The 103,182-nt window shown below is 39.0% G+C and overlaps 4 protein-coding genes and 1 long non-coding RNA gene across 20 annotated transcripts; 1 reads left to right on the top strand and 4 right to left on the bottom strand.

The window, feature by feature from the left end:
• Window positions 1-24,028: 24,028 nt before the first annotated feature.
• On the bottom strand, window positions 24,029-26,120 carry LOC102902164. The gene is made up of 3 exons (XR_002741513.2): window positions 25,934-26,120; window positions 25,074-25,192; window positions 24,029-24,324 (listed from the first exon to the last, which is right to left on the bottom strand). It is a non-coding gene; the product is annotated as an uncharacterized LOC102902164 (long non-coding RNA).
• Window positions 26,121-26,633: 513 nt separating this feature from the next.
• LOC111556218 (60S ribosomal protein L39-like) lies at window positions 26,634-27,326 on the bottom strand. The gene has a single exon (XM_045056162.1). It carries the CDS (start codon window positions 26,963-26,965, stop codon window positions 26,768-26,770), a length of 198 nt encoding a protein of 65 aa, XP_044912097.1. The 5' UTR covers window positions 26,966-27,326; the 3' UTR covers window positions 26,634-26,767.
• Window positions 27,327-35,104: 7,778 nt separating this feature from the next.
• On the bottom strand, window positions 35,105-76,906 carry HELQ (helicase, POLQ like). Of its 10 annotated transcripts, none has more exons than XM_006930999.5 (18): window positions 76,721-76,906; window positions 74,525-75,239; window positions 70,360-70,538; window positions 68,873-69,073; window positions 68,334-68,406; window positions 65,762-65,859; window positions 64,198-64,296; window positions 62,545-62,690; window positions 59,970-60,209; window positions 55,721-55,862; window positions 55,170-55,274; window positions 49,051-49,273; window positions 47,173-47,330; window positions 45,885-45,983; window positions 42,699-42,872; window positions 39,540-39,653; window positions 38,504-38,638; window positions 35,105-35,315 (listed from the first exon to the last, which is right to left on the bottom strand). In XM_006930999.5, exons 1-18 carry the CDS (start codon window positions 76,904-76,906, stop codon window positions 35,211-35,213), a joined length of 3,192 nt encoding a protein of 1,063 aa, XP_006931061.2. In that variant the 3' UTR covers window positions 35,105-35,210. The 10 variants fall into 10 exon arrangements, 8 of the variants coding, with proteins under 8 accessions (XP_006931061.2, XP_019684856.2, XP_019684857.2 ...); XM_019829297.3 differs by lacking the exon at window positions 76,721-76,906 and adding an exon at window positions 76,466-76,690; XM_019829298.3 differs by lacking the exon at window positions 39,540-39,653.
• Window positions 76,900-81,951, top strand: MRPS18C (mitochondrial ribosomal protein S18C). Of its 2 annotated transcripts, none has more exons than XM_045056161.1 (6): window positions 76,900-77,041; window positions 77,151-77,439; window positions 78,650-78,702; window positions 81,091-81,148; window positions 81,673-81,732; window positions 81,818-81,951. In XM_045056161.1, exons 2-6 carry the CDS (start codon window positions 77,340-77,342, stop codon window positions 81,892-81,894), a joined length of 348 nt encoding a protein of 115 aa, XP_044912096.1. In that variant the 5' UTR covers window positions 76,900-77,041; window positions 77,151-77,339; the 3' UTR covers window positions 81,895-81,951. The 2 variants fall into 2 exon arrangements, with proteins under 2 accessions (XP_044912096.1, XP_011280050.1); XM_011281748.3 differs by lacking the exon at window positions 76,900-77,041 and adding an exon at window positions 80,008-80,091.
• On the bottom strand, window positions 80,934-101,274 carry ABRAXAS1 (abraxas 1, BRCA1 A complex subunit). 6 transcript variants are annotated; one of them, XM_006930998.5, is made up of 9 exons: window positions 101,089-101,274; window positions 98,813-98,903; window positions 94,829-94,865; window positions 93,691-93,757; window positions 91,969-92,162; window positions 90,481-90,600; window positions 89,454-89,538; window positions 86,723-86,837; window positions 80,934-86,335 (listed from the first exon to the last, which is right to left on the bottom strand). In XM_006930998.5, exons 1-9 carry the CDS (start codon window positions 101,173-101,175, stop codon window positions 85,902-85,904), a joined length of 1,230 nt encoding a protein of 409 aa, XP_006931060.2. In that variant the 5' UTR covers window positions 101,176-101,274; the 3' UTR covers window positions 80,934-85,901. The 6 variants fall into 6 exon arrangements, with proteins under 6 accessions (XP_006931060.2, XP_023108742.2, XP_044912093.1 ...); XM_023252974.2 differs by lacking the exon at window positions 101,089-101,274 and adding an exon at window positions 100,923-101,047; XM_045056158.1 differs by lacking the exon at window positions 101,089-101,274 and adding an exon at window positions 100,740-100,889.
• Window positions 101,275-103,182: the final 1,908 nt, after the last annotated feature.

Genomic DNA, 103,182 nt, shown 5'->3' with positions numbered 1-103,182 from the left:
AAACACTCATAAGACAATAGGCTGATTTCAGGGCATCTTCAGAAAAGAATAATCTCTTCACTTGTCTATCTAGAAAACTAAGATTTTTCTAAAGTAGAAATCCCTGAGTAGGGGCAATTTCTGAAGCATATTTTGTTCCCTCTAGGCTGTATAAATTGTTCACATAAGCTATATTGTTTTGAGTTATTGGGTTAGACTTACTAAATTTAAGTTTTTGTTTCAATTTTCTGGTTATTGAACTATACTCTGAAACAAGGAGAAACTCCAAGCAAATGTGTGGTAGGGGCTGGAAAGAAGGACATTAACACGTATTCGGTGCACGCTGTTTGTTCTTCAAGGTGCTTTCGTGTATTTGTCTATTCACCTAATCAAATATCTGTTGGGTGCCTACCATGTGCCAAGCACTCAGCTAAGTAGCAGTAAGCTTACATTCTCTTATTAAGTTAATGTCCATATGTATACCCTATAGATATATATTTCTCTGTAGGAAAGTGGCTACTTGGAGCCAGTAAGTAAGCCAGAGTGTGCCAGAGAAAGCAGGAATGTCCCTAGAATAAGGACTCCTAAGTTCCAGGGGTCACACACACACAATAGCCAGGTGGGTTATTATGGTGTAGGCTGAAAGATTATTCAAAAGTCCCCAGAGAAGAGCTGACTGCCCAATTCTGGTCGCCTGTCTCTGGGATGATGAAGGCCCTGGAGACCCTATTAATTAGACTCATGCCAAAAAGGCACAATAATGTGAATTAAGCGGGATGTTATTTGTTGTTACTCCCAGGCTTGGTAAATGGTGTAAACAATATAAACATGGGGCAGAGAAGGGAGAGTTCCAGGAAATGCATTGGAAATAGGGAAGTGGTTGGGGTGGGGACATAAGGAGGAGATGTCCTATCCTGGTATATGTAGGCAAGACTCTCTATTCTGTTCTTCACTTTTGACCAGGCAGCTAGGTAGTTTTGGGCTTCCTCAAGAAATAACTGCTATGCTACTGGGTATTTACCCAAAGACTACACAAACACTAGTGCAAAAGGATATATGCACCCTTATGTTTATTGCAACATCACTTAAAATAGCCAAATTATAAAAGTAGCCCAAGTGTCCATTGATAACTGAATGGATAAAGAAGATGTGGTACATATATACAATGGAATATTATTCAGCCATAAAAAAGAATGAAATCTTGTCATTTGCAACAACATGAATGGAGTTAGTATAATGCTAAGCAAAATAAGTCAGTCACAGAAAGACAAATACCATACGATTTCATTCATATGTGAAATTTAAGAAACAGATTCTTATGTGAAGTTTAAGAAACAAAACAAACAAACAACAGCAACAACAACGAAAAAGAGTGAGAGAGACACAAACCAAGAAACAGACTCTTAACTATTGAGAATAAACTGATGGTTACCGGAGGGGAAGGTGGGTGGGCAGATGGGTGAAATAGATGATGGGGATTAAGAGTACACTTATCATGATGAGCCCTGAGTAATGATGTACAGAATTGTTGAATCACTATATTGTACACCTGAAACTAATATAATACTGTATGTTAACTATACTAGAATTAAAATGTTAAAAACTTAAAAAACAAAAAGAAAGGAGTGCTATGAAGAGAGCTGAAAGTATTTCCTGCTTTGTTGGCTCCAGTTAATCAGGAAGATGAGGCCTATAGGAAATAGTCCTTGCAGTGGAAGCAATTTAGCGGGAGTGACTGAAGCCTTATAAGAGCTACTGTTTACATCCAGCAGAAGTGCATGTTGATTGGTCAATGAGTTGGGCAGACAATTGCTTCTACAACTTTTATTGAACAGTTGGTTCAGGCATGATTCTGCAATTACTTGAATATTGCATAAGGCTGTGTCCTTAGTTAATAAAATGAAAAGAAAATGGAAAATACTATGCATGAGAAACATGGTCTCATTCACTTCCTTCTTTGAAACAGGTGGGAAATCATTAGGTGTGCTGATGGAGACAAATCTCTATCCTTGATCTGATGTCCTTCAGATGTAAGCTGACCAAATGTGCATTTACTTCTGAAGGAAAAACTCATATTAAAATACTTACTCAAAAATGCTAGAGGGGCACCTGGGTGGCTCAGTTGGTTAAGCCTCTGACTTTGGCTCAGGTCATGATCTCATGGTTTGTGAGTTCAAGCCCCACATCGGGCTCTGTGCTGACAGCTCAGAGCCCGGAGCCTGCTTTGGATTCTGTGTGTCCCTTTCTCTCTGCTCTTTCCCTGCTCACACTGTCTCTCTCTTTCTTTCAAAAATGAATAAACATCTAAAAAAAATGTTTAATGCTAGAAATAACCTTATTATAATTTCAACTTAGACAAATAAACTTTATTTAAAAATTTATGAGGCAATTGGGGAAACATGGACTGGATAGTTAATGACATCAAACAAGTTATTGTTAATTTTCTTAAGGTGGGATAATGGCACTGTGGCTATTTTTCAAGATTCCTTATCTTTTAGAGATCTAGGCTGAAGTGTTTGTGGGTACACTGATATGGTGTTTGGGATTTGCTTCAACATTAGCTCAGCAGGAGAAGGGAAGTCGGTACGGGTTTGGGTGAAAGAAGACTGACTGTGGGCAAACAATTATTGCAGCAGGGCAATAGGTATGTAATGCTTGTGGCATCTCGGTTACCTGTGCGTTAGGAGGAAGTGTGTGTTGTCTTTTCCCAAAATGGCTTTGTTTTGTTTCTGTTTATGAAGTGAATCTGTGTTCTTTCTTAAAAATTAGTATACCTAGAAGCAACTCAAATGTCCACCGATGGGTGAATATGATATAAACAAATGTCGTATATACTTACAATGGAACATTACTGAGTCTTAAAAAGGAAGGAAATCCTGTCATGTGTTACAACATAGATGAGCCTTGCAAGATAAGTGAAATAAGTTGTATGATTCCACTTATATGAGGGTCCTACGTTAGTCGAATTCATAGAGACAGGAAGTAAAATGGCGGTTGCCAGGGGCTGGGGTAAGTGGAGAATTGGGAGTTGTTTAATGGGTACAGAGTTTCAGACTTGCAAGATGAAAAAGTTCTGGAAATCTGGTTCACGGCAACATGGATATCCATATCACTACTGGACTGTACACTTGAAGACGGTTGAAATGGTGAATTTTATGTGATTTTTTTTTACCACAATAAAAAAAATTTAGCTAGTACTTTTAGAAAAGGAATAAAGAAGAAAACAAGTATCTCCCTAATCTTGCAGCCTAGAAATAATTAGCATTAATGGGTATGTATCCTTCCATACGTTTTTCCTGTGGATACACACACACACATACATATACACACACAAACACTATTTTAATTAAATATGGGATCATACCCACTTAACAATAAAGAAGATACCTTTTCATTCTGTAAATAGGTTTTCATGCTCTATTTTAATGGTTGCAGAGTTTTCCACCAAATTAGATGTATGGCAGAATAAAACTTTGGCAGTTGTTTCCAAAATTTTTGTTCTCAGGACTCCTTTATGCTATTAAAAATTATTGAGATCCCGGGGCTCCTGGGTGGCTCAGTTCGTTAAGCGTCCGACTTCAGCTCAGGTCACTATCTCGCGGTCCGTAAGTTCGAGCCCCACGTCGGGCTCTGGGCTGATGGCTCAGAGCCTGAAGCCTGCTTCCGATTCTGTGTCTCCCTCTCTCTCTGCCCCTCCCCCGTTCATGCTCTCTCTCTCTCTCTGTCTGAAAAATAAATAAAAACATTAAAATTTTAAAAAAATTATTGAGATCCCAAAGAATTTTTTGTAGGTTATATCTGTGATATTTAATGTACTATATATTAAAACTGATCAAGTAAAAAGACTTATTAATTAATTTAAAAATAACTATAATAAATACATTTCATATTGATATAACTAACATTTTTAGGATAAATAGCTATCTTTTTTAAAACAAGAACATTAGTGTGAAGGGTGGCATTGTTTTACATTTCTACAAATCTCTTACCTAGCTTAGTAGAAGACAGCTAGATTCTCATATCAACATCTGTAGTCAGTTATGACATTACATATGCAGCTTCTAGAAAATTGCACTGTACTCTTATGAGAGAATGAAAATGAAAAGATCAAATAACATCTTGATATTATTATGGAAAGAGTTTTGACCTTGCAAGAATGTCTGGGACCTTTCATGGACTGTGGATCACATTTTAAGAACCATTGTTTTTTAGATACTACTCTATGTCCTTAATTTTTTTTTTTAATTTCAGCTTTATTAAAGTCTAGTGACAAATAAAACTGTAAGATATTTATGGTGTACTATGTGGTTTTTTGATATATGTACACATTGTGAAAAAAATCCCCCCATCTAGTTAATTAACACATCCATCACTGTACATATTTACCTTTGGGGGGGGCATTTAAGGTCTACATTCTAAGCAAATTTCAATTATACAATATAGCATTATTGACTATAGTCACCATGTTTCACATCAGATCCTCAGACCTTATTCATCTTATAGCTGAAAATTTGCATCCTTTTACCAACCTTTCCATGTCCTTTTTTTCTTTCTAGCTTTCTCTTTTGAACAAGTAGCCAGCCAGGCTCATTGTGGGGGCTGGGGGTTGGGGGTGAAAAGGCAGGAGAAAGGAAAGAAAGCTTTCATTTCCAAAAGCCTAAACCTACACCCATGAAGGAGATTGTATGAGGGGCATCAGAGGTGACATTTCACTACAGTGCAGGCTTCCGACCTTGTACGCATCTTGACATACATAGACAATTACAGCATTTGCAAGGCATTCTGGGGAAAGTGAATGCCCTGGAGGAAATCTATATATACACTTGGTGAAAAATGCATTCTATTTTGGATGTTATATAATTACGGTAAGAAAAATAAGTACAGAGCATATGTTTGCTAAATATCTGATTTATATACAACTTGCAAATACTGTCTCTTCCATTTTTTTAACAAAAGACTGGAGTTTGAGTTCATGGACAAAACTTTTGAATATGCACGCTTGTGTTTCAAATGGCTTCTCCCCATCTTGATCAAAAATTTTAAATGATAATCTCTTCAAATTATTAAAAAAAATTTTTTTAATGTTTATTTTTGAGAGAGAGAGAGAGAGAGAGAGAGAGAGAGAGAGTGAGCTGGGGAGGGGAAAAGAGAGAGACACAGAATCCGAAGCAGGTTCCAGGCTCTGAGCTGTGAGCACAGAGCCCAATGTGGGACTTGTACTCATGAAGCGTGAGATCACGACCTGAGCTGAAGTCAGTCGCATAACGGACTGAACCACCCAGGCGTCCCAATTCAAATTCTATTTTTATTGAAATATAGTTGGCACACAATGTTACATTAGTTTCAGGTGCACAATGCAGTGATCCGACAAGTCTATATGTTATGTTGTGCTCACCGCAACTGTGACTACCACCTGTCACCATACAACGCTATTAGAGCACCACTATGTTCCCCAGGCTGAACCTTTTATCCCCGTGACTTATTCATTCCATAATTGGAAGCCCGTACCTCCCACTCCCCGTCACCTGTTTTGCCCATCCCTCTACCTCCAAATTCTTGATAAAAATTTTTGCTCACACAAGTAGATAAGAAGCAATTTTCATTTTTTTTTTAATTTTTAATGTTTATTTTTGAGACAGAGAGAGACAGAATGAGCAGGGAAGGGGCAGAGAGAGAGGGAGACACAGAATCTGAAGCAGGCTCCAGGCTCTGAGCTGTCAGCACAGAGCCCGACGCGGGCCTCGAACTCACGAACTGAGAGATCATGACCTGAGCCGAAGTCGGACGCTTAACCGACTGAGCCACCCAGGCGCCCCGCAATTTTCATTTTAAAAACAGTTGTAATTATATTTAAAGAATCTCACAGCAATTCTTTCTCTTTCATGGCAAAGATAATGTTGGAATTTTCCGATAAAGAGAGTGGACTTTTAGATACAAAGAACTTTTTCACAGGAAGCATTTCAAAATAATGATGAAGCTGCAATTGGCAGAAAGAGCTTGCGGATGACCAGGCAGCGATGGCTCAATAGATGTTCCAGCTGACACCAGGGTGGGCAGATGCCTGGAGGACACGTCTTGCCCATCATCCCCTGTCTGCTCCCTACATGCACCGCACCTTGGCATTGCCTACAAGCACCCAGCACTCAGGTATTACCCTACAGAAGAGGGAAAAGTCTTAATTGACAAGGATTGCATTTACCCACCTCCTATGCAATGGGTTCAAAATAAAAGTTGTTACAGAAAATGTTCTGAAGTTTTATATTTAGTGCACACCTCAGTTTGTGCCCTGAGACTCATTTCTGCCACAGTGTTTATTTAGCTGGTTTCCGTATGATAAACAACACTTTGGGAAACTTCTTTCCACACACTTGTTTTTCAGCTAGATTATGATTATTTCCTTAGATTCAGTTGCTGAAACAGATTTGCTGGATCAAAGGTTTGTGGCCTCTGTCTATCATCTATCTATCTGTCACCTATCATCTCTTTACATTTTGCTTTTTTTTTTTAAAGGTCTTTGTTACATGTTGGTCGAATAATCTTAAAAGTTAACTACTGGGTCACTTGCGTGGCTCAGTCAGTTGGGCATTTGACTCTTGATTTTGGCTCAGATTATGATCCCAGGGTCGTGGATTAGAGCCCTGAATTGGGCTCCTTACTGAGCATGAAGCCTACTTAAGATTCTCTCTCTCTTTCCCCCTGCCCTTCTCCCCCATGTGTGCTCTCTCTCTCTTAAAAAAAAAAAAAAAGTTGTTAACTGCTTAAAAAAATAAAAATAAAAATTTAAGGAGTGCCTAGAGGGCTCAGTTGGTTGAGCACCCAACTCTTGATTTTGGCTCAGGTCATGATTCCAGGGTTGTGGGATTGAGCCCTGAAATGGGCTTCTTGCTGAGCATAAAGGCTGCTTAAGATTCTCCCTCTCTCCCTTTCTCTATCTCTATCTCCCTCTGCCCCTCTCCCCAACTTGTGCTCTCTCTCTCTCTAAAATAATAAGAAAAAAATGTTTTAAGTTGTTAACTACTCATATTTTTTTCTATCATTTTATTGAAAATTTGCAGATACATAGAAAACTTGAAAGACTTATATAGTAAACATACATGTAACCACCACCTCAGTTCTGCAATTAACATTTTGCTTTTTGTTCTATCATGTCTATCTGCCTAACCATCCTTCCAACAGTCCATCTTATTTTTCAATTGGGATACAATTCTCATATCATAAATTCACCCTTCTAAAATGCACAATTCAGAGGTTTTTCATATATTCACATAATTGTGTGGCCATCACCACTAATTGCAGAATATTCTCATTACCCCATTAAGCAGTTGCTCTAAATCTCCATCTGCTTTCTGTCTCTCTGGATTTACCTATTTTGGAGATTTCACACAAAAGAAATCATACAATATGTGACCCTTTGTGTCTGGCTTTTTTCAGTTAGCACAGTGTTTTCAAGGTTCATCAGTGTTGTAGCATGAATCAGTACTTTACTCCTTTTCACGACTGAATAATATTCCATTGTATGGATATACCACAGGTATTTGTCCTTTTATCAGTTGACAGACATTTGCATTGTTTCAACTTTTTGGCCATTATGTATGATGTTCCTATGAACACTTATGCAAATTTTTGGGTACTTATATGTTTTCAATTCCCCTGTGTATATACCTTGGGAGTAGAATAGATGAGTCGTACAATAACTCTATGTTTAACATTTTGAAGAATTGCCAAACGGTTTTCCACAGTGACTATAATATATTACATTCACATTAGCAGTAAATGAGGGTTCCAATGTTTCCACATCCTTTCAAACACTTGTTATTTTCTATCTTTTTGATTATAGTCTTATGGAAGTGAAGTGATATTTTCTCGTGGTTTTGATTTGTATTTCCCTAATGACAAATGATGCTGAACATCTTTTCATGTTCTTATTGGCCATTTGTATATTTTCTTCGGAGAAATATCTATTTAAGTTCTTTGGCCATAATCTTGTTCTTTTTTTTTTTTTGATATTACAATGTAAATTGCAGAATCCAACATGCATTATAATCATTACCTAGAGTTCAGTATTTGTTTACGGTTCTTTTTCTTTTTAGGTAGAATTTACAAACAGCATGTTAAAAACAAGACAATAGGCCTCAAATGGAGTCACTTATACTAAATCCCATATCACCAAATTCAGACTTAATTGCAGTTTCAGCTTTCCCAGAGATGGAATCTTAAACCAATTAATCAGGAATCACATGATTGGCACTAGTTAGGTAATCTGCCTGAGAGACCCCTAGTATCCCCTAAAGAAGAATGACCTTGGGGCGCCTGGGTGGCTCAGTCGGTTAAGCATCTATCTGACTTCGGCTCAGGTCATGATCTCACAGTCTGTGAGTTTGAGCCACACATCAGGCTCTGTGCTGACAGTTCAGAGCCTGGAGCCTATTTCAGATTCTGTGTCTCCCTCTGTCTTACCCTCCCCCATTCATGCTCTCTCTCTGTCTCAAAAATAAATAAACGTTAAAAAAAAAAAAAAAGAAGAGTGACCTTGCAATAACTAATGCACTTTTTTTTTTTTTTTTTTTTTTTTTTTTTTTACCTGGTGTAAGTTCCTTGTTCCCACTCTTTCTGCCTATAAAAGTCTTTCATTTTGGGGACACCTGGATGGTTCAGTTGGTTAAGCATCCAACTCTTGATTTTGGCTCAGGCCATGATCTTGCAGTTCTGGGTTTGAGCCCTGCCTGGGCTCCATGCTGAACAATGAAGTCTGCTTGGGATTCTCTCACTCCCTCTCTCTCTCTGCCCCTCCCCTGCTTGCACTTTCTCTCTTTCTCAAAATAAATAAATAAACTTAAAAAAAAACAAAAAAAGGTCTTTAGGGTTGCCTGGGTGGCTCAGTTGGTTAAGTGTCCAGCTTCGGCTCAGGTCAAGGTCTCACGGTTTGTGGGTTCGAGCCCCACATCCGGCTCTGTGCTGAGCTCAGAGCCTGGCACTTGCTTCAGCTTCTGTGTCTCCCTCTCTCTCTCTGCCCCTCCCCTGCTCGTTCTCTGTCTCTCTCTGTCTCTCAAAAATAAATAAACGTTTGGGGCGCCTGGGTGGCGCAGTCAGTTAAGCGTCCGACTTCAGCCAGGTCACGATCTTGCGGTCCGGGAGTTCGAGCCCCGCGTCGGGCTCTGGGCTGATGGCTCAGAGCCTGGAGCCTGTTTCCGATTCTGTGTCTCCCTCTCTCTCTGCCCCTCCCCCGTTCATGCTCTGTCTCTCACTGTCCCAAAAATAAATAAACGTTGAAAAAAAAATTAAAAAAAAAATAAATAAATGTTAAAAAAAAAAAAGTCTTTCATTTTGTACTGCACCTCGGGATCCTTTCTATCTGCTAGATTGGATGTTACCCAATTCATGAATCATTGAATACAGCCATTAAGATCTTTAAAATGGACTCAACTGAATTTTTTTTTCCATAAATGCACAAACCCTAAGTGTAACATTGGATGAGTTTTGACAAATCTGTGAACCCCAACCTCTATCACTTCAGAAATTTCTTCAAAGCCTTTTTGGACAAACCCCTGCTCCCATCCCCAGAGGTAATCACTCTTCTGCTTTTATTCATCTTATATTAGTTTGGCCTGCTCTATAAGCACATATTACATAGTCCTGTGTAATGATCGTCTCGCTGAGAATACTATGTTTGAAATTAGGCTGTCGCATGTATCAGAGTTCAGTCTCTCTCTCTCTCTCTCTCTCTCTCTCTTTTTTTTTTCTAAGCAACCTCCATTATATGAATATATCCCAGATTGTTTATCCATTTTCCAATGGATGGGCATCTGAGGTTGTTGCCCATTTGGGGCTATTATGAATAAAGCTGCTAAGAACATCCTCATCCCAGTCTTGTTGTGGACATATATTTTCATTTCTCTAGGGAAAATAGTTGGGAGTGAAATTGGGTCATAGAGTCTTGAGTGAAACCGCCAAAAGTTCTTCCCAGTGATTGTACCATTTCACACTCCCACAAACAATGTATCAGGATTCTGGTTCATTCTATGTCCCCACCAACACTGAGCATTGTCAGTTTTAAACACTGTAGCCTTTATATGCCTGGACAAGATAGAAGTATAGTCCTATCTCATTGTGGTTTTAATTTTCATTTCTGTGATGACTAATGTTTTTATGTGCTTGTTTGCTATTTGAATAGCTTCCTTTGTGAAATGACTGTCCAAACTTTAGTTAATTGCATAGCATTTTAACATATGTTGGGTTGTATGCCCTTCCAGATAGTAAAAATTAAAAAAAGAATACATGATGCTATGAATTCACATTTTTAAATGTCTGAAGAGCCAAAGAAACGCAAAATGTATTGGCAAGATGGGCCCGCCTAGGTGGCATGTCAGAGTTCTGTAAATTAATGTTAAGAATCAGGGCCTGATGGAACTCACACCCAAGGATGTGGACTGCGACTGGAGTTACATGAGGACTTTCAGAGAATCTGGGGCACTTTTGCCTTTGTGAGAAAAAACATTAGAAATTGTATTCTACTCTTGAATTGGTATAAAGATGACTACAATCCAAGCTTGATTTGGTATTACATATTCACTATTATTACATAAATATTTTTCTTCTTATTTTAAAAGAAATTCCAATTAAAGTACATTTGTGGGCACTCAAAAGTATTGTAGGCCTTAGACCCTGTGCCACTCTCAAAAATGAATGTCATTCTTGTTATTGACCACCTCTTTCTTAAATAATGGCAGAGAAAACTATGGTAATTATAAAAGGGAACTCACCCTAGGTCTGGGTTGTCAAAAAAAAAAAAAAATATATATATATGTATGTATATGTCTACATATATACACACACACACACATACTGGCCTGGAGGTCTGTAGTTCAGGTTCACTGTCCAGGCTGAATCTTCCGGTTGTTCTGCAACCTTTCAAGCATCTAAGAAGGTAATTGCCTAAAGGGTGGGACAATGGAATCTTTTCCTTGGTGGGGAAGCATCAGTATCAGAAAGCATCACGTACAGGAATGTTTAGGAAAATCACACCTATACATGAATATTTTGGAGTGAGAAAATATTTGTACATATTTGTTACTTAAGGGTTTAAGCGATTTTGGCCTGTTGGAGTAATACTTTCAGCTTTGTAATTCCCAGTTAAATGTATCATCCAGCAACTGATTTAACTCATGATTTTAATTTCAGATGTTATACGGTTAATCTATTAGATTTTAACTTGCCTAAGAACATAAGGTTTGTTGGTTTAAGTAGTACTTGACAGAAAAATCAACTACATCAAATGTATAAATATAGTTGGAGATACTTAAGGGGATCTACTCACTCTAAAAGTCCTTCTTTAAGGTGAGGGTTAAAATTGTCTAGATTTATCAAGAGAATTATACATTTTTTAAAACTGTGACCTCTTAAAAGCTTAAGAAATCGATTTTGAGTAATTTGGATACTTTTTTTTTTTTAATTTTTTTTTCAACGTGTATTTATTTTTGGGACAGAGAGAGACAGAGCATGAACGGGGGAGGGGCAGAGTGAGAGGGAGACACAGAATCGGAAACAGGCTCCAGGCTCTGAGCCATCAGCCCAGAGCCCGACGCGGGGCTCGAACTCCCGGACCGCGAGATGGTGACCTGGCTGACGTCGGACGCTTAACCGACTGCGCCACCCAGGCGCCCCTGGATACTAACTTTTAAAATGAGAATAACTCTCTCTGCACAAAAACCACCCATGAGGACATTTAAAAAATGGCGCTGACCATGTGCATTGTGACAAGGAAGGAAACTTGCTATAAATGGTGAGGACAGGCTGAGTAAAGCAGGGATACCAGGAACCAAATGAAAATAGGAGCCTGCTCCTCCTCTTACCCAGGCCTCATGTGTGCCATTTTTGAACCTTAGTCCCAAGCTCAAACACATGTATCTATGAAGTCATATGGCATATGCCCTAGATACTCACACCCCAATGTCAAAGCCCTGTGTCAATTTGCTATGGTCACCTTCCTACAAAATATATTTAAATCTTTCCATCAGTACCTGGTCTCTCAAATATGGCTTCCTTCTTGGCCCAGACTCTCTGCTTTTGTATTATTTATCTGGCTATTTATTCCACCCAAATTCTTCTTTTTACTCCCTGGGTGCAAATTAGAGCTTTTTGAAGCAACCTCAAATTTTTGAGTCACTAGGGCCCTATTTACCCTCATTTAACAGAATAATGATTCCTTAAATGATGCCCTAGTGGCTTGAATAAATAGATGCCCCCTTCGAATTGCCTAATTTGCATCCTGAGCATGAGTTAGCCACCCAGCAACATCTAGAATTCTATTTTTATTTATCACATTAGTTAACTTTCTAGTTACTTCGAGAACTATTCTCAGAGTAGCCATATCATGTTGCTTGGATAAGGGAAATACTAAAGCCCCTGAGCCAATGTGGGTTAGTTTAAGTTGCTATATGAGGTAAATGTATATGTGTATACATACATATTCATATGCAAAAAGTATCATTTTTTAAATGTGCTGGTCATGATATTCCAATATGCAGGCACGTTAAGATATATTAATTTCAGGGGCGCCTGGGTGGCTCGGTCGGTTAAGCGTCCGACTTCAGCCCGGATCACGATCTCGCGGTCCGTGAGTTCCAGCCCCGCGTCGGGCTCTGGGCTGATGGCTCAGAGCCTGGAGCCTGCTTCCGATTCTGTGTCTCCCTCTCTCTCTGCTGCTCCCTCGTTCATGCTCTGTCTCTCTCTCTGTCTCAAAAATAAATAAACATTAAAAAAAATTAAAAAAAAGATATATTAATTTCACATTAAAGTTACCAAGTTTTTGTTCCCTGGGATATTGTCATGTGCACATACTCTTCATGCTTCTGAGAACTCCTCCTCCCACCTGTCCACAGAGTTGATTCTGTGCAGAAAATTTGCACCACGTGCTGGCCACTGTTTCTTGCCACAGTTGATTAACCAAGGACGAGAATGCAATCTCAACTTGGTCATTCCTTCTTGGGAAGTTTAGAGACACAGGAGAATGTTCTCTGGTATGCACGTGGAAGACCCCATGAACCAAGCTTGGAAGCTGCAACTGGAGGACAGCCAGCCTGTACCCCATCCATAGAGCCCAAGGAGCCCATTTACAGAGAGTGGGGAGAGAGAGAGAGAGAGAGAGAGAGAGAGAGAGAGAGAAGCAGATGTGTGGAGCAAAGTAAAGGTAGATAAGGTCAAGGCAGCAAGGGAAAGAGAGCAGCTAATTGCTGATGGTTTCATGGTTCACAATCCCTCGTGAACCTGAGTGCACATCTTGTCCTTGGAATCTATGAAATGACCCTACATTTTATAATAATTTCTCCTGCTCATCCTAGGTTACTTTGTTTGGGTTTCTTTTACTTATAACCCAAATAATCTTGACACAGAAATAAAGGCCACTTACTACATAGTAGGTACAAAATCTGAATCATTTTTTAAAGTGTATTTATTTTGAGACAGAGAAAGAGAGAGTACATGCATGCATGCAAGTGGGGGAAGGGCAGAAAGAGAGGGAGAGAGAGAGAGAGAGAGAGAGAGAGAGAGTCCCAAGCAAGCTCTACGCTCATCGCCGAGCCCAACATAGGGCTCTATCCCACAACCCTAGGATCATGATCTGAGCTGAAATCAGGAGTCGGATGCTTTAACCCACGGAGCCACCCAGGTGCTCCTGAATCCGAATCTTTTTTAAAAAAAATTAACTTACATAGGAGAAGACTAATACAATCTCTTTCTGGTGTTCTGTAGGCTTTTTGTTTGCTTTGTTTTGTTTTTATTACATTTTTAATTTTAATTCCAGTACAGTTGACATGCAGTGTTACATTAGTTTCAGGTGTACAATACAGTGATTCAACACTTCCATACAACACCCAGTGCTCACCACAAGTGCCCTCCTTAATCCCCATCACCTATTTCACCTATCCCCCACACCCTCCCCTCTGGTAACCATCAGTTTGTTCTCTATAGTTAAGAGTCTATTTATGAGCAGTGCGATTTGAAATGAAAGAAAGATCATGATCTAAATGGTTTTATTAGGTTCAACTGTTGTTAGGATTTCCCTTCCTATCTTAAAGTAAATAAACTGCACAGTAAGTTCAACCTAAAATACTAGCGTGAACATTGCATAAATATAAGCACATTGTCATTTTCCCTTGGTTTCCTCAGAAGCTTTTCCTTTTCAGTGGAGATTTGTGAATTCTGTAATATACCCTGTTCAACAGCAAAGTTCAGATCTTTTAGCAGATGCTTAATAAGCAGATAAGAGATTGTGCTGATATTGGGGATACAGGATGAATAAGACTGGTTCTTGCCTCTAGAGGAGCACCCAACACATGAAGAAAGAACACCAATGCTTGTAAGTTCCCTTTCTCCCCTTTCTCTGCTGTTGGGGCTCTATGAAAGATGGGGTGTGGTCACCAATGTCAGCTAGCTGGTCTAAACATGCCACCTTCCTTGGAGTCTGATCTAGCAGAAAAGCACTGAATTAAAAACCTGCTTAAAAAGCTGGGCTTTGCCAATACTAACACAGCTCTGTGAATCCTTTTCCTAAGCCAGTTTCCCTGTTTATTTTCACAACTCTAACTGGGGCAAAGGGAAATTGAGAAAGGGGCTCACAGGGTTCGGCTGTAGGAAACAAATGACTCCATGTATATTTTGCAGAAAGGGATTTTTAAAACGGCAAGTAAGCACTTACAGAATTGCTGCTGGGGCCGTAAGAGAGGGCTCTTGGCTGGACCTCTGGGATGATTCTCAAGGACATCTTGCAGAAGTGGCTCACCGGGGAATCAGAGGCTGAAGCGGGACTTGTTGATGTCATGGACACACTTTTCTAGCCTTGGTCCAGGACTAAGTGCCTCTGGACACCCACGAAGCCAATGATGGACATAAAAATGCTGCTAAGGAAAACCCCAGGACAGTACTTGCCAAAGGAAGAAGCTAGAGAGCAGGAAGATGGCCTGTACCTCACTTCCACCTTCAGAATAACGATTATAATAAAGCTAACACTTACTGATAACTATGCACCAGGCTAAGCAATTTGTAGGATTTAACTCAGTCCTCTTAACAACGCTATGAGGTAAATGCTTTCATTATCCACATTTTACAGACAAGGAACCTGAGGTAAAGAGTGAGTAAACATATTCGGGTCACGCAGGTAGTAAGTAACAGTAGAGGTGTGCATGCATCCCATTGGTGCAATTGATTTCCTGTCTGGATCCTAGCTGCAAGGAAGTCTGGGAAGCAGAGAATGACTTTTGTTTTTCCCACCCCTGCAGCTTTCAAGGGAGTCGGGAAGGCAGCAACAGGGTTCTTCACCACATCTATCCCCACAAGGCAGCTGCAGACCCAGGGCAAAAATGCCACAGCAACAGTGATTCAGCACAAGTAGATTCGATGCGTTGAATCTGTCATCTGTTACCCAAAGATTAGCTCCCCACAAAACCCTATCAAAGTGATACCAGCAGCTTCTAGATTGTTATCTGACGCAACTCCTGTTTGAACAAGGCTTCATGTAGTTTGCTGTGTTTATTTCATTCATACAAAGTTACGAACTAAAATTTAGTGTTTCAAATTTACTCATTCTTGGCAAAATACGAAGCGTTTTTCTTTAAAAACAAGCAAGCCAACTCTGAAAAATGATCACGAACTCATTGGATGTCAACGACTCCCCTTCATTTCTCAGAACCAAACTCAAAAGTTGTCTCTTTTGTGACGATTTCCTTCTAGTGTTGAGTACTTCTGTGCATTAATTATATTATCTTCTATGAAAATATAATGTCGGCATGAGTTTTCTAGGGCTGCCATAAAGTATTACCACAGACAGAATGGCTTAAAAACAGAAATTTGTTTTCTCACTGTTCTAGAGGCTGGGAGTCTGAGATCAAGGTGTTGACTGTGTTGGTGTCTATTGAGGCCTCTCTTTGTGGCTCATAGACAGTTGTGGCTTATAGACAGTTGTGTCTTCAGGCAGCCTTCCCTCTGCGTTTCTGTCCTAATCTCCTCTTCTAGAACCAGCCATATTGGATTAGGGCTCACCCTAATGACCCATTTTAACTTAATTACCTCTTGAAATTCCCTCTCTCCAAATATAGTCATATTCTGAGGTACTGGGAGTTAGGGCTTTAGCATATGAATTTAGGGGGCACAACAGCCCATAACATGCATCCCATAACAACGTCCTTTGCCGGGGCACCTGGCTGGTTCAGTTGGAGAAGCATGCGATTCTTGATCTCAGGGTTGTGAGTTCGAGCCCCACGTTGGGTGTAGAGATTACTTAAAAATAAAATCTTTAAAAAACAAACAAATAAGAACAACAACAACAACAACAAAAACCAGTGTCCTTTGCCAATTAAACTATTGTACTTTCAGCATTTTTCATACCAAATGCATTTTTTCCAAATCTAATTGTATCTTTACATACAGGAGTTAAAATGTTTTATGTAGACAAACATGCCCGTCTTTCCTTCAATTCTTCAGTTATAGTTTCTTGATTTTTTATTCTATTTATTTATATAACTAAAGTCTCTCGAGCTTGTTTTGGGATTATTCAAGTGAGAGCCTAGATGGTTTTTATTTCTCTAAAATTTTAACTAATTATTCCAACATCACCTTTTGAACATGCCTTCCTTTTTTCATCTGTAGGTGATGATGTCTTCTTTATAATGTCATAAAGTTATTCGTATGTAACTCTATTGCTTGGCATCCAAGACCTACATATAGGTTTAGACTCACACCAGGAAAGGGAGAGTGTTCTTCCATGTTTTCAGTTGGGGCACCCCTCAGCCTGTGAGGGGACAGCTGAGGAGGGTCACTGCAAATCTACTTCCCTCTTTGCTCTGGTCTCCTCTATTGTCCCCCGGGGTCCAGACTCCATTTTGCTACACTCTCAGTGGTTGAGGCTTGTGAAATCATTTGCCGTTTGCATCAGAGGCAGGCAAAATAAATTTTTCTCTCCATCCTGAAGGGCGACGGGTCTTTACATCCTTCAGAGATCTGATGGGGGTGGAGGTTCGAAATAGCCATTCTGGCAAGTAAAAGAGGGGACTAGTTGGTCAGAGAAATATAATATGATTCCCGGGCAGGACTGAACCCCATTTAAATTTGGTGGCCATCGGGACGCCTGGGGGGCGCTCAGTCAGTGAAGCGTCTGACTCTAGATTTCGGCTGAGGTCATGATCCCACGGTTTATGAGTTTGACTCCCACATTGAGCCCCGCATCAGGCTCTGTGCTGGCAGTGTGGAGCCTGCTTGGGATTCTCTCTCTCTCTCTCTCTCTCTCTCTCTCTCTCCCTCTCTCTCTGCCTCTCCTCACCTCGCTCTCTCTCAAAGAAAACAAATAAACTTAAAACAGAAATAAAATAAATTTGGTGACCATCAATTATGGTGGAAGCCAGCAGCTCCATTATGTGCATGAGTCACTTTGGCAGGGACTAGGGAGATTTGAATTCCTTTGCCTGGGGATTGAAAACAAGAAGAGTGGAGAGGCTGAGATCAGAGAGATGGAGGAAATGGGACATTATCTAGTTCCAAAAGATAGGAATTAGGCATTTCAAAGAAGTCAACAGAGTGAGGACTGAGAACAGGCCACTGGATGCAGTTGCAGAGAAGCCGCTAGTGCTCAGAACTCTACGCTATTCTCTCCAATCTGCTCACCAGACTTACCTGTGTCATCAAATTGACAAATATTTTATTTTATTAAAAATTTTTTTTTAAATATTTATTTATTTTTGGGAGACAGAGGGACAGAGTGCAAACGGGGGAGGGGCAGAGAGAGAGGGAGACACAGAATCCGAAGCAGGCTCCAGGCTCTGAGCTGTCAGCACAGAGCCTGACGTAGGGCTCGAACCCACGGAGCATGGGATCATGACCTGGGCCAAGGTCAGACGCTTAACCGACTGAGCCACCCAGGCGCCCCAACAAATATTTTAAAGCATTTGTTTCATTCACAAAAGTAAATATAACTAAATAGAATAACATCAATGACATTTTCATTAGATATACTGTATTATGTTTTCCACTAATTATCACTAATCCTCTAAATGGCAATATTCCAGAAAATGTAAGAACATAATAATAATTTCTAAAGTCACCCCATAAAGATGAAGGCATTTAAAAATTTTTAGTACGTTTTTTGTTGATCACTAGAAAAAAATGAATAGCTTTTCTCACGTTTGTAAGTGCACAATTAAAAGCTAAAAAAAAAAAATCCAGCAACACAAGTAATATAAAGATATTACCCTAATATATAGAAATAGGAAGTGTGTGGGGTGCCTGGTTGGCTCAGTTGGTGGAGTGTGCGACTCTTGATCTTGGGTTTGTGGGCTTGAACCCCGCATTGGGTATAAAGATTACTTAAAAATAGAATCTTAAAAAATGTAGGAAGTGTGTAATACCAGTAAGCAGTTTGGATTGTGTGTGTGTGTGTGTGTGTGTGTGTGTGTGTGTGTGTGGTTGAGTATAGATGAGCTCTTTGCCTGACAGGTTCACTCAGCTCTAAAGTCTAAGTTAAGGCTGAGCGCATATGCAAAACTGACTTTGGAAGTCAATTATCACAGACAACAGAAGGGAAAAGCCCTTACCCATGCTTTACCCACTGTCTTCTGTATCTTCTGGGGATAATAATGACAAGGCATTGTCTTTATGACAATAGAAAAGATATTATTATTAGAATGTCATTGTATTTTCTTCTGCTAATTTCTTGGAAATTATTTTTAAATAAAATTTCAATTTATATTTTAATATAAATATAATTTTAAAATATTTTCATGAAAATGTATAACAACCCTGTTTGCATGGCAAAAATTCATAAGGACGAAAGAGAGACACTGGCTACTTTGATGACCTTAAGGAAGACTCCAGGAATGTGCCCAACAGCATGACCTTTGAGACCCAATCCAACAACCAGAAGTTCGTCATCTTAGTAAAGTTTGAGCAGCCATAACTGCTTGAACAATGTATGGCAGAACCTGGCTGTGTGGCTTCGATTCCCCCTTTCCCCAGCACCCCCAAAGCAGTTGGCCTTTGGGGCTGTGCCCAGATGGGTTTTCTCCTACTGTTTATCATGCCACACACACTGGTCCCATGGGTGGTTCAGAGCTTCCTGGCAGTGGGAAGACTGAACGTTGGCCCATCCGGTCCACATCGTAGGCTCCAGCAAAAGAGCCAGGCAGCACAGACTCTTCTTTTGCTAATTTTTTTGTTTGAGCATAATGAACACTCAATAAGGATGGAGAAAAAGAAGAAAAGCAAAGGAAGATTTGTTGTCCAATTGTGATCTTAGTGGCTGTGCCAGTTATCAATTTATTGTTACTCGCCTCAAAATCTACCCTTTATCGTCTGCTCTGTGATAGTGGGCTAGACTGTTTAAGCGCTTCTTGTTTGCAGCGAGCATTTGGTTAGATTTTATCAATAGAAGGTGCTGGAAGGACACTGCAGGAGGAAGGAGCTTCTCCTTCCTGTCTGTTTCTTCCATTTTATTTCCCCCAGATTAGACACATTTGCCCATCCAGGCAAAAGCAGCACTGGGCCACAGCAGGCTCCCTGAGGTAGGTGGTTGGTGTTGGGGGGCCCAGATCCCCCCTGCCAGCAGGCGTGCCCACCCCCCACTGTGTAGCATCCACAGTCGCTGCCTTGGCTAAAGTGACGGACTGATGAAGGGCACTTAACTCCATGCTGCAATTTGTGCCCCAGAGCGCCTCCAGGGGACGAGACTGAGCTAGGCTTCCGTGGAGACCACATGCTTGCCTCACCGGATTCCCCTATTCTGCTCTGCTTCCCCCATTCTGCTTCTCCTGAGACGCTGTTTCCCCCATAAAGCACTTGTACGCGAATTCGCATCTCAGCTCTGTTTCTGGGAGCTCAGCCGAAGACCCACCACATAGACCCTGCCACACAGAATTCACTCACCAGATGCTTGTTGAATAAAAGTAGAATGATTCTAGGCTCTCTGATACAAATTGGCTCAGATTATAAGGTCTGTTGCTTCGCTCTTCTGAGCCTCTAGTTTGCTATCTGTAAAATGGAATCAATCAAACCTAACCTGTGGAACCGTTGTGGATAAAGCACCCGGCCCAGCCCTATGGTTCAGAGAGTGTTAGCTTCCAACCCCTCCTTTTGTTGCGTTTCCCTTTTTGAAGATGTGGGGACTCACTTGGTGCGTCCAGGGTTGGCATGAAGATGATTTTAAGCTGAAGATAGTTGAGATTCAACTGATGTAGAAAAAAAGCCTTCTTGGAGCTTCCCTTACATGACTAAAAGCAGAAACTTCTAAGAAAGGAGCCTGCCATAAATTCTCTTTGGGGTGGCTTCTACTCCTAGGAGCAGGACCAGTAATAAACTTACCATAATTACCCTCTCCAGGGGTGTTTCAAGGCCACGAAGAAGACAGAAAGACCACTGCATCCGTATAAACACATATTATCACAGTTTTTCTTATCTCCCATTTGTTCTCCTAGAAATCCATTTGTCTTTGTTAAAGGAATCTATTTGTTCTTCCCATAGAAGCTGTTAAATATATAAACCTTTAACTTGAACCATTCAACTAGCCAGCTGCTTCTTTGACTGGCTCCTGCGTATACGCTGAAAAACCTTTTTCTCCCGTTAATGTGTCTTTTGCCCATTGAATTCACAAGCCATGGGCACTAAACCTAAGAGACTAGAGGAAAACGTCTTTCCTCTCCTACAAAGGCTTTGGAAAAGAGCTATTTTTTTCATTTGTTGCTGTGTGGCTCGACTACGTACAAATACAAACATCCTGGAATATTATCTTAACAAGGATGGATGATTCTGCCAAAACAAAACAAAAAAGCAAAACCAGTGTGATCATTATTGTACTCATCAGCTTTTAGCAACTGCTGAACCATGTCGGAACCACAGATGTCCACAGTGACCCCTCTCTCCCTTACACAGAAGGAATAGGCAGCACGTTTAATTACATTGTTAAAATTTGCAAGGGAAGTTAACGTTTGGGAGGGAAGAAGGAAAGAATACAAACCAAAGTGTCAGCATGACTTATTTCTGGATGAGGACATTTTAAAATTTCCTTTTTTTTTTGTTAATTTTTCTTTATTTTCTAAATTTTCAGCGGCGAATGTTAGTTTTATGATAAAAATCCTCTTTCCTTCTTAATAAATAGTATAAAACAAAAACAAAAACAGGGACACCTGGGTGGCTCAGTGGGTTAAGTGTCCGACTCTTCATTTCAGCTCAGGTCATGATCTTGCAGTTCATGGAATCGAACCCCATGTCGGGCTCTGCGTTGACAGCGTGGAGCCTGCTTGGGATCCTCTCTCTCCCTCTCTCTCTCTCTCTGCCCCTCTCCTGCTCCAAAAATAAAAAACAAAAGTAATTAGAAATACAAGGTAGGCAACATTTCCTAGATCACTCTTACTTGCTGGATTTTTGTCGTTGTTTGTTTTGTTTTGTTTTGACCTTCAATCCAGATTTGACATGGCTTTTTAAACATATGCTGCATATTTAGCATTCCTTGCTTGCTGGTTACATAGGCAGCAGGAGGTAAAGTCGTTTCCTCTGAGATTTTGTAGTGGATGCAAAGGTTAAAAAAAGAGACAACAGGCCCCAAATGGAGTTGTAGCAAATGGAGTTTGCTCCAAATGGAGTTGTCTCTCTCTCACAGAGAGTCGTGACACCAAGACTTTTCTTTCCAGGAAGAAACTTTATTCATGCTGGCTGGGCTCAGTTGGGTGTGTACCTGAAGAACTGAGTCCCAAACGCCACATGGCCTACTTTTTTTTTAAAAAAATATATTTTCTATTTCTTCATCTCCCATATATGGTAACACACAAACATGCGGTCTGATTAAATGGTCACATGTTCCAAGGTCGCGAGGGACGTTGTCACGTATGCATATGCCTTGAGGTTTTTTTTTTTTTCTTCACATTCCTTAGGGAGGGGACCCTACCACAGAGTCACTTGTGCTAAGCCCACATCACCAACCCAAGACCTAATACCTAACTTAATGTACCCATAATTGTAACCAGATTAGAGTGAGTCTGCTCCTTGGTGAGTTTCAGGTAGAGAAGACTCCAGGTAGAGGGGTCACATGAAGGAAGAAAGTTTATGTGCATGCAGCAAGTAACGAGATCACAGGGAATAAGTTCCAAAGCCGTAACTCCCAGAGGATCACAGGGAATAAGTTCCAAAGCCGTAACTCCCAGAGCAGGGGCGAGTGGGTTTCTTTTATTTAGAGTCAGGATAAATATTCGGAAAGGGGAGTTTTGTCATCTTATGTCGAGGTAGGCACGAGGTTGCGCATGCGTCTTAAGGAAACACGACTGTAAGTACGTTGTAGGTTGTGTTAGGGAGGCTTGTGCTCTCCTTGGGTGGAGATTTTAACATTACAATAAGGCGGAGGTAACTCTGACGACAGGATGTGGCTGCGGGCCTGCTCCAAGAGCAGGTATAAACTAGATGGGGTCTTGGGCTCCAGATCTCAGGTAAGGCAAGCAGGGCCTTGCTCACCTTTGAATCTGCACTTGGAGTTTAACCACTGGTTTATTGTCTCTGATCAGGTGTGGCTATTTCCAAGCCTGGTAGAGACTTAGTTTTTGCATTCATTCCCTTTGTTCCCTTGAAATCCTTTGCTGCTGAGGTTTCTGCATTTCTTTGTAATTCAGCACCTCCTGGCAAGTTCTGCCAGCCGTGTGCTTGGGCAAGCTGGGCACAGACCTGGGAGAATAGCTGCGGGCCTAAAATGACTTCTCCTGTTTCACAAAAGCTTTGTCTCTTTTCTTTTTCTGGTTCACAGCCCTCTCGGGAGCTCTCCTGGTGTGATCTGAAACCTGCCGCAGCAATCAGAGGGCAGGGAGAGACCGAAGAAAGAGGCAGGCCGCCCTGGGTTGGTAGGTGGCAATTTAAATAATAGCAAAGGGAACTTACCTAGGAGGCTTGTCTTGGGCCGCAGCAAGATGAATAGATCCCCACACCGTCGCCCTCCAAATCTTAAGAGTTTTATAAAGAGGCCCTAACTGGGCCAGTCAAGGATACCGTGCAGGTGTTTTCAACAGCACATCACCATCTCAACACTGTCCTTGGAGCAGCCTCTGGGAGCTGGAAAGGCAAGTGGCACCCGCATTCCAAGGACAGGGGAGGGGGGAGGAGTCTCCGGGAGCCCCAGTTCAGCTCACGGGTCTGTTGGTGGTCACATCTTTTTGATGATGTTACCCAACATCTGGGGACCCCTAACTCTTTCTGCTTACATAATGTCTTAACCTCTCCCTGGAATGGAATCTTAGACCAGTCAACATGGAATTACCTAATTAGCACTAGAGAGGTAATCTGCCTGACAGACCCTTGTTGTTCCCAAAAGGAGGGTGACCTTGCCACCAAAATTCTGCTCTTTGCTAGTAACTTCCTTGTCCTGCCCCCTTCTGCCTATAAAAGCCTTTCTTTCATTTTGCACAGCTCTTTGGAGCTCCTTTCTATCTGCTAGATGGGATTCTGATTCATGAATCAAATAAAGCCAACAAGGTCTTTAAAACATACTCAAGTTGAATTTTGTTTTTTTAACACAAGGGTTCGGCATTCGCCTCCCCAACCTGAAACCGGAGCTCATTTTGTTTTGTCTGCCAGAAATACTGCAGCTGGTCACTACTCCTCACTAGAGCTCAGCTCGGGGAGCTGTTTTTATCAAGCAGAGCTCCTATCAACAAAGGAAAGGAGAAATTTAAACAAGAAAGGAATAGAATGATTCCTTGGGAAGGACTATGAAATACTGACATGTCCTTTTGAAGCAAAGGTGATTTTAAGATCACATACGAGTTGTTTGAAAACAATACTAATGTTGATTACAATTCGATTAAGGGCAAGTTCTAAGACACTGATACAACAGAGAACTTAATCTTGAACTGAATGAAGGTGAAAAGAAAAGAAGAATAAATTGGGGTCAAATAGCCTTATTGGGAAATGAGGAATGCGTGTCCACATCTCTGACAGACTTTGCTTTTTAACTATTCTAATAAACTAGCATGTGTTGTGGAAATGTAATGAAAAGTGAAATGTCTTCTCAACTCAGAAAACCTCTCTACAAAGAAGAGAAAGAAAATAATTTTTTTATTGAATAAGCATTAAACCAGAATGTGATATGCATCTCTGGCCATCTGCTAAAGAGATGGCAGACAGCGGGGGAAATCTTGCGCCCTTACAGCTCAGCGGATGCCCCGGTGACATTCGGCAGGTTGTGCAACGTGAACTCAGATGATAGTTGAAGTTAAGTTTGTCTTCTCCTAGGAAACTGCGAGGCAGGGCACCATCTTCCTTGAGGAGTACATTTCATAGAGATGGCTCTTGGTCCTCGGGGACACATTTCTGAGCTGTGAGACTGGCAAGAGGCTGACGCAGCCATTAAAAAAAAGAAGAAAAAAAGATTTACAGACGTTTGAAAAACAGAGAAAGAAATTGTGAAAGAAAAGGGAAAGGAAGGTCTCTCTCCTTGTTTCCAAAAGGTAGAATTAAGCCCCTTATCTTTAAGCCCTTTACACATACGGTGGGGTAACTTCTCAATTCACCTAACTCGGTAGATAATGAGGCGGGGGGGGGGGGGGGAGTAATTCAGTGAATGTCAGGTACGCAGTTTTTCCTCTTTGACAAAACAGCAGAAACATACTCTTTTTCCGATTGCCTAGACCAGGGTTTCTTAACCACGGCACTATGAGCATTTTGGGGGGCAGATGATTCTGCGTGGTTTGGGACGGGCCTGTGCATTGCAGGATGTTTAGCAGCATCCTGACTTCTCCACCCACTAGATGCCCGTAGGACAACCCCCTCCCCCAACTTATGGCAACTAAAAACGTCTTCGGTCATAATGAAATATCCTAAGCGGAGTGGGGGTGGGAATCGCCCTCGGTTGAAAAGCACTGGTGTAGACAAGTGATCAAAACACATGAACCAAAGAGGTAGGTGAGCCTGGGCTGGGATGCCAACAAGCCTTCTGCCCTCACTACCTGAGTTACACCTGTCTGAGGCATGCTGGAGCTGTGGCCTGAGCACGGATATCCCGTGGAACTGAGGGTCAGTCCGCTTAGTGGAAGACATCTCTGTTTGTATCACCCAGCCACCAGTCTCCTTCACCCCCACAGCACCTCTGGTCATTCTTTCTCAGTCCTCGTGATGCTGGGAGGAGGGTTGACCTGAATCATTGTAGCTCCAGGGCTTGTCTTGTGTCCAAGGCCTTGTCAATCACCGCACTCTATCTTTCCGGCTATCGTGAAAAAGAGGAAAGAGGAATGCTTTTTTGGATGGTTTTGCCTGGCTGTGAGAGTATGATCCTGCAGGCAGCCGCCTGGCCACCGTCACGGGGGAGGCTGACTGAGAATGGAAGCAATTCAGTGGGAAGCAGAATTAAGATAAAAGGCGAAAATATCCTGGACACAAAATTGGAGCCCTGGATCTAGCCATGTCTGAAACCATTGCTTCTGAGTTGTCTGTTAATGTGAGTCATCAAAGCCGGGGCTGGGAATCTAGTGGCCAACCTGCACACAGCACTCACAGACCCTTCGAGCTTTCCGTTCTCCCCAAATGGATGGGGACGTGAGGTGGGTCTTAATCCTCTTTTTTTTTTTTTTTAGTTGCAAAGATTTTACCTCAAAATATTTACAGTTAATTTTTGTGGTGGTTTTAACACATTTCCACAAATACCTTGATACTTTGCCTTCAAGCAACGGGAGCTACAGCTGTCTCCCCTAAGTTATGAACTAAGTAGACAGGGCGACTCACTTGTAGTCAGTAGAGAATGGAAATGTCCCAGTAGTAACTACAATGTCAAGATCTGCAGACGTCACCTGAACTAAGTAGTCAAAGTAAACATCTCTAACAATAATGAAGGATGGTATCATGTCCCCTCCTCCCGATAGATGCAATGAGGAGGGTATTATAGCACATGATATTTCTTCCAAAAATGTACTACCCCAGTCTAATCATGGGAAAATATGAAACAACCTACCATGTGCAGGCCTTTCACAAAATGACTGAGGTCTTCAGGTCAAGGTCATAAAAACAAGAAAAGACCAATAAATTGTCAGAAACCAAAGTTAATTACGCAGGCCTGATGACTAAATGCAATGTGGAATTTCGTTTGGTTCCTGGAACAGAAAAAAATATTATTGGAAATACATTATTGGGGCCATTGGTGAAATTTTAAAAAGTTTTTAGTTTCATTAATAATTTTGTACCAGTATGAATGTATTAATTTTCATAAATGTACCTGATTATTAACATTCTCTTCTAAACAGAGCCCATATTAGATAATCCAGTTGAGGGAGTATGATGTAGGCAACTGCTTAAAAAAGTGTTGAAAGACTTGGAAAGTCAAAGAAAGGATAGGGGAGAAGGGAAGGAGGAGCAAGCCACATATTTGCAACAGCAGAGAGCCGCTACTACCCGTAGGACTAGAGAGATCAGGGGAGAAGGTGGTACCAGGAAGCCAGGAACCAGAGCCACCACCATCGGTGGGAACAGTAGGGGCCAAGGGCAGGCCACCCCAAGATGGGCCACTTTGGCATAAAGATTATTTTGAGTTAAAAGCAATCAAGACCCAGCAGATTCGGAAAAGTTCTTTACCTACCTCCCCCCCACAACTGCCTAAAAAGAATGTATTTATTTATATTTATTTATTTCTCTATTTATTTAATTATTTTCAGTCAAAAGGTCTCACGTGTTTATTACTGAACCAACCTACAGGTGCAGAAGCATAATAACAGAGAAGAGTCTTTTCCATGATACAACAGATCGGGTAGTAGGGAGGTTTGCAGAGTGACGGAGTAGGAACACGTGACCTTCAGGGGGCATAAACGTGTGCCACCTCAGGTACGATCCCGTACAGACCCGGCTTCGTTCTTCTCCAATGCCGCCTCTTGGAGTTGTAGCTGGTGTTATTACCAGTTTTCATCCGAATCCCCTGAGGAATGGGACGATTCTGCTTTTTTGGTTTCTTGGCCAGGAATCGCTTGATCCTGAAAGTCTTGTGAGAAGACATGGCAAGAAACAGTCAGCAGCACACGCCATGGGAGAGGAGGAGAGACCTAAAAGGAATTCGGATTGAGGACCTGCTCCAGGTGGAGAGCTGTGACCCTAGATAACTACATTATACTGTGAACTAGGCGTGGTAGACAGGGAGGAGCCAAGCAAGGCCTGTTTGATGGAAGCCCTCCATGGCCCATTGTTTCTCGGTGGCCCAGCAAACATTTGTTTACCACACATTTACCTTTCTTCATTCTTCCTAAAGACCCCATTCCTTCCCTTTGGAGACCCAGACCTTTGACGACCCCGTTCTGCTTGGTTCAGAATGACATATATACTTCATGCTGCCTGACTGTGTTTGGAATTTCCATGTCTATGTGGATGCTCCCCAGCTCTGTAAGTAAACATGATTTTTCTCCTGTTAATCTGTTTCATGTCAGTTTGATTCTTTGTCTGGCTAGCAGGACCATGAAGGGGACAGGAATTCTTGCTTCCTGACAGAACTGGCCACACTGCTAGAGGAGCTGAGACTGAAGAGGGGGTGCCTGACAGAAGCTGGAGCCTCGGGGGAGCCATGGCCAGAGAGGCCGCCCAATCGCCTCCCAGTGACTTTCATCGGAGAAATTGGAGAAGAAAATCTTTACCCTCTCAGGTTCAGTAACTGGGGGCTGAGAATTTAACTGATGAAAGGCAGATTAACAAGAAAAAAAGGCAGAGTTAGTTTGAGTGTGCAATCTGATTATATGCCAGAATGCTGTGAGGAGTAACTCAAAGAGGAGGTTAGAATTTGGGAGTTTATTTACCTAAATTAGTAGGGGAAAGGGAGGCTGGAAAAAAAGCTTCTATTGGAAGAACAGATAGGTTTCTTTTTTTTTTTTTTTAATGTTTATTTTTGGGAGAGAGAGAGGCAGAGTATGAGCAGGGGAGGCGCAGAGAGAGAGGGAGACACAGAATCTGAAGCAGGCTCCCGGCTACGAGCTGTCAGCGCAGAGCCTGATGTGGGGCTCAAACTCATGAACTCGAGATTGTGACCTGAGCCGAAGTCGGACACTTAACTGACTGAGCCACCCAGGTGCCCCAAATAGAGTTCTTTAAGAAAGACAAATGGAGGGGCGCCTGGGTGGCTCAGTCGGTTAAGCATCTAACTCTTGAGCTCAGCTCAGGTCTTGATCTCAGGGTCATGAGTTCAAGCCCCGTGTTGGGCTCCACACAGAGCATGACGCCTTCTTAAAAAAAAAAAAAAAAAAAAAAAAAAAGACACATGAACAAATAAGAGATAAGAACAAATAAGAGATAAGAAAATGTGTCGTGATGTTTGTTTATATAGGTGCAGGTGGTCTTTCCACCATGGAATTCCCCCAGAGAGGGGAAATATGGTAGGTTTACTCTTCGTCTCTCTCCTGGGAGCAGACCTGCCCCTAGCAGGAATTCATGGAAGTTAAATTTCTCAGAAGTTTCTCCTTTTAGTCAGGTAAGGGAAGTTCTGAGGGAGCTTCTTGCTGTATCTGTTGAATCAAATATCTTCAAGTTAAGTTAACTCTGGGGTTTATACCAACTCTGGGGTTCCAAGCAGGTCCTGAGGGGGTTCAGGACATGCTCCTGTCAAACATGACACCGTAGCATATTGAATATTTTAAGCTGAAAGGGTTTGAGAAAACAGAAGCAGTAAGGTCACTGTGGATTTCCTTCTGCCCTTCTCCCAAAACAGGTAATAAAATCCCCATGTGAGAGTTGCCCTCCCTGTACCCCAGGAGAAGACATCCTTATCACCAAAGACAAAGGGACACGGAGAAGCACCTGAACAAATAGGCCTTACTAAGTTTCCCCTGCTGTACTTACCCCATACTCTTTTACCTGCCGTGTTTCTACACGACTGCCTACTCTTTGTTAAAGCTAGCATAAAAATACTCAGGCTTAACTGTTTCTTTGGGCATCACATAAAACCTATATTAAATAAATGTGTGTGCTTTTCTCCTGTTCATCTGTCCCTGTTGGTTTAATTTTCAGCCCCAGCCAGGAACCCTGGGAGGGTCGAGGAAAACTTTTTCTTTCCCTATGGTCCCCACAGGCTTAACCTAACTGAGGGCCGGTGGGCAAGAGAGCCCGGGAAAAGGAAGTATCCAGACTCTGGGCCCTGAAATTCAGAGAAACAAGAAGCAGGGAATGGTTTTAAGAGCAAACGCACAAACGACTGGCCCATCTCTTTTTCTGTGGTCACCTGTGATCTTACCTTACCGTTTGCCCCATCTCGAGTCCTCCATTATGAAAGAAACAATGCCCACCCCTTAAACAGCAAGCCCAGTGGTTCATTTCTGGGTCTGCTTAAATTGCTAACTTGGTGGTACTGCCTAAATAGCGAGCAGAGCTTTGTATTTGAGACACCTCCACCATGTCCCCGACAGTCATATACATGAAAACTACCAACTTACGTTGGTTTATAAGCAACACCAAACTGAGCGGTCATCATGAAACACCCGAATAACACTTGGAAGCTTCTTAATTCACAGTGTAGATGTGACAAGTGTTTCCCAGAGATACGGAATGAAACCATCGTACCTATGGGACAATTGCCCTGCAATTCTAGCAGAGACCAGCCAGGGTACCTGTTGCAAGGTGGGATTCCACCTTCTCCTTCCCCAGAGATCACTGAAGTTCACAAGGGAGGAGCAGAAACCTGGAACGGGATTCTTCAGTCTTAGCCTGCTTAGTGGCTTGTATCTGACATAGGAATCCAACCAGCCACTGTGAATGAAACCACCAGCCATTATGAGTCAGAAATATCCCAGTTATGCATTGGGATAAATAATGGGAAAGGCTCTCTGCCGAACTGACAAGAAAGAAGTTTTGGCAGCATCTGCTAGAACCTGCTCATTCTGCAGGAAGAGATAGCAAAGCATGCCCTGCCCTCACTAACGCAAGAGCAGAGGCCGCCACTGCCCAGCTCGCTCTTCTCCTGCTTCCGTCCTTACCTTTCCTAGGAGTGTGTGGATGTGGGCTTGTGTCCTTCGCGCTTCTCTCAAGGACTTTCAGCTTCTCCTGCAGGAACACATGTTCCTCCAGCCCAACATCTTGGCAAAGATGAGTCTTTTTACAGCAGGGCCATTAATGATAGTAGGAGCTGGTGTAAATCTAGGAACCAGGGCACAGGGGAAGGCGGTGACCCAATTACTGACAGCTGTTAGAGCCTCGTTTCTCTGCGTTTTAGTTTCCCCAGCAGAGTGGCACAGACACCACCATCATTAACATTTAATTTTGATTTAGTATGTCTGCACTGGCTGGAACAACTAAAGTGCAGCCTGTTGCCTATAAAAGTTCAAGCCCCTTTGAGGTCAGTCTGATCCGCACCTGCTCAGGCCCAAGTGAGGGGGAGAGGACACCGTTCAAGGTCATTCCAATTTCTAAAGGCTTCTTCCTGCTGCAGGTGTCTTGAAAGATAACTAAAAAGCTATTTGAAGAGCTGGGATTACTTACGCAAAACCCTCTTCCTCCTCCCCTGTGGTCACGCTGAGAAAAAGAAGAACTAAGGTTGTGTAATATAGATAGAAGGAACCCAAATACCAACCTTAGTGATGGCAGTTTTTCTAGGTGGGCTAAGTGGTGCAATTTGAACATAACTAAAGAGTGATAAAGATCCTCTCCTTGACCATGCTTTAGATAGGCTCCTCTCAGCCCTCTTTTTGGCCAGGCCTGCACTTTGACCTCTAGAACCTGCAGGCTCCCAGCACAAATGATTCCATCCATTTCCCAGCCCCCCAGAAGCCCCTGCCAACAGACTTGAATATACACATAGTTTCTAATTGCTGGAAGCTGCATGCTTAGGATGACCCCAACCCCCTTTAAAGTACCTGCCTGAGGAATTCCTGTTTCAGCCCAAACCTGGTAACAAAGAGGCCCCAGGAACACCCCCACCCAAAACAGTTACTTTAGAAAGCTTGCAGTTGTAAATCCTTTCTTTGCAGCTTTGAGATGCGGACGTTCCACCACCCAGAACTGCAGGCTCAAGAACCCAGAGCTGTCGAAAAGCAAACCGGCAGGTAAACAAGTCAGGCTCTCCCTCCCAGGCGCCGGGCGGGTTGCTCTAACTTGCACCACTACCTCCTGTCACAAAGATACTAGGAGTTTGCTTCTCCTCCAGATAAGCACCCAAGAGTGAGTAATCCCAGTCTGCTGGGACCCCAGCTTGGTCCCCTGCCTACTCCTTCATTCTGGCTTTAATACGTCTGTCACCTCTGCATGGATAGAAGTTGAGCTCAGTTCACACGGGCCCTCTTCCCCACTGCAGTGGTTATTAATGAATAAAGTCTATCCTTGCCACTTCAACTAGCGGCCAGCTTATCTTTGACAAAGGTCAGGGTGGTAGGGTCCCCTCCCTGAGGGGAGAAAAAAAAACTTCAAGGCAACCTGGCTATATGCATATATGTATGACAACATCCCTCACGACCTTGTAACATGAGACCACCTAATCAGGCCGCATGTGTGCGTGTTACCATATATGAGAGACAAAGAAATAGAAAATGTATAAAATACTACGCCACGTGGCATTCAGGGCTCAGTTCTTCAGTGGACCCAACTGAGCCCTACCAGCACGAAAAGAGTTGCTTCCTGGAAAAAAAAAAAAAAAAAAAAAAGCCTTGGTGTCATGATTCTCTGTGTGAGAATCCTGCTACAGTCAAATCCACATGTTCTTGCCCTAGGGAGCAAGGGTTGTTAGATCGCAGTGCTAACAAGGCTAAGGTTATGAACTTGATCTCTGTATGGCTCTTTCCTTATCATGGCCGCATGAGCACACCACTATCAGGTGTTTCTTTTTTTTAATTTTTTTTTAATGTTTATTTATTTTTGAGACAGAGAGAGAGCATGAACGGGGGAGGGTCAGAGAGAGACGGAGACACAGAATCTGAAGCAGGTTCCAGGCTCCGAGCTGTCAGCCCAGAGCCCGACGCGGGGCTTGAACTCACGGACCGCGAGATCACGACCTGAGCCGAAGTCGGACGCTCAACCAACTGAGCCACCCAGGTGTCCCCCTATCAGATGTTTCAAGAGTGCCTCTCGTGGATCAGGAGAGACACCAGATTAGAAAGTAGAGATGGCCCAGCACAAACCATTTACTGCTGGCTTTTTTTTGTTTGTTTGTTTTTTGGTATCTCATTACTGCTTTAAGAGCTCAGATATCCAGACGGTGTGGCTTGCAGCCTTCACTCGGCTAGAAGACCACCTTCATGTCTGCCTTCCGCCAAACGCCCTTGTCCCTCTGTGTTAGACATTCCCAATTGCCTTGCCCTTTTAGCATCTAGCTCATGGTCTGCCTCTTTCACCAGGTCTTTCTCAAAAACTCCACCTCCACTTCTCTGCCTCTAGTGCCTATAAGCATTTATCCTTGGTACACTGTCTCATTCTGTTACCATCAGTGGCTCACGGTTCATGTAACTGTGTAAGAAACAAGGACCGAACATTCCACCTTTTGTTTTCCATCCATGTCAAGCATCAGGCTAAGTATATTGAAACCGATCAGTTAAATGCATTTAGATATTTTCATTGACCTTTTGAACAGCTTTGACAAATCTCAACAAAATGAGGTTGAATTCCTTCATAGCTTCTAGGATGGGCAGTGGGCTGTTATTATAATGCTCAAAGTGCTTACAAAGTTACACAGAATCAAATGCCTCTTACTGCACTCTATATGGAGTAGACAGTCTATTGCCTGTGGAGTTTTTCCAATTTTGTGTGTGATCAGGCAATGCTATAAAAAGACAATCATTTAGCATGTAGCATTGTGACAGCTAGGCTTTTTCATTCACATTGTTGTTAGCCTACATTTTCGTAGCTGTACACAGATCTCTTAATTATGATAACACACTTTATGCCCATTTAAGAGAGAAAAAAAGGGGCGCCTGGGTGGCTCAGTCGGCTGGGCATCCACCTTCGGCTCAGGTCATGATCTCATGGTTCATGAGTTCGAGCCCCATGTCAGGATCCGTGCTGACAGTTAGGAGCATGGAGCCTGCTTCAGATTCTGTGTCTTCCTCTTTAACTCTCCCCCACTCACACTCCATCTCTCTCTCAGAAATAAATAATAAACATTAAAAAAAAAGAAAAAAACGTTTGGGAAGATGCCATAGGCTAGATGGCTTGTAAAACTCCTCAGAGTTAGGGCTTCAAACTTCCAGTTTCCGTGGGAAAGTTGTTTTCTCTGTGTCCGTTTACTCATCTGTAAGATGGAAATAATAGTATGAGCCATACAGTGTTGTTGTTAGGATTAAATTAGTCACATGAAAGACTTACAACGTACTTGGCACATAGAAATTACTAGGTAAATGACTGTTAAGATAGTCGAAGATGTTAAGGCACGAAGAACTTAGAATGTGGGTCTTTTTGCAGTTTCCAATGGATGCCTCAGGTGAATGAAACTTTAAACTGGTCCGGTACTCCAAATCATTGCTAGGGGCACCTGGGTGGCTCAGTCGGTTAAGCCTCCAACCTCGACTCAGGTCATGATCTCACAGTTCGTGGGTTCGAGCCCCGCATCGGGCTCTGTGCTGACAGCTTGGAGCCTGGAGCCTGCTCCAGATTCTGTGTTTCCCTCTCTCTCTGCCCCTCCCCTGCTCATGCTCTGTCTTTCTCTCTCTCAAAAATAAACAGTAAAAAAAAAAAAAAAAAAAAGCTAAAAGGAAAAAGAATCATTGCTACTTATTACCTTTTTTCCTACAGATAACCAGCTACGTACATTCGAGCTATAAATCTAACAAGGGATGGGAGACAGGTGATATTTAAGTTGTGTTTATTTATTTATTTATTTTTTTCAATATATGAAGTTTATTGTCAAATTGGTTTCCATACAACACCCAGTGCTCATCCCAAAAGGTGCCCTCCTCAATACCCATCACCCACCCTCCCCTCCCTCCCACTCCCCATCGACCCTCAGTTTGTTCTCAGTTTTTAAGAGTCTCTTATGCTTTGGCTCTCTCCCACTCTAACCTCTTTTTTTTTTTTCTCCTTCCCCTCCCCCATGGGTTTCTGTTAAGTTTCTCAGGATCCACATAAGAGTGAAAACATATGGTATCTGTCTTTCTCTGTATGGCTTATTTCACTTAGCATCACACTCTCCAGTTCCATCCACGTTGCTACAAAAGGCCATATTTCATTCTTTCTCATTGCCACGTAGTACTCCATTGTGTATATAAACCACAACTTCTTTATCCATTCATCAGTTGATGGACATTTAGGCTCTTTCCATAATTTGGCTATTGTTGAGAGTGCTGCTATAAACATTGGGGTACAAGTGCCCCTATGCATCAGTACTCCTGTATCTCTTGGGTAAATTCCTAGCAGTGCTACTGCTGGGTCATAGGGTAGGTCTATTTTTAATTTTCTGAGGAACCTCCACACTGCTTTCCAGAGCGGCCGCACCAATTTGCATTCCCACCAACAGTGCAAGAGGGTTCCCGTTTCTCCACATCCTCTCCAGCATCTATAGTCTCCTGATTTGTTCATTTTGGCCACTCTGAATGGCGTGAGGTGATATCTGAGTGTGGTTTTGATTTGTATTTCCCTGATGAGGAGCGACTTAAGTTGTGTTTAAAGAGAATCTTTGAATTGTTAATTCGGGTAGTACTCATTCTTAGCACAGGTTCCTACTTGGTGTGTGACACTGGGCTTAAGTGCCGGGTGGCATCCAAAGAGGATAAAAAAGGTCTTGGTCCTCCAGAAGGTTTCAAACTAGCAGTATGAAAAAGGACATGGGCATAATGAAGACCTCAGAATACTTACAGGAGGGAAAGAAGCATGTATGCGGTGGGGATCAGGACGTACTTGGACAATTTCAGCCAGGAGGCAGTGTTTGCGCATCTTTAGTTGACAGCTGGGGCATACCGTACATATTAAAGATGCACTGGGTATAGCATTAAAGCAATTAGGAAAGGAAGAGTTTGGAAATTGTGGGAAAATTTTGGGATTTAGTCCAGTTTGATGAAAGGGGGTATTAAGAGAATAATAAAAGGTCTAGCAGCAAAGGCAGGCCGGAGATATGCTGAGGCAATTGGATCTCATTTTGTGGAGGACACTAGATTTTTGAGCAGAGAAATAACGTGCAGGTATTGAAGAAGATGGATTATTAGTGGGAAGGGTGAGAGGTATATTCAAACATCATCCACAGTTCTTAATGTATAATTAAAATGTATTTTTTCATTTTTAAATTATAGAGAGTCTTTAAGAAAAATATGTCTACTGAGTCAGTCATCTTAGAAAATGCTTGTCAGACGGCTTCATGCCTTCTCGGTGGAAGAGGCAATTCCGGGGAAATCAGAAGGCAATCTCAGCAACTCTTCCACTTCTTCTTGCAAAGCCTCTGCTTTTTCGTGCAACAGCATCTGCAATAAAAAATCAAGGCATGAGACCAAAATATGCATTGCCAGAGAATTGTGAACATTTTTACCACCGTCTATTAGATACTTGAATCTTAATACATCAGCGATGTAGACATTAAAACTAATAATGAGACTGAAAAATAGCCACTTAAGAACAAGTGATTATAGTAAATGAAGCTGAGGCATTGAGTTAAAGCCATTTTAGCTGAGCACTGCACTTGGTACACCAAAAATAAAGGAGGTTTAAGACCCTCAAAGATTTGTTTTATTGAAGACTCAGCCACTTAAAAATTAACTTTTAATCTATAAAATGTAAGACAATTTTGCAAAAATTTAATTAGCTCTTGAAAATGTTATCCTTTATATATGCTTTTTATTATTCCTCAAAGTTTAGTATGCGATCTTTTAAAAACCTATCAGTGTTTCAAAGAAAAATTTTATTCAAGCTCCTAAAATTAACATGGCTAATTTCAAAAGAAACATAAAGAGCCAAGAAAGTAGTTCTAAACGTGGCGCATAGTAAACGTCAATGAATATTTGCTGAGTAATGATTTTCCCTCTTTCTTTTAAAAACCACAAGTAGGGGCGCCTGGCTGGCTCAGCCAGTAGAACGTGCAACTCTTGATCTTGGGGTTGTAAGTGGGTATAGACATCATTAAAAAAAAAAAAAAACCCAAACCCAAAACAACAACTTTAAGAACAAAAGCCCAGAAATCGAGTGTTGGTATTTGTGCAGCTGGGTTTTGTGTATACTGGGGTGTAGTATTTGCATCACTTCTATTACAGAAGTTTTATAATAAAAAGTTCCGCAAAATCACGTGGAGGAAAAAATCATACGGCAAACCCACTCCAAGCGTGGCATTACATAGCATTATATACAGAAGAGATTAAAATGCAATCAGGTAAGCTTTCCAGTAGCTGAGGTAATGGTGCCACGTAAAACTAATCTCCCAATAGATCCTCTAAAAACGATACAGATCAACAAGACCAAGTAAACTGCCCAAAACTCATGTGTCAGCATTACTAGAATACAGAGAACACCATCAGCTTCAAATTACTTGTAGTTAAAAATACCTGCCAATTTCCAGCAGAACCATTTTTTTTTTACAATTTTTTTTTTTTTTAGCTTATTTATTTTGAGAGAGAGAGAGAGCACGAGTAAGGGAGGGGCAGAGAGAGAGGGAGAGAGAGAGAATCTCAAGTAGGCTCCACAGTGTCAGTGCAGAGCCTGACTCAGGGTTTGAATTCACGAACTGTGAGATCATGACCTGAGCCAAAGTCAAGAGCCAGACGCTTAACTGACTGAGCCACCCAGGTGCCCCAGGAATCTGTCGGTGAAATTGTGCTCAAGGAACATCACCTGCACCTAGACTTGATTTAGAATATTAGACCTTGAGCCTGAGTCTGATGCCATAAAGGAATAAATCTTGTAGGGATGAGTATATTTTGCATGTGAGAGAAATGTAAATTATCTGTGACCAGAGAGCAGACATTACAGATGACTGCAGATTATCTGGCACTCCCCTCATGTACAGGTGGGGTCTAATTCCTCTTCCTTTCAATCTGGACTGATCTTAATGGCCTTCTAGTAACAAACAATATACAGCAAAAGTGACACTACACAACTTCCGAGGTTAGTTCAGAAGACGTCCTGCCTTTTCTTCCTCGATCTCTTGAAATGTTCACTCTCTGGACATTTCCTCTTGAAACTGAGCTGCCATGCTATAACAAAACCAAGCCTCATGGAAAGGCCATATGTAGCTGTTCCAGTTGAAAGCCCCAGATAACAGCCATATTTCAACTGCCAGCCAAGTGAATGCGCCATCTTGGATTTCCAATTCAGTCAAGCCTTCAGATGACTACAGCACCAGTCAAAATCTGACTGTAATTGCATGAGACTCCAAGTGCGAATCATGCTGCTAAACCTTTCCAGAATTAGGATTCTGGAAACATAAGCAAAATAAAATAGCTGTTTTAAGCCACTAAGTTTTTGAGAGAGAGACAGACACAGAGAGAGAGAGAGAGAGAGAGAGAGAGAGAGAGAGAGAGAGAGAGAACCAGTGGGGAAGGGGCAGAGAAGGAGGGAGAGAGAGAATCCCAAGCAGACTCTGCACTGTCAGTGCAGAGCCTGATGTGGGGCTTGAACTCATGACCCTGAGGTCATGGTTACTCAAGCTAGTTTCCAAGCAAGTTCAACAGCACACCCTTGGGAGTTTCCAGACAGTTTTGTCAGCATCCCAGCAGCAGTTTCCTGCTTGCCAGCCTCGGCTGCAACACAACGAAGGAACTTATCTGCTGTCCAGTGAGCCACAGCCACACCCTCTCCAATGAAGTCTGAATCCCATCCCCAGGGGGTGGTGAGGGTGGACACGCTCCTCATGATTCCTTCCCATATTTGTTAAAGTTCTGTTTACCCCTAAGAAACCAACTAGTAATCTTTGTTACTAGTTACTAATTCTTTCTTTTAAACGTTCCTCTTCAAATTACTGTGTGGTTTCCGTTCCTAATAATTACAGCCTGACAGATATACCCCCCAAAATAAGAAAGTCCAATAACGATGGGGACAGGTCAACAAGACAAATTGGCCTACATCTAGAAAAGGGTAAGTAGGATAGTAAATCACCTAAAATAAGATTATTTTATATGGATGAAAGAAACGGAAAAGAGAAACCTTTGGAGGCAAAGAGAGCTGTTTTCAAATATGTGAAAAACCGCCATATGAACAAAGATAACAGAACAGTACTTACAATGTAATGGTAGACATTGTAAGAAGGCAACATTTAGCCTCATTATCTTGAGATGTTTTTTGTAACACTACAAAGTGTCCAAAAATAGAACTGCCTAATTTTTGAGGTTGTAAGCTCCATGCCAATGTAGGTGCTCAAAGTGGGAAGGCCAGATGTCGGGGATGCTGAGGAAAGGACTTCTGTGAAAAAAGATGAGGAGGCAGAACTCCGTGAGATCCAGCCTTCCTTGTACTTCAGTGAACTCTTGAGATTGTCTAATTTTCAGGAGGTCTTTTTCTCTTTTTAGGAAGCCTTGTATCATAACAGATGCACAGTTTTTACCCACATATTGTGAGTATATGCCTTTGTGTCTTGTAGTTAAATGTTTTTGTTTTTATGTCCAAAGTATAAGGCGATAACACTACAAAATATCATGAAGGTTAAAAAAATGGTTTGTTTGCTTACCTTTGCTGATGAAACAATTTGCTTGGCCTGGCGTCTTGATAAATGATCGATTGTTCTTATTAGCACTTCAGGATTTGCATTAGCTAAGTGCGTTAGACTTTTATAACCTGCATTGTACAACTGTTTTGCTCGACCCTAAAAGGTATTACAAAAATCAGTAGGATCAGAATTTGGGATTAGGAAAAACAATTAAGTGAATTGCTGAAGGGAAAAATTTCACATGCAAGAGACAGAAACAGACGAAGGTAATAAAGTAAATATGAAGAGATAACACAACAGAACCCTGAGAAATTTTAAAAGATGAATTTGGGTGGTTCCAAACTGCAAGATAGCTTTCTGTGTGGCTTAAGTCAACTGATGTGTGTTGCAATCAGGAATGAGAAACCCATTAAGGCACTCAGGTGAGGGGCACTGGTTCAGACTCCCCATCAACATGTTCTAGTCCAATAGCCTTAAAATGTGTTCACCATCTACTCAGGGGACCACTGGGGTCTGTGTGTGCGTGCACGCGCGTGTGTGTTCCCGAGCAGAAGAATGCTTCTGATTGAATAACAGAATAAGCTGAAATCAAGAGTTGGTTAAAAACACAGAGCTGAGAAGCCAGCTGAGGAGGCTTTCTTCTCACTCTCTTAGGAAACGGAAATCAGCCTTGTTGCCACCAAATCACCCCTTCCTGCAACAAGCATCTAGTCTAACCTGACAGAAGGTAATTCGTCATTCGAGTGGAGGAAGGGAGAGATGCTAAGGACGAATGGAAGCACACATATACTTGGGGAGTATCAGTTTTAGCCCTACTGTTACTCTATTTTCACAAGTGTGATTTTTCATCAGGGCTGCTGCCAGATTAACAGTGGATTTCTGGGAGGCCATGGCAGCAATTTATTTAAAAAGAAAAACAATCAACTCTCATGGCAAATGAGGAATAAGTCCGTTATTATGACCTACCTCATGATAACACTTCACAAAAGAGTAAAATCTGATTTTCCTGTTAGTTGAAATCATCCCAGTTGGGAAACTGGGATGGGAAGCTACTAACCTCTAAAACTCCAGTCACTTCCATGAGGGGAATGAGCTCTGCCTTTACACAGTAAGTCAACTTCTTGGTAAGTTCTACCAAAAGGGCTTTATAAACCCAAAACTCCTCAAGTTCCTGCAGAACCCAAAGAAACATACAGAATTAATTTAAATCTGGCAAGTTATTTCAAAGTTTGGTTGGTGTGGTAATGGGCTCAGAGAGGATGTTTCCGTATGTAAGTTCTGAAACTTGGGGTAAGCCGGAGATGAACAATAATTCCAGGCAAAATTATTCTAAAGAAACACTGCAGAGACAGAGGAATCTGATGAAGTGGTTTTGGGATGAGGAAGAAGATTAAAAACTGAAAAATAGGTCAGTAAGAAGAGTTCTATTCATTTTTATCAAAACACCAGCGAGTGAATGGATAGTTTTTCTTTCCCAAATGACTGAAAACAATTCCCACCTCTGGGAATTTATCCTGTAGACAGAATATTACATGTGGAAGAATTCTGATGCAACATGCAGCAATATTTAAAGCAGCAAAAATATCAGAAGCAATATTTAAGACAATAAAAATAATGGAAACCCTGGGTCAATAACTGTTAAAGCTGGGTGGGTATTTATTACATTGTCTAATTTTATGTTTGAGATTTTCTAGAATAGTTTTTTTTTAAAGGTCACTTTCTAACCTTGGAGTGTCATTGTGAGCACATGTGATACGTGGAACAGCATTAGCTGGCTATTTTGTGGTCCCTAGAAAAGCAGTCCGTGCACTAAAGATGACACAGTGAAGAGAAGAAAACCTTGGACAGAACTAGGATCCAGAAACCCTGGCACCGCCTTTGCTCTAGCTTTCCTGTTACATTTGATAATCTTTTTTCCTCACTAAACTTTATTGGGCTTTCCCATTACTTATAGTTAAAGGTACCTTAGCTAATACTATTGATTTTATACTACTTACGTAACTTTTTAAAAAGAAAAAAAAAACCACTTTAAAATACTGAAAATACACTCATGAGAGCACAAGTTGTCAGGTAGATTGTTTCCAGGATCAAACATCCCATTATAGTTGTTTTTCAAGTTCAATGTATAGATTCTTTTACTTGAACACTTCTATGCAGCTGAAGTCCTTATAGTCCTAAGTAAACTAAGGATGGAATATTAGGGGAAGTGCCTTTTTTTTTTTTTCAACGTTTATTTATTTTTGGGACAGAGAGAGACAGAGCATGAACGGGGTAGGGGCAGAGAGAGAGGGAGACACAGAATTGGAAACAGGCTCCAGGCTCTGAGCCATCAGCCCAGAGCCCGACGCGGGGCTCGAACTCACGGACCGCGAGATCGTGACCTGGCTGAAGTCGGACGCCTAACCGACTGCGCCACCCAGGCGCCCCGGGAAGTGCCTTTATATACGAAGAACAACAAACATAGAAAACTCAAGAAAACACATTTTAAAGGCTAGCCTCTCCTTATTACCCATAGTTTTTGTCTATAGCTTAGCTAGCATGTGATTAGAGAATGTGAGCTAATATCTAAAACTCAGCATAAGTAGGAGGTATTTAGAAATGTGAATTTGCTAAAATAATTATCATTCACCCCAAAGTCAAGTATTTTGGATTATTTACTGGTTAGTACGTATTATAGAGTTAACTGCCATTATACATACACAGAATATGGGGATTTAAGATGGGGAAAGTGAAGATTTTAAACTTAAAAATAAAATTCATGGGGCAGCTGATTGGCTTAATCGGTTAAGTGTCCGACACTCGATTTGGCTCAGGTCACAATCTCATGGTTCATGAATTCAATCCCTGCATCGGGCTGTGTGCTCATGGTGTGGAGCCTGCTTGGGATTCTCTCTCTCCCTCCCTCTCTGTCCCTCCCCCAATCACTCTCATGCTCTCTCTTTCTCTCTCAAAATAATAAACTTTTTAAAAAACCATAACATATATACTTTAAAAAATAAATAAAATTCATGGGAGGAAAATGTTTTTAAAAAATTGAGTATAGGAACAAATACGGAAAGGATTATTACACTGCTCAATTAGAAGAAATTTAAATGAGCAAAAAAGGGCTTATATTATAAATTCATCAAAAAAATTATCCAAGAAGAAAAATCTGATAAGCTTTGTTGTGTTATTTAAGGACACGCTGAAAGCTTCTTTTAGGAAAGTCACCCAAATGCATATGGCCAAAATAGCTTTCTTCTTGAATTATTTTATAAACTAAACACTTGACATAGAAACCTAAAGCAGCTGCCAAACGCTGGAATCAAAAATGACAAAATACTATGGAAATCAAGAGAGCATGGTCCCACAGAGTCACAAAGTAGCTGCCGGATATTGGTAACACACTAATGAAATACTTTACATGGTTATCACTCATAAGAAGGATTCTCCCACAGATTCTACATCAATGGAGAATTGTTGTTTTAAAAGTTGATTTCAAATACTTGTAACTATTAAAAAATTTTTTTTAATGTTTATTTTTATTTTTTGAGAGAGAGAGAGAGAGAGAGAGAGAGAGAGAGAGAGACAGAGAGTGAGTGTGAGTGGGGGAGGGGCAGAGATAGAGGGAGCCACAGAATCCAAAGCAGGCTCCAGGCTGTAAGTTGTGAGCACAGTGTGAGGCAGGGCTCGAACTCACAGATTGTGAGATCATGACCTGAGCCGAAGCAGACGCTTAAGCAACTGAGCCACCGAGCACCCCTTTAACTTTTTTTAAGTTTATTTATTTATTTTGAGAGACAGAGAGACAGAGAGCGATTGGGGGAGGGGCAGAGAGAGAGGAAGAGAGAGAAAATCCCAGGCAGGCTCTGTGTTGTTAGAGCAGAGCCCTACATGGGGCTCGAACCCACAAACTGTAAGATGATGACCGGAGCCGAAACCAAGAGTCAGATGCTCAACCCAATGAGCCACCCAGGCGCCCCCAAATACTTGTAACTATTAACAGTGGTTCTAAGAGTGGGGATAACTAGGTGCTTTCTACTTGTTCACTATATATTTTAGTTGATTTTGTCATTTTTGTATCTTTACTATAAGCTAGTATATATAGTACTTTTTAAGCAGATAAAAACAAGGATAAGTCAACAATGAGAAAATAATGACTAAATGGTTTATGAGTTTGGTAGCAGTTAAAACAAAAAGATGCACAAAGCATGTGTCATCTGTTTAATGGAATTACCTCACAGAAATGTAGCACACAAGAGGAGAACGTGGCAGCTCCAGTAAGAAGACTCTGTATATATCCTCGAGGCATGTTAAATTTTTCAGACACACTCCAAATGTTGGTCTCTTTGAGCAGGGCATAAAGAACAAAAGACAGGTATAGTCTGTTGACAGTGTCCTTGTCCACCTTCTAGAAAGACACAATCAAATAAATTTATGTACTGGACCTGCTAAAAATGTACATTATATTGAAATTGGACAAAGGTAATGGGAATGAAGTTATACTACAGGAAAGTAAGAATAGAATGATTCCACAGAAATAAAACTAAGTTCTAACATATGTACTTTCTAGTAATTCAAATTACCATTTTTCCATGTATAAAAAAAAGAAATGTGCCAAATTATTTCCAATTTAAACTTCCTTCTACAGGGAAGTTGGAGTGGGCTGGATTGTGTTTGTTCCCCGCCCCCCTTCCCCCCCCCCCCCCCCCCGCAAAAGATATGTTTAAGTCCTAACCTGTGGTACCTATGAATGTGATGTTATTTGGAAATAGGATGTTTGCAGATGTAATTAGTTAAAGATCTTGAGATGAAATCATCCTGGATTTACGGTAGACTACCTTTGGGGCTTTGTATTCAATGACTGGTGTCTTTATAAAGAGGAGTGGACACAGAGTGACACAGACAAGAAGGCAATGTGAAGATGGCACTGTCCAACGGAGACACTGGGTGGGGGGATGCATTTACAAGCCAAAGGATGCCACAGATTGCCAGCAACCACCAAAAGCTAGGAGACAGGAAAGAGGTTTTCTTCCTCAGTGCCTCCAGAAGGAGCCATCTTGATTTCAGATGTCTGGCCTCCTGAACTGTGAGAGAATAAATTTCTCTTGTTTTAACACACTGAGTTTGTGCTAATTGTTACAGTAGCCCTAGGAAAAAAGTACAGGAAGGGAAGGAGTTGGGAAGGCTTTTACATTTACTGTGCTATTTGTAGGTTGTATGTATGTGTGAATGTGATTAGACAAATGCATTTATTTAGAAAGGTATGTTAATAAGTTGTCCACATTGTGAACTAAGAGTAAATGTTGGATTCTATGATTTCCACATGGTTATGATAATTAATGTTTCCAAAGTTAAAACACTGACAGAGAAACACGCCTCCTATAGTTGACAATTTGTGTACCTGCTTTTGCCTATGGTGTCTAGGGACCAGTCCATGTGTAAAGTATTTCATAGTCAATATCAAGCTACCTTAGAAACTGAGTAGCTCATGCTTAAAGTCAGAGTAAAGAAAGGATGAACTTGAGAGAGAAAAAGTCAGTACAAAATATAAAATGATATCCTCTATGATAATAAAAGAATGTTTGGGATGAGAACTTAGGGTGGCATATCGAAGGCTGCATGAATTACAGATTCTGCATGTTGATACTGGATCACCTTTTAAAAAGCATTAAGCTGAAAAATCATGATAGCTGAATTGCCAGTAGGGAGAGATTGCTTTTTAATTTCCAATTTTAGTGCACCTTCATTATTAACTATAATTTGAGTCAAAGTAGATTTTGCTTAGAATGGATTTTCTAAGCCAAGAAAAGTGATATAATTATATTACATGGTAAGATAAGATGTTTTATGCCAATTTCAAGATCTTTTACAAGAAATGTGTAAAGAAAAGTGGAGATGTCATTTTCGATGTGGAGAAATAAAGTCGATTTTAAGTAAATATGTTCTCTAGAATTTAAATCAACTGAACATTTATTGACTATGCTTCATTAAAATGCAACAAAAATAAATTCTGATTTAAGTTTTAAAAAATGTATTATTCTAATGGGATTTTGTAAATGTTTATTATTTGGTAATGAGTTCTAAATTAATATGATTTTGTTTTCATTTTATATTTTAAAGTTGGATATAAAAGGTTTGTTTTAAGAAATATTTTTATTTAACATTTTAAACATTTAAAACAATGTAGCTATTTCTGAGGTAAAAGACCCAATCAAAATACTGGGATGACATGAACACTGAAACATATATTTATAATTTTATGATATAGTGGTACCTGAGACAGGGCATCAGTTAATTCAAATGTGAGTGAACACCACTTTCGCTTTGCAAAATATAATTAGTAGTATTTATGTAAATTCAAAGATATAGGGGGAAATGGTAGGTAAGATAATTAGGTTTCAATAAAGATTGGATTACCAGAAAAAATTAAAAATGAAAAAAAGTATAAGGTGGAAAATGATATTAACTTAAGGAATTTGAAGGTATATTTGCCAGAGAATCATTTCCATTCCTCTTAAAGTTAGTGTATTAGACGCTTCATATGTGTTGACTAAACTTCAAAACCCCTAAATATAAGATATTGCACAAAAAGTATTAACTTATCCACTTCAACCTTCTACAGAAGATACTTCAAGTACTAACTAGACTGGGAGTTCTTTAAGGACAACAAACAACAATAACAAAACCCTCAAACCCATCCTGTCTTAGAAGCCCTGACACCAAGCAGAAGGCCTAATAAAAAGTTTCTAGGGGTGCAAAAAAAAAAAGGTTTCTAGAGGGGCACCTGGCTGGCTCAGTCAGTAGAGTGTTTGATTCTTGATCTTGGGGTTGTGAGTTTGAGCCCCATGCTGGGCATAGAGATTATTTAAAAAAAAAAAAGAAGTTTCTAGAAAATACCTTTTTCTCCCTTGAACTGAACTTATTTCAGGATTATATACTATGATAAAAACATTTTATAAGTATTTTACAATTTTTATAATGTAAGGCATCAGGAGCTTAAGAAAAATAAGGCTTACTTTCTCCTATGACAAGAAGCTTATATGTGCATGACAGTGTCTCAGAAATACAAAGGTACACCCACAAAAAAAGAACATCACATCATCCAAAAATAAATACTATTTTTAAAAAATGCCCAAATTTCTGGTCCTGAGAATGTTTTAAAAAATAAACTGGGAATTATATTAACATATATATACTAACATATAAATACTAACATATATACACTAACATATAAATATATTAACATATATTATACATATAACATATATTATATATTATATATATATTATATATTACATATAACATATATTATAAAAAAAACATGAAACAAAAAGATCAAATCAACAAAAGAGATGATATAACAGCATTAATTTTGTTAAATCAACTTATTTATTAGGAAGAGAAAAAAAAACTATGGTACCTTCTTTATAGCTTGACCTGATGCTTTCTTCCCAATAAAGTTTTCAGAGACTCCAAGAAGAGCAGCTACATTTTGTTCTGCTGGACTGAGCTGGCTAAACTACATTAAAAAAGAGTAAACATAGAGAAAAATCAAACTGTAACTTTTAAAAATCCACCACTTGAACCTAATCCAGTATTTCCTGTGATATTACATTTTCATGGTTTTAAAGGATAGGAAGAAACGACACAAATTTTATTAACACATATTTCAAGCTCAAAAAATGTTACTAAAATCTAACATATATTAGTAGAACATTTAAAGACAGAGTCACAAGCACTATGACCATGGACTATGTGGTTATGTTTAATACTGAGATGTTTGGGGGAGAGAGAGAAGAGAGTTAAGCTTTTGAAAGTAAATGCATTGTATAGTACCACTTAAAAAAACTTAGTTACAGGATGCATGGGTGGTTCAGTGGCTTAAGTGCCAGACACTTGATTTTGGCTCAGGTCAGGATCTCATGGTTTGGGAGATTGAGCCCCACGTCCGGCTCTGTGCTGACAGCGAGAGGCCTGCTTGTGAGTCTCTTTCTCCCTGTCTCTCTGCCCCTCCCCTGCTCATGAGCGTGTGCCCTCGCTCTCTCAAAATAAATAAACATCAAAAAAAAAAAAAAAAACACACAACTTAGTTACAATTTAAAAATATGACATTAAAAAGAAAGCTAATTTCCTGCAGTTAAAAGCCACATACTGCCTCTGCCTCATACATGTTCATGTCTCTGCCCTGTTATAGTAGTATCATAACAAACCATACTCGACCACCTGGTTTTGTGACAAGCAGGATCAGTTCCACCTTGCTATTGGTGATAAAACTGACATTCCTTCTCAGGTGTTAACATCACTGGACCCATCATGCTTGGCTCTGATAGAGCTGTCATATAATTAAACTCTCAAAAAACAACTTTCACAATTTTCTTCACATTCTAGGCATTATAAAATGGAGTGGTCACCAAATCATAACAATAACTATCTTTGGGGAATGGGACCAGGGATGATCTTCTTTTCTTTTTTGGACCTTAATCTTTATTTTTTCTATAATGAACATGTTCATATTTAACAGAAAAGTACTATTTAAGTTAAATAAACCAAAAATGCTATGGCCATATTACTATTTTAAAAACTGAAACATGAAAGGCCCAATTTCATATATATTTTAGCAGAGAAAAAAAAGTGAATAATCACTTAACAAAAATTACATCATCATTAATAAATAAAATAGTCTATATTGAAGAACCTTGTATTCTCACCTGCCTGAAGTATATCATCCAGTCTGGGTCACACTGAGAAGCCATATCATAGGGAGTTGTTAGGTAAATTAGGTGAAGAAGGCTTTCCAGTACAAGTCCTTCGAGACCTTTCTTCAAGTCTCTGTAGAGAACGTCACAATAAGCCAAATCTATAGTTCCTAAAAGAAAGATACACACATTTATATCTCATAATTGCCAAAGAGGAAAAAAGGTGAATTTTAAAAAGGTCTTGGGGCGCCTGGGTGGCGCAGTCTTCAGCCAGGTCACGATCTCGCGGTCCGTGAGTTCGAGCCCCGCGTCAGGCTCTGGGCTGATGGCTCAGAGCCTGGAGCCTGTTTCCGATTCTGTGTCTGCCTCTCTCTCTGCCCCTCGCCCGTTCATGCTCTGTCTCTCTCTGTCCCAAAAATAAATAAATGTTGAAAAAAAAATTAAAAAAAAAAAAATAAAAAGGTCTTATTTAGAAGTTACCTAAATGTAGCAAAAAGTCTTTAAAAATCTCTTTAAAAAATGTTTTTTGAGTCCAGTATAGTAACTGTGTTATATTAGTTTCAGGGGTACAATGTAGTGATTCAACAATTCTATATATTACTTGGTGTTCATCATGATGAGTGTACTCTTAATCCCCTTCACCTATTTCACCCATCTGCCCCACCAAAACCGCTTCTTAGCTAATTCAGCACATTTGGAGGCCATTTTGATTGTATATATCAACATTTAATAAGTACATACCAACTACTCTGTTTTTGGAAATCTAACCCAGAGAAACATTTCCACACATACCAAAAATACATACACGGAGATGCACACTGCAGCTTTGTTTATAATTGAGAAAAATAAAAAGCAGTGCAAATGTCTGTCAACAGGAGAATGGCTAATTAAATTAAAGAATTCACAGTATGGATGATTATAGTAGAAAAAGAAAAATGAGGTATATTTAGAGGGACTGACATGTTAAGATTCTCCTAATATTTTAAGTGAGAAAAGCAACTGCCAAAAAATGCTTCCAGCTATGATTTCATTTTTAAAAATAAAATATAATATGTAAATTATATGCATAAATAGATGCATAAAATAATCTATACACATGTACACACACACATATATATACACATACACATACTAATCTATATATAAGATAATACATGGAAGGATACACATCAAATTACTAACAGTGGTTGCCCCTGGGAGAGTGGAAATGGGGCAGGAGAATGGGATTTTCCTTTACATAATTCTAAGTTCTAAGGATCTTTTTAAACAATAGAAATGTATTATTTTTCATTAAGTAAATTATGATGTAGCCATTAAGAAAAAACTATTCACTGTCATACCATGGAATAATTTCCAAGATATTATATTAAGCAAAAAAAGCAAATTCTGGAATACAAATGATTGTTTATTTAAAAACAAAAGCTTAAGAAAATCTTAAATTTGTATATATGTATATATTATGTTTTGAAATGAAATGTACAGAAAATGTCTGAAAAGACATACACCAAATTGCTATTCTTGGTAGGATATTCAGATTTGTATGATTGCTAGGGGAGAGGGGTATGAAGGGGGATGACCATCTTTTCCCTCAAATACTTCTGCAGTACCCTAAATTACTTGTAATTCAACTTTTTATTTACTAAAAAAACTTTTTTTAAAAGTCAGCTCTACCTGCAAGAACTCATGACCCCAAGATCAAGAGTCGCATGCTCTACCAACTGAGCCAGACAGCCTCCCGTATTTTTCAACTTTTAAAAGCTAAAGTAGTTTGACAGTTTATAAACTTAATGTTATTAATATGAACTTACAATTCCAATTTAAAGAAACAGAATGATGTAATTTCTATTTTTTTCCCAGCACATTTCCTCAGAAAGTTAGGGAAACTCTTACCCTTAAAAGAAGCTCGTCCCAGTTTTGTAATATGAAAACTATGTTGGAACTCTTCTTCAGACTTATCGGTAGTGTCTTTTTGTAGGAGTCCTTTTTCTGTCAGGTATCTAAGTGATTCCACAGTTATTTCCCACAGGCTTTTTTCTTTCAACAAAATTTTTTGCTGAACACCAAAAAATGTACCATTCATAAAGTGATATATGTCATCAAGATTTGTTGCAATCTGAAACAATGCAGGACATCATTGGGACATGTCCTTAATTCAAGGCATCATTTTGAATGCATGTTAATCTCCATACCTCAAAATTATTGACATAAATTATATAAAGTCAACATACTTGCATATATAAAGATAATTTTACAGTGGGATTTTGAAATTAATAAGAAACAAGTTAAAGAAGTTATCATATTCATACTTTTTATGAACATCTACAGTTTTCATTAAAAAACTGCTCAGATTTTTGAATAATTTTTCACAGTAATCTCCAAAGCTGTGCTCTCTGTTTACTCTCCAGCCAATTATCCCAAATTCCCACTCAACCTCCTTCAGAAATCCCTTCACCTCTTCCTTTCAAGCCACCTGTGCAAGCATTCTTTAGCAATAAAAATTGTATTAAAACACACACACACACACACACACACACACACACACACACACACACGTAAAACACAACTGAAAGTCTCCTCTGAAACAGGATCAGGCAATACCTCCAACATATCACTTAAAAATAAACAGTTTTCTCTTTTTGTCTCTCTTACCCCTGCTCTTTTGCTGCCTGTCTCTCCTCCCCCTCGTAGTCACTATTTAAAATCTGTAATGGCAATTATAAGTAATACTTAACCCTCCATTTGGTATTCAGATGTAGAGTTGATGCTAAATTAGAATAATATTATATTAGCCAATTTCAATGAAATCAGCATATTGTACTAAAATATAGTCAATCAATAAGCATATTTTTCTCACAGTTCTGGTGATAGTTTCAATTGGAAAACTTAAGTAGTTATTTCATACTAAACCAATATGAGGGTTAACAAAAAAATATGAGGCACAGACATTTCCTATTGCTTTTCTTCCTTTTAATAAAACTCATTCTTTTTTTTAAACATTTATTTATTTATTTGGGAGGAGGCAGAAAGAGAGGGAGGAAGATAATCCCAAGCAGGCTCTGTACTGTCAGTGCAGAGCCCAATGGGGGGCTTGAACCCACGGACCGTGAGATCCTGACCTGAGCCAAAATGAAGAGTCTGACGCCCAACCGACTGAGGCACCCAGGCACCCCTTAATAAAATTCATTCTTAATATAGTATTCAATTAAGCCAAAACTGCAGTTTTAAGATACTCAAAACTGATACTCAGTTTGTAGATTATTACTTAATTCAAAGGTATGCAGGAATCAGAGATAAAACATACAGGGTGTCTGAAATATGGCTGTGATAAATAAATGATACCTAGAGGCTCCCTGAATGCGATGGCCCAACCACTGTTATGCCGTCTCATTAATTCCTGGAGTTTCCTTCTCTTCCACTAAAGCATGGATCTAGTCTCTCCAGGGCTGCTCATCTGTACCTTCCTGTACCTGCTGCCCAAGTCACAGACCTTGCCCTTCTTGCCTCTCGCCCCTCTTCTACCTGGTTGTTCCTGTCCAGAGGACTTGATTTCTGCTTCAATTCCAACTCTAAAGGTTTTCCTGTTCTCTGCCTTCTTTCACAACTGGAGCCCTGTTGTGAACCCCTTCCCCAAGGTGTAAGAGGACCCCTGATGACCTGTCCCTCTCACGACTGGGTCCAGTTTCTTGAGTTCTGCCTCTTATGGGCAGGCGTGGAACAACAGCCGCCTACCTGCTAGTCTCCTGAACCAACTGCTGCCTGGACTTCTTGCTGCTGTACTCCAGCTGTTAAAACAGAATTTAAATGCAACTGTTGTTCCCGGTAGATCTTGCATTGCCAGGCCCATAAAACCACACCCTTGTGGCCAAGTCAGGTCTCCCAGTCTCCCTGTTACCTGAGTGTGCTTGTCTTGAGTGACGTCCCAACTCCCTCCCAATTTCACTGCTTTTTGCTGAGTCCTAACTCATATACGTATTTGTCAGGGTATGTATTATGAATATTTCCTCCATGCTTTTCATTTTTTAGCAGTGTCTTTTGAAGATAATTTAAAAAATTATGATGAAGTCTATTTCATTCATTTTTTTTCTCTTCATGGTTTATGTTTTTTGTTTCCACGTAAGAAATCTTAACCCAAGGTAACAATTTACTCCTATATGTTCTTCTAGGAGTTATATTTTAGCTTTTATTTAGGTTTATGAACCACTTTGAGTTCATTATTTTGGACAAAATTAGAGTGAGGTAAGAGTAAAGGTTATTTTGTTGTTGTTGTTCTATGCAGATATCTTGTCGGTACAGCACCATTTGTTGAAAAAAAAACCCTATCCTTTGTCCATTTAAATATCTTGGCACCTTTTGTTAAAAACTGATCATATATGAGGAATGCCTGGCTGGCTCAGTTGGTAGAGCATCGACTCTTGATCTTGAGGTCCTGAGTTCAAGCCCCAGTTGGGTATAGAGATTACTTAAAAAAAAAATTGATCATATATGTGTGGGCCTAATTCTGGACTTACTAGTCTATTGTTCTATATGATCTTTGCACCAATATCACACTGTCTTGATTACTGAAGCTTTATAGTAAATCTTGAAGTAATATGAACACTTGTTTTTTCACAAAATTAAATTTTGGCTATTCCACTCCTTGCATTCCCAAATAAATTCTATCAGCCTTCAATTTCCACAAACAAGCTTGTTGAGATTTTGACTGGGATTGCACTAAATTTATAGACTTTGGGATGTAACATCTGATCAAAACTGAAAATTCCAATTCTTGAATATGGTACCTCTCTCTATTTATTTAGGTCTTCTTTAATTTCTCTCAGCAGTTTTACAGTTTTGAGTATATAGGTCTCACACACAGTAGTTAAATTTATCCCTAAGTGTTGCATGTTTTGGATGCTATTGTAAATGGAGTTGTTTTTCCAATTATTTGTAGTGAGTATACAGATATGATTGAGTTTTGTACACTGACTTTGTATCCTATGACACTGCTGATTACACTCTAGCTTTTTTTGTACATTCCTTTGGGTTTTTCTTGAACCTACTATCAGCAAATAAGACAGTTTTACTTCTTGCTTTCTAATCTATGTACCCTTGTGTTTCTTCCTGTCTTTTACTGGCTATGATTTCTGATATATCCTGAAAAGCAGTGTGAAAGTAGACCTTTTTTTTTCTTTTCTGATTTTAGAGGGAAAAACATGTAGTCTTTCACCATTAAGTGTGATGTTACCAGCAGTGGTTTTTTTTTGTTGTTGTTGTTTTGTTTTGTTTTCAAATAAACACCCTTTATTGAGTTGATGATGTTCTCTTCTAATTTGCTGAGTTTTTATCATGAGTGGGTGTTGAATTCTGTCAAAAAAAATAACAACATTGAATTTTGAATGTTAAACAACTTTGCAATACTGGAATAAACTCTGATTGTGTTGCTGTATTACTAATACTTTGATAAGGATTTTTATTATCTATTTTTACTATAGATATGTAGTTTTCTCTTCTTGTAATATCTTTGTCTGGTTTTGGTATCAGGGTAATGCTGATCTCAAAAGATGAGATGAGCAATGTTCCCTCTTCCTCTACTTTCTGGAAGAATATATGTATGATTGGTATTATTTCTTCCTTAAATGTTTGATAGAGTTTACCGGTGAAGTCAGTTGAGCCTGGAATTTTCTTTGTGGTAAGTTTTAAGTTGTAAATTCAATTTCTCTAATAGATATAGGACTATTTAGACTTTCTGCTGCTACTTCAGTCAATTTCAAAAATTGTGTCTTCCAAGAATTTTCCCATTTCATTTAAATAACTGAACTCATTTTTCAGCATTCAAGGATACAATTATTTCAGGATTATTCATTACTATCCTTTTAATATCTCTAGGATCTTTAGTGAAGACCCTCCTTTCATTACTGATATTGGTAATTTATGTGTTCTCTCTTTTCCCTCTGTTATCAAATTAGTCAATAATCTTACTGATCATTTCAGAGAGCTAGCTTGTGTTTTCATTATTTTTATTCTCTAGTTGGTCTATTTTTTATTTCATTTTTGCTTTTACTAATTATTTCCTTCTTTCTACTTGGGCTCCCCCCCCCCCCCCCCGCCCCATGTTCCTAAAGTAAAACTTAGACCCTGAATTTAGATTTTTCTTATATTCTAATAAGCATCTAAAGTTATAAATGTCCTTTTCAGCACTTCTTTGGCTTCATGCCACTAATTTTGGTATATCTGTTTCCATTTTCATTCCATCGTAAATATTTTCTAATTTCCCTTGGAATTTCTACTTTGACCACTGGTCAAGTGTGCTATTTAATCTCCAAATATTTAGGAAATTCCCTGTTATCCTTCTATTATTGCTGGTATACTATAATTGCTTTCATTAGACACAATACTATGTTGGATTTCAATCCTTTTAAATGTATTGAGACTTGTCTATGATCTCAGAATATGGTCTACATTGGTGAAATATTTCCCATGCACTTGAGAAATACTTCACACACACACACACACACACACACACACACACACACACACACACACACAATGGTACACTGGAAAGAGTATAGGCCAGCATGGCAGGAAACTAAATTATAGTCCCATCTAAACCATAATTCACTGAATGATCTTAGACTACTCACCAGTTTTCTGAGTCTGTTACCTTATCTAATATATAAATGGAATAAGACTTGATGATCTTTATGATCTCTCCCTCCTTTACTAATTCCTTAGCAACCTCTCTATTGTAAGGATTTATTTACATTATACATGGGTTACTACAATTACTTTTAAACAAGTCTTGCAATACTTCTGCATGCTATTATCCCCATTTTACAGATAAGGCAACTGAGCAAGGTTTACGAGAGAGCTAATACCTTACCCAGGGTAATAAGAGACAGAGTTGGGACTGGGACACAGGTATGTGTGATATCAGAGCTCTTGCTCTCAACCACCACATTTTACTAATGCTCCACTGATACGTGACAGTGTCACAACTCTTTAGGCTACTATTTAAGCATGCTCTCCAATCTTCCCCAATTTATAGCACACAATCTGGCCCAACTTTTCCCACCCAACCTTCACCTCTTCAGGATCTGTAGGCCTTCTCTAGAGCTACAGAATCTAGTCTGTTGACTGATTAGCTTAGTTGACTCTTTAGCTTTCTCATCATTCATTCTATGTTAAGTACCTGGAATAGCTTATTCTTTCCCTCTGCTTATCTACAACTTCTACAACTTCTTTTTTTTTTTGAGAGAGAGAGAGAGCATGCGAGCAGTGGAGGAGCAGAGAGAGGGAGAGGAGAAAGGGAGAAAGTCTTAAGCAGGCTCCATGGTCAACGTGGAGCTTGATGTGGGGTTTGTGGGGCTTGTGGGGCTCAATCTCAGGACTGCGAGATCATGATCTGAGCTAAAATTAAGAGTTGGATGCTTAGCCAACTGAGCCACCTAGGTGCCCTGACAACTTCTATCTCCTTCACTACCTAGCACTGATTTCTTTTCTTCCTTATAACCTTTCACTATTCTGAAAAAGAATTTTAACCCTAAAAAAGAATTTTAACTCAAGAGTAACCCTAAAAGAGAGCTAATCTCTAAGAAAAGGAGTGTTTTCCTAGTGTGCCTTTTCTTTTTAAATTTGTTGTCTGATAAAGGCTACACTGATCTCACAAATGTTTATAATATCCTAGAATGATCACAGGACAACAGGTGAACCTTATTCCTCACAAAGGTAGAGACGATGGATTACCTCACATCAGGACCCATGTCTTTACAGCTTCTTATAATCCCCAGAGTCTCCAAAAAGTCTCTCACTTGTAATGATGCCCAGTTATGATTTGTTGATTTTTCATATTTCATACAACTCAAAGCATTAAAAATGCACATATAAATCTAGATTCAGATTTAGCATGTCAGGCTGTTCTTTTCCACATTAGATTAGAGGTTAGCATTTTTTTCTACTTTACAGTTCTCATAACTTTTAAATCTCTATTATCTCACATAACAGTAATAAGATTTAAAAATATTGAAAAATACCTTCAAACCAATTAAAGAGAGAAACAAAGTTTGGATTCCCTTAGTGAATTCTTGAACAAGATGGCTGTAACAGTTTTCCAATGGTCTGCTTATTAACTCCAATACCTACAAAAGTTAAAGCAATATTATGTTTTGTGTTATTATAAAAAAATAAAGTGTTCTATATAAAATTTTCTATTTTGCATAGATCTTGTAGAAGCAGGGGGAATTTAAAGACATAAAAACAAACAAATAAGAATTTAGCAGGTGTTTTCATGAAAATGGAAGAAAGATAAATAGGGAAAATATTTTTTATTGCTTGCCTGCCTGAAATACAAAAGTGTTCAAACTACTTGTTCTAGTTCTTAATCATAGAGGAGAAAGAAACACTATTTAAATAAATATTAATAAATTTTAATATTTTATAATATATTAATATTTTATATAATATTTAATATTATAAATATTAATAAAATTAATAATTTTTAAAGGATGATATATATCATAAAAGAGCTACAACCAAAGACCAAAATGAGACAAAATGATTAACCACCAACTGGATTGATTATTACCTGTTGCTTGTCTTTTTCTTGCAGTATAAGGATACTCTCCCCAAAAGAATCTATCCCAGCACGGCCAGCTCGGCCAATCATCTGTTTATATTGGTTCCTCTTTAAAAACTCCTTGGCAACATAGGGAGCTCTTAAAATAACTCTATGGAATTGATAATATTAATTAAAAGTGATACTCCATCTATGATAATAGCATCTATCTTTTAAATTCTGTATTATTTATCTGGTATTAAATTTAATGACATGTTAACTCAAAATAATAAGTGACTACTATTTACCAAGAACCTGTGATGTCCTAGATTCTTTATGTACATTATCAGTAATTCTTACAAAATTCTTGGTAATAATATTCTTTATTATTTTATTTTGTCTTATTTTTTTACAAAGGGGCTAACTGAAGCACAGACAAGCTAAGTGGATTACCTCAACTCACAAAACTAGTAATTACCAGAACTATGGTCTGAACATGTTGGCCTAGCTACAAAGCTTATGATCGTCACTAGAACAACAGTCTCCAAAGATTTTTGATTCCATACTTCATAAATGAAAAATCTGACCATGCATTATGAACATATGCCTGCTTATGTATGTATGTATATATTTATATTACTGTCAACTATACAAAATTACAAGTTTCAACCGTTTTTGATGTACAAACATGGTACTTTCAATCCTTCTCATGTATATAAAAGTCTGTAGCTAGTTTTCCTGCTCAAAAGTGAGAGGAAACCTGTCATTTATCTACTAACCAACCTACTCTTTTATTTACAAATCTCTATGGACAGCCAAGATTATAAACACTTGAAGAAAACTAAGGACATAAAAGAAAGACAAGAATATGCAGAAACAGGGAACAGAAAGAATTCTTAAAAATTCTGATCAGTATTCACAGAAAATTCTAGAGGCTATTATATTCACAATATGAGAACAGACTATTACAAATGAAGAGCAATAAGAGAAGATAGTTCTTGGAAATTAAGAAAAAATTTTAAATTCATTAAAAAATTCAAAGACGGACTGAATAATGAATGAACACAGTTAATGGGATACAATAAAAAACTGATCTTGTCACATAGAAGTAAAGTTGAAGAAATCACATAGCTCATATAGACTGAAAACTGTGTAAGAAAACTTGAGAGACTTGAAAGCCCAATCTACCAGGCTTCAACCCTGTCCAAGGGAAGTTACAAAAACAGAGAACAGAGATAATGGAAAAAAAAGAAAAAGCCAAACAAAAAGTAAGATGAAGGCATAAAACTTTTTTGGGGGGGAAGGGGGAAGAGGGTGCAAGTGAGTCAGGGGCAGAGAGAGAGAGAATCCCATGAGAGGCAGAGAGAAAGAGAGAAAGAGAGAGAGAGAGAAGCGGGGCTCAGCCAGGGCTCCTGTTTCTGTTTTTTTTTTTTTTTTTTAATTTGAAGTGGGGCTCATGCTCACCTGATGCAGCACGCATGCTCACCCAAAGCAGGGCATGAGCTCACCTGATGTGGGACTCGAACTCACCAACTGTGAGATCATGACCTGAGTCAAAGTCAGATGCTTAATGACTGAGCCACCAGGTGCCGGAGGCATAAAAGGCATAAAACTTTAGATTGAAAGCATTTTCCCAAGTGCTAAGACCTATGAATAAAAAGTAGCTAAACTGGGATGGTTGGGATTAAGAATTAAATTTCCAGGGTTTCAAACCTTGGTTTTTGAAACTCATTTGTTGGCATGAAGTTGGGTACATTATTTAATTGTTCAGTGTCTCAGTTTTCTGTTCTATAAAATGTGGACAATAAAATATAACCTTCTTCACAGAGTTGTCATGAAGCTCTATTAAGTCAATGCATGTAAAGCTGTTATGACACAGGGGAGGGAGTGTAATAGGTGCAATTATAATTATACACTATGATGAAATTTTAAGGTAACAGAGAAAAATCTAAGTTTCTGGAGAGGAAAAAACAAACCTATGCAAAAACAAAAATGGGCAACAGTGGCTCCTAAAAGACATGGAACAATACTACAAAGTCCCCAAAGGGAAAAAATTGAAACTAGAATTCTTTTCCTAGCAAGATGTTCAAGTGTGAAGCTAAAATAAAAACACCTTCAGCTATAAAAAGACTCAAAAATTTCTACCCCCCAATCTAGCATTTAAAAAATAATTGCTCAGCAGTTAGAGAAAGATAAATATCATATGACTTCACTCATATGAGGACTTTAAGACACAGGGCAGATGAACATAAGGGAAGGGAAGCAAAAATAATATAAAAACATAGAGGGGGACAAAACATAAGAGACTATCAAGTATGGAGAACAAACAGAGGGTTACTGGAGGGGTTGTGGGATGGGCGATGGGCTACATGGGTGAGGGGCATTAGGGAATCTACTCCTGAAATCATTGTTGCACTATATGCTAACTAATTTGGATGTAAATTTAAAAAATAAAATTAAAAAACGAAGAAGATGAGAAGTCTGCCTGTAAGGAAAAATAAAAGGATGAAAGTAAAAGACAAGAAAGAAAGAAGAAAGAAAGAAAGAAAGAAAGAAAGAAAGAAAGAAAGAAAGAAAGAAAGAAAGAAAGAAAAATTACTCAGGAGGTGCCTAGGTGACTCAGTCAGTTAAGCATCCAACTTCGGCTCAGGTCACAATCTTGTGGTTCATGAGTTTGAGCCCCTGCATCAGGCAGTGTGCTGACAGCTCAGAGTTTGGAGCCTGCTTTGGATTCTGTGTTTCCCTGTCTCTCTGCTCCTCCCTAACTCACATGTGTGCATGTGGATATGCTCTCTCTTTCTCTCTCTCTCTCTCCCAAAAATAAATGAACATTAAAAAAAATATTACTCAGGGCACCTAGGTGGCTCAGCAGGTTAAGCATCAGGCTCTTGATTTCAGCTCAGGTCATAAAATCATGGTAGTGAGATTGAGCCCCACTTTGGGCCCAGCACTGACAGCGTGGAGCCTGCTTGGGATTCTCTATCTCCCTCTCTCTCTGCCCCTCCCCTGAACTCTCTCTCTCACTCAAAATAAATAAACTTAAAAAAAAATTAACTACTCAAGGATGGCAAAATTAAAAGTAAACCACAGAAGGAATATGTGAGATATGAGGTAGTGGTAAACAAAAAACAAGTATAATTCATAGGATAGTTTGAATAATTATGGACTATAAGATGAAAGAAAATTAAAAATCTGAAACTAAAACTTTAGGAAGCTGCAACATACATGAGGCAGTATAGGAGAATATACAAATGCTAAGACTTGTTATGTTCAGGAGAGGACAAAGTTATTGATTAAATCTAAAATGGCAGAAAAGCATGTTTGATTACAACTTAAAATTTTAAGAGTAACAACTGGAATAAGAGAAATAGGATATATAATTCCCTTTTTAATTCTCCAATTATCTGAAAAAAGGAAAATTTAATCAGTGACAGAGGTTGAAAATAAAAGAACGGAAAAAGATAAACTCGGCAAAGAAAATGTAGTCCTAGTGTTCAAAGTAAAATCACTCAATGAGAAAAACAAGGACCTATTATATTGATAAAAGGTATGATTCAACAATAAGATATTTGAAGTAAATCTTTGTATACTTCAACAGTTTTGAAATACAAAGTAAAAACTTCTAGCAATGCAAAAAGGAGAAATTGGCAATTCTGTAATAACAGTGGGAGACTAACACAGCTCTCTGAAATCCACCAATCAAAGAATCACAAATAGAAAACAGAGGAGCTGGTAACAAGATTAACTGTGGTCTCATGGAGATGTCCAAAACTGCATACCCAACAGAAAATACATGTATTTGAAAAAATGTCACAAAGTTTAAAGTCACAAATTATAAAGATCATAAATCAATTATACAGGCCTATAGCTTTGGTAGTAACTGAAAAGATAATCAAAGACTTACTCTAAAAAGATACTAGACGCAGAAGTCTTTATGGATGAGTTCTCTAAGCTGTCAACGAAATCCCTATGTTAAATACACTCTTTCAGATCATAAAAATGGTAGAAAGCTTGCCAATTGTTTACAACTAAAAAAATAAACCTTGATGTCAAAACCAGATAGGGAGAGCACCAAGGAAAGGAATTCTAATACCAGGAAATCTACTAAAGTTATCTTTCATCAAAATAAAGGAAATAAACCACACAATTAACTCAGCAAATGAGGAAAAACATTTGATAAATTCTCACCCACTACCGAGAAAGAACAAAACAACAGAACTCCTGGCAAGCTAAGAATTAAAAAGTTTCAAGCCCGGCCAATAGTTTCCATGTGTCTTACCTTCGAGCTGGTAGATTAACGCCTGCTGCGAGGGTGGATGTGCAGGTAAAAAGGCACAGAACTCCCGTGGAATAGGCCTCTTCCAAGAGTTTCCTTTCATCACTTGTTAAGCCACTGTGGTGATAAGCAACCCCAAAAGGGATGGTGCGCTTTAAAACAGGACACAAGTTGCCACTGCTGACATTCTTCAAGTTTTTAATCACCTCATGTTTTTCTTCCTCCCTGTGTTTCAGATACTCCCTAGGAAAAACGATCTGTTAGAAATATGAACCCTTGATCTTATGGGAACAAAGTGCCTACTGGTTTAACTTTAGTAGATGCGTGTAAAAGTTCTTTATTAAAAAAGATATTGCTTTCATTAATAGAAGTACATAAGATGTTCTTAGAATTCTGATTCTGAGTTCATCAATTTTGAGCCACTCTCAATCTTTTTGTATATCACAGAGTCCTATGAAAATATGATTAAGACTAAGGAAAAGAAACATAAAATAAACATCAAACATAACACTTTGCTTATAAGTTCATGGACTTTCTGAAGTTCATTCCTGTATTGCCTATGAAGGCAGGTTGAGACACTTGCTGTAGATGTTACAATTAGTTTTTTCATTAGAACATACATTTTTATTGGCTTTTTAAAGAAATTTTAAGTCATTTGCTTCTGTGAAGATGGAAACATATTTCTTATCAAATCATATGTACTTATGTAAAACACCAATGGTCTAAACACTAGCATTTTAGAAGCTTCAATAATATCCCACAATGTCTCTGCATCTAAGAGTACCTATTATTTTAAACAGACATAGAGCCAGATTCTACTGCCCAGGGGATTTCATTACACCAGTTTCCCATGACACTTATGATAAGGAGGAACATAATTAAGATACAAGTGGATATCACAAGACTCTCAAGAAATCACATTTAAAAAGTTTTTTTTTTTCAATATTTATGTTTGAGAGAGGGAGGTTGCAAGCTGGGGAGGAGCAGAGAGAGAGAGAGAGAGAGAGAGAGAGAGAGAGGCAGAGGTCAGTCAGCACAGAGCCCGATGCAGGGCTTGAACTCACGAACTGTAAGATCATAACCTGAGCTGAAGTCACACGCTTAATGGACTGAGCCATCCAGACACCCCTCAAGAAATCATGTTTTAAAGATACTCATTTAGAACCCATTTAGCTCTACATTTACTTTATCTACATATAAATTACAGAATAAAGAAAGTATGCTCAAAACATGATTCACCATTTCTTAATCAAGAGCCACAAAAAGGGGTACTGAACTATACTCAGAACATTCAGCTTATGAAAGCAGCAAGTAATATGCAAAATATATTTTAGAGGAAATTTTCCTTCAGACGATGTTAAGTCCTATCTCTTTTAGAAGGTATCAAGTATCTACTATAATTCGTTAACTAAGGATTCTAGAAAACCAGAGTTTTAAGTGCTTCAGTGTTAAACACCAACATTTATGTCCCAAAAAACCTATTATCACCAAAAGCAAAATAAATCAAGGGTAAAATTAGTAAGTCTCATGTCTCCCAGGAAATGTCAGTCTCTAATAAATTTCCATATCACTTAGCCGGTGCTATATTCCCTTATTCTATGAAAACAAATGATTTACTGAGACTACCTCAATGATAATTTAATTTCTTTAGGTTTTTATAATCAACATCATCCTTGTAAAGGCAGACTATTAGTTACCAAAATGGGAAACTCCTTGACTTTATCCTAAACATCTACATCATTGTGCTGGTCAGTAAATTAACTGTATTAGACCAATCCATGACAGTAGGACTGGATGGGGAGGAGAGGGCTGAATTAGAATCCATAACTGTCTATGGATGGTGACACGGCACTGGCTAAGGGGCCAAAAAGAAGTCTGAAAAATACGATAAAACTACACATGGGACAAAGATACAGAAAAAAACTGAATTGTTCATACTTAAGGTCACTTTATACCCATTGCTATGAGTATAAAAGAGCCAATATTAAAATACTATAAAGTTACAAGCTAATAAATTTCTTAATTACTTAAGAAATTCAATTCAAATTCAAATTTATTTACTTTAGTGTAAAGTTTACTAAGAAAACTAAGGCAACAGTATTTAATTAAAGAGAAGGTTAAGTTGAAGATATGATTCATATCCACAGTGATTAGTGCCTGGGCCTCTGACTACCATAGCCAGTGGGTGAACTTGCTGCAGGTTGAACCTGCCTGGAAAGTTTTACAAAATCCTGATACCTGGGCCCTACCTGCAGAGATTCTGATTTTCTGGGATGTAACCTGGGCACTGAGATTTTTAAAAGCCCTTGAGAGGATGCATTTGCAGCCAAGGTTGAGAATCATTGATCTAAAACCATTATATCAGTCAGCATTCTCTTCCATGTAACCTTAGAATTCTTCTTTGCCTATTTCACATATATGAATCTCACAGTTAAACTTTCTTCAAGGTTAGGACCTTTAAAATCGACTGTAGTTATGATGTTCTACAAGAAATAACCAGTGCTTGTTGAATAAACAGAATATACAGCATGTAAATCATGATAAAATAAAACAGAATATTTTTTAAAGATTAACATACTTGCTTAAAAATTTGCATATCATTTCTGCTACGTTTTCACAGTTCTTCTTAGTGGGACAAAAAACTAAGCAGGAATAACTGGGAATAACTTCTGTCACCAATGCTACCAAATGATCGGGATCCATCTTTTTCAGAGTATCAGAATACTGTACAACAAGATGCAGGAACAAGGTAGTTAGCAACCATGAAAACCTGTCATTTTACCAGTGTGCTTTGAAAGGTAAGTAAACCATCCTTAATTTTGAAGTTCTCATTTAATAAATCTGATCCTTTAAAAGAAAAGAAGAGACCCAGATTAAATTTTAAAACGTTAAGTCCCACTTTTAGGTTATTAGGGCTTTGTTAGGCCTATTTAGTTTTAAATTACAGAAATGAAAATAGTGAATGTTTTAATAACCCCACTGCATGTTCAGCTCCACTGGAGCAAAACAAAAAGTCCACAGAGAGAAACACAGATTGAGCCTCATAATGATCAAAGGACCATATAGATAAGATATGCCTTTCACTAACAGTTTTCAAAAACACAGATTCAATCACATTACAGGATATATTTTCAGAAATAAAAAATGTATTCATCAAGTAGACATAAGGAAGTCAACATAGAGAAAAATATAAAATTATTTAAAAATCTCACTTCCTTCAACTTTATTAAAAACTAAGATACAGATTTAGAATATACCTTTATGGAATTCTAAACTATTGTAAAATCCCTTTCTTCTCTTTTTAATATACTTTACATAAGTCACAAAACATTAACATAGTAGACATTAACATTTTATATACAATATCTGAACTACATAGCCCACAAAAGTTTCTTCTTGTTTTGTGCTTGTTACTGAATGAATAAACATTTAAGGGAGAGGTCTCCAGATTTTCTTGGTTCATGGAGCCCCAGGGCCAAAAGAAATACCTAACAGTTTTGTTTATTAGGTATTTAGGTGCAAACAACTGAAGTACGTATTTCCTCACAATTTCGTAGCCATTTGAATAAATAATACACATCAGTTGAATGAAAAAGATACTGCTCTTTCATTTTTAACCATAATAGCTAACGAACAGGATGTGCGCACAACTGAGCACCCCATAGTCTTCCAAATCTTAGAATCAGATTGGACCTGGCTACTCTTTTTTCTGTCCCACGTTGATTGTCACACAGTATTTGTTTACAGTAACTACAAAAAACAAACAAAAAAAACTTCACTAAGATATAATATCATAGAAAGGAATACAGTGTGATCTAATGTTAAAACTGGAAACTACCTCAAAGTGGTAGTTTGATTTTTTTTTTTCAACGTTTTTATTTATTTTTGGGACAGAGAGAGACAGAGCATGAACGGGGGAGGGGCAGAGAGAGGGAGACAGAATCGGAAACAGGCTCCAGGCTCCGAGCCATCAGCCCAGAGCCTGACGCGGGGCTCGAACCCACGGACCGCGAGATCGTGACCTGGCTGAAGTCGGACGCTTAACTGACTGTGCCACCCAGGCACCCCTCAAAGTGCTGGTTTGTATGGTGTCCAACAGATGTCAAGCATCCACTGTTTCTCTCAAAAATCTAAACTATCCTACGGCACCCATGTGAATCTTATGTGGTGCCCCAGGGCACCTAGGCACAAAGTTTGGGAACCTCATATTCAAGGGATATTAAAATGTTACCTTATAATTCAGTAGACGTGAAAAAGTCATGCCATTCTCAGCTTTGCTGTCAACCTCATATATCGCATCATTTATTTTCAAATATTCTTTTAATTCAACCTTGCATTAAAAAGACATTTGCAATTAATACCACATATAAATTCCTCTTTCCAAGTTTAAAATTTTGTGAAGTATGTTGTAAAAAAGGACAGCTACAGAAAAACTGTCGCTTTTCTAAGGTATGCAAAACATGCTTCAATTTAAAAGTTTTTTCTTTACCATTTCTTTGAGTCTCTTTTCTCTTTCAATCAAAATAGGGATTAATACCCTTAAAGAAATACTTCTGAACTGAATAGCCACTAAAAGGAAACCAGACACTTCTGTTATTTGTCACAAGAAGTATAAATAAGTCAATGTTCACACTCTTTTATTAAGGAGTTATTTGTGTTATTCCTCAAGATCTAAAATTTTCTGTCTCATCAGTCATCAGTTTTAATTCTACATACCACCATATTCTCTTTAATTTAAGTATTTGTAGACAAAAGATGTTTATGAATACAGTTCATTGCATTTTTAAAAGAAGAGTGTCTAATTTGACTATTAAGGTCAGCTAAGTGTCTCGAAAATTCTCCTCTTTGATGCAAATGTAAAAACATCAAATTTTAAAATTAAACTTGGCGATTCTCAATAACTATTTTCCGAAAAGCTATTTAGACACTGAATATGCACATGGGTACTGCAGACAGAGCAGATGTTCACTATAAGCTACTTTCAGGTAATTAAGAAATATATTTTCTTTTTTAAGTATTTTGGGAATACCGTTATTAGGGAGTTTAAATTTAAATCCACATGAAGTCTTAGCTTATTAAAAAAGCATTGTAACTACCAACGCATAAATATATGAAAATATTTTAACTTTTAAGTTAAATGCTTTTATATGCCAATGACTCAAAATATGAATGACTAAATTCTGACCAAATGAAAAAATTTTTAAGAAGAAGTAGAAAAATAGAATGTATCTGGAAAATTTCATTCAATAAATATTCATTGAAGGCCCATAAGCCAAGTATTGTTGAGGTGCTACAGACACGCAAGTGACCCAAGCTAATATCCTGACCCCATGGAGTTTATGTTCTTTATACACAAACTCTTATTAGCATGTAGCTATGGTGACTGGAATTATACCCCTTCTATGGTATACCTACTCTATGGTATTTTTTATATGGTATGTTAGCTTCTTTTTTTAAATGATTTATTTATTTATTTATTTATTTATTTATTTATTTATTTATTTATTTATTTATTTCTGTGAGAGAGGAGGGCACACACACATGCATGAGTGAGGGAGGGGCAGAGAGAGAGACAGAGAGAATCCCATGAGGTGCAAAGAGAGGAGAGATGGAGAGAGAGAGGGAGAGAGAGTGTGGATCCAGCTCACCCAAAGTGGGGCTCGAACTCACAAATTGTGAGATCATGTGAGCCAAAGTCGTATGCTTAACTGACTGAGCCACCCAGGCGCCCCAGCTACTTTTCTTTCTAAGATGATGTAAAACAAATCCATACAGCGCAAACCTTAGGTACATACTGGTCTAAACTGACTGGTGTAATATTCTGCTTGAAGGAATTCTTGAAGGTCTTCAACATTGTTCAGTGTTGCACTCATGCCAATAATCTGAGTTGTTTCTAAAAAAAAATCCAAAGGATTGAGGAAAATGTGTTATTTAGTGTATCAAAATAGTAATTTCAGCAACCTTTTAAAATTTTTATTTTATTTTTAAAGTTTAGTTTTATTTACTTTGAGAGAGAGAGAGAGAGAGAGAGAGAGAGTGTGCGCTGGGGAGGGGCCAGAGAGAGAGGGAGACAGAATCCCAAGAAGGTTCTGCACTGTCACGGCAGAGCCCGATGTGAAGCTTGAACTCATGAACCAAGAGATCATGACCTGAGCCAAAGTCAAGAGTCAGATGCTTAACTGACTGAGCCACCCACGTGCCCTTAGCAACCTCTTTGAGTTCTGTATTCTTCCTGAGTGATCTGGCAAAGGAGGGAGGGAAGGAAGTAAGAAAAATATAAAGATATTACCAGAGTATTATTCTGGCAGTCAAAGACTGAAAACTTTCAGGTATCTGGACAGCTACTATGTGGAATTTTACAGGATCTCACACTTGTCAAAAAGTCAGATCTTTATCAAGAACTTCTAAACAACAATAATGAGTATAAATATGCTTGTTGCTGACAATCTGGACCATTGTTAGGAAGAGTTATGACATGGTCCAAAGGTATGGCTACAGGCAGATGAATAACATAGGATGTGGGGCTGAGTAGGTCCTGAACTCTTGTCATATAAAGCCCTTTATGGGATCTTGCTATCAGGTTGACAATTTTTTTTTTTTTTAAACAAAGGTGGAGTGAAACTCATGTGGCTGCATGTCCTGGGCAGTATAAAATGGCTGCTTGCCATAGGAAAGCAACTCCGTCAGGCAGGTTTTAGGACTATCATCCATTTTTAAAAATTTTTTTATCATTGAAATATAGCTGACATACAGTGTTATATTAGTCTCAGGTGTATAACACAGTGATCGACAATTCAGTACATTACACAATGTTCACCACGGTAAGTGTAGCTACCATCTGTCATTATCATGGACTATCTTCCCTATGCTGTACTTTTCAACGTCATGACTTGTTTATAACTGTAAAGTTTGTTACCTTCACTTATTTCACCCATCCCATTATCAACTATTTTTGGTGCATAAGGAAACAGAGGCACAGTTAATATAACTTGCTCAAGGCCACATGTGTCGTTAAAAGTGAGTCAGGATTTTATTCCAGCTCCAGAGTCTGTCCTCAGCCGTGTGGTAACACATGATCCCCTATACAGACAGACAGTAGGGAAATCAAGAGAGAATGTTTCAGCACCTAAAAGAAAAAGGAATGATAAACAACCAAATGCTGAAGAAAAATAAGACAAGGACAGTCAGTATGCACTGGATTTGACAAGCAGGTGATGATTTGTCTCTCTTCCTCTGCTTTATATTTTTCCATGGAATTTGTCACCATCTGATACACCATATGTTTTCTTCTTTATCTGTTGACTGTCTGCTCACTTTCACTAAAACAGGTTCAGTGAAGGCTGGGACTCTGTGTTATTCACTGCTAGAGCCTTAGCACTTAAAATAGTGTCTGGCACAAAGTAGGAACTCAGTAATTGTTTTTAACGAATGATTATAAAGTGCTGCAACCTGGCTAAATAATATTGCTATCAAAAATTGTAAAATAATTCTTAATATTTGACCTTTATAATTAATCACTTTTCCATATATTAGCTCTTGCAATATATAATTTAATAAGTCATTGCAACAGCACATCTATGAATAGGAAAGAAGACATTTAGAATAAATATTTCATATACATTGAAAGACTATTTGATGTTGCAAATAGCTCCTTAAAGTGACTACTTACATTCACTGGTCTGATGATGAGGATACTGATGGTGGTGGCAACAACAAACGTTTATCGGGTGCTATGTGCTAGGTAATTGTTGAATGCTTTACCTGGTTAACTCACATAATCTTCACAACGATCCCATCAGGGTGGAACCATTATCCCCATTTTACAGATGAAGAAATAGGTTGAGTCACACGACTAAGTACACACAACTAGTAAGTGGAACAAGATGTCCTCAAACGTTAATTTCCTTCATATTCACAGCTCTACTCATATACCGTTTCCTCCAACAAAAGTTTATTAAGTTTACTTTAGAACTAAAAAAATCTAAGGGGCGCCTGGGTGGCTTAGCTGGTTGAGCCTCTGACTCTTGATTTCGACTCAGGTCATGATATCACGGTTCGTGGGTTCGGGCCTGCGTTGGGCCTGCTGACAGAGTGAAGCCTGCTTGGGATTCTCTCTCTCCCTGTCTCTCTGCCCCTCCCCCACTCATTCTCATTCTCTCTCTCTCTCTCTCTCTTTCTTTCAAAATAAGTAGATTTAGAAAAAAGAAAGAAGTAAAACTAATGCAGAATGAAAACTTAAAAAAAAAGGAAAGAAGTAAAAAGCTAATGCAGAATGCTTGAGTATCTTATTCTGTTACATAATCTAATGACACAAGTCTTTCACAGGCTTCCTGAGTATAAATCAATTCTATTTGAAAAAATACTTACTGCTAGTGTAGAGGACTTTTGCTAGGGTCATTTCCAGTATAGCCCCACGGCTTCCCTCACCAATCATGTGTAACTTTGAGATTTAAAAAAAAATGGGAGAAAAGTAAATTTGCATATGCCTATATAGAACACGCATGTATTTATATGAAATCAAGTAATCTTTGCTTTAGAATTCTTAAGCATTTTGGATATAGCAATTAGAGTACACATGCATTGTACCACTGATATTTTATGTTAATGAGGCTTGGGGGCAACATCCTGACACACCTGGAAATTGATAAGCATCATTATAAAATTGAATATACACATACACATATATTCACTCTTCAAAAAACACTTAACATAAAACCGAATTTAAGATTACTAAGCATGAAATGTATTCATCTGTATTGTCTACATATTAAAATAAATTACTTATCCTCATAGAGGTACTAAGTGGACCCACATAATAATACATGTTGATATTAATTAATTAGTAATAAAATATAATTATTCAACAATTATTAATAAAATGATAAACTATAAAAGCAGTTACTAACCTCATCTACAACAACCAGACCCAGACTGCCAATCCTTCCGGTTTCAATTAAGGAGTTCACCAGACTATGTCCTTTTTCAATAGTGGCAATATAGAGAGATTTTTTTTCCCTTCTTTTAATTGGGGGAAACTTTCCTTTGCTTCCAGCATATTCTTCAACAAAGAAACCCAGTTCTATACCAAAACTTGACAAACCTGAAATCTAGAATATCAGTTAAAATAAGCAAAAAATTAGATAATTAACTCAATTATTAAGAGCTCATGTCTATTTTTTTAAAATCTAAAATAGTACATAATACCAATGAATGAGAACAAAGTCACAGATAAGACACATATATCTAAGAAATGTCATAATTCACGTATGGCTCTTTGCAAAATGAATGCAACTTTTACATTACATAATTAATGTGAAAATAAATTTCAAATGTTTCCTCTTGATGTAAAAAAAAATCAGCATAAGTCACTTATTTTGATAAAATAATCAATTACTTTCTGCTTGAAGAGGCAGGCTAAATAGCGTAAAAAACATAACGTAAACAACAAAACGTAAAAAACATTTTTTTTAATATTTATTTATTTTTGAGACAGAGACAGAGCACAAGATGGGGAGGGGCAGAGAGAGAGGGAGACACAGAATCCAAAGCAGGCTCCAGGTTCTGAGCTGTCAGCACAGACCCCGATGTGGGCATTGAACCCACAAACTGTGAGATCATGACCTGAGCTGAAGTCATTCGCTTAACCGACTGAGCCACCCAGGAGCCCCTCAACGGAATTTTTAAAATGGAATTTAATCCACCAGTTTAGAAAAAAAATAAAATTCTTCTTTTAAGAGGCAATTAGTATTAGAAAAGACTTTTGGTAGGTTCTACATACTGCTTTGCACATCCCAAAAATATTAATTCTCCATCATTAATAGAAGTACCTCTTCTTAGTAAAAAGTTGATGGGGCGCCTGGGTGGCGCAGTCGGTTAAGCGTCCGGCTTCAGCCAGGTCACGATCTCGCGGTCCGTGAGTTCGAGCCCCGCGTCGCGTCGGGCTCTGGGCTGATGGCTCAGAGCCTGGGGCCTGCTTCCGATTCTGTGTCTCCCCCTCTCTCCGCCCCTCCCCCGTTCATGCTCTGTCTCTCTCTGTCTCAAAATAAATACAACGTTAAAAAAAAAAAAGTTGTTACAGGAATGCCTGGGTGGCTCAGTTGGTTAAGTGTCCAACTTCAGCTCAGGCCATGATCTCATGGTTTGTGAGTTCAAGCCCTGCATTGGGCTCTGTGCTGACAGCTTGGAGCCTGGAGCCTGCTTAGGATTCTGTGTCTCCCTCTTTCTCTCTCTGCCCCTCACCTGTCTGTTCTCCCTCTCCCTCTCCCTCTCTCTCTCTCTCTCTCAAAAATAAATAAATAAACTTTAAAAAAAATAGTTGTTACATTTATGGTACCTTTTCTATCTTAGTATGAAAATGTTAACAAATACTGCTTGTTAAAAAAAAAAATCGCACCTTTTCTTGGACAATTGCCACATATGGTAGGATCATTAGAACATCTCTCCGCCGGCAAAGCAGTTCTTGCAGCATTAAAATCTCAGCCACAAGGGTTTTTCCACCACTCGTTGGCAAGGAATATATTAAGTTTTTTCTTTCTTGCACAGAATTCAGTGTTAAGCAAGTATGTTGCCATTCTACAGAATTAAAAAAAAAAGAAAGCATTCCTTTCCCCTTCTACAATTCAGTCTTAAGAAAGTTTTCTCGTAAGGAAAAACCAAATTCCATTCTGTGTATCAATCTCCTCATAATAATAAGTGTAATTATACATACTTATTAAATATCAAACATCCCTAGTCCTCGATGGGCAAGCCAGTGAGAGTCTAATTCTAATTCAGGCCTGGGCAAAGAAGTGGGTGACTAGGCCACCTATTCGCCAGCTGCACACTTAGGTGTAAGATTCTAGGGGCGCCTGGGTGGCGCAGTCGGTTGGGCGTCCGACTTCAGCCAGGTCACGATCTCACGGTCCATGAGTTCGAGCCCTGCGTCAGGCTCTGTGCTGACAGCTCAGAGCCTGGAGCCTGTTTCGGATTCTGTGTCTCCCTCTCTCTCTCTCTGCCCCTCCCCTGTTCATGCTCTGTCTCTCTCTGTCTCAAAAATAAATAAACGTTAAAAAAAAAAATTAAAAAAAAATAAAAAAAGATTCTAACAGAGCAGGTAGTGATCTCGGGTATCACCTGAGCCATCAGAGGAGCTAAAGGACCATACAAAGATCTGTGTGAATTCTAATGCTTTGCTCTTATGCTCTGCAAGGAGATTGCTCATCTACCCACACAACATCCTAGAGAGAAACAGGGGACGGAGGGGGAAAAAAAACCCATGATGTTTTATACATGGTTAGAAGGACTATTCAACCGGCTATTATGGGGAGCTGAACTCTGGCCTGAATACCATTTTGAGCTGTAAGAATATTGAAACCACAGGACTAGGATTCTTAACCGGCACATCTAGGAATTCCACAATGTAGCAAGGTGGAATTCACTAAAAGGACCAAATCAGATCCAAAACAAAACTAGAGTTTTGAAAACTAGAGTAACTACTCTCAAGGATAATCTGACAATGTGGACCATCAAAAGTCTTCAAAATGTGCATCAGTACTTTATCACTAGGAAAATGGGCAAAGGATATGATAAGACATTTCACAGCAGAAAGAAATATGAATGGCTAATATATACGTGAAAAGATGCTCAACTGTTACCTACTCGGTTGGCAAAATAAAATACAAGTAACTACTAAAAACAAATAGCCCCATATATAGAAATTCTGGAGCTGACTGGGGACACGAAGACATTCTTATGTGTGGCTGATGAGAGCATAAAATACTATAGTCTTTTTAGGGGTGCCTGGGGGGCTCAGTCAAGTGTCCAACTCTTGATTTTGGCTCAGGTCATGATCTCACGGTTCGTAGGATCAAGCCCTGCATCAGGCTCTGTGCTGATAGTATAGAGCCTTCTTGGGATACTCTCTCTCTCTCTCTCTCTCTCTCTCTGTCCCTCCCCTCTCCAAAATAAATAAATTAATTAAAAAACAACAACAACAACAACCCTACACACTGTCTTTGGTCTAGTAGTATTGCTTCTAGGTCTCTACACCTATAGAAATAAAAACAAGATTATGTGCAAGATGTTCATCATAGCATTACTTATATAAAACAAAGAGCCATCAAAGGGTAAAGGTTGGATAAATTATTGCAATCATATGATATTCTTTACAGCCTGAAAGCAGGTGGTAGACTGATTCATACATGCTCAATATATAATGAAAGATTATAAATGTGTTAGACTGTAACTAACCAATTATGTACAGATTATTAGAAAATAATATATACATAGAAAAGTTGTACTTGAATGTATTACATTTTCCAAAAAAAGTTAAATAAAAAAAGGTGACTACTAATAGGATATATTGCAAAGCTTTAAAAAGTTACATCTGAATAACAGCCAAATGACTAATTTCTTACATGTTGGTGATTCCCAAATATTTGCAAATGACTTCTTTTCACTTTACAAATATTTCAAAAGGGGGACCTGGGTGGCTCAGTCAGTTAAGTGTCTGACTCTTGATTTTGGGTCAGGTCATGATCTCACGGTTCATGAGTTCAAGCCCCATGTCTGTGCCAACAGCATGGAGCCTGCTTGGGATTCTGTCTCCCTTTTCCTCTCTATCCCTCCCTTCTCCCCTTCCTCCCTCCCTTCTCCCCCTCAAAAATAAATAAATAAACATTTAAGAATAAAAATATTTCAAAAATACTTAAATACTTATGTTTAATATTTAATACTTACATATTAAAAATATTTCAGGCTGGTATTACCCATTATATATGAAACTGTAGGTATCTGTGCAAAAATACAACTTGACCATATCCGCATTTCATCCAACTCAGGTTTTTTTAAAGTATAAAATGACCAAAATAACAAATACTTAGCAATATCACTTATCTTCACCCATTAAAAAATGATTAACTTAGTTCTCAACATTTATGGAAAACCCATTAAGCATGCAATTCTATGATAAAAAGGCAAAAAAATAATAACAGCGTAAGGTTGAGGTTCTCAAGCTCAGTGGTTCTCAAACTTTTGGCACACCAGGATCCACTGGAGGGCTTGTTAAAGCCAATTGCCAGGTCACACCCCCAGAGGTTGATTCAGTAGGTCTAGAGTGGAGCTTGAGAATACTTATTTCAATGAGTTTCCAGGTGCTGCTGCTGCTGCTGTCCAACAGTTACACTTTCAAAACCACTACTTTAGCCCAATGAGAAGTGACGCACATATTTATGCTTTAAATTGGTCATGTCATGAACCAGACTGATAAGCAAAAAGAGCTTTAAGAACTTGTTATTTACTCAAGTTCTTACTTAGAAGCTACCAACATAACGATTTACAGTCATTACCCAAGTCTCATTTCGCATGTCCTTGACGCAGAACATAGCTTGCAAAACCACCACGATTGTTACTTACTTTTTAATAGACCAGGAACTAAGGCTCAGAGTGCAAAACTTGTGTTTAAGTGACAGGATCGGAATTCACAACTAGGCTGACAAGCCCCAGCAGTTGAGAACCAACCGGAGCCTACCAGGCACAGCGGTAGTTAATTAAGAAAAAGAGGAGTCAGAGATAGCCCTGTCCTCAGAGAACTCGCTCTGGCAGAAGATGCGGATTAAACAAAGAACAAGGAGCTAGGAGAAAGGCAGAGGGAAGAAAGTGAACGCTTGCTTCAAGGGCAATACACACCTTTAGCTCTTTAACTGCAAACCTCACAATTTAGAATTTATTAGACCCTTTTAGTCTTACATTAGACTTTGTGTCCTTTCTCCACCTGGTTGTCTTCTCCCTGAGATGAGAACTGTGTTTTCATATGGTTCATAAGGTACTAACACAGGAGTTTCAGAAACACTTATGAAGTGATTGGTTGATAGGCTCATCTTTTGAGGATGGCAGCAACCGTCCCTTCTTTGTCTAAAGTGGCACATATCTGAAATATATGCAAAGACCCAGGATTTCTGAAAAACATTACAACATTTATTGTTATTAATACTATCTCTTTGCACTTAACTCTTAATTTCAGCTGTCTTCAGAGATGTTTAGTTTTAATCAGTGGTATTACTAATATTGATGCTGTCACTCAAGACATGAGTAGTAAAAGGAATTTCAAGTTTTGGTAGAGAAGACAGAGCCAGCCAAGGAAACACCAGCTAAGAAAACTGAGAAGCAACTAGATGATCAGAGATAAAAACAGGAGTGGAATGTCAAGAAGTCAAGAAGTCCGTGTTTCAAGGGTCTGGTTAATTGTGTCTGGTAAGCTACTAAGTTAGAAAGAACTAAAAGTATTGGATTTAGACACCCTAGTCATATCTCAAGTGAGAGCACAGAACCCAGGGTTGGAGTGGGCTGAGAATTGTGAGGTGAGGAAAGGAAGACAGCAAAGATAACAGATTTGAGAAGTGTGACCATGAAGGGAAGAGGTTCAGTAGCAGCAGGATAGGAATGGAAGGCTTGAGAGAACTAATATTTTGATTCATCTTAAGATGAGATATGTGACCACGGGAGCATCTGCTTTCTATTGATTTGCACAAGTATTATGGTAATTATGGTAAATGTTTTTTCATTTCAGCAAAAAGCATTACCATATAATTTTCCAATTCCCTTGAACTGAACATAAAGGTCTCTCACTTTGCTGGGTAGTGAATAAAAAGGACCAAGGTCATCTGATGATGACTCAATTGTTTTCTTGGCAACATTAATCTCCTCAGATAGGAGAGTCTCTTTGAGTTGTTTAGTCTTAGAAAATATTGGTGTTTGGGCCTTGGCATTTCCAGTCATGGCACTTTTTAGATGTTCTTTAAGACTTTTTCTTCTATTCTCCTCTGAGCTAGTTCTGACTTTAGAAGAGGAATCATCAGTTTGCTGGTGTTGTTCTATGCTATTCTGGGGTAATTCCTCATTCACAGTCTTGTGGGAGGAGGAGTTGCAATCCCTCTCTTTGGTAGACTGATCGCCCAAATCATTTGAAGAATTATGCAAATTTTCAAAGTATAAAACCTGGGAGGAAGGTATATCATACAAAAGATCAGGTTCAGGTTCAATACAGACATCTTCCTGCCTACTCTCGTTCGTTGTGTGCTCATCCATTTTTAATTCAGTAAAGTTGTCTATGGTAGTAACGCTGAGTTTGTTGTGTTTGTCGCTTTCTGAACAAAGATCGTCAGTGGCAAGGTCTGAGGCATGTTTCCTATGCTCAGGAAGCTGCATATATTGTTCCAGGTCATCAACGTGAGCTAAAAAAGAGTTTTCAGCAAAGCTATCATAGTCACCAAACATGTCCTCTTCACTGTCATTATTCTGGAAAGAAAGTGAAAAGATTTATGGTCAATTCTAGCTTCACTATAAATAAAAGTTTCAGTCTCAGGCTATACCAAGGTATAATTATATGGATCATAGACCTTAATGTAAATCACCCTATGAAATGGATAGTATCGTCTCCATTTTACAGATGAAGAAATGGAAGCCCAGAGTGTGTAAGTGATTTGCCTAAACTGCACTCCTAGTGTATGGTGATACAGGGATCCTGATTTAGTAAGTGCTAAATCCTTAAAGGTAATCCTAAAAAGGTAGCAAGACCAACCGACATCCCTTGAAATGTCATCTCACTAGAAGTTTCTGATAACTGCACTATCTTTTCCCCTCCCATACTCCAATCTAAGACCAGCTTGTAACAGAACCATGCTTGTACCACTGGACATTCCAAGGAAATTCTGTTCCTAGGAATTTGGAATTGAAAGGGAGGGTCTGCATACGGACTTGGGATGATCTACTAAACAGAGGAGATGTAAATTTAGAGGTAGCAATACAGTGAAGTGATTAAGAAAGCAAGATCGTAAGGGGCACCTGGGTGGCTCAGTCGGTTAAGCTACCGACTTTAGCTCAGGTCATGATCTCATTGTCAGTGAGTTCCAGCCCCGTGTGGAGCTCTGTGCTGACATACCAGAGCTGGAGCCTTCTTCAGATTCTCTCTTTCTCTCTCTCTCTCTCTCTGCCCCTCCCCACTCACTGTCTTTCAAAAATGAATAAATGTCAAAAAAAAAAAAAAAAAAAAGAGCAAGACCTTAAGTCAGAAACCCAGTTTCTTGGGCGCCTGACTGGCTCAGTCAGTTGAGTGTCTGACTTCCACTCAGCTCAGGGGTTTGTGGGTTTGACTCCCCAATCCCCCGCATCAGGCTCCCTGCTGTCAGCAAAGAACTCACTTCAGATCCTGTGTCCCACTCTCTCTCTGCCCCTCCCCTGCTCATGTTCTCTCAAAAAAACAAATAAATAAACATTAAGAAAAAATAAGTGTTTCTTAACTTCTCAGGGCCTGATTAATGTTGTAAAATCAAGATAATGCAAATCGCTTAAGCTTAACAAAATACCCCGCACATAATGAGTGTGCAATAAATGGCAGATTCTATTAGCACAGTAGGAACAGCAGTAACCTGGAAATCTAGATTTGCATCTCAGTCATGCCACTTATTTGCTGCAAGTATGACTTTCATACCTATAAAAAAATGAGGATAGCAAAGCAATAATACCTCACAAGTGAGGACTAACAGCGATAACAAAGACGAAGTAAGCAAATGAAGGCTAGTAGATAATTGGTCAATTGTTTTCATCTAAGAAGAGAACTGCCGAAATTTTGAAGTTTCAAATTCCATCACTTCTACAGCTGGTCTCCCAGGGTTCTTTCAGTGGGCATGCACGCTAGGAGACCTGGGTTTACATCATCGCTCCAAAAGTGGACAATGAGACCAGGACCTTGGGGAATTTGAGAGCTGAGGCGTTTGTACCTCGACGGGCTGCACCTCCGCGGTTTTCTTCCGCCGACTTCCAGCCATCATCTCCTCCTCGTCGTCCTCCTCATCGCCTGGCTGGAGATCGGCGGCGGTGGGGGAGGCAAAAATGCTCTCTAAGCTAGGCCGGTTCCTTTTGCGGACAGCAACCCGCCGGCGGATGCGGGAACCACCTTCATTCATGGCAGGGACCGAGGACCCTGCCCGAACTTCGTCCCGCGTGACCCAGCCGCCAAACCCCCGTGGAAGAGGGAGTGGAGCACTGGGCGAGGGTAGCAACTGACGGGACACCGCGCTCGCCTCTCCATCCACCTTAGGGTAATATCGTAAATCAATTGCCCGGAGGCGGGGGGGGGGGGGGGGGGGCACTCAAACCGGAAGCGGAGGCCCGAGCAGAGGGGCCCGCCTTCTCCTTGTCCAATCATAGGTGTCCCAGAGTTGTGCCTGTGAAGGGTTGAACGAAAAGGTGCTGCGCAGGCGCATTGAAAACCTTACCGACTTCGGTTCGCCAGCGGAACCTTTGAATCGAGTTTTCGGGCCACCAGGGGAGGAACCCCGGAGGCGACTCGTCAGGACTATTTGGAAAGAGGATAAGGAAGAGGAGGAGCGAGGATCCATGGCGGCGCTGGTTGCTGTTTGCAGTGATCTAGGGAGGAAAAAGTTGGCGTACTTCATAAAGCCAGCTCTCTGCCTCAGAGATCCTAAGACTCACGCGGGTAAAGTTTCCATAACCTATGCTCTTTTGTGGCATTGCAGCCTGTTGCATTGGCCCTAATTAGGTTGGTGGAGTGGTCACTGTTAGCCAAACGACGCCGGTTTCTAGGCGATTAAGAGCTTCTCCAGGATATGTGGGAATCTGTAATGGCCCGTGACTAGTGTTTTAAGGCAGAAGGGTGCGTGATTGTCGTCGAGTACACTTTTTTAACCACACGAAGAGAGTGATCTCCTGATTCTCAGAGTACTTGCTTGAGAGCTCTGGGTAGAGTTGGTAAGGAAAGTACATTTCCAGAGTCACCCAGCAGATTATAGGGGATGTCTAACGTTCCAGATCAGGGCGAAATGGTGACATGGGCTCTCGAATCTGTCATTTCTGCACGTTATCTTTTCTGTCAATACTTTCTTTAGGGGGTCTGTTACTACATTTTCCCTATGGTATAACAATGCCTTTCTGTTGCTTTCCCGGTATTTCCATCAAAATCTGCCTCTAACCGTTGAGTGAAGGGAAAATAAACTTCAGGAAGAGAGCAGGTGAGAGGTTGTAGGGGTAGGGAGATATATGCCTTTTCCCCAAAGCCTTGGAAAGCACATTCATCATAAATCTTACTCTGCCTCACTTCTAAAGGTTTTTATCCTGTCGTTGTTTGTAAATATAAAACCTCTTTAAAAAAATCTTTTTTAACGTTTATTCATTTTTGAGAGACAGAGAGCATGAGCGGGGAAAGGGCAGAGAGAGGGAGACAGAATCTGAACCAGGCTCCAGGCTCTGAGCTGTCAGCACAGAACCCCACACGGGTGCTCCTCACGAACTGCGAGATCCTGACCTGAGCCGAAGTCCCACGCTCACCTGAGCCACCCAGGAGCCCCAAAACCTCTTTGTTCAATAAAAATTTTAAATGTTTATTTTAGAAAGAGAGAAAGAGGAAGAGTGTGATTGGGGGAGGGGCAGAGAGAGAGGGAGACACAGAATCAGAAATCTGCTCCAGGCTCTGAGCTGTCAGCACAGAGCCCAGCCTGGGGCTCAAACCCATGAACTGGGAGATCATGACCTAAGCTGAAATCGGATTAACTGACTGAGCCATCCAGGTGCCCCCAAACCTTTCTTTTATATTGTATCCCTTGGTTCACCTTGCTTCCATAAAAACAAATATATTTCTTTAGTTACAGAGCTAACAAAAAATTGGTTTGTTTCTGTTTGTTTAATTGCAGTGCTGTGGAGAAGCTGTTCACAATATACGCAGGTAGCCAGCAATGAGGACCTGGTAAGGCTTTTTTTCTTCCCTTTAAGGCATTTGCAAATATGAGCAAATTCTTACATTTTAGCTATTTGAATAAAGTTCAGCTGGACGACAAAACAATTAAGAAAATAATCACAGTTTGAAAATTATAATTCATTGGTGAATCAGCACTTAAGAGAGCTTTGAAGTAAGAGAATTTCTAAAGATCTACCAAGAAGCATCAATTGTGTAAGACCATACTTTTCTTCCTAGATCTTAAATTTAAAGATATGTGCTTTAGAAATTAAAGAAGGTAGTTTTGGTGTGTGCAATAATTGCAGAATATCCAACAGAGGAATTGGACAAAGTCTCTTCCCCATTTCAGATTCAGTTCTTTGTGCCATTCATTACTGGGGGAGTTTGGGGGGGGAGTGGGTTTGGTGTTTTAGTAAGTGAGTGATCAAAATTAAAGTTTTACAACCAGGATGTTCAATACAGTTTCATTTAGCCTGTAGATGTATTTTTATGGGTTTCAAGTGCTAGCTTTGGGCTTGGCCAGTATAGCTTTTCCTGCTATATGCAAAGATGATTTGACACTAATCAAACCATACAAAACATTTTAACACAGTGTAGAGAAGGAATGTAATCATTACATGTGAGCTGCATATAAATTGGATTAAGAGTCTGAAGGGTTGGAAAACAGAATTCTAGTCCCTTGAGCATCCTTCTTGGTCATTTAATGCACACCACAGTTCAAGAGAGTAAAGGACATTACTAGAGCTGTTTTATAGGTCATAAATTCCCCTGAGATGCTAATAAAATATGGGCTCTCAGAAAAAAGCTCACAATTTCATTCACTTGAAATTTTGCATACAACTACAGGGGGTTAAGGTCTTCAAAGCCATTTCTAGATAAGAATATCTTGATTGGAGACATGCCTGTACTGATTATAGATGGGAGGCATTGTGACAGAAGCATTAGAGGTAGTAGTGAGGACAGAAAAACCAAAAAGGTTGAGATATAAAGCACTTTGGGGCCATGAAAGGTATCCTCCCATAAACAGAGATTGTATTCTATCCCAGAATCCTCCTCCATGATTTAATTCCTCCTCAGCCAAACCAAAGTACGCGTACAAAACATTTATAAACACACTGAAATCCTTAAAATGGTGACTCTTTTTTAGAAACCTTGATTTTTCTTCTACAAGCCAAGCTGTCATTTATTCTTTTTCATATTAAGAAAGGTACAACTAATCCTTTGGATAGATTCAAATGTGGTAACCTTAAGATTTAATTCTATTTTAATATTAACACATTAAACTATTAGATTTTTTTCTTTCCTTTATCTTAGCCCATTCCAATGGAAAATCCTTATAAGGAGCCTCTTAAAAAATGTATTTTGTGTGGAAAACGTGTAGATTATAAGAATGTACAGGTGAGATATGGTTTTACTTCACTATGATACTTGATTTTAGGATTTTTGCTCCCTTGTTAGTCATAACTAAAGAGAATCAAGTCAGGTTTGTAACAGGCTTTGTGTAGAGGCACCTGTTGTAGTAACTTCATAATTTCAAATCTGGTTTTCTATGTACAAGGCATCCCTTTTATTAAAATGGGAGCCCTTTGGCTCTCCCTCATCTATTATTTCCGCTCAGTGTTTTCTTCCTTTTTTTTCCCCCCTGCCTTAAAGGTCTTACCAGTAGCTCACTATGCAGGGATTCTTAGTTGGTAGAGTTAACAATTTGGAAAAAGCCCCTCTGCTGAAGTTGATCTCTGTACTGATACACTACCAATATCACTGCTTCAAAGGTATTTTTATTTGTTGTCCAGGGCTCAGCAAATTAAAAGTGGCAAATCAGGGGCAAGAATGGTTCTGGAGTTAAGTATCCTGACAGTAGCATAAAGTGATAGCTGCCTTAGCAGCAAAACCATTAAATTTAAAGCACGTCAGGAGGATTATGCGTAGTGCCAGCACAGTGCCTGCTACCTGAAAAGTACTAAAGAATTTAAATTAATGAAACACAAAATTATGGCAAGTGGCTTGATGTACCTTTTGAAGACCTCACTGTAGTCTGAAAGAATGTGATAGCCTGTCATGATAGATGAAATGTTTAATGCTAAGCATAGTATTTTAGGAAAGTATCTGTGGAGGTCAAGGAAACAGCTTTAGCACTGAAAACAAGTGCTCATTAAGCTGTTGTATAGACTTTTTTTGACACACTGGATAAGAGATCTTAACTTTGGTAATTAGCTTTTTCATTTAAAAAGATCTATTAATAGAATGGACATAGTATTTTTATTTAATGAATTTTGCCTGAAATTAAGCCTTTACATAACTTGACAGTGATATATACATTTTTTAATTTACACAATCAAGGTTGAACAAATGTATTGATATAAATTTTTTTTCTTCTCCAAATAAAACTCAAAACAGCTTTTGTCCCAGTTTATATCTCCATTTACTGGATGCATTTATGGAAGGCACATAACAGGTATTTTTTCTATTATAGCAACTTATAAAAATTAGATAAATGTACTTGTTATTTAAGAAAAATGGCAGATATTCAGATTGTGCTATAAATCACTATTAGACCAGATATGACAGTACTTTGAGAAAGCCTCTTTGTAGTCCAAAAGGGCTATTATTTTACATGTCTTCTTATGCTCAGAGCTAACTACAGGCGGACATGTAAAAAAAAAAAAAAATGAGGGCTTAAGAAAATTGCATTGATGTTTTGGAGTATACTATAATCATTCCTATTTATTTAAACCTGGGGCCAATTGCCTCTAGGCCAAGTTGGATCTACCACTTGTTTTTGTAAATAGCTTACTTTACGTAGTGTCTGTAGCCACTTTGTGAGCTACATCAGACTAAATTAGGACACTGTATGGCCCACAGAGCCTAAAATATTTACTACCTTGCTGTTTACAGGTTTTCTAGCCTTTCCTTAAGACAGTTGTTGTGCATTTTGAGTGCTGACATTTTTTTATGAATATGAAAGCATTTCTTTCATAGGTCTTTGTGGGAAGAAACAGAAAGAAATCACAAAAGCAATTAAGAGAGCTCAAATAATGGGTAAGAGCATCTGAAAAACTGAATTGGGCTAATCGAAAGTTTTTGCTCGTTATCTTTTGTGAAGAACTTTCATTCTTTTTTACAGGGTTTATGCCAGTTACATACAAGGATCCTGCATATCTCAAAGACCCTAAAGTTTGTAACATCAAGTATCGGGAGTAAATTACATGTCTTATCATCAGTAAATGTATTTTACAATAAATGGTTGTATGGTTTTAATATTGACTCAAATTAGAAGATTTAATAATCTTTGAGTAGAAAATAGGCTAAATCTTGCCAAATGCTTGTAAGTTTTAAATTCTTAATAATTGAGATCTTACAAGGAAAAAGTGCTTCCACTGCTCATTAAAGAAACATTATTTAAAATGTTAATACTCATCACATTTTACATACATACAAACTTTAAAAATTGGTACTGTAGGATTGTCATTTTATCTGGTCCCCACTTAGCTCATACCATATACAACTCATATTGGGATTTTAAGTATGGAATAGAGGACTTGGAATTTTACTTGAGTCCCAGATTTTGTCTTGTAAATGGGATTTTAGGCATATGGTTGCATCAAGGTAGAATGCTTTTATTAATGCCCAAATTCCATGTGACAGAGTGTAGACTTGAAATTGCTTAGATTTTCTAACTACCAATATTTAAGTATGCCTGGCCAGGACAGTGGGTGTTCCCTTTATAGAGACATTAGTTATGCGGGTGTGGATAGTGGTGCAAAGACCCTAACATTTATTCCTGGGCTAGTCTATCTTGAAACTGGTAGTGTACTTTGATTTTTTTTTTTTTTTTAAACATTTACTTACTTTTGAGAGATAGAGACAGAGCATGGATGGGGGAGGGGCAGAGAGAGGAAGACACTGAATCCAAAGCAGGCTCCAGGCTCAGAGTTGTTAGCACAGAGCCTGACACGAGACCCAAACTCATGGATGGTGAGATCATGACCTGGGCCAAAGTCGGACACTTAACCAACTGAGCCACCCAGGTGTCCCAGTAGCATAATTTAAAATGATCCATAAACAAGTGGTCTAGTAACTAATTGCCAAAAGATGAGTAACTGGGGGAAAATGATATAGAAGGACCCTTTTCCTTCTTTTCATTTAATACCAAAAGGTGGGTCATCAAACTTAATTATGGAAATTCAGCTGGTACTGACCTTAGCAAGCTTCTCTATGACTGGAAGTTTAGCATTTCTTTCTTCAAGATGGATCATTGTGCCAAAGTATGAACTAAATACATTACCTCTCTATAGTGCTTTAGCAAACTGAACTTTGTATGAAGGCCTGTTTCTTTTAAGGAGTCTGAAAAATCTTTAGTTACTGTCTTAAGACATTTGCATATGTTGGTTGCTTATTGCTTCTGCTGGTCCTAGTCTAGCTTATTTTTTTTTTTGTTTAAAAAAAAATTTTTTTTTTTAACGTTTATTTATTTTTGAGACCGAGCATGAATGGGGTAGGGGCAGAGAGAGAGGGAGACACAGAATCAGAAGCAGGCTCCAGGCTCTGAGCCATCAGCCCAGAGCCCGACACGGGACTCGAACTCACGGACCGCGAGATGGTGACCCGGGCTGAAGTCGGACGCTTAACCGACTGAGCCACCCAGGTGCCCCTAGTCTAGCTTGTTTTATCTGTTGATTAGTAGACTGGTACATGGAGGGCAGGAAAACACTAAAGAGGCAGATGACTCCAGACTGGTAAGTAGCAGCGTAAATAAGCCAGAGAACTTACTTACAAAGCTGGTCTTGGGTGACCACAAGACAGATCTCAGAAAAACAGATCTCTGCACCTGCCCGTCAAGAGTCTTAAAAGTTTATATTGAGGCCTTAACTGGGTTTAGTCACACATAATCCATATGGTCTTAACAGCTTGCTTTCTCAAGTCCATGTCCTTGGAACACTCCCAATGTGGTAACAGTAGGCAAAGTGTATATTCCAAGGATGGGAGGGGGTGAGGAACCTTTGTCTCAGTCCAGCATACAGGTAAACTAGGTGATGTGTGCTCAGTGACCTCCAGCAAGTCATTTGTTGGCTGCATTTAGTCATTATGTTCTGTGTGATGCTCTATATGCTCTAGTGATGTTTGTGGTTATTTTAATTTTAGTGTGTGTGAGTGGGGTGGGGAGGGGCAGAGGGAAAGAGAATCTTAAGCAGTCTCCACGCTCAGTGCAGAGCCCAACACGGGGCTTGGTCCCACAAACCCAGGATCGTGACCTGAGCCAAAATCAAGAGTCAGAAACTCAACCAACTGAGCCACCCAGCTGCCCACCTGCCCCATTTGTGGTTATTTTTAAGTCAGGTTTCAGACTGCCAACCTATTTCCCCTCCCTCTGCCCTGTGTTGTTACACCACAGTGCTTCTTAGGTAACCAGTTAAACAGCCCCAACAGAAACTCTTTATACAAAACATCTCAGTTGTTATGTGGGCTTCATAAGCACCCCATGGGTAACTAATACATGTTAACATAGATAAAAGATAATTTTGATAGTAGCTAGGAATTTGTTCTGCCACTAGGAAGTAGCAGATGGAAAAGCTATGCTCAAAGTTTGTGTTCAGCATTTCATCCAGTGAGTGAAACATGAAGGCTTCATATAATGTGTAGGCCTTGTGGAAAATTCTCACAATTATGTAAAAGAAATAAAACACACAGTAAAAGCTCTCTTAGGCAACTTCCATTTAACCAGCTCACTAGATTAAACTGGAGGTTTACATCCTCAAATATCATACTGAAGCCCATAATTCTTCAAACCTGTTGAGTTCTACATTGCCAAGAGTCAGCTATTTTGTTCCCAAGTCTGTGTCAGTTTTGTCACTGTATTGAAGTAGGAGCATTAAAAAGTTACTGCAATGAAAACTAAGTAAATGCTTTCTAACTGACTGCACCACCCAGGGTGCCTGGGTGGTGCAGTCAGTTAAGTGTCCCACTTCGGCTCAGGTCATGATCTCGTAGTTCATGAATTCAAGACCCACATCAGGCTCTGTGCTGACAACTCAGAGCCTGGAGCCTGCTTCAGATTCTGTGTTTCCTCTCTCTGCCCCTCCTCCGCTCGTGTGTGCGCACTCTTTCTCAAAAATAAATTAAAACATTAAAAAAAAATAGTTGTCAAGTTAGGTGTGTTAGGACAACTAAAGAAGGGTGGAAGTAGAAGGATGCTGTGAAATGGGAAAAAAAAAGTAGTAGCATTTTGTACTTAGGTTGCTTTGCAAGCTTCTTTAAATTCTTTATAAAGAAACTAAAACTGGGAACTATAAAAGTAATGGATGTGACTTATATAGGAACACCAGTATACTCACAGAAAAGTTCCTAGCCCTACAACAAAAGATTGACAAAATGAATGTACAACTCCACTTTATGTTAAAATGAAATCTGCGATAGACATGTATATATAAATATATATACACATATGCACCATTTTTGGTTCCCACTTTAACTGGTGTTTCTAGCTACTTGACCAGCTACTGACCTCAGACACACCATTACCAGACTTGTCCTATACTCAAGTACTGGATTCACTCAATTTTGTGTAGAGGACTCTAGACTAGGAAGAGATTATTTGTGCTGTATTTTAGTTGTGCCATAATCAGAACTGCCAGATTTAGCAAATAAAAATATAGGACATGCAATTAAATTTGAATTTCAGATAACCAATGAATAATTTTTTAATGAATGTCCCTAATATTGCATGTTTCCAGCATTTTATCTGGCAACCCCAGCCACTTATAACTTAAGGAATAGAAACTGTAATGACTTAAAATGAAATACCTCTTCACATTTTTAGACATCTTCTTCTATTGTGTTCTAATGCTAGTCTTTCTTTTCCAATTCTAAAGTATGCTATATAAGTTTAAAAGAACCATCTACTTAAATTAGGCCTTTCCCTCAACAGTTTTGTAAAAGGGGCACCTGGCTGGCTTGGTCAGTGGAGTGTGTGACTCCTGATCTTGGGGTTGTGAGTTCAAGCTCCTTGCTGGGTGTAGGAGATTAGTTAAAAATAAAATCTTTCAAAAGGTGGGGGGCAGAAAAATGTTATGGTTTTAAAATAAAGTGCCTTAAAAAATAAATGCACTAGAACTTATGTATTACTGCAAATTGCTGAACATAGTAAAGACAATATAAATGTCTGGCTTTACCCTTCAGCCAATCAAAGCTCTCCTTTTGGCCTAAAAAGATCAAAATGTAGGAGACTGTGGATATTCACCAGAACCCTTCATTCTTTCAATCTCTTCATCTGTTTCAGGGCTGCTCAATGTATATGCTTTTTCTTGATTACTATTATCAGTATCTGTTTTAGATGGTTTGTTTTGTGTCTCTAACAGCCGTGACTTCTTGAATTGCCATCCATCATCAGTATCTAAAGCTTTATGTTTAATCATTTGCGGTGTACTGCTAGCTGGACTAGCTTCAGGAATGTCGGTGTATTCTACCATTAAGGTCAGGTTGTCTATCACATCAAGATGGTGGTTGGCAGTACAGCTACTTTTAGAAATATGCCTATTTTTCAAAGAGATAACACATGAATGAAGAAATTCGCAATCTGGAAAAAAGGTCCGTAAAGCTTCGCAAAGAAAAATGTTCTCCTGAGGGTCTTTTTCGACGGTCTCCCCTAAACAAAATAAAATTAACAGTTCAACATGCGATATTTGTTTTACAAAGCTTTTGTAGTGATCTATTTGTTAAGTCAAAAAGAGCTTAACTGAATATTTCTATCCTCTAAACTCAGAAAAATAGTGTGCATAATCCCAAATTCTAATTTACATGCCACTATATTCTAAACGAGAATTTAAGTTGTATTTTTTAATATCAACAATATAGTATAGCTATAATAATACTGAGTTCTTTGTTAAGTAGGATTTAAGAGTATTAATAAAACAATTATTTTTAATCCTAAGGTACATAAGTTCATCAGTTAGTTTAGTGGGCTCATCCATTGTTCAATCACGATTTTTTTTTAAAAGCACAGAAGGCAGTGATGTGTGAACTTTTTACTTACGTGCTACTTGAATTTGTGCCTGTTTTCTTTTTTTAATTTCCCATTTCAATCTGTGTACATCCTTTAGTAGTTTCTCTACTGCTCGCTCACTGTGTTCTACTTTTTTGCATATACTCTGCAAAATAAAATAAGGGCGTAGATAAAATTCTAAGTGGTGTACTACAGCCTAGGTTCATAAATAACAGAAAGCCCTTTGTGGATTTTATATTATTATTAGCCTTTATAAATATATATTTTTTTATTTTGCTATTTTCTGAAGGAATGCAACAAGCACTTGTATGGTGCTTTATAGGTTATAAGATGCTTTCCAGATGTATTAACTTCCCATTTATACACACACAGCTTTATCACACCTGTTATCTGCATGGTAATACACAGAAATAAAAAACAAAAATATTTAAGTCATTTACTTTGAAACAAAAAATACTGTAGTATTTTGAGAGATGCATATTTACTCCAAACACAACATTAAGAAACTGACAATAGGGGCGCCTAGCTGGCTCAGTTGGTAGAGTGTGTGACTCTTGTCTGGGGTTGTGGGTTTGAACCCCATGCTGGGCGTAGAGATTGCTTAAAAATAAAATCTTAAAAAAAGAAAAAGAAACTGACAATAGCAAGTAACTATGTTTTACTGGTACTATGAAAGAAACCAACGTGCAGACACAAAGGGAAGAAAGTTCTGATAGCATTTTGGCTCCTGGTTCCAATTCCTTCCCGACGTTCAGCTGCTTTCTGCCTACAGCTCCTGTAACATACCTCTACATCCCCTATTTTAGCCCAAGTTAGTACTTTTGACATAAGAGTTCTAATATATTGCTATATGAAATATTCTGCCATTAAAAAGAACTAGACTATGTAGCAACATGAAAAATGCTTAGTGACATCAAATAAAAATCATGACAGTCCCCAACATCATCAACTACATAAAAGCATGTGTATATGTATTAGGGAAAACCCAGAAAATATGGTAAAGTGAAAATAGTTATCTTACAAGTTGGGATTCTGGACATGTCTGTTTTCTAAAATTCCTGTATTATCATTCACATTAAAAACCAGTGTGCATTAGTACTATAAAATGTATTAACCCTATTTCTTTCAGTGTGGTGTGTGTGTGTGTGTGTGTGTGTGTATATATATATATGTTTTTTTAATGTTTAATTTTGAGAGAGTGAGTGAGAGCACATGGGGGAGTAGCAGAGGAAGAGGGAGACAGAGGATCTGAAACAGGCTCCACACTATCAGCACAGAGCCCGACGCGGGACTCAAACTCATGAACCACGAGATCATGACCTGAGCTGAAGTTGGATGCTTAACCAACTGTGCCACCAGGTGCTCTCCCTTAGTGTGCTATACTGAGAAGTACGGTGGCCATGGAATATACTACTCAGATCTCCACTGGAGGAAGCATAGTTGACTGACAGCCCCAGCTACCAAACTTTCAGGTCAGCTACTGAAGCCACACTTCCCCTCAGCCACTCTTAACCAATGACTAAACACAGTGGGTATTAGTACAAATCCATTCCTGTAGGACAATTTTGCTTAGCCACCTCTCTAGCCCTGTAGTCTTTTTTTTTTTTTTAAATGTTTATTTATTTTTGAGACAGAGAAACACAGAATGTGATTGGGGGAGGGGCAGAGTGAGAGGGAGACACAGAATCCGAAACAGGCTCCAGGCTCTGAGCTGTCAGCACAGAGCCCAATGCGGGGCTCAAACCCACAAACCGTGAGATCATGACCTGAGCTGAAGAGAGATGCTTAACCGACTAAGCCACCCAGGTGCCCCTCTAGCCCTGTAGTCTAAAGCTCTCTCTACCCAGTTGTCCTCCCATCCTGTCTCCTCTCTCAGGTGTCAGACTCAGCATTGTAAGTCTCCCTGCCTGTTCTTGTTCCTCTCCCTTTTATCCTTCTCAGGCCTAATCTCTTACATGTCTAATCCCATCCTGAAGTCTACTTCTCAACTGATACAATGAAACAGAATTTAGTACTGTGGTAGATTATTCTGTTCTCAAATACATGCTTCCCTTTTTATCCTGTAAAAGGATTATATATCCCTGCCTACTTCCATGAAATAGGGATATATAATCTGGCCCATGAAATGTGAGTGGACGTGTCATGTAAGCTCTGAACAGAAGGGTGTTTTTTGGTTTTTAATTAAAAAAAATTTTTTTTTAATGTTTACTTATATTTGACACACACACACACACACACACACACACACACACACACCATGAGCAGGAGAGGGGCAAAGAAAGACAGAGACAGGAAACAGAATCCAAAGCAGGCTCCAGGCTCTGAGCTGTCAGCACACAGCCTGATGCGGCACTCGAACTCAGGAGCCGTGAGATCATGACCTGAGCCAAAGTTGAACGCTTAACTGAATGAGCTACTCAGGTGCCCCTGAACAGAAGTTTTAAAGCTGTTGTGAATTTCCACCAGCTCTTGCTCTTTTCCCTTTGTCATGAGAAGAGCATGTCCCATATAAGGAATGCTCCTTCAGTGTGGATCCTAGAATAAAGATGACATTTAGAACAGGAGCAGAGTTGCAGCCAAGATATAATGTGAGTGAGACTAAACCTTTGTTTTTGTAGGCCACTGAGATTGAGGTCTTTGTTACTGAAACTAAACCATTAGAAAAATCTAATCAAATGTCAAGTTATCCCTAAAAGATTTGTTATCAATTTGATATGAACTCTAGAAGTAGTCTTTAAAAGTGTTTGATATGTGAACTTACCTTTAATTCCTCTTGTAAAGAAGCATACATTTCATTTATTTTATGTACCTCCTTTAAAGATCCATCTTCTTTAAAAAATTCAGAGCTGTAAAAATTACCATTTTGTCAAGCAAATGTATAGAAATCATTTTAATACTATGACGAAAACTTATTTGTAGTTGAGGAGCAACAGAAGATTCTTTTTACTGGTTTTGCAGGGACATTTTGTCAACCAACTTGTTCACAGCAAAACCAATCAGAAAACTTAGTTCATGTATCTTCACATTAGCAGACTTCAAAGCCTCTTACGTACTACTGCCAAGACTCAAAAGATGTTAAGAAAAATAAAGACTGAAGGAGAGAGGGGGAGAAAGGTTTTCAATTTTTAAAATATTTTACTGAATTTAAGTCATCGTTGATTAAAAGAGGTATTTTATATACCAAAAAGACAACAACAAACAAAAAACCCGGTAAGGCATAGTTTGTAAATTATCCCAATTAGAGATAAATGTAAAACTGTGCATCTCAGAATTAATATATTCAGTTTCTTTAAAACTGTTAATTCTTGTGGAACACAAAAATAAATAAAATCTAGTCTCTTATTCTCCAGTAAGTACCCTGTAGTACCAGTGTTGTTATTTCTGTCATTAACTATTCCCTTAACGAACACACAACAGTTCTAGCTATACAGCTGTAGCCTATAGTATGAGTGAGTCTTGGCTAAAGCCTCGTATTTTTGTTGTTACTTAATATCCAATCTAATTTTATGCCTTTATGATCTAAATTGCTGCCTTAGAAAATTATTTTCAGGCCAGCTACTTACTCTTAGAATATATATGTTGACATACACAGGATATAAAACAACCCTTCTCTTTTCTGTGTATTATAAATGGCCAAGTGCTAGAAAGAAATATGGAAACAGTAAAAAATAGTCTAGTTTATTTGAAATATGTGGTTATTACTTTTCCTTTTTTATTTTGTTGTGTAATAAAAATTAATTTCAAAAAATGAATAGAAATTTAGTGGGAAAGCAGCTGAAGAATCTCACCTGTGTGTTTTTATTGCTCGACTAAAACCAGTGGACTCACAGGAACCTGATACAGTTTTATAACACAGTTGTTCAGACATGCCCAGATTGGCCACCACTAATGGTATCCTGTGAAAAAGTCTGAAATAATAAAATTTTAAAATATAAAGTTAGAATAAAGTAAAATATTAACCTCTCCTTATTATATACCTATATATACTTATACATATTATATATAGGATACCTTTCCCCTACAAGATAAAAAAATAAACAAAAACCCCATTCCATACTACTTACCTGAGATAAAATTTATTGACTTGAAGCAAATGGTATTTAAAAGTGATGAAATGTGCATCGTGCAAGGTAATTTTGTGAAAACAATACCTTTCTAAAAAATTTTTTTATTTTAGAGAGCACGAACTGGGGAGAGGAGCAGAGAGAGAGAGACAGAGACAGACAGAGAGAGACAGAGAGAGAAAGAGAGAGAGAGAGAATCCCAAGCAGGCTCTATGCTTAGCATGTAGCCCAACATAGGGATCAATCCAACAACCCCGGGATCATGACCTGAGCCAAAACCAAGAGTTAGACACTCAGTCGACAGAGCCACCCAGGCGCCCCTAAAAGAAGACTGTAATGTCTATTTTAACATGTAAAAATAGGCAGTATTGTTGAGATTCATCCTGTCTTCCATGAATAATAAAATTAATCTTGGCACCAGGGTGGCTCAGTTCGTTAAACATCCAACTTCAGCTCAGCTCATAATCTCACGGTTCGTGAGTTTGAGCCTTACATCAGGCTCTCTGCTGTCAGTGCAAAGCCTGCTTCAGATCCTCTGTTCCTCTCTCTCTCTGCCCCTCCTATACTCTCTCTCTCTCTCTCTCTCCCCCCAAAATAAGTAAACATTAAAAGAAATTAATCTTAGGGGCACCTGAGTGGCTCAGTTGGTTAAGTCTCTGACTCTTGATCTCAGCTCAGGTCTTGATCTCAGGGTGGTGAGTTCAAATCCATGCACTGGGGGTGGGTGTCAAGCTCACTTAAAAAAAATAATAAAATTAATCTTAGTTGGTACTCTTTTCACTTAATCCTCATATCCCATGAGAATGTTGTTTACATAACCTGTTGGGAGTCTCTGTTAACTCATTTTGGTGGACCACCAAGAACAACCTTGTTTCTTTCTTTGCAGAGGTTATAGAAAAGCTGCTCAAGTACCTAGGATTAGTTCTATATTACGTCCTTTAGGAACCATATCCAAAGTACACATATTTTTTCCACCTTATAACAAATCCTCTGTGGCAAAAACACAAGTCATCATTCCATACTGGGCTTCTAATTTCCTTATGCAACCTTCATCTTCCCCATCTATAAGAAAATATGGTACACTAACTTCAGAGGGTTATTGTAACAAATGCAACAGTATTTGAAATATTTGTTAGGCTGCAAAAAGTACAATGAAAACATTGAGTATAGTTTTCTATTAACTGAAAACAGCCAATGACTGGCCAACATTACCCCTTCTGAGGTTTATATAAGGCATGCTCCAGCCGATGAGTAGAGCAGCTTTCTGTTATTATACTTGGTGTTAACAGCAGAAAAACCAGTTCCCGGCTTGAAAGATGCTTCTGTAAGTTTTTATGAAGCAGTCTCTCTCTAAATGTCATGATCTGGTCTGAATGACGTCGGAATTTGTACCAACCAACCACAGCCTGAGGGAAAATACAGAAAAATATCAGGTGTAGACCTTAGTGGTTACAATTATTATGTGTCTTACTGTCATGATCAAGCAATAAAATTGACAACCTTTAAAATGGCACTCTTAAATTTAGCAAGATTTTGGCATATATAAACAAAGTACATACTTAAGTATATACTTTACATGTATAAAGTATGTAAACTGACTTGTGTAGTCAAATTATTTTCCATTCAGTTATGGAGCTACTATTTTACTTATATAGAGAAAAAAAATTCCTAACTTCTTCTAGTTTCTTGGTATCATTTGCTATTTTAAAATCAGTCTTTAGTCAAAATTTAAATGAAGAAAATGTCAGTGAAAACAAATTTAGTTCCTATATGGATATTTGGTTTGCTAAATAAATTGAACCCAATAGCTTTTAACTGAAATTTATATGGGAATGATACCACCTTTAGAAAGTGGGTTTCAAAATTGAGTAAGATCATATGAAATGTTTTTACAAACTGTAACATTTGCTGAACAAATTTGTTAGTATTACTAAACTTTTTTTTAAAAAACTGGAAAAATAAAATCTCATTTAGTAATTATAGTTTAGTAATTATAACAAAGAGCAATTACTTTGCTTAAAGGTCTGTGTATGACAATGTCAGCAACTAAGTTTTGTATCTGCACATTTAAACTAAGGAAATTAAAAGTTTTCTTCTTTTTAAAACTAAAAAATTTTTATAAGTACATTTTTAAATACCCAAATATAATCAGGGGGCAAGCCCAAAGCATTTTCAACAAAGGAAGTTTTTTAAAAGAAACTTACTGAATCTACTTTTATTCTCAACTCAGAGACCAAAAAGTTTTAAGAAGTACCCCCCCCCCCCCCCCCCCGCCAATTTTGTATCTGGGGGGAAAAAACCTGTTTTGATCATTCAACAAGTCTTACCTAAACACCAAGTATACTAGTAAAGGTTAGGTGCTATATAGCAAAGCGCTTTAACTGCAGCTATGTAAAAGAACAGTAATGAGTTAAGTCCTGGAATAAATGGTATGGGAAGGGGTATGGTAGGAATGTGGAAGAGGAAGAGATCAATGCTAATTAGAATAGTCAAGAAAGTGGGGTGCCTGGGTGGCTCAGGCGGTTAAGCATCCCACTTCAGCTCGGGTCATGAGCTCAATGGTCTGTGGGTTCAAGCCCCGCAGGGGCTCTGCGCTGACAGCTCAGAGCCTGGAGCCTGCTTTGGATGCTGTGTCTCCCTCTTTCTCTGCCCCTCCCCTGCTCATGCTCTGTTTCTCTCAAAAATAAATGTTAAAACAATTTTTTTTAATTAAAAAAAAAAAAGAATAGCCAAAGATGAGAACAAGATTAATATTTTTAATGACTGGTTTTGCTCTCAGAGCAATCCCTTTGAACTTCTGGAAGGAAAAAGCCTTTCTTTCTTCACTTGCTTTATAGAACACTGTGAAGACAAATGTTGCCAAAAACTTCTGTTAAAGTATTACACAGTTTTAGGATATAATACCAAAAAAACCCCCAAAAAGTCAGGGAATACCTTTTTGACACTTGATAATATTTTCTTCAGTGCTTGCTCATTTAATTCACCAGAAGAATTATAAAAGCTGTAAAAGCCAAAATTAAAGGCATTTCAAATAGGCTAAAAATATGGATTTTATTAGCATTTTTAACTGTAGTTACTCCTTACCCACCCAAAATCCATATACCTACTTGCTGGTCATATGAAGTTCTAAAAATAAGAATAAAGTTCTCAAATTAACAGACTTAAAGTGGTAGAAATAGGAGATCCACAAGCAATGAAAAAGGCAAAGGAGTGGAGAATCCAGGGATCCTTCATTCAACAAATATTTCTGTATGTCCGTTGTACGTAGAACACTATACAAGCTCTAGCTTTTTCTGGCAGAGCAGTTTAAGACCACACAAAAGCCTTTATTTCTATCATCCCCTACCACAGATCTTTCTCACCTTTACCAAACGCTCCACTGCAGTTCTTATACAACCTTAGCTATGTGTACATACAGTGTGACTGTAAGATAGTAATGTTGATTTTTCAAGTACAATTGATATAAATCATAAAACTATACCATCTTGTAGTTGTTTGCTTTATGAAAATTTATCTAACTTATGTGTGTATTTTTCTACATGTATGTTATACCTGAATGAAAAGTTTTAAGAAATATCATAGCCTATTAGGGCTACAGTGCTATTACTATCTGTAGGACTAAAAACACAAGTTTTCACCATAGAAAGGCAATAGGAAGCAGGCTGGATAAAGAACCTAACCAGGCAAAAGATTACATTAGAATATGGTAAGTGAGGACACAAATGATCAAATAAACTGGAATGAAAGAGTAGAAAAAAGGGCTGCTGTTGATATATGAGAATGTGTCACTGAGTTTAGAATATGCAATGAGGTGACTGGGTGTGAGAAAAACCCTCTAGGTAAACTGGTACCTGGGAGAGGCAGTGGAGACCAGCGAAAGCAAGCATATAAATACAGAGAAAGAACTATTAGGGCTGAAATGAACAAGTGAATTTTCTTTAAAAAGTCTTTTCATTTTTATCAGTACCACCATGTATAACTGACAATTAAGATATCTTGTTAGTTTTAAAATTTACTTCATTCACACAGAATAATTTTCACAATAGATCCTTTACTTCCTCTTGCTACTTACCTAAAGAGCTGATAGCATGGAATATATTTCTGGATGTCTGGAAAAAAGGAATTTTTTGCTATGATTATGTAAGTTATCATTTGAATAGCATACACCAAGCACCTCATATATGAACAGCATATACTGAGGGAGGAAGTACTTTACCATGATCTCATTTAATCCTCACCACAAAGCTATGAGACCAATCGTTCCTTCCATTTTAAAGATGTGGTAACAGGTAGAGAGAGTGGGGGGCCAAAATTCAAAGCCCGTGCCTCGGTCTTAACTAAAACACTACACTCCCTCTCAATAGGTTTAATAATGGCAACACAAGAGATAAATTTAAAGTTGCTATATTTTCATTGGGTTCTAAAAAGGTCATGCTCTAATTCTACCCAATTGACAACAACAGCTGTTAAAGGGATTATCTTTTGTTATTCCAAGCAGCTGCTCCATAAAGGATCTGTTAATGTTAACTACAAAAAAAAAAAAAAAAAAAAGCTAGTATCCTTTAGGAAGTAACTTTTATTCTCTTTCCAGTAGAAATACATCAAAATACATCTGAATTCTGGTAGCTACAGATGCTGTGCAAAACAGATTAAATTCTATTGCATTAGACATTATTATAAGTCTTGTAAGAAATATCCAGATGAATATGGTGTCCCCTCTATTATTCCAAACTTCCAGATCTCTCAAAATTATTCAAGGAGCAGTATGAGTGAAACATCCACATCTGATAACAAAGAAACTTATCCAGTGCACACAAGTCCAGGGGCACCTGGCTGGCTCAGTTGGTAGAGCATGCGACTCTTGATCTCAGGACTGTGAATTCGAGCCCCACACTGGATGCAGAGAATACTTTAAAAACAACTACAGAAAAAGAGAATACAAGTCCTTCTGGGCTTCCCACTTTTAATTGTAACTTGTGTCAAAAATCAAATTTTACCAGACAGCATTTACTGGATTACTGTAACAGCAATCACTTATTTCAGATAGTTCCTGTGACATGTCCTCTTTGCATATCTCTTAGCTGGGCAGATCCTAGCCAGATTACTAGAATTTTTTTTAGTTACTTAAATCAAAGACATCAGTGTGATTACAGAGAATTTGTGAATCTTCAACAAGGTGAGGAAACCCACTATCAAACTGCTGTTGAATCTCTTCAAGTAAACATCTGAAGGCTGTAGACATCTCTGCATCTTTGTACCTGCAAGTGCCATCTTTAAAGACAAAACTACATGAAATCACCATTTCAATAACTTTATGTGTATATTAATAAAAGTCATTCGGTCTATTTAAAAAAGGAAAAGTGATCATCCTCTTGAGACATTTTTCTTCTAGAAAATGTATGTCACCCTCAGACAAATCCCTGTTTGAGAAACAACAACAACCGAACAGAAACAATCTTTGTAACTGATAATTGGTCAAACATACTCTGGTGTAGATATGGGAAAATACAAAAATGATGAAAATCTCACTAACCAAAGCAATGTAGTAATTTGTAGATCCTGGATTTTACTTGTTATCATCTAATAATCCAACATTTTAAAATAATTTGAGCAAATACTTAAGTGTTCCTATAGCATTTGCCTAATACCTCAATGCTTAGCATTGTTCCAGCACGATGGAGTTGCTCAGTAAGTGGTTGCTTAAACTCCTCAAAATACTTTTGCTTACGTTGGGTGGTATGCCAGTTACAATGTGGGGGAGGGGGGAATGCCCCAAAGGCTTGTTTTTAAAGCTTCTGTCTGACGAGGAAAAAAACCACATTAACAAAGTAAAGCTACAAACTGTATCAACACCTGTAACACATAACAAACGGCCAATTTCCCTAAGTTGTAATTTGGTATTACAAATCAATTAAGAAAAAGCAAAACAGTAGAGTAGAAATATAGTCAAAGTATGCAACAGTGCTGTCCTTTCCAACAAACAAAAGCTAAGAAATACAAATTAATATAATTTCTTTTGATTTATTGAATTGGCAAAGATGAAAAGATTGGAAAATACCTAGTGGTGGAACCAGTATGGGGACCCAGGCACTTTTACATATTATGAAAGAGTCTTAAGAACATGACTTTTCCCAAGGCAATGGTCTACCTCTAGGAATTTGACTTTCCAACAAGACTCGAAGTCATAGAGATATATGCACTACAAAGTGTTATTGTATTGTTTTGTATTAACAAAAAAACAAAGTCATTTGTAACTGGTTTAAGTAGATACAGTGGGAATTCTTAACTGGTAAGTAGATACAGTGGGAATATAAAGCCATTAGAAAGAATGGCAAACTATACATATTGATACTATTCTACACTAACAGAACAGTATCAATGGAGATATTTATCTTGAAGATATTTACCCATTTATAGTATAATCCCTTTCGTGTAAATAAAAATACACATATACATGTGTATTATTAATGAGCAAAAAAATACTCATAAAACAGTGGTGACCAGAGAAGACTCTATTGAGCGTGAATTTAAATTTAATATATTTACTTTACACATATATACTACATTTATATACATATATAAATCCACATATATACTTCCATTTTTAACCTTTTAAAGTGGCAAACAAAAAATGACATACAGTAGGAATATAAACTGGTACAGTATTTCTGGAAAGCAATTTGCTAATACAGATCAAGAACCTTAAAAATGTTCATACCCTTTGACACTATAATACCACCCCCAAGAATCTATCCATAATAAATGTAGGAAAATATTTATGTACAAGGATGGTCACAGAATATAATTTATGATAATGAAAAACTGGAAACTACTGATTATAATTTAAAGGGCTGCTGAAATCACATGGAGCCATTAAGAGTAAGAAAGCTAACAGAATACACTGCAGTTATAAAAAATGATATTTAGAGGATTGTTTAACATACGGAAGTGGTCATGACACAATATGATGTCATGATGCCACATTTTTTATACAGCATACTACCAATTTTGTTTTTAGAAATACGCTTAGATAAAACTCTGTTAGGTAATCAGAGCCTCTCCCCCCACCCCCCATATATTTTAAAGCTCCTTTTTCCCTTTCTTCCCTGAAAGAACAGCTGCCATCTGCTGCAGGTGTTTCACCACCCACTCGTCAAACCCTTCACAGTCTTGCCTTTTCCACATCACGCTCCAGAAGTTACTTACGATGATCTAAAACGGAGTCGAAAAAACTGAGTTTTTCAGTTCTCATCTTCCAATTTTTCTGTAGCACTTAGTGTTTGTGTCCAAACTGTTTTATCTTTTTTATTGGTCTTGCTTACTGGTTCCTTCTCCTTTTGTTAGGCCACCTTCCTACCACTTAAATACATGCAGGAGCTAGTTCAGCCGCGTTTCCCCACAGTAATCTTACCGCATCTTAGGTTCCACACTCTTGCTTTAGGCCAGAGCCATGATTTTAATTGAGAAATGAATACAATGCATCTTTTAAAATCTGCATTAAAAGGTTTTATCTATTTTTTAAAACAATTTACAAACTAATTTATGCTGATCCCATTTAGTATAAACCATCAACTATAGTAGACACAGAAATAAGTGATCACAGGGGCGCCTAGGTGGCTCACTCGGTTGAGCATCTGATTCTTGGTTTCTGCTCAGGGCATACTCTTGCGGTTTGTGAGACTGAGCCCCACATTGGGCTCCATGCTGACAGCGTGGAGTCTGCTTGGGATTCTCTCTTTCTGCCCCTCCCCTGCGCTCTCACTCTCTCTCAAAATATATAAAGAAAGTTAAGGGGCGCCTGGGTGGCTCAGTCAGTTAAGCGTCCGACTTCAGCTCAGGTCATGATCTCAGGGGTTGAGTTTGAGCCACACATCGGGCTCTGTGCTGAGAGCTCAGAGCCTGGAGACTGCTTTGGATTCTGTGTCTTATTCTCTCTCTGCCCCTTCCCCACTTGTGCTCTGTCTCTGTCTCTCAAAAATAAATAAATGTAAAAATAAAATTTTTTAAAAATGTATAAAGAAAGTTTAAGGAAAAAAAAAGAAATTGAGTGACTCACCAATTGTATAAATAACTTCAACATCATCCATTTGGGAATCAGTAATACTATTCTTGGCTTCACCTTTCACTTCCCCAAGAAGAAAACCTTCCTATAAAGGTAAAAAGCAATCTATGGAATACCATGATAGAATTACTACTCAATCACTTAACCAATATATCCCAAGATCAGGTGAGGGTCCCTGGTGAGGGACCAGGTACACTTTCAGTTTAGTTGGGAAATATGAACAGTTTAATAAAAATGAATAGAAGAGACTGTAAATACTGCTGTGATTTTAGCACACCTAGAACATAAAAGGCTTAAAGCCAGAAATGAGTACATAATGTCTGAGGAAGGAAGAGCAGGGTAGTTTGTCTTGGAACAGAAGGCTCCCCTTTCTGAGTAATGAAATTATGGATAGATGGGAATAGCGCCAATAATGAAACATCCCAAATAACTAGCCAAGGACTCTGGATTAATGGCACATGCTTCTGGGAGCCAGTGGGTGCTTCTGAGCTATGAAATGACACAATGATCAGTGGTTTTAGACTAAAAGTTATACAAAAATATTAAAGATTTGGAAATCAGTATCAAAGTCTGATTTCTAAAAGGGGAACTAGGAGCCCTAACTGTTTTTTAAAATGCAGGCATTTTGCCACAACAGCAGTGATGTCTTTGAATTTCAGAGAATTCGATATTTTCATTTGGCACATTTAAAGACCCAATATGCTTGATGGACAAAGATTTTACCTTCTTTATAATTAGGTAAGAATGCCCTCTCCCATTCCATTAAAAAAAATAATAACAAAAAAAAAAGTTTCAATAATGTGAATCTTTACTGGAATCTAGGGGGAACAATCCAGAACTCTATAGTCCAGTTTTTTAGACAAACCCTGGGAAAGGAAGCAGTGTCAATGCAAGAACAGCTATCCAGAAAATCACCTTTTAAAGATGTTAGGAAAAAGATGTAAGAGTAATGGCCTCTCTAACACGATGCTATTTCCCAAGGGCTAATCCTTTAAACTACAGAGACTTAAGGACCCATTTTGTTTATATTCACACAAAGACTTTCCAAAATAATTTCCACAGCCACACACATTATAAATTGTCATATATTTGCTCTTAGCTAGGTATTAATCTACAAAGTTATTTAAAATTGTAGGGGTGCCTGGGTGGCACAGTCAGTTAAGTGTCCAACTCAATCTCACTGTTCCTGAGTTCCAGAGCTGATGGCACCCAGCCTGCTTGGGATTTGGTCTTTCTCTCTCCCCCTCCCCTGCTTGTGCTCTCTCTCTCAAAATAAAGAAAGAACACCCCCACACACACACACTTTAAAACTGTATACATGAAAGGTATCAACTCCAACCTTATTAGGATTGTGCCAAAAAACAATTTTGGAAACAACATGAAATGAAATACACAATATTTAGCAGAAATCAGTAGGCTGTGTTCAGTATGGTATTCTCTAAACTGTACTAGCATACTAAGCTCTTAAATCTAAGCCAGTATTTCTTGGGCTCAAAGTTTTATAGTCTTTTTCTGATTTCATAAGTTTTTCAAAACGTGTACTGTATTTAAAAAACTACCTCACTACTTCATCCAGAGATTTTTGAACCTGGCAGAATAATAATATCTAAATTTGAGGATAAATTTAAATGTTTCTATTGTAACTGAAAGCATCAAAAAGGAACTAGCTGAGGCCTTACAATTTCATAAACTTGACACCAATGCAAACAAAAATCAGGTATCACATACTCCAAATTAGGCTTTCCCATCCACTAAGCTTTGCCCCAGAACAGCCACTGGATGCATCTTCTATTCCTTCACTAACCTACAATTTCAACAAACGCGCACAGCAGCTGCTCCGCACGGAAAAATTCAGCGGCCTCTGAAAACCACTATCGGTAGTTAGGAGGAACGGAAAAGTTAACCCGCAACACCTTCCTACCGTAGTGGGAGAACGCTCTGTGAACTCTCCATCCTTTCACAACTAAGTTTAATCAGAAAAAAAGGGGGACTGCTGGAAAAGAAACGCGGGTGTGTGGGACACTCCGGTCCGGGCAAAGAAATAAACACTGGTTAGAAAAGGAAGGGCTACTCCTGGAGAAGACTTGCCGGACGGGAGACACACCTACGACCGCCCGGGAGAGGGGCAAGGCAAAGCCCCAGGGCAGAGAACCAGCGCGGCGCCGTCGGGAAGCTCATGGGCGGGGGCCGGGGTAACGGCGGCGAAGGGCGCCCGCGCTCGGGGCCTCTCCCGAGGCGACGCCGGAGCCCGCCTCGCCCCTCGGGCTCACCGTGTCCGAGTCGGTGTTCAGGTGCTGGAAAGCGAGCGCGCCGAGCACAAAGCCGGAGAGCACCGCCGACGTACTCTCCCCCTCCATGCTTCCGCAGGCTCAACGCGCAAGGGGGATCGGGAGAAGCGGCCGGGGCCCGGCTCCTTGAGCGTCGCGGCGGTGAGGCGGGGCCGAGCGAGGAGGTGGTGCCTGCGCCGGCGCACTGGACCCTGCGCGCTCCGCCGAGGGGGCGGGCCCGGGGAGGCGAGGGAGCTCCGGGTGGAGGAGGGCGCGGCCAGGCGGCTGTGGAGGGCGGGGCCGGGGCGCTGTGGGTTTTTCACCTGGGGCGCGGTCCCGGTCGCATCGCGGCTTCCGCTGACGGCTTCGCAGTAAAGGCGGCTGGTTGTTGGCCACCACGAAGTGCGTTTGGGTGGCCAGCTGCTGCCAAGGGCCCTGTGGCGTATATGCAAACTATAAAAAACGAACAATGCTGACAGAATAGAAACAGTGCTTATGTCGCTGTAATAGCACAATGGAAATACCCTGGGTATGGATTTCAAAGTGCGTGATACTGCCATTTTACCCATTGAGACCTCTAGCATACTGGCACCCTTTTCATAGTCTCTTCTAGAACTCTCCAGTGATGTTACATCGTGCGTGTGTGTGTGTGTGTGTGTGTGTGTCTGTGTGGTGGGGTGGCGGCTTCGGTTTCTTTGAGGATTTGCTATCTTTTAGAAAACTAAAGAATCAGGTTAAAGAATATGCTGATTATAAATATTGTTTAATGGCATGTATAACCGTGTTGTGTTGAGTCATTTGATATAAATGGTAAGGGGAGTGGGAAGACCAGGGCTTGACAATATTCCACACACAATATGTAAAGCTATGTTTCTTAAGTTATTAAGTCAGCAAAATATCAGACTACTGAATTGAGTTACTGTTGCGTATTTCTGGGTTTTGTTGTGTGGTGGCTGTGTTTGGCTGAGTAACACGTTGAAGACAGATGTGTAGAATTATATGTTTATTACCTGAAATTAAGTTTCTTGCCTTCAGTTTAGCAAAATCAGTTAATACGAAAAGATTTGTCACATAATTTCTGTTTTGTGAATGGTAATCTAAAGGATTAAAAAATAAAATGCAACACTATTCCAAGAGATCAGAAATAAACCCTCAATATAAAGTCGAGTAATTTTCAGTAAGATTGCCAAGACTGTTCATTAGGGAAAGGACAGTCTTTTCAACAAATGCAAAAGAATTACGTTAGGCCCTTTCCCTATACCACAGACCATAATTAGCTCAAAACGGATCAAAGATGTCACAGTAACACCTGAAACTATGAAACTCTTAGAAGAAAACAGGGGGAAAGCTTCATGATGTCAGATTCAGCAATGATGCTGTGGATGATACCAAAGGCACAGACACTAAAGGAAAAAATATAGAAATTGCATTTCACAAATTAAAAACATTTGTCCATCAAAGAACGCTATCAAGGGGTGCCTGGGAGCTCAGTCGTTTAAGCATCCTACTTTGGCTTGGGTCATGATCTCATGGTTTGTGAATTCGAGTCCTGCATCAGGCTCTGCGCTGATATAGCTCAGAGCCTGAAGCCTGCTTCTGATTCTGTGTCTCCCTCTCTCTGCCCCTCACCTGCTCACGCTCTCTGTCTTTTAAAACTGAGTAAATGTTAAAAAAAAAAAAAAAAAAAAAGAACACTATTAAGAGAGTGAAAAGGCAACCCACAGAATGGGAGAAATATTTAGAAACCATATATGTAATAAGAGATTAGTATCCTGAATATATATAAGGAAGAACTCAACAACAGTAAAATAACCCAATTAAAAAATGAGCAAAGAACTTGAATAAACATTTCTCCAAATAAGATATACAGATGACCAATAGGCACACAAAAAGATGCTTACCACCACTAATCGTTAGAGAAATGAAAATCAAAACCACAAAGAGATACTACTTCACATGCATCAGGATGGCAACGGTATAATAAAAAATATGTTTGGTCTTTGTCCCTGCATCCAGGAACAATGCTCCTATAACTCTTGGAGTCTCCAAAGTGATAAAAGTATCTTTTTGCTAATGTGATCTAGGGTTGGGGGAGCC

This window comes from Felis catus, chromosome B1, assembly GCF_018350175.1.
Source record: "Felis catus isolate Fca126 chromosome B1, F.catus_Fca126_mat1.0, whole genome shotgun sequence".
Taxonomy (NCBI): domain Eukaryota; kingdom Metazoa; phylum Chordata; class Mammalia; order Carnivora; family Felidae; genus Felis; species Felis catus.
This window is presented reverse-complemented; position numbering and strand designations above follow the sequence as displayed.

What these genes read in the sequence shown, in the direction of transcription:
- HELQ (XM_006930999.5), bottom strand. Translation starts at nt 76,906, where the DNA reads ATGAATGAAGGTGGTTCCCGCATCCGCCGGCGGGTTGCTGTCCGCAAA. An exon ending in AAAAGTCCTCTACACTAGCA is followed by an intron (nt 65,860 to 68,333) that starts GTAAGTATTTTT and finishes ATTTTTTTTTAG; the next exon opens with AAACAACTCAGATTATTGGC. An exon ending in AAATTGTTTCATCAGCAAAG is followed by an intron (nt 35,316 to 38,503) that starts GTAAGCAAACAA and finishes TTTTTATTGCAG; the next exon opens with ATGCTGTTGCACGAAAAAGC.
- ABRAXAS1 (XM_006930998.5), bottom strand. Translation starts at nt 101,175, where the DNA reads ATGGAGGGGGAGAGTACGTCGGCGGTGCTCTCCGGCTTTGTGCTCGGC. An exon ending in CCATGCTATCAGCTCTTTAG is followed by an intron (nt 93,758 to 94,828) that starts GTAAGTAGCAAG and finishes TGGCTTTTACAG; the next exon opens with CTTTTATAATTCTTCTGGTG. An exon ending in CGAGCAATAAAAACACACAG is followed by an intron (nt 89,539 to 90,480) that starts GTGAGATTCTTC and finishes TAATTTTTACAG; the next exon opens with CTCTGAATTTTTTAAAGAAG.
- LOC111556218 (XM_045056162.1), bottom strand. Translation starts at nt 26,965, where the DNA reads ATGTCTTCTCACAAGACTTTCAGGATCAAGCGATTCCTGGCCAAGAAA.
- MRPS18C (XM_011281748.3), top strand. Translation starts at nt 77,340, where the DNA reads ATGGCGGCGCTGGTTGCTGTTTGCAGTGATCTAGGGAGGAAAAAGTTG. An exon ending in TAGATTATAAGAATGTACAG is followed by an intron (nt 80,092 to 81,090) that starts GTGAGATATGGT and finishes AACTCAAAACAG; the next exon opens with CTTTTGTCCCAGTTTATATC. An exon ending in TTATGGAAGGCACATAACAG is followed by an intron (nt 81,149 to 81,672) that starts GTATTTTTTCTA and finishes TTTCTTTCATAG; the next exon opens with GTCTTTGTGGGAAGAAACAG.